At 46.5% G+C, this 144,179-nt stretch overlaps 1 protein-coding gene across 2 annotated transcripts; it reads left to right on the top strand.

The window, feature by feature from the left end:
- Positions 1-682: 682 nt before the first annotated feature.
- On the top strand, positions 683-72,371 carry EIF4E (eukaryotic translation initiation factor 4E). Of its 2 annotated transcripts, none has more exons than XM_088453267.1 (7): positions 683-842; positions 29,064-29,155; positions 29,726-29,821; positions 32,501-32,564; positions 42,650-42,763; positions 57,333-57,472; positions 71,195-72,371. In XM_088453267.1, the coding sequence occupies exons 1-7, from the start codon at positions 825-827 to the stop codon at positions 71,307-71,309; spliced, it is 639 nt and encodes a 212-aa protein (XP_088309393.1). In that variant the 5' UTR covers positions 683-824; the 3' UTR covers positions 71,310-72,371. The 2 variants fall into 2 exon arrangements, with proteins under 2 accessions (XP_088309393.1, XP_088309392.1); XM_088453266.1 differs by lacking the exon at positions 683-842 and adding an exon at positions 859-971.
- The last annotated feature ends 71,808 nt before the right edge of the window (positions 72,372-144,179 follow it).

Here is a 144,179-nt window from a genome sequence, read left to right on the forward strand (position 1 = left end):
TTATGAAATGCTTGTAATTTTACTTCAGTATACCATAGTAACAACTGACAAAAAGGTCCAAAGACACTGATGCAGCAAACTTTGTGAAAACCAATATTTGTGTCATTCTCCAAACTTTTGGCCATGGCTGTACACTCGGAAACGCTGCGGGAGATCAACCCACTCTTTTAGGGGTGTGGGGGACTACCAGAAAAATTGTGTCTCCCGCAACTTTAGGGAGAGTAGGTGAACATGGTTATGGCTGATATCATAGGTGAAGAAAATGCTATTAATTAATAAAAAAAAATTAAGAATAAAAGGTATTTAAAAAAAATTAAATAAAAGTGTCCAGGGACAAAGCTATAAAAACTGTGACAAGCTTGAGACTACAAGACTATTGCGTAGAGTCAACGAAATCAGTCAAAAATTAAATAGCCACATAAGAAGCACTGAGAGTACACTGTGACTGCCGGGTGCACCGTTTCCAGTGATAGATGTTGCCACTACTACTACCACTACGGCTGCTGCATCCAATCCTCATCATCCCCAGCACTGCAGCCCTCCAGAATCCCTGGGAACCCGGCGTCCCTCCCCCCTGACGTCACCATACAGAGTCTGTGCTCGTCCCCCCCCACCCTGCTCCCGTATGACGAGCCCTCCTACACGGTCGTCTCAACTACAACTCCCGGCGGCCTCAGAGGCAACTGTAGGGCGGGGCCGCGCAGGGCCAGCTTAGGCCGGACATCACGTGATACGCCCCAAACCAACCGGGTTTGAATATTTTTTTTTTCCTCCTCTCCTCTTTTCCCCTGCCAGCGGCTGCTGTGCAGGCACATCTATCTAAAATGGCGACCGTGGAACCGGTGAGTGTATCAGTGACCTGGAAAAATGAATACGTACAGCTGATGGCCAAATGTACGGGTGGTGACTGTCAGCGTCTAATGCCCGCTGGGAGCGGTGTGAAGGAGCCCGGGAGTGCTGTAGTGTGGCAGGTGGGAGGAGAGGAGGAGCCCGGTGCAGCGTGTCTCCTTACGGAGTAGCAGGCGGCCAATACTCCTGCCGTGCGAGGCCGCGCCTGCCGCCTTTTACTCATAGCGTCCTCTGTGCCGGCACCCGGGCTCCCGCGTGGCGCTGGGGTGACGCTCTGCCACGAGCCGCTGTCACGCGATGTGTGCGGCTGTCACGCCGGGGCTGTGGGCGCGGGCAGAGGGCCGCGTGGCGCCGGCAGAGGGTCGGCCGCTGTGCGTGCGAGGCGGCATATGGTGTCCCGTATCCTCACCCTCTCCCCCATCTCACTTTGTCACCCGCTTCCTCGTCCTTTCTCCTCACGCTGGCAGCAGCGTTGTGTCCTCCCGGTATCCCTGGCCTTATAGGGGCTGGCACTGCAGCCGGTGGCACAGACGTGTTATATACCAGGGCGGCTGTCACTGTGCGGGGTCGCAGTGTGGCTGGTGTTACAGGTCCCATGCACACCCTGGCTTCCAGCTCTCCCAATCTCCTGCAGCCGGGACTTTGCTGTAACCTTACTCTCTTTGTTTTTTGTTGATGAAAGTTCCAGTATTAGAGAGCGCACCTATTTACAGAGGCAGGAAAGCTTTGTACTTTTCAAGTAGTGGCTGGTTTTTCTATTTTTTAGTTTAGTTGCCCCATAGATGTCATTTGGAAGTATTAAGGGGAATTTAATTATTTTATGTCCGCAGCTCTAATCTATTCAATTGTTTGTGCTGTTGGAGCGTCCATCACTTATTGCGGATGTCGCAATCAAAATGCAAGGGAATAGCCGTATAAAACAGCTTCTCTGTCTAAAGAGACATAGGAATCTGTGGTAAGCACCTGCGTCTCAAACAATTGAATAGCTCCCGTCGCTTAACACAGGAGCTGTGGCCACGATAAAACAATTGAATGCCCCCTTTACTGTCATAGTGTACAGAATCAGTATGGGATCCCGGTTGTCAAAATACTGACATCGGCATCCCGTCAGGGCTAGCATACCGACACTCTTTTGGTATGCTAACCCTCTCCCTACCCTAACCCCCCACCCCTAGTGTCTTAACTGAACCCCCAACCCCCCCCCCCCCCCCTTAGTGCCTAGCCCCGCATCCTAACTCCCCACCTCACTACTTCCCTTCAATATCCCGACGGTCGGGATGTCTGCGCCAGGATTGTAATAGGCTTTGGGCCACCGGGATACTGACTGTATTTTTTGTTACTACACCTATCCTTTTTGTGCCACATGGCGCTAGATGCCTGACTCCACCCATGACTAGTGATTTTCTACTGCATACTTTATCCTTAACTTTGCAACTCTTGCCTCAATTTTGTCTTAATACGCATATGAAGTCAATCTAATTAGGTGTGCCATTGTAAATTCAAGTTTTTCCTGAATCTTGCACACTTTGCGCTAATGAGCCCTCCTAAGAAACATGTAACCTAATTAGACATACCAGTTTGAGTTATTTGTGGCAAAGTTGCGTGAATTTTATATAAAAAGCAAACCTGAAAAGTGGGGAAATCATCCTGGACCCCCAGCAACTGGCAACTGAGATAGCAATAGCATTTAGTGGCCATAACGTAAGTACTGAGGTTCTTAAAAGGTGTAAAATATCTGTTTTTCTGCACTTTTTAATTGATTCAAATTAAAGCTTTTCTAGCATTTTGGGATGCAGGAAAATGCTTGTGCAGTGTTTTACCTGTCCTACAATTTAACCCATTGTTGAGCTTTCTAGAGAATTTTACCTGAAAACAAACTTCTTTATTGGCCAAAATATGCTAGTTAAACCACTCCCAAGTGCATGATTATGCATTGGGAGGGTTCACTGTGTCCTGACATTTTTACCTTAAAATGATTTCCCTTTTTCACCTCAGTGGACTGCGCACAAAAAAACAAAACATTAATTTCCTCTGAAAAATCAATGAAAGTTTTGGAATTGGATTGCAACTGAAATTTCTGATGCAAGTTTGCTGTGAGAAAGGTTCTACAAGCCAAACTTGCACCTAAATGGATTGACCCCATTTTGTACTAAGTTTTGTTGTCTCAAAGGAATTCGTATAAAGTCGCGTATAAATCCTAACAATGTTTTGTTCAGGTCACTTGTAATGAACCTGTCTTGCCTTTTTTACCTAGATTTTGTATTTTTTTTTTCTTTTCAATTGTTTTTTTGTTTCCTATGTTGTTACTTTTTCCCTCAATTTTGAATCTTAATTCACTTATAGGGCTCAATTCAATTACATGCAAGGGGGCGAGTTGCTGGTGCACCAGCAGCCGAACTCTTCACCCTCTTTATTATTATCCTTTATTTCTATGGCCCCACGAGGGGTCTACAGCACATTAGTGTAAAGAAACAGTATGGGCGGAATTCAATTGTTTTCGCGGCCCGCATCTCCCGTCTAAAGTGACAAGAGATTGCGGGCCGCTATGCAATTGTTCCAGATTTTCGTGCTGATCGCGCCCAAAGTGGTCGGGTTTAGCCGCGTAAAGCAGCTAAACCCGACCAAAGTGCTGGGTGCGATCGCGAAAAGTGATGTTTGGGCGCCCAAACATGTCACTTTTTGCACATTTCAGCTCTCATCCCCCAGGGGCTGCAAGCTGAAATATAGCGCTGGCAGCTGATCGTGCCCGACAGGAGCAAGAATTGAATAGCTCCGTCGGGCGCGATGGGGGCAGGAATCAATTGAATTCCGCCCTATGTACAAAACAAGAAATAGTGACTTGCATTCTGAAACATTACAGGACATGGACAAGGTTTATAAACATTGCTCCATCAGCTGTCATACCTAAATAAGCAGTAGGGTGGCAGAACCCAAAGGTTTGATGCCATCGTAGGCAGTGGGGAGGAAATTATGGAATAGGTGAGAAATAAAGCACATGAGGGAAGAGAGCCCTACTTTTGATAGAGACCCAAGCTCACACTGGACTCGCTGATTTTTGTATGCAGCCCATTGGGGGCTGTAAACGCATGTCAGCAATTCTGGAACTACGATAAGTGCAACATAAAGCCACACTTACTATCAGGGGTGAGTTAATTGAATAGACCCAATTTTGTACTTGGTACTTAAGAGTGTTGTTTTGGTGTGGTAAAGATCGCGGTGTTCTAAACTGTTATGCAGCCCGAATTAAGGCTAGGTGGATGTATACACCTGTAGCAGTGTCTTCACTCTGTGGCGAGGTTTCCAAACTCTGCCATTATAGTACAGGTTTTAAGGATATACATGGTTGAGTCCAGATGGTTAAATCAAATTGACTGATGTACTAATTTAGTCACCAGTGCTCAAGCATGGATATAAACGTGGACTGTAATGGCAGAATTTGGGAACCTCTGCTCTGAGGTCCATTGGATTAGATGAGTTACAAATGTTTGTACCAACATTTTGCAAACGTGTATAAAAACATCTACAAATCACTTTACATACTTTTTTCTGTGCACCAAAATAATGTAAAGACTTTCATTTGCTTAAGAAAACACTTGCTATCCTCACTAATAAAAAAGAAAAAAATCAGAAAATTTAAATACTTTACTTATGGTCACTAATAGCCTTCAATTTTGTCCTTTAATCTTAGTTGCCACTTTCTTGGGGTCCAGGATGAGTTCCCCACTTTATCATGTATTTCTGCCAGCCAGATTTTTGTAGGGAAAAAACATGTATCCTGCTACATCTTTGCTGCGTACGCAGCAAATCGCACCACGCATAGCGTGAGGCGTGCATCCGCGAGCGGATATCTGCACTGCGTTCGCACCCACGTCTCCATAGGATTGCGTGGCGCGATTGTAGTGTGCGCCGTAGCGTAAACCGCTGCAGGTTATCGAGTGGCGCGATGCGTGCGCACGTTTCTAATGCGAATGGCAAGGTTGTAAGGCGACACATCTGTATTTGTTTCCCCAAAACAGTAGAAGCTGTTTCTACACAACTCCCGTGAAGGGAGTGAGACAATTTATAATGGACAGCTATGAATACTAAGTGAGTGATGTGCTAAATTAGTAAATATTAAGGATTTGCTAATTGCAAAATATACCTAAATATTTTTATTTAACCTTATTTAACAAAGAATTTTGTTTTCATGTATGAGTCTTTCACCTCTGCACATTTACAGTATTGTGGCCTTTTAAGAGCACCTGCGCACAGGGCCATAGGGAGGGCGGTGCGATTGGTGCCATTGCACAGGGTGGAGAGCCCTGTGGGGGGGCTGTCACAGCCCCTGCATCTGGCTAGTAGGGTGCCTGGAACGTCTGCCTGCAGCCAGTAGGGGTGGTCCAGTGTCGGCCGAAGCATCCTTCAGACGCTCCAGCCAGGCAGCCTGTACAGCTGGTCGTAGCGTCCTAAGAACGCTTCGGCTAGTGATGTGGATTTCTGGTTATGGCCCATGCCACGCAGGGCGCTCTGAAGCCCTGTTACGGGACTGCCTGCACATTTTTTTGTGTTATTTGATTGCTTTTATTTTCAGGGCCTATGGGGCATATTCAATATTGGCCAAGAGATATTAGCTGTAAAACTTAACGCAGCTATCGTAACCAGTTTTTTTTACTAACACATTCTTGTGCTATCCACTTGAAAAAGAATTGTGCGCAATTTTTTTTCTGGCAAACCAGTGGATATTTAAAACAAGAAGTGAGCAGAACAGTCTGTAATCTAAAAGAAACTTGAAAGAAATATTGGATAACAGTATAGATGTCTATTACTGCCTCAAATGAAAATATTTTGCACTTTTGAATTGTTTTAAATAGCAGTGAAAGAATGATTAAAAGCATCTTTTTCTGTTAAAATAAATTCTGTAGTTAAATTTGAAGTGCATAAAAAATGTTAAGTTGATTTTTGAGTAATTTGAAGCGACTTAAAAAAATTAATTAATAAAAAACACTTGTGACCGGTGTTTTTAACCTTGCAGGTGTGAGTTACATCAATACAGCACTGCTATATACCTATTTCATATGTTTTTAATCTCATTTTCTGCACTTTGCAAAATAATACACCAATAATGACATTTAATCATTGGCCCAATTAAGATAATTGAAAGCTTCTAATTGATCATTAAGGAGGTCACAGTGGTCCTGAAACAAGTCCCAACATTATTAACTTAAAATACCAATATTTCCTTACTTTTCTTCTGCTCTGGGGCTGCAAAAAAAAAAGCAGCGGTAAATCGTTCTAAAAATTACAGCAGCTAGAATGCTCACGGCCAATTGAATAGCAAAAACCACGTGGCAGGCCATACTTTCTCGCTCCATGGGAAAATCATATTTACAGCTAGCAATTGAATATGCTCCCACCTATGTGATCATCCGACAACTGGATAACTATGTCTTGTTGCTAAGGAAGGGGCAATCATTTTAAGTATTTAATGTACTTGTGTAGTGTTCCCGCTAGGCTGTTTTAGCAGGGTGCTGCACCCTGCCCGATTTTAAAGGGGCAAAATGTGTCCTGCCCTTATAGTGGTGCCCCGCTTAAACAGTCTGCCCTCTGCCTTTCCCACCCGCAAGCCGCAGTGTCGAAGGTGGGAGTTCTAGGATGTCTAAAAATGGTCCCACATTAAAATGTTGGGTGATTTAAATGACCGGAAAACAGTGACGGTAAAGTCAATAGAAATGACTCTCTCAAAAGATTTAAGTGCACATACTTAGCGAACAGGCATTCTGTTTGTGAATCTGCTATCATCACTGCACATAAGTTTCTTTTTCTAGCCATAATATAATAGCTATTTAGAGGCATTGGTGTAATGAAATTGTGAAGTTAGGCTACACGAACACCTTTTTAAATTATTGTTTTTTTAAATGTATTGATGATGAGTTCTTTTTATTTTCTTACTCCATTGGCTTTTAAATCATTTTGGGAGGCTTCATTAACCAACTTTTTCTTTAAATTCAGAAGTAAAATATTACTTAGCAGGTTAGTAACATTGAAAAAAAAGATACATGTTCACAGATTTGAACCAGTCACAAATTCTAATTTTGTTGATCCGAAGGAAGTCAAAACAGTCCCTGGAGTAAAAATACTTATTTAACCTCAGTGGGTATTAATCTTGATCCAGAAAATGTATCCAATTCCAACAATGTACTCCAATAATTATACATATACAGGCTATAATTAACTCATGTAGTAAGGAATTTGACAGCTCATAAAACTTTACAGTAAAGAATCCCTTCCTGTGCTCATTGGTTAAACCATCTTGCACAATTGATGACTACTTGTCTTCTGTTTAGTCCTTGGTATAAATACCGTTTTGTGTATATGTGTGTGTGTGTATATATATATATATATATATATGTGTATATATATATATATATATATATATATATATTTTTAGCTTTGTCTCAGAATAAATGTCATTGGGTCACGTAAGAGGGTGATTCATTTGTTTTTTTTGGGTGCCTGTTGGCTGGTATGCAATTGTTATGCCAATGGTTGTGACTGCCACGGACGACCATTACTTATCGCGGCTAAACCTGTCTATAAAGTACAGGACGCAACAAGGAATGCTGTTTGGACACCCAAAAGATTGACTGTACGCTGATTTCTGATCGTGCCCAATCGGAGCATCAATTTAATTGCTCCGCCAGGCCGCCCATTAGTTACAGCCATTATAAAAATTATTTCCCCCTATATTGTATGTCTTTCCCCAATGTTAACTCTAGTTTTATAACTTTAAGTAGCTGATTTAGTTAAGGGTGATGTTTCACCAAACATCACCACAGTGTTTAGCTATTTCAGTATCCTCAGCATTGTTACCTTTCCTGCACAGCTCTATGGGGTGCAAGGGAAATGTAGTGATGTAGCTTGCCGCAATGTGCTGTTTCAGCCATCGCATTTAATTACCCCCAATATTTAAACCTTTCAACCCTTTATTTAATGAGTTTGACTTCTGAACCCTCTCTAGGGGTAAATTTACTAAAGCGAGAGTTTTGGGAAGTGAGTTTTAAAAGTGATGTTGCCCATAGTAACCAATCAGATTCCAGCTATTATCTTCTAGAAGGTGCTAGTTAAATGTTAAGTAGAATCTGATTGGTTGCTATGGGAAACATCACTTGTAAAACTCACTTCTAAAAACTCTCACTTTAGTAAATTTACCCCTAGTTCTGTGTTCTTCTTATGGTGAAGTGCCCAAACTGTAACTCACAAGATGTTTGAAATGTAAATGATACATACTGGTAGTACATGCATTTGTCATGTTTTATGCATCCCATGATTTTATGTGCTTTAGAAAATCTGCCTAGAACCATGTGGTTCTACTCTGCTTTCTAATTCATATTCTTATGTCCTTTTCCATCTCTGTTTTTCACCAGTTATATTCCATTTAATGTGTAAATAGTATGAATCCAGGGGTTTCCCTACAGTTCAGGTTTTAGAGCTATCCATGGTTGAGCACAAGTGACTTAATTTAACCACCTGTACTCAACCAGGGTTATTACCATGGTCATGCAAAACCCTACTCATCTACATTTTAGTTTCATCTGTTTTTTTTTGCAGAAACCAATATAGATAAGACCATCAAGAAATGTATTGTAAATATAATATATCATTAAAATAAATACAATATATAACAGAGTATGTTGTAGTTACTGAGTGAGTCCATATATAGATAGTGTTCACTCTAGGTCTTGCACCGGACTCAGAGAACGGGCACAAGACTCTTCCCCTTTTAGTCACACTTACGGACATGCTGGGCTGCCCCAAGCGCTGCTTTCAGTGTGAATGGATGCCGGGCACATGCGCTCGGCTTCCATTCACCGGCAGTGACTGCTACACTGCAGTTTTCCCCACCCGCGGGACACTGCTGGGGACGACGCCCGCAGGCTGTTTCAGCGGGGAGCCGCGCTGGAGGGCAGGGTGCTTTTTGCGTTTTAGAAATTGGGCATGGCACGGCACCCCGCTAAAACAGCCTAGTGGGAATGCCATATAGATCTCATTTGTATCTTAAAATTAAATATGAGAACACACAGTCCCAGACTTGGGTAAATGTTTTAGCAGAGAACCAAAGCATTGTTATCTGGTAAAGCAGTAATTATTAATTATAATAGGAAAGTTAATTTCTACTGCAGGGTTCAGTATGCAGACTGCCAATAAAAAATGACTGGATCAGTGCTGCTGGTATCATCCACAGGTATCTTTGCACCAGGCCAAAGGGAGCAGTAAATGTTATGTCTACTCAGAAAGGTATCTTAAGATAGTCTGCTGCTTCCATGAGTGAGGAGCACAAGTTTAAAATAAGCTCAACTGTACCTACGGTCACATTTTGCTTAATATGGAAATGGATATTTTTACGTATCTTATGTCCACCTTGAGGCCCAATATGCGGTCTCTGAAGTCATTATCTTTTTCATGGGTTGGGGGGTTTGGTGGACAACTTGTATTCTGCTTCACTTTACGTCCAGTTCACTGCATAGAGATCTTTCAATTTACAATTTGTCCTACTTCTTGGGCTAAACAGTGGGGTCTTATGCTGGAATAAGTGCAGCATATATGTTTAATGCTGGGTACACACGGGGCGATCTGCACAACCAACGATATCGCTGAACGATTTCCCTGTAGCGCAGGGCAAACGATATTGGTTGTACACACTGAAATATCTTTTTAAAGATATCTTTCAGTGAAGTCATACTGCCACATCTCTGAATACTCAGGGAGCAATATGAACGCTATATTGTCAGTGTTCTCCCCAGGCTGTTTTCTGCGGGCGCATCGCCCGGCAGAAACAGCCTACCACCCAGGACTTCCCCCTGCCCCAATGCACCGCATTACCGGTTACCCTCAATGTGTCCTTGTTGCCACGGATGCGATGCCGAGCTGTGCCCATGTCCCGTTCCTCACATTGGAGGCTGTGTCCGCCAGCAATGAGGACATGTTAGTGAAGGTTCCAGGTGACGGTACGTGATGCATTGGGTCAGGGGAGAGTGCCGAGCAGGGGATGTTGCATTGGGGCAGGGGGTAGTTGTCCATCACAGTGCAGGGGCGGTGTCAGGCTGGAGGGTGAAGATCCCTCCTCCTGTATAAAAGTTCAGCAGGGAACAGTCACCTGAACTGATTAAAGATAGCCTGCAAGTGGGGCCAGTATCTGTAGAGCTGTATAAAAAATATATTCTGTTTTGCCTGCAAGTTGGGACAGTATCTGGGCCTCTAAGAAGAAGAGAATTCATATATAAATTATTTAAAGTTTAAATTTAAATCATTTTAAGGTCAGGATTTAAAACATTTTATTATTGCGAAGGACCCCTCCCAGCCACTTCTTGACGCCATCCGGTTGGAAAAAATTTCTGGGGAGAACACTACCGTTCAAAGATATCGTCTCATGTGTATGCACCTTTAACATAGAGAAAAATAGATATGAAATGTGCTATGAGGTAAAATGTGTAAGCTGCTCAGTTTAAAAAGGGTATCATCGCAAATAAAATAACGAGCGCTTAATAAAAATAAGTGAGCACAACTGACAAGAAATAAGATAATTATAAAATATATATAAAAACGCATAAACCGGTGTGGTGGCTGTTGATGTCGGATGTTGCAAATGTTGAATGAATGCTGAATCGCTGCTGGTGCCAGCTAGTATGCTCCACTTGTTCCAACATGTTTCGTACCTGCTTTGGTACTTTTTCCTCAACTGCCACCACGGCCAGCCACGCTGGCTCCAAGCCGGGAAACAATCAGACCGGAGGGACACTGAAAGTGGTCCAGACACCTCAGGACATGGTTAGGGTGAGTTCCTTTCTACATGTTCTCACCGTACATCGATAATGTGGCACCTGCTTACTGGTCCACCAAAAGGCTATAAAAATTTTGTGTGTGTTTATACATATTCTTACCTTATTTTGTCTGTTGTGCTCACTTATTGTTATTTAGCACTTATTTTGTTATTTGTGGTATGTTTAACAAGCAGGGCTGTGGGGTCCAAACCTTCGACTCTGGCTCCTCTATTTTACTACTGTCAAACTCCTTCATGAATAGCCAGCGTATATTATTAGTAACAAATCTACTGTAGTAAGCAACATTGGAGCTGATGTAGGTGGGGTACACATTAGGTGATATATTGGACAATAAATACCATTCCGACACTGATCGGAACAAATATATCAATATCGTACGCTCAATTTCGTATTACGTACGTCGTCAGCTGTCGTTCCATCTTATGTTCTGCACATCAGATGTGACATCCAGGCCATTGAATGCATGCAGGATGGAAGGGTATATCAGTGGATTTTGCACTGTGTATGGCTGCTCGATATATCCTTCCATCGGGCATCTGGTCGGCTGGGATACACATCGTTCTAATGTGTACCCGACCTTAGAGTTGAGGCAAATAAGTACAATGTAAAGGCGTAGGCCATCCTGATGCTAAAATGCGGTGTAAAGATGACTGATATGTGCATACGGAATCGGTATGATTTACCGCCGGACCCATGCCCGGCGGTTGGAATCCCGACAGCGGCATCCCGGCAGAGGAGGAAATCCCGATCGTCAAAGGTAAGTATACACTAACCTATTTCTACCCCCTAACCCTCCCTTAGGGGTACCTAAACCTAACCCCCCCTACTCCGCTGCCTAACCCTAAATCCCCACTGGGGGTGCCTAATGCTAACCCCCCCTTCTCCTAGCCTAAACCTAACCTCCCGGGGGGGTGCCTAACCCTAAATTCCCCCCCTCAGAAACCCTTAACCTAACCATCCCCCCACCCGCGCGGCAATCTGCGCTCGGTGTAGCTTCGATCGGGATGCCAGGTGTCGGGCTCCCGGCGTATGTCTAATGGCAGGCGTCTGCATATCGACGCCTGTCTTTAGACCCTTGCCGGGATATGACAGTCGGGAAGCCGGCTGTCTGGATTAAGTCTGCCGGCTTCCCGACTGCATACCGTGCATACAGCATATAATCATGCAATATATTCACTGCAAGCAAAAAAAAAAAATGCATTTGCACACCTTGTTTGGGGATGTAGTTTGGAAGCAGACGGTCTAAATCCCGACCGCCGGCTTCCAGACGTTCAAATCCCGGCGTGGTACTAATGACAGGTGTCTAAATCTAGATGCCTGTCATTAACCGGACACCGGAAGACGAATGCCCGGTATCCCGAACGAAGTGATGCCGGGCGCAGACAGCCGCGGGGGGACTTGGGGCTAGGCACCCCCCTGGGAGGGTTAGGTTAGGGGAAGGGAGGCGTTAGGGCTAGGCACTCCCCGGGGGACTTGGGTTTAGGCGGTGGGGAAGGGGGGATTGGGGTTAGGCACCCCTAGGGAGGGTTAGGGGGTAGAATTAGGTTAGAACATACCTTTGGATGATCAGGATTTTCACCCTTGCTGGGTTGCCGCTGTTGGGATTTGAGCCACCGGACATGCGTCCGGCGGTAATATCTACTATGTCTCTTGCTTGCAGTGCTACATGGTTTGTTCAAAAGGGGCCAGTTTACTTGTTTTTTTGGCCGGCGATTAAAAAGAAAAAAAAGGGGGGGGGTGGCGCCCAACGGAGCTATTCAATTGTTTGGCTGTCCATTATTGTGCTTGTTCAAGGATCGCAAAACAGCGCGATTACTGCTAGTCATACCCAGAAGTGCTTGGTTTAGCTGCGTAAATCTGCTAAATCCACCGAAAGTACTGGTTAGGGTGCCCAAAACATGGACTTTTAACACATTTCTGCTTGTCACCTCGATGGCTGCAAACAATTGTCAGCACTCACACCAATAGGTGCAACAATTGAATTACTCTGTCGGGCACCCATTACTGAGCGGTGCGCAAGGAACAATTGAATCTCCACAAAAAATTGCAATTTGCACCAACTCTAAATTAATACTCGGCCTATTCCCTGTACCACTACCAACAGGCCTGTATATGTATTAGTGTGATCAGTGATATTTATATAATTTTTTATTTTGGACTTGATATATTTCTTCTGATTTGCCCCAAAATTCTGACACTCTCCACAGTCCTATTAACAAGTCATTTGAAGGGGATTTCCACCTTTTTAATTTTTAAGCTTCCTTCTGTCATTTATTTCATATCCTTGGACCTCTTTTGTTCTATACCATGAGATTCTAGTTAGTCTCATATCTCATTCTGTGAAGGGGCTTGTCACCAAAAATGCCCAGTAGAGGTTGTAGCTAAATAGAATTGCTCAGTAGAATGAATGTTGGTTGTGTGAAGACGTATGGGTAATGTTTAGCTCTATTTGCCCAGGCAGGTTTTCCTGTAGATTAGCCTTGTGTCTTCACATTATCAGTCCCCCTGTGGAGCCTATGGACCCTGAAAAAAAAATAAAAAAAAAAATATATATATATATATATATATATATATATATATATATATTATTACAAACACATACATATACACATAAACATACACACACACTAAAATAAGTATTAAACACATTTTTCTCAGTAAATATATTTGTAATGGGGCTAATGTAATGAAATTTTCACCAAATGTCAGCAACAACCTATGCAATCCACACATGCAAATAAATCAAACCAAAGCTGTCCATAAATTAAGTTATTTGTAATAATGTGAAATGACACAAGGAAAAAGTATTAACACAGAAAGGGAGGTGCTAAAAGTCATGGAAAGCCAAGACACCAGCTGAAAGCAATCCTGTCCCTTGTCAGTGCAAATTAATATAAGCTGGTTCAGTCCCAACTGATGCCCTATAAAAAGGGGTCTAATTACCAAGATGCCATACAAGAAACCTCTCGTGATGAGTAAAAGCATAGAGCTCCCAGACCTACGAAACCTTATTGCTGCAAAACATACTGATGGCATTGGTTACAGAAGGATTTGTTCTTCAGGATCCATAGGGTATCCACAGGATACTTTGGGGTATAGGCGGATGACGTCAGACATCGGGCCCCACAGAGTAAAAGTTTTCAGCCTCCCAGGATGCACTGGGGTGCCCCTCCTATACCGCGCCCCTGAGCCAAGGCAAACCAGTTTCGTAGGTGCCCGGCTCGGAGTCAGATCACCATTTAACAGAGGGGGGCTGTAATGGCCCCTGAAGTTCTTCAAGGCAGCTGTGGCTGCACAAGATGAACTGCACAGCATAGACAGTCAGTACTGACGTCTATGCTGTCTCTCCTCCACCCCGCCGGACCAGAACGCCGGTACTGATCCGGGATGCTGGTGGGTGTCTGCTGTGGCCCCGGATTACCCGGACTGTGACCGGATTCAAGGGGGCAGGTAAGCGGCGGGTTCCTGCGGAACGTACCCGCTGATAAGTCTTAAGTCCCCAGGCAGGGGGCTCCCTGGGGACTGGCTGCACGTGGAGCCAGGTACTAATCTGCACTTCCACTAGACCACCAGAGACATCGGGCCGCGGAAGAGCTCCAGTGTCCCAGGGGTTAATTGCATGCCAGGGGAGCGCGTCTTCCCTGTCTCACAGCCGGCGCCTCTCCATAGTGGTCTGGTGGGCTGTGTCAGCGATCCTCCCCCGGGCCCGCCTCCTCTCTGCTCCTCGGTGGCCATTTTCTAAAAGTGTGCAAATACTGCTGGACGCTGAATACTGGTGGCATCGCGGTCTGGGACCCCCTCGCATACCACTCCTGTGATTAAGGTCAGAGTATGCAGCACTGTTTCCTACCAGGCTCTGTGTAGTTGATCATAGTGCTGGAATTTATTTCTGCATTGTATGTGACACTGCTAGTGCTGGTGCCTGTACTTTCACTTCTGTCAGCCATTTTACTATCCCTGTTCTTCCGCTGCTAAAGCCCTTGCGGTGCGGTGTTGCAGGGTGTTCATTGCCTCACTGTAAAAGCATTTATTTGTGAGGGGAGTCACATACACTCCGTTACACTCATCATGTCTGAGAGTGAACGTGATATTCCTCTTCAGCTCAAGTGTAGCACATGTAATGTACCATTAGCAGAGGGTGATGGAAACACTGAGGGGTTATGTAGGGCGTATTATCTTTTATCACTCCCGATTTCTGTCACTGCGTCTGTGCAGGAACCGCCCTGGGCTTGTTTTGCTAAGGCACTTACAACCCTTGTGGGCCAGCTAGCGACACCCCCGGGGTTCCCCCAGATGGGGTTATCACAGCAGTCGGTAGTGTCATCACCCCAGTGTCTCCCGCTTTTCGCCCCCCAGGTCTAAAGTCTATATACCTGGCCGTATACGGGCAGTCCATTCGGCCTTGGTTATTGAGGATGACAATATCCCCCCCCCCCCCCCCCATGGCTAAATCCAAATATGCCGCCTTTAAGGATGTTAAGGGAGATGCCACTGTATTTTCTCTATCTGGTCAGTTAGTGGATCATTTAGAGGAGGCGTGGAAAAATCCGGGTAAGCGGTACCAGCCTCAAAAAAGTTTGGCTTTTGCATACCCCTTTGCGGATAATTATTTTTCCATGTGGGAAACTCCTCCGGAAGTAGATTCTCATGTAACACGCCTAGTCAGGAGTGCTACATTGCCCATGCCCTCCATGTCCTCCTTAAAGGATACTGCGATCGCAAGGTTGAAATATGCCTGAAATTCATTTATTCCCTTGCTGGGGGGGCGTCCAGACCGGCTATGGCCGTGTGCTGGGTGGCCAGAGCCATGGAGCATTGAGCTGATAGCTTGGAGGCATCTCTGGACACTGACTCTTCACCTGAGCAGGTGCAATTAGTGGGTTATCTCAGAGACTCAGCCTCTCATACATTAATGAGGCAGCCTTGGATATAGGTCTCCTCACTTCCAGAATCTCCTCGGCAGCGGTGGCGGCTCACCGTACCCTATGGTTGCGCTCTTGGAAAGCGTACGCAAATTCCAAAAAGGGTTTGGAATGCTTGCCTTTTAATGGACAGGTCCTGTTTGGCCCTGATCTGGACAAAATTGGGGCCACTCTGGCAGCAGCTAAGTCTGCGTGTCTGCCATCGGCTACAGATCCATCGGGGTCGGATTCTTCGTCCTTTCAGCCCTATAGGGCCCAGGGTAAGTCCACAGTACAGTGCTTTCCGAGACAGTCCAGGGCAAAGAAATCTGCCAAACCTAAGAAGCAGGCTTGGAGTACAAGACGTCCTACTCCCAAGTCGGACGATAAGCCTTCCGACTGACTGGACGGGCCTCTCTTTGGGGGACCCCAAAGTGGGAGGCCGGATTCTTCAGTACACCCAGTGCTGGTTTCTCATCACCACAGTCACTTGGGTAAGAGAAGCGGTCTCTCGTTGGTACGCCCTATCCTACCGGCGGAGGCTTCCAAGCTGATTTTTCACCATGGGCCTCAGTCGGATCAAGACAAGGCCCTGGAATTCCGGAAGGTGTTACACTCTCTGCTCCAGGCTGGAGTTATAGTGCCGGTTCCATTGTCCCAGAGGGGGTTGGGGTATTACTCCAATCTTTTTCTGGTACAGAAAAACAATGGGTCTTACTGGCCCATCCTCAACCTCAAATCCCTCAACAAATTCTTGAGGGTTCCTCCGTTCCGGATGGATACCCTGCGTTCCATCATTTTAGCGATGGAGCCTGGGTATTTTATGGTGTCGCTAGATATTCAGGACGCTTACCTGCATATCCCCATTGTTTCAGCACACCGTTTCCTCAGGTTTGCAGTGGTCGACCAACACTTCCAGTTTCAGGCACTGCCCTTCGGTCTGGCTACTCCGCCTCGAGTGTTTACCAAAGTTATGGCAGCCAACTTGCGGATGCAGGTTGTCCGCTTGTTGCCCTAACTGGTCGACCGCCTGTTGGCAGGGTCTCCAGAGATACTTCAGTGCCATCTGCAACTTGACAGTCTCTGTGTTGCAGACTCATGGCTGGCTGGTAAACTGGAAGAAGTCCTCCCTGGTTCCCTCACAGAGGATGCTCCATCTCGGAGCCCTGTTGGACTCTCAACAACAGAGGATCTTTGTGATGGAGGTAAAGATCTCTGCATTACAGGCAAAAGTAAGCCGTTGCCTGCAGAGTCGCCGGGTGTGTATTCACTCGACGATGAGGTTACTGGGATCCATGGTGTCGATGTTCGACATGGTGGAGTACGCCCAGTTTTACTCCAGACCACCGCAGAAGTTGATCCTCTCCAGATGGAATGGGTTGCCCCGTCGGATGAAGACACAGACAATGGTGCTTTCCCCGGAGGTATGTCTGTCTCTGGTAGGGTGGCTGCATACTGCTCAACTGAACAAGGGGTGCCTCTTTTGGATTGCGGACTGGGTCCTTGTGACAACGGATGCCAGTCTCCTATGCTGGGGAGCGGTGACGGGTCCGCACTTCTTCCAGGGATGGTGGAAGTAGAAAATGAGATATGGTAAGAACTTACCCTTGTTATCTCTATTTCTATGAAGTGCATAGAGTTCTACAGGACTCCCGCCCTGTCATACCTGTACTGCAAATGGGCTTTCATCTGGTCACCGGCTTTTCCGTCTCCTTCTGGTGAGAATGATTCTTGTGTGTTCCAGACTTTCTTCTCTCTTCTCCTCCGGCCTATGGCTTGTTACGTACTGGTTTGCCTTGGCTCTGGGGTGGGGTATAGGAGGGGGACCCCAGTGCATCCTGGGAGGCTGAAAACTTTAACTCTGTGGTGCCTGATGTTTGATGTTATCCGCCTATACCCAAGGTATCCTATGGAACCCTATGGACTTTGTAGAAATAGAGATAACAAGGGTAAGTTCTTACCATATCTCATATTTTCTAAACTTCTGAATGTTCCAGTGAGCACTGTTGGGGCCATAATCCAGAAGTGGAAAGAACATAATTTCACCATAAACTGGCCACGACCAGGTGCTCCTCGCAAGATTTCAGACAGAGGAGTGAAAATAATTATCAGAAGAGTTGTCCAAGAGCCAAGGACCACTTGTGGGAGAGCTTCAGAAAGACCTGGAATTAGCAGGTACAATTGTTTCAAAGAAAACAATAAGTAATGCCCTCAACAGCCATGGCCTTGTATGCATGCTCACCATGCAAGACTCCATTGCTGAAGAAAAAGCATGTTGAAGTTTGTTTAAAGTTTGCTGCACAACATTTGGATGAGCCTGTGAAATACTGGGAGACTGTAGTCTGGTCATATGAGACAAAAATGTAACTCCTTGGATGCCATAATACGCACCATGTTTGGAGGAGAAATGGCACTGCACATCACCCCAAAAACACCACACCAACAGTGAAGTTTGGAGGTAGGAACATCATGGTGTGGGGCTGTTTTTCAGCATACGGTACTGGCGTACTTCATGTAATTGAAGGAAGGAAGAATGGAAAAATGTACTAAGACATGCTGAATATGAAACAAGGGTGGACAGTTCAGCAAGACAATAATCCCAAACACACAGCCAAGGACACTCAATTGGTTTCAGAGAGAGAAAATAAAGCTGCTAGAATGGCCCAGCCAATCACCTGACTTAATCCAATTTAAAATCTATGGAAAGAACTAAAGATCAGAGTTCATAGAAGAGGCACATGGAACCTTCAAGATTTGAAGACTGTGTGGAAGAATGGCCCAAAATCACACCTGAGCAATGCATGCGACTAGTTTCTCCATACAGGAGGCATCTTGAAGTTGTCACTACCAACAAAGGCTTTTGTATGAATTATTAACTAAATTTCAGTAAGCGTGTTCAATACTTTTTCCATGTGTCATTTCATATTATTACACACAACTTAATTTATGGACAGGTATGGTTTGATTTCTCTGTATGTGTAAATTGCATGGGTGGTTGCTGACATTTGGTGAAAATTTCATTACATTAGCCCCATTACAAATCTATTTACTGAGAAAAATGTTGATGTGTTCAATATTTATTTTAGCCGCTGTATGTGTGTGTGTGTGTGTGTGTGTGTGTGTGTGTATATGTATATATACATATATGTAAATATGTATATGTGTATATGTATGTATATATATATATATATATATATATATATATATATATGTATATATATATATATATGTATATGTGTATATATATTTATTTATTTTCATTCTCTCTATCCGGGCACCACACAGTTGAAGCTTTGGCTCCCAGGATGCACTGGGTCCACTCTCCCTTTACCCTGAGCCAGAGGCACCTCAGTTTCGTTGGTGCCCGGCAGGAGTTGAGTCACCATTTGCAGGGGGGTGGTTCATCAGCCCCTAAAGCTTTTTTTCTTTAATTTAGTTACTTCTACAGGCGACTAGAGCGCACAGCAGCAGACTGTCTGTGGGGCGCCTGCGCTGCCGCTCCGCCACCCCTTTGGTGCCACGACGCCAGTACTGATCTGGGGATCTCGACGGGTGTTGCGGGGGTCATCGCTAGCTAGGGCCCCGGACATCGTTTGATTCATTTGGGTGCCCTTCTGGACTCGCACCAGTAGAGAATCTTTTTGACTCCAGGAGGTGTTTCAGCTCCTAGTGGACAAATGGGTTCTTCCAGAGGTGGATCTCATGGCCTCCCGACACAAACAAAAGTTAACCAGTGTACGGGTCCAGAACGAGATGCAGAAGCAAGCCTGGTAGATGCTCTGTCAGGTACGTAAATCTGAAGGTCCATTTTACTATTTCCTCCAGTCTCCCTGCTTCCTCGAGTTCAAGCAAGACGGAGGCTTTGTCCTGCTGGTGGCTCCAGCTTGGCCCAGACGTCATTGGTACTCTGATCTTCGGAGTCTCTTCATCGACACTCCGTTCCTGGTGCCTCAACGTCCGGACTTGTTGTCTTAGAATCTTTGCATTTACCCGGACCTGTATCGTCTGTCTTTGATGGCGTGGCTCTTGAGACATCCTTCCTAAGGTCCAAAGGATTTTCTGGCTCTGTCATCAACACGATGCTTAGAGTGCGTAAACCTGCCTCCGCCAGGATCTACCACAGAGTCTGGCATACATGTTTCCAGTGGTTGTCGTACAAAGGCTTACGACCCTCCAGGTGTTTCGAATTTCCAGAATACTGGCATTCCTTGAAGCTGGGTTGGACCTTGGCCTGCGCCTGGCCTCGTTGAAAGTGCATGTCTCTGCACTGTCAGTGTGGTTCCAACGTAGAATTGCTCCTCTTCCGGATATCCGCACTTTCCTCCAGGGTGTCCTCCGGATTCAACCTCCCTTTGTCCAACCAGTGGCTCCTTGGGATTTGGCAGTAGTTCTTTGGGCCATCCAGGGTCCTGTATTTGAACCACTTGATTCAGGGGATCTTAAGTGGTTAACAGCTAAGACTCTTTCTTCTGGCCATTGCATCTGTCAGAAGGATGTCCGATTTGGCAGCACTCTCCTGTCGTCCTCCTTTTCTGATATTTCACCAGGACAAGGGCGGTGCTTCGTACTCGCCCTGAGTTCCTTCCTAAGGTTGTTTCTAGTTTCCATATTAATCAGGAAATTGTAGTACCGGCCTTTCTGTCTCCAGACCTCTCAACAGGAGAGGCCTCTTTGAATGTGGTCTGCGCCCTCAGGATTTATGTGGAACGTATCAGTTCCTTTCGGAAATCGGGCTCCTTGAAGAGATGGACAGCAAATAAGCAAACATTGGTTAGATGGCTTCGTATGACTATCTCAGAAGCTTACACGCAGGCCTGCCTGTTCCATCTTCTATTAAGGATCGTTCTACTCTATCTGTGGGTCCCTCGTGGGCAGCTCGCCGTGACGCCTCCGCTATTCAGCTTTGTAAGGTGGCCACGTGGTCTTCTGTCCAGACTGTTTTATGCATTTGATGCCTTTGCCTCTCAGGATGCTTCCTTTGGGTGCCGGATTCTCCTCTCAGCAGAAGAGCGTCCCCACCCTTAAAAGGACTGCTTTGGGACATCCCCCAAGGTCTCCCTGTGGAGCCTATAGACCCTGAAGAAGAAAATGAGTTATGGTAAGAACTTGCTGTTGTTAACTCTGAAGTCTGTAGGGTCCACAGGGCACCCGCCCCGACGCACTTGGCTTCATATGGGCGATATTTCTGGTCACCGGTTTCCCGTCTCCTTTTCTGTGAGTGTTTCTTGTGTACCAGTCTTCCTTCTCTCTTCTTCATCTCCTCCTCCGGCCTTAAAAACCAGCATAGGCCCGGCACTCCATCTCAAATGGTTACTTTGGGTGCCATCCGCAATACTGAAATAGTAAATGGAGAACACTGGCACTCCACAGAAAGACACAAAGTTAAAGCTGGCTCCAAAGACCACTAAAGTTTACTTCCACGTTTCAGGCTAGGTCAGACTTTTGTCAGGAAGAATACAATATAAAACACATCACTTATCTATATACTTAACACAACAACACCCGTGTAGTGTCCGCCGTCCATCTGAGTCTGTGCCTGACGTCATCACGTCGCACAGCGGGTGCGACATTTGGCACACGGAGCTCACTATGGTAACAAGACAATGAGAAAAAGTTAGTATTACCAGCACCGAATACTAGTAGTCAACAAACACTATATACAGCCATGGCCAAAAGTTTTGAGAATGACAAGTATTGGTTTTCACAAAATGTGCTGCTTCAGTGTTTTTAGACCTTTTTGTCAGATTACTATGGTATACTGATGTAAAATTACAAGCATTTTCATAAGTGTCAAAGGCTTTTATTGGTAATTTCATTAAGTATATGCAAAGAGTCAATATTTGCAGTGTTGACCCTTGTTTTTTAAGACCTCTGCAATTCACCCTGGCATGTTGTCTATCAACTTCTGGGCCACATGCTGGCTGATCGCCACCCATTCTTGCCTAATCAATGCTTGGAGTTTGTCAGAATTTGTGGGTTTTTGTTTGTCCATTCGCCACTTAAGGATTGGCCACAAGTTCTCAATGGGATTGAGGTTTGGGGAGTTTCCTTGCCATTGACCCAACATTTCGATGTTTTGTTCCCTGAGCCACTTAGTTATCACTTTTGCCTTATGGCAAGGTGCTCCATCATGCTGGAAAAGGCATTGTTCGTCACCAAACTGTTTTTGGATGGTTGGGAAAAGTTGCTCTTGGAGGATATTTTGGTACCATTCTTTATTCGTGGCTGTGTTCTTAGGCAAAATTGTGGGTGAGCCCACTCCCTTGGCTTAGAAGCAACCCCACACATGAATGGTCTCAGGATGCTTTACTGTTGGCATGACAGGACTGATGGTAGCGCTCACCTTTCCGTCTCCGGACAAGTGTTTTTCCAGATGCCCCAAACAATCTGAAAGGGGATTCATCTGAGAAAATTACTTTACTTCAGTCTTCAGCAGTCCTATCCTGTACCTTTTGCAGAATCTGTCTGTCCCTGATTTTTTTCCTGGAGAGAAGTGGCTTCTTTACTGCCCTTCTTGACACCAGGCCATCCTCCAAAAGTCTTCGCTTCACTGTGTGTGAAGATATACTCACACCTGCATGCTGCCATTCCTGAGCAAGCTCTGCACTGGTGGTGCCCCGATCCCACAGCTGAATCAACTTTAGAAGACCGTCCTGGCGCTTGCTGGATGTTCTTGGGCACCCTGGAGCATTCTTCACAATTAGTGAACCTCTCTCCTTGAAGTTCTTGATGATCCGATAAATGGTTGATTTAGGTGCAATCTTACTAGCTACAATATCCTTGCCTATGAAGCCCTTTTAATGCATTGATGACTGCACATGTTTCTTTGCAGGTAACCATGGTTAACAGAGGAAGAACAATGATTTCAAGCTCCACCCTCCTTTTAAAGCGTCCAGTCTGTTATTCTCAAGCATGACAATGATCACCAGCCTTGTCCTCGTCAACACTCACCTGTGTTAACGAGAGAATCACTGACATGTCAGCTTGTCCTTTTTGTGGCAGGGCTGAAATGCAGTGGAAATGTTTATGGGATTAAGTTCATTGTCATGGCAAAGAGGGACTTTGCAATTAATTGCAATTCATCTGATCACTCCATGACATTCTGGAGTATATGCAAATTGCCATCAAAAAAACGCTGAAGCAGCAGACTTTGTGAAAACCAATACTTGTGTCATTCTCAACTTTTGGCCATGGCTGTATACTAGCAAGGCTATACTGCAAAAACTGGTAATGGGTGTTAAAGGTACACTATGGCAAATGGAGACTGCTCAAAGTATTTATAGTAATGGAAACAATATATGGAGCTGCAGCAAGCATAATGGCTGTAAAGCAATCACAAAGTGAAAGATAATGCAAATCTGGGATCAAACTGCACACACTTAGCAAAATGTGTCAATTCCAGGGTGTTTACTAAAGTGTAAATTGCATGCTTCTATACCGCATCATCTTCTTTCTCCCAGTCACTTTGATGTGTAATCCTAACTGCTGAGTCATGCTCCTCATTATTACAATACAAGCAATATTAAACATTTTGGATGAGAAGGATTCAGGCTAAATCCCTATTTTCAAGGTCCTGACTCCCCTTTCTTGTCACAGGAAAGGAATTTAATAGAGTAGAAACCCTTTTAAGCCTGGTGCTCTCTGACAGTTATGTGCAAGAGGGTGGCAAAATCGAGGCTTGGCTCTGCTATGCAGTGACTGAAAAGCAATAAGCATTGGCATAGTTTTGCCATTTTTGCACTGCCCATTTCTTGCATATCACGGATTAGAGAATTATTTTTAGTTTACGCTTCCGTGAGCTTTCATATGATTTATTCATATAGTGTGACTTATTATGCAGTGTTGTCAGTCACTTCAGTCCATTCCCTCATTAGGCCGAATTCAATTCAATGCGAAGATGAATAGCCGTGGGAGGTAGCTCCCGCAGCTGTTCAATTCACAGAGCTGTTTGGTCGGGCTAAAGGATTTCTTCTCGCACCCCCCTGGGGATGCGAGGAGAAATCCAAGAAAAGTGCCGGGCACGCAGCTGTTTGCCATCTTAGCGCGGCACTAACAGCCGCGTGCCGTTCACTTTAGTCAGAGAATGCCGGTTCTTGCGCCTAAACACCCAGGTTAAGTCTTGAGAACCAGCATTCTCTGGCCTAACAAATTAGCGACCAGGCAAACGGCAGTGTATTGAATTGCTCCGGGAGCTCCTCCCGTGGCTATTCATTGCATTGATTTGAATTTGGCCCATTGTAGCTTAGTCTAAATACTCTAACACATAACTCACATTTATTGGAGTGTGGGAGAAAATAGAGCATCTGGGGGGAAGCCTAAGCAAACTTGGTGAGAACATACAGATGTGCCCAGCTAGTTTGTTGCTCCATACAGCCATGTTGCGCGCCATGCATCTTGCACCACACAGAAGCCTTGAGTCACACCACACAGAATATTCTTAATGGAACATAGCTTAGCACTGGAAAAAAGTAATATCGTGTAATACAACTTTTTGTCCACCAGGTGTACTTTTCCTAAACTACACAGCACATGCGTCAGAGTTCCAATGCATTTTCTGTATCACCGCCCGATGATTGACTGACAGAAGCTGTGATTGGGCACACTACAGTATAGCATTTTGGTCATGGAATCAGGGCTGTAGAAGAATGTAATAAAGTATTAAATAATAACAGTACATAGTATGTGTGAGTCCTGTACTGTTAAAAAAAATTATATATATATATATATATATTTATATATATATATAAATAAAATATATTCCCATGTAAGTCAAAATGCCGTGGTGCCCGCTACAAGCACATGTATATAGATCCAAAAAGCGGCATTCAACGGACTTCAAATAAGGACATCACATCAACTCCTTTGCTTTGCAACGTTTCGGGCTTTATTGCCCTTCGTCAGGCTGCACAAACATCATTGATATATTATTTATTTCTCTCATTGGCTCAGACGGGAATCACAGGCATGCACAGCTTTCACTAAGACATGGTGACTTGGTAGCGCAAGTATCTTTTATGCGACTTTTTACCTGCAAATGCATCTGAATCATACAGTAAATCGAATTGATAGCACAAGCTGCTTCTGCTGATTAAAATGATATGCAGCATGCCTATATTCTGTGAGCCAGTTCGGGTGTATCTGCACACGGAACGTTACGTTACACTAAAAGCGACTATAACACTTTGAAGTAGTGATTTGCTTGCAGATAACACCCGTACTGGCTCACAGAACATAGGCATGCTGCATATCATTTTAATCAGCAGAAGCTGCTTGTGCTAATAAGATGCATTTTAGGGTAAAAAGATTGCTATACAGTAGACATTGTACACATAACAGGGGGCATGTTTTTCATAAAGAGAAATCATGTCAGGTTCAATACATTTAAAATACACTACTTTGCACTTCCCTTCTCCCTTCCTCTTTGTATGGCCACCCAAGTTCCTTCACCACCTCCCCCCCCCCACCATCACACAATTACTATTCATCTCCATTTAGCTCATTGTATGGCTCACCACCACCCCCACCATCATTCGCTTCTATTCAATGCTGCCGCATGCTGAGCTTGCTATTGACATTGTGCACATTGCTTGCTTTAATTTGCACACTTCACATCACATACACGACAGGTGCAGCTCTCAACATGGCTAGAGTGTGTAGGCTAGTGGGTAAGGTCTGCTCTGCGCCTTGCACCTTGAGGTCCGGGGTTCGAATCATGGAAGGGGAGTTTTTTTTTTTTTTTTCTTTTGAATCTTCAATACTAGATTAAAAATAAATCGCTTGGTGGTATGTGTGAATTCTGTTATGGTATGGCTTGACTCGGTAATGCGAGCGTCTTTCATGCGACTTTGCCTTCAAATGCATCTGAATCATACAGCGAATCTAATAGCACAAGCAGCTTCTGCTGATTAAAATGATATGCAGCATGCCTATATTCTGTCAGCCAGTTCGGGTGTATCTGCATGCGAAACGTTACGTTAAACTAATAGCGACTATAACACTTTTTAACGTAGTGATTTGCTTACAGATACACCTGTACTGGCTCACAGAACACAGGCATGCTGCATATCATTTTAATCAACAGAAGCTGCTTGTGCTAATAAGATGCATTTTAGGGTAAAAAGACACAGACACTCGGCGCTACCAAGTCACACAGCACGTGTGGAGCAACTTGTAGCGCACGGAGGATAGATGTGGACACATCTCTATTACTGTTCTGCAAAGTACCTATCCCCAAAAGTGACCCTACAGTGGATGCATATTACTGTACCGAGTCCCAATAAAGCAGCCGTATATTAGCTAACATTGACCAGAAGATGCACACTAAGCATTACATAATGACAGAGCAACTGAAGTTCAGTTATTTTAAAGAACTCTACTGAACTCAAAGCATTTCTCTCAAAATGTCACCGCAATACAAATTCTATCAATGGAGCACTCGCCACCTACAGGTTAAGCAGTGTATTACATGTCATGGCTTATCTTTCGTTGTTGAATAAATACCATGGTATGCCACAGTACAGCCATCACGTAACGTTCCATGGCACGACACAGGAGGCCTGAATGGCGCGTTATGAGCAACAAACTAGCTGGGCACATCTGTACAATCGCCACACATCATGTAAGGATTTGAACTCCTTGCCCCAGTGATCTGAGAGCAATGCTAACCACTATGCCAGTGTTCTACAAATTGACTAGTGCCAGTAGACGGAAATGCATGCATCAAAATTAGCAGTCAGGAAATAGGAGCTTTCCACTATGGTCCATTCGTTCTTACCACTTATTATATGTTAAGAACGATGGGGCAAATGTATTATATCTGCACTTATTGTGCCTCTATAGCTCTTCTTGCTTACCGAGGCAAAGCAGGAAGCAATAAAGCAGAGCTGTATTAACATCTAGGCTGCTGGCCACCTCTTACATCTCCCTCTACTGTATATATTCAGTATGGAGGATGGCAGAAGACTAGCAGAGTGCAGTCCAATTTTAGTTGGAATATTTGCCTGTATCAGGAATTGTCCTGGGGTTAATGTTAGGGAGGGATTTTCAGTGATTTTTTTCATATAAAAGTGCCCATTGCACAGATGTGAAGACGTCTTTAATATGCCCAAGATGTTAGTAGTAAGAATGATTAGTTAGTATAGTAGATTTTTTATATTTTCTTGGACTAATTCATTTAAGTTCTGTTCATTTTACTGACCTGCTATACAGAATGTTGGTGCAGATGGGAATTGTTCTTTTTTTTATTTTGCATTAGTTATGTCTGATGGGCTTGTCATCAGACATGGCTCATACGTTGGTATTGTTGCTGTCTAGCTGATGGAATTCAAAGACCATTCTAGATGGCTTTAAGTGCTGTAGGTAAAATCATTGTTTAGAAACAGTATGGTCTGCATTTGTAGATGCTGTCAAAAAGATTATTCTTTCTAGGTTTGTAAAGCAGAGCCCTTCTATTAATTTGTATCTGTTTGCAATTAGCTTCCTCAGCATTGTTAAAATTACAAAGTTTACATAAAAACAAATGTCCATACTTGGCTTAATGTAGAAATAGTGAATGGATGAGTGATATGTGCAGTATATTTCTCAACATGTTCTAATCTGACTGGTGAACCTAATTGTTGTAGCTTAGCCCTAAATGAGCATCATGATGCATATGTTGTTTTTGTGTGCAGTTGAGCACATTCTGTTCTTGGTTGGAACACTTATTACCAATTTCCAAATCTGGTCTGGAATCTACTTTGGCACTACAACCTGAGAGCTACGTTGATTGGGTTTTTACTTTGCCGAACGGCCATGCGTAAGCCTCCAATCGGCATGCGCATTCCTGTCAGCTAAATTTTGGTATAAAGCACACTGTCATTGGTCTCTGGAGCAATGGAAACATTCTCTGGACTGATGAATTACACTTAACCATCTTTTGGATAAATCTGGGTTTGATTGATTCCAAAGAGAATGCATTTCTATCTGAATGCTTACTTCCTAGTGTAAAGTGTAATGGAGAAGGAATAATGGGCTGGGGCTGTTTTTGTCATTGTTTGGCATTGGCTGTCATTCCAGTGAGGGAAATGTTAATGCTACAGCATGTGACACACTAAAGAATTGTGCGCTTCCAACTTCGTGGCAGCGTTTTGGGTAAAGTAATTTCCTTTTTCAGCATAACCATTCTCCCTGTGTACAAAGCAGGTTCCATCAAAAAAATGTATGGAAGAGTTTGACTGGCCTGCACAGATCTCTGACCTCAACCCCATCAAACACTGTGGAATAATTTGAAATACCGACTGAGCCAGGCCTTATCTCAACATCAGTGTCTGATTTCACTAAAGCTCTTGTTTTTGAGTGGTTGCAAATTCCTACAGCCATTTTTCAAAAATAGATGGAGGCAAAGGAGTGGACCAACTCCATAGTAATGCATTTTTTGGAATGATTTTAAACAAGCACGTTATGGGTATGATGTTTTGGGCATCCACTTACTATTGGCCATTTATTGTAAGTTTTATTTTGCCTTTCATAAAATGTTTACATTTTAGTGGTTTATCTTATGTCTGTTATTATGGCCCTGAAAAAATGGGCACTCACCACCAAAAATATCTTTCTTTAGGTTTCAGAATTAAAGGATAAAATAACCCAAGGCATAGACAGCACTCCAGGAGAGTCAAGGAGATGGCACTCCAGGAGACTGTGTGTTCCTGCTAGCCAGCGGGCAGGTCTCGGAGGTTCCCCCAAGCTCTTCCCTCACTGGATCTATTCACCAGGCGGTGATTGGTCACCGCAGCTTTTCCCACCCACGGGACACTGCGTCCCTGGGGTGGGAAAGGCGGAGGGCAGGCTGTTGTAGCGGGGCATCGCTAAAAGGGCAGGGTGAATTTTGCCCCTTTAAAATTGGCAGTGCTCGGCGCCCCGCTAAAACAGCCAAGCAGGAACACTAAAATATTTAAAGAGAAAAAGATTATTAAAGGAATAGACAGCACTCCAGGAGATTGCAATAAACATTAGTTTATTTAGTTCCAGAAGGGATGTTTTGGATGTACTGGGATCCTTTCTCAAGCTATACCTGAATGTTTATTGCAATTTCCTTGAGTGTCAACTATTCCTTTTAACATTGTATCGATCTATGGGGGCGATTCAATTGTTAGGCTTGCTAATTAATGGGCGTCCAATGTAGCCATTGTTTTGGGAGCCCATTAATTATCTTGTTGCACCCAATTAGACTGACTTTGGCCGCATAAAACTGCTTAACCTGTCTAAAGTCCTGGTTAGGGCGTCCAATCCATGGATTTATATCACATTTCTGCTTGCCACCTTGGGATGATGTGAGCAGAAATGCCAGCGGCTATCACACCTGAACGGAGCAACAATTTAATTGCTCTGTCTGGCACCCATTAGTCAGAGCTGCTGGCAAAAACAATTGAATCGCCCACCATTATATCTGTCTCCACATAGAGCACTTGGAATTGTCATTATCTATTAGGTACAGGTTTTTAACTTGTATATTTTGTAGGAAACTGTCAATCCCCAAGAAGAAGAGAAAACAGAGACTAGTCAGGAGATTGTAAACCCTGAGCACTACATTAAACATCCACTACAGAACAAGTAAGAAAGTCCATTATCAGACATGCTAATTTTTTTGTCTTGAAACTTTTGTCTGTAGCGATCTATTGTGAAAAAAAAAAAAAAACACACATGGGCACTGAAAAAAAAAAAAAAAAAAAAAAGATTTTTGAAATTGACTCACTGGGGGTAATTCAATTGTTTACTCATGCCCACAACTACCATCTAAATAGTCGTGAGCTGTTCAATTGTTTTCACCACTAATTGCCCATTATTTCTGCTCGCATCCTTCTAAGATGGCAAACAGAAATTTGCTTAAAGTCGGGCTTTCAGCACCCAAACTAATTTCGCTCAGTAGTTTGCAAAGTTTTAGCCACTTAACGCGGCTAGTTCCGTTGCACATGTGGTGTGCTACTGGGTGCCTGCGCCAAAACAATTTACTATCACCTGTCGTGTCCATTACTTACAGGTGCCCAAAAACAACTGAATTCATCCGACTGTCTTTACGATGGCACCACGATTGTTGCTTGTTTTTATAACTTTTTTTTTTTTTGTGTGTAAGGATGTATAAACTGATTATTGTATCCTGTTTTTATTTGATTTATGTTTTAGATGGGCCTTGTGGTTCTTCAAAAATGACAAAAGCAAAACTTGGCAGGCCAACCTTCGTCTAATTTCAAAGTTTGACACTGTCGAAGATTTTTGGGCGTAAGTATTCAAATTATTTTTATTTATTTTTTTTGCCACATCTTACCATATACTACTGGAGGAAATGGCAAAGCTTTAGTTCATATTTGATTGTGGAAAAGAAAAGCGCTTTATGTTTATATAAAAGATGCTGCTGTCAGGAGTAGCATCTTGTATGTAAAATGTTACTTGTAAAATTCTGTTGTACGAGGGTGGTTCAATAAGTAAGGTAACTAGACCTCTCACATGTGTAATGTTCTCAATTTCATTCTAATCTCCCTCCAGGCTACAGCAGGTAGACCACTGCTTACCCTCACGGCCATTGAACCGTGGCTCTTATCAGTCATACTGTCCAACATCAGTTGTAAGATGGCGCGGCTGGCAGAAACATGGTCAAACATTGAGGTGTGTGATGTGATCAGATTTATGCATCTAAAGGGCACATCAGCAGCTGAATTGATCGCCAACTTGTTGAGGTGTACGGTGATAACATCATGTCATGGAAAAAGGAAATTCATGGAGAACGACCTGGATTGCCATGAACAGGCGTCGTTTTGCTGCACAAGAAATCCAGGCCACACTCGACCAACCGCACACTAGTTTTTACGGCGCTACCATTGCGAGGTACTGGACCATCATCCCTGCAGCCGTGACCTGGCACAGAGTGATTTCCATCTCTGTTGACCATTGAAGCACCTGGGTGGAAGGCAATTCACAACAGACAGTGAAGGTTCAGCAAGCCGTCATGCACTGGCTTCAGGCGATTGACACTGATTTCTTTTATGTCGGGATAGATGCCTTGATTGTACTGTTGGAACAAATGGTTTGCCAAGTATGGGAACTATGTGGAAAAATCTGTACCAAGGCCTTACTATTGATTATACATATATATACGAGTTGAATAAGTTTACACAATGAGAGATCTTGTTGCCTTATTTACTGAACCACGTGTGTGTGTGTGTGTGTGTGTGTGTGTGTGTGTATTATGTTATATATATATATATATATATATATATATAATTTTTTATTTTATTTTTTTTATTGTAATTTTTTTTTATTTATTATTTTATAAACAAGGGACATGTCTGATATAAATAATAGTTCTTTTAGACTGCCAGGAAACACTGCTCGGTAAATTTGACCTTAGCGACTGCTCTCTTACTGAATGTGCTAATACAGAGGAAAGAGGAAGGTTTAGATGCTACATGAAGTTAGGCTGGTTGCCTTTTCTTATCAATGTCATATTAAACACTATTTGCTGCAGCTTGCATTCTGTGCTTTGCTAACCTTTATCCCCATTTACCATAAACCAGACCTAAAATGAAGCTTTTCATTTGTCGTCCTGCTCACACTTCCTTTTTGCAGCCATTTCAAAGTGGTGAATGAAAATGTTTGCCCCTTTAGGCTGTAGTGCATCTTAAAGTATTTATTTTTCTTTTACTGTACATTAATGCCCAGTAATGAACTTGTTTGGTTTATCACACTAATAGGTCTGATAATGGCTATATAGCAGGTTCCAAACCACACAGTCAATGCCAAACAAGGTTTTTAATATGTGATGGGTTAATAAGAGGCAGCAAATATAACTTCATGCAGAAGCACTGCTGGTGTGAGCATGCTTCACCTCTGCACTGTATGAGCACATTCAGGGATTGACATTAATTTACCGCATAGATCAATATCCATGTCTGAAACAAAAATAATAAATTTGACTGATCTAGGAACCATGATATATCGGTAGGATCGATCCACAGGTCATGATGCTGGCAGCGATGTTCTTACCTGTTTCCTAGTGTCTCAACAGTGGTTTGAGCTGCTGTTGACCTTATATGCTTCTTTTATATATAGTAATTAAGATCAATTTGATCTTTTATACTTGTGTGTACACATGTACTTTTATATTAATTTCTAACTGGTTAAGTACTGTTCTCGCCATTTGGTGCGGGCAGGGCGCACGGGTGCAGGGGCAGTAGTGCGTGCACCCTGCTGCCCAGCACCAATGGAGGTGCTGGGTTTCCCCCAAGCTCTCCCTTAATGTGAATAGATGTGCGTTTATTTACGCAATAGCAGTGGCCAGTCTGTTTAGCAGGACGCGCTAAAAGGGCAGGGTGCATTTTGCCCTTTAAAAATTGGGCAGGGCGCTGCGCCCTAAAACAGCTTAGTGTGAACAGTAGGTTAGGTATTTATATTTTGTAATCGTATGCTGCTAATATTTCATATTGTATCACATTTCAAGTGTCTAGTCATTTGTACCATGTGAAGACCTAATTAAGAGCGCAGTAACTTCATTTGTTTGATATTACCTCTTTGTTCAGGCAACAGTTGAGTGGGCATCAATTGGGTTACTGCAGCTATTGGTATTTAATTAACATATATTTGATTTATCTACTTATCAGTGCTTGAATTTTGGGATGGTTTTCAGTTTGTGTGTACTGTATTAGAGAAGAACCTCCTGTCTGTGAGCATGGTTGCGGTGGTGTTTTGGTGATTTAAACCATAATGCCCTGGAAAAAGGTGCCAGTACTTACACCATGTTAGAGCTGCAGCCTTTTTTTATATTTCCAAAATATAGATGGTTTTTGAACATGATAATCCCCATGTTCTTGCCAATGCTTTCTATGAGTTTAAATATTTTAATAATTTGTGATAATGCTGGCTTCTCTTTAAAGATTGTTTTTTTTTTTTTTTTTCTCTTTTAAGGCTTTACAATCATATCCAGTTGTCTAGTAACTTAATGTCTGGTTGTGACTACTCACTCTTTAAGGTAAGTTCTGTCTAACATTAGTATTCTAAAGTGGATCTGTTTCCTTCATACACAGGAGGCATCCATTTCGTTGGCTGAACCTCCAGAAAATTGCTTTAGCTTGCTTACTTTATCTCACACAGCAACAGCAATCTACCCAAAATGGTCAAGTTTTTTCATTTAATTTGCTAGAAAGTGGACTGAAAGCTAATGTGTACATTTTTTGGCCCTGCATTAGTCCACCTTTCCAAACCTGCAAAAGTCCAGATTCTACATATGATGTGAATTTAATTCCCAGCAACGACACGTGTAGTTCCAGAATTCCGTAGAGATGCAGGGGAAAACGTGCAATGTGGTACTAGCGTAACTGACGTGCTCAGCGATGCCTTTGCACCATACACTTTCATAATCAAATCTGTACTTGAAAATATATATATTATATTTTTGTGGCAGGTGTGTTTGATGAAACGCATATAATTTGTACAAAAATATATACTTTGGAGGAGCCCAGAATTTTGTTTTGCAAGTGCGGACCGAACACAGCAGGGAAGCAGCAGCTCATTGTGCACCCTCCCAACCAATATAATCTCTTAGAGGGCAATGGGTTGGAGAAAGGGGAGGCTTCCTACTTCTGATGGGGACGGCTCCGACAAGTTGGGTTGAGGTGGAGGGCTGACTGGTATCCTCCTTCTGGCGGGTGTGGCTCCACGCAATATATGGAACGTCCGTGCAACGTGACTTTCGGCGGTGTCAATGGCAGGTGGCAGAGAGATTTAGCTGGGTGAAGCCCCCAAGAAATATAATGTGGGGAGAACACAGCCCAACAAGGGAGACTATTTTGAAAGTAGTCAACCTACTGCATCAAATGAGTGGACCCTTGTGTTTATTGATGCCATGATGAAGATGATCTGGGCATTATAACGCTTCCCCCCCCCCCCCCCCCACCTCCCCAGTCTTTCTTAATACATTATGTAGTATAGTGTGGTATTGTGTGGTGATCAACAGAAAATAACTGCTAATAATAATAATTTTATTTATATAGTGCTTTTCTCCTAAAAGACTCAAAGGGCTTTACATTTGCCTTTACAGTACAAAACACAAAATAAGCTTAAACACGGGACATTAGTGAAATGCTTGGGTGAAGAGGTACGTCTTGAGTCTGTTTTTGAAGATTTCTAGAGTGGAGGCCTCTCGAACTGTGCGGGGAAGTGAGTTCCATAAGGTTGGAGCCACAAAACTGAAAGCTTGACCCCCAGACGAATTCCAGGAGATTCTAGGTACTGTTAATAGCCCTTCCTCAACGGATCGCAGTATTCGTGTGGGACGGTAAGGAATCAGAAGCTGCTTTAGGTACCTTGGGCAATGGTCATGTAGGGCTTTGTAAGTTAGTAATCCAATCTTGAAAACAATTCGCCATCTGACAGGCAGCCAGTGAAGGGAGTAGAGAGCGGGTGTTATGTGGCTGGAACAGGGCTGGTTGGTTAATAACCTGGTAGCTGCGTTTTGTACCATCTGCAAGTGGGAGACTGAGGTAGAGGGTGTTGCAGTAGTCTAGGTGTGATGATATAAATGCATGTATGACTTTAGGCAGATCTTCTGAGGGAATTAAGTGCTTGATTCTGGCTATGTTCCTCAGATGAAAGAATGAGGATTTGATTGTGGCTGATACCCGATGTTTAAGTGTCAAGCCACTATCCAGGACAACACCAAGATTCCGCACATGTTTAGTGTTTTGTAATTCTGAACCCCCAAGTGTAAGTCCTGTTGGTTGGCTATGCTGTAGCCCTGTCCTGGACCTATCATAAGAACCTCTGTTTTATCAGGGTTCAGTCGCAGCCAACTGGCATTCATCCACTCCTGAAGCTCAGTTAAGCAGCCATTTAGGGTTGTTATTGGCTCCTTTGTACCTGGAGCAAAGGACAGGTACAGTTGTGTATCATCTGCATAGCAGTGGTAGACCACGCCATGACGTCTGATTATTTCACCCAATGGTAGCATGTATACTGCAAAAAGCATGGGATTTAGTATAGAACCCTGTGGGACACCGCATGGAAGTGGCACTGGTGATGAAGAGTTTACTCCAGAAGAAATTCTGTGACCTGCCGGTCAGAAATTAGTTGAACCAGCTAAGGACTGTGCCATCCAGTCCACAGAAATTTTTCGGGTGCGAATCCCGTGGTCCACAGTATCAAATGCTGCTGAGAGATCCAGAAGGATTAAGATTGTAGAATCACTTCTGTCTCTTGCCATCAGAAGATCATTAAGCACACAAACCAGAGCTGTTTCAGTGCTATGTCTTCTCCTGAATCATGACTGGAATATATCATAAATATCATGGGTAGACAGGCGGGTTTCCAGTTGCATTGCCACCACTTTCTCAATGACCTTTCCTAGAAAAGGAAGGTTCAATACTGGTCTATAGTTGGTCATGCAGTCGGGGTCTAAATTAGGTTTTTTAAAAAGTGGTCTAACAATTGCTTCCTTTAGTGGTTCTGGAAAAATTCCTGTTTGCAAAGAGCATTGAACTATTTTTGCAATTACAGGGCCAATCATGTCCATACACCCTATGAGAAACTTGGTTAAGGCAGGGTCCAGATCACAGGTGGTGGGTCGCAACATTCTGATAAATTTGGCAATGTCTTTTACATCCATTATGTCAAAGCTGTTCCAGGGATACAGGTGGCTTACCTTTGCAGGCTTGGTAGGTTGGCAATCCTTCAATGGCACTGTGGGGATTCCAGCTTGGATGGAAGATACTTTATCTGCAAAGAATTTTGCAAACTCATTGCATCTTGACTGGGAGAGGGTTTCATCAAGCTGCAGGCATGCTGGTTTGCAAAGCATCTCCACTGTACGGAAATGCTGAGCTGGCCTATTGTTTGCTGCCTTGATCTCATTTGAAAGGAACTCTGTTTTCTTATGGGTGATTGTTGATTGATATTCTCCAATATGTTTAATTAGTGTTAACTTATCCTTTACCAGGTTAGTCTTCCTCCATCGTCTTTAAAGTCTACGCCCCCTTTTCTTGAGTTCACTAACACTATTGTCAAACCAAGGGGCTTGACTGTGTGGTATATGGGGTCGTATACGCACAGGGGCGATAATATCCATTGCAGTTGTCACATCGCTGTTATAGTAATTGACTAGAGAGCAAGGATCTGCACAGGCCCCCATTACTGCAGAAAGATCCAGGTTTGCTGCAACAGCCTTGTTTAACTACTTGCCTGGCATGGTCACCACCTTTGCGACCACACCAGGTTGTGGGTTATCTGATCTGGTTACCAACAAGGCGACCACTTGGATACAGTGTGGGCGGCTGCAGGAAGAGAATCTTTCTGCAGCTGCTGCTCTGAGGGACCTTCCAGGCCCTCTGCTTGCCTGTACCCTCCCCAAGTGTCTGCCGTGCTGCCGATCACTGCTGATCGGTCAGTACAGCAGGACCCCCCCACCCAGAGGCTGCAGAATTTAGCAGCCTCCGGGGTTCCCAACCACGGTTCTCATGGCACACTAACAGTCCAGGTTTTGGGCACAGGTGTCTTAATTAGTACCTCAGTTGTATTGATTTAACCATCTGTGCTCAAGCATGGATATCACTAAAACCTGGACTGCCTTGAGGACCGAGGTTGGGAAACACTGCCCTAGAGTGCACCTGATGGCTGAAGCCACTGTGAAAAGTAAAGTAGAGATGTTCTTTATGTTCTGATGGTGGTGGTCCGATGTCTGAAAAAAACTTTTTTCTACTTCAGGGTCCATAGGGTATCCACAGGATACCTTGGGGTATAGGTGTGACGTCAGTCGCTGGGCACCATAGAGTTAAGCTTTTCAGCCTCCCAGGATGCACTAGGGTCCCCCTCCTATACCCCGCCCCCGAGCCAAGGCACCTCAGTTTAGTTTGGTGCCTGGCCGGCGTCGGGTGCACCTATCGGAGTGGGGGCTAGAAGAGCCCCTGAAGCTTTCTTCAGTGCAGCTGTGGCTGCACATCTGGATGTACAGCATGGACAGTCAGTCCTGACGTCCATGCTGTCTTCCCTACACCCCCGCCGGTACCAGAACGCCGGTACCGATCCGGGGATGCTGGTGAGCATCTGGGGTCACAGCTAGCGGTGACCCCAGATGTTCCGGACCATGGCCGGATCCAAGGGGGACAAAGGTAAGCAGCGGGGTCCCGCGGTGGGTCCCCGCTGGTCACATGGTCCTAAGTCCCCAGGCAGGGGGCTCCCTGGGGACTGGCTGCAGCGTGGAGCCAGGCGACCAACCTGCGCTTTCCACTACCCCCTGGGACAGCGGACCGCAGCAGAGCGGTAGCGCTGCGGCGTCCCAGGGGTTAAATGCATGCCAGGGGAGCGCGCCTTCCCTGTCTCACAGCCGGCGCCTCCCCCGCTGCACACAGCCCTCTCTGCATGCTGCCGACTGGTCCTGTGGCAGCGCTCCTCCCCCAGGCCAGCCTCCTCTCTGCTCCTCGGCGGCTATCTTCTCCAGAACGCATGGTGAACGCTGCTGGAAGCGCTGGACGGAAGCATCGTGGTCTGGGTCCCCCCGCATACCTCTCCTCCGCTGTGGCTCAGGTCTGTGTATGCAGCGCTGTGTCCTACCAGGCCCTGTGTCTGTGTAGTTGAGTGATCAGCGCTGTTAGTGCAGGAATGGTTATTTCTCTGCATTGTATGTGACTGTGCTAGTGCTGCCTGTAACTTTTCTTCTCTAAACTGTCAGCTTTATTACTGTCCCTGTTTTTTCTGCTAAAGCCCTTGCGGTGCGGTGCTGCAGGGTGGTCTCTCGCCTATTTAATACTTAATTGGTGAGAGAGGTCACATACGTGGTGCCATCATGTCTGAAAGTGATTTTCCCCTCCGGCTACAGTGTACCACGTGCAAAGTACCGTTAGCGGAGGGGGAGGGTAGCGCGGGGGGCCTTTGCCGGCAGTGTTTGTCCATGGCGCGGCCTATTACGGTTACAGCACCGGTACAGGAGCCGCCCTGGGCTTGTTTCGCTCAGGCGTTAACAGCTTTAGTGGGCCAGTTAGCTCCGCAGCCCGTGTTTACTCCGATGGGTTTGTCCCAGCAGTCTGTGGTGTCGTCACCCATGCAGGGGTTCCCACGACAATTGGTGGTACCCCACAGTCTCCCTATTTCCCCGCTCCCGGTTTCTCAGGAGCCAGCGTGGGTTAACTCCCTGACGAGTTCTGTACAGCACTTGTCGGATGTGTTGCAAGGGGAGTCTGTGATGCGGCCTCATAAAAGGCCGGTGGCGTCTCTGTCCGCTCCTTATGAGGATGACGAAGGGACGTCTGATGATGGGGAGATTCTGGATCCTTACGATCAGGAACCTCTCCATACTAAGGACGCTGATGCTAAGTCCAAAGTATATATTCCTGGACTTATTCGGGCGGTCCGCACAGCCTTGGTGATTGAGGACGAAGTTCCCCCAGCGGCTAAATCTAAGTATGCCTTTTTCAAAGATGTGAAGGGCGATGCCACAGTCTTTCCTCTTTCGGGTCAGTTGGTGGACCATTTAGAGGAGGCGTGGAAACAACCTGGCAAAAGATACCAGCCGCAGAGACGCCTGGCGGTGGCTTATCCGTTCGCGGATAATTATTTTGCTAAGTGGGAATCCCCTCCACAGGTGGATTCTCACGTGACCCGTCTTGTCCGTAGTGCCACATTGCCGATGCCATCCATGTCCTCCCTTAAGGATGCTACGGACCGCAAGGTAGAAATCTGCCTGAAGTCCGCTTATTCCCTTGCAGGGGGGGCAGCTATGGCCATTTGCTGGGTTGCCAGAGCGATGGAGCGCTGGGCGGATTCATTAGAGGCTTCTTTTGAATCCGACTGTCCGGCCGAAGAGGTGGAGTTGATTGGCAATCTCCGTGATTCGGCCACCTACATCAACGAGGCGGCTCTAGACATTAGTACTCTGGTGTCTAGAATTTCTTCAGCAGCTGTAGCTGCTCGTCGCACCTTGTGGCTGCGATCCTGGAAGGCGTACGCAGATTCCAAGAAAGGTCTGGAAGCGTTGCCGTTTACCGGAGAAGTTCTCTTCGGTCCGGATCTGGATAAGATTGTGGCCACGCTGGCGGCAGCCAAATCTGCTTGTCTCCCGTCGGCCGCTGCTCCTTCTGGTTCTGGACCATCGTCCTTTCGGTCATCTAGGGCCCAGGGCAGGCCCAAACCACAGTCGTTTCCTCGACAGGCTGGCCCTAAGAAATCGGTCAAGTCCCGGAAGCAGGCATGGAGTACCAGACGTCCGGCCCCCAAGCCAGATGACAAGCCTGCGGCCTGACGGTCCGGGCCTCCCTTTGGGGGATCCCAGGGTGGGAGGCCGCCTGCTACAGTTCGCCCAGTGTTGGTCGACCACTACGACAGACACTTGGGTTCTGGAGGTGGTTTCCCACGGATACGCCCTCTCCTTCCGGCACAGACCCCCGGCTCGATTCTTCACCACGGGTCTACCATCAGACCGGAACAAGGCTACGGAGCTGCGGAAGGTATTGCACACTATGCTCCAGGCTGGAGTTATAGTGCCTGTTCCATTCTCCCAGAGGGGCCAGGGTTTCTATTCAAATCTATTTTTGGTACAGAAACCCAATGGGTCATATCGTCCGATTCTCAACCTCAAAGCACTCAACAAGTCTTTGCGGGTCCCGAAGTTTCGGATGGAGACCCTACGGTCCATCGTTCTGGCGCTGGAACCTGGGGACTACATGGTGTCATTGGACATACAGGACGCTAACCTGCATGTCCCTATTCTTTTGCGCCATCAACAGTTCCTCAGGTTTGCAATCCGCAGCGACCACTTCCAGTTTCGGGCGTTACCTTTTGGCCTGGCAACAGCACCACGTGTTTTCACCAAGGTGATGGCGGTCATGGCGGCTTCTCTGCGGCTGCAGGGAGTCCGCATGTTGCCGTATTTGGACGACCTGTTATTGGTGGCAGGATCTCCAGAGCTCCTGTTACGCCACTTGGACCTGACCATTGCACTGCTGCAACGGCACGGCTGGCTAATCAACTGGCAGAAGTCCACTCTAATCCCGTCTCGGAGGATTCTGCATCTTGGAGCCTTATTGGACTCGGGACAGCAAAGGATCTTAGTGACGGAGGACAAGATCTCTGCTTTACAGTCAAGGGTGCGCAGTTGTCTGCACAGCCGCCGGGTGTCCTTACACTCAGCGATGAGGTTACTGGGCTCCATGGTGTCAGTGTTCGACATGGTGGAATACGCCCAGTTTCACTCCAGACCTCTGCAGCACCTGATCCTGTCCAAGTGGAACGGGCTGACTCAGTCTCTGAAGTCCCAGACGATTGTGCTCACCCAGGAGGTTCGCCTGTCCCTTACGTGGTGGTTACAGACGACCCACCTCAACAAGGGACGTCCGTTCTGGGTTCCAAATTGGGTCCTGTTGACAACGGACGCCAGTCTTCGGGGCTGGGGAGCAGTTTCGGGTCCACACTTGTTCCAGGGCAGGTGGACGCCGACAGAAGCGGAGCTTCCAATAAATATCTTGGAACTCCGTGCGGTCTTCAATGCTCTCCAGCAGGCACAGCGGTTTCTCCAGGGTCGCCCGGTGCAGGTCCAGTCGGACAACGCTACCACCGTGGCCTACATAAACAGGCAAGGAGGAACTCGCAGTCGGGCGGCTCTCGTAGAGGTCTCTCGGATCCTGGTTTGGGCGGAGCGCAATCTTCCGGCCATATCAGCGGTCTTCATCCCGGGAGTGCTAAATTGGGAGGCGGACTTTCTAAGTCGCCAGGACGTTCATCCGGGGGAATGGTCCCTGCACCCGGCCGTTTTTCAACTACTGGTGGACAGGTGGGGTCTTCCAGAAATCGACCTCATGGCGTCCCGGCACAACAACAAGTTGCCGGTGTACGGGTCTCGCACAAGAGACGAAGGGGCGTCTCTGGTGGATGCTCTGTCCGTCCGGTGGACGTTCCGGTTCGCATACCTGTTCCCTCCGGTCTCCCTTCTTCCACGGGTAATCCAGAAATTCAAACAGGAAGGAGGGACGCTCCTGTTGATAGCTCCCGCATGGCCCAGACGGCACTGGTTCTCAGACCTTCAGGGTCTGTCCGTGGACAGTCCTCTGCGGTTGCCGCTACGACCGGACCTTCTGTCTCAGGGTCCTTGCCTTCACCCGGACCTGACTCGGCTGTCCTTGACGGCGTGGCTGTTGAGACGGCCATGCTGAGGTCCCGGGGGTTTTCCAGCTCTGTGGTGCGTACCATGTTACGAGCTCGGAAACCGTCTTCCGCGAGGATATACCATCGCGTGTGGCATACGTTCTTCCAGTGGTGTCGACCGAGAGGTTATGCACCGCGGGAGTTTCGTCTGTCTCGGATTCTCGCCTTCCTGCAAGCGGGACTAGATCATGGACTTCGCCTTGCTTCTTTGAAGGTACAGGTTTCAGCCCTATCTGTCTGGTTTCACCGTAGGATTGCTACAATCCCGGATGTGCGCACCTTTATGCAGGGTGTTCTCCGCATTCAGCCGCCCTTTGTTCCACCTGTGGCGCCTTGGGATTTGGCTGCCTGGATCCGTATGGCTATTTCTGAAGCTTATCTTCATGAAGGCCTACCGGTCCCCCCTTCTCTGAAGGCTCATTCCACTAGGTCTGTGAGTCCTTCGTGGGCAGCTCGACGTGGTGCCTCGGCAGTTCAGATCTGCAAGGCTGCTACGTGGTCCTCTGTCCATACCTTCGTGAGGTATTACAGGTTTGACACCTTCGCCTCTCAGGATGCTTCCTTCGGGCGGCGGATTCTCCTTTCTGCACAGGAGCGTCCCCACCCTTAAAGGATACTGCTTTGGGACATCCCCAAGGTATCCTGTGGATACCCTATGGACCCTGAAGTAGAAAATATGAGATATGGTAAGAACTTACCCTTGTTATCTCTATTTCTACGAAGTCCATAGGGTTCCACAGGACTCCCACCCTGTCGCACCTGTGCTGCAGATGGGCTTTGCTCTGGTCACCGGTTTTCCGTCTCCCTCTGGTGAGAATGTGATTCTTGTATGTGTCCAGATCTTTTTTCTCTCTCTTCCTTCTCCTCCTCCGGCCTATGGCTTGATAACTAACTGAGGTGCCTTGGCTCAGGGGCGGGGTATAGGAGGGGGACCCTAGTGCATCCTGGGAGGCTGAAAAGCTTAACTCTATGGTGCCCAGCGACTGACGTCACACCTATACCCCAAGGTATCCTGTGGAACCCTATGGACTTCGTAGAAATAGAGATAACAAGGGTAAGTTCTTACCATATCTCATATTTTTTTTTTTTTTTATGAAATCATTTTGGATAAGTTAAAAAAACATGTTCTTTACCTAATTTACTCATTAAAAAAATAAAATTGTAGTTTTTAGAAAAATTGTCAGTTAAGTGTTTAAGGAAGGGGTTTTCCTCTTTAGTACTGTTTCCCCCGGAGTGTGCAAATGCCAGGATTGGGGTGATAGGGCTTAATTGCCCTTCCCCACCTGTCACCTTTATTAGTATCTCTGTATAGCTGGTTGAGAATGTCTGGTGATAACAGGATATCACCAGACAATAACCACTAAGGGGCCATATCATTTAAAAGCTTGGATCCTGTTTTTCAAATAAGGGTGCTCCTGAGTTTATTGAAAGGATCAAGGAGAATACTCTCCATCCCCGGACTTCATATTCTTACGGGTTATGTAATTTCCTATCTTTATATCAAGGGTAGTCTTCAGTATATGAGTGCCATAATGAGGAATTGTACAGTACTCTTTAATACTCCTTCCCTCCCCATTTTTGTTTTATTTTGAAAATTTCTGCTGTGTACTGCCCGGAGGGAGCGGGGCTTAATGACATTATCACACCCCAGTTATGATATCAAGCACCACCCGAGCGTTTATTAGTTAACTAGTAAAGAGACCTGTTCCTCGCCCACCCTCCCTCCTGCAGCTCTAAACTTACTTCAGTAGATTTATATAGATCTGCCCTCCATGTGAACCCTTGCTGTGCTGAAATCTAGTCTCGCTTGTCCTTAGCAGTGAACGGATAAATAGTAGTTCATGTCAGAATATTAATACCTTCAATTTGTGTAGGTGTCCAGAACACTCTAAATACAAAGTATGTCGATGATAAATGGATTTTATTTGACAGGATGGGATTGAGCCAATGTGGGAAGATGAAAAGAATAAGCGTGGAGGAAGATGGCTAATTACTCTTAACAAACAGCAAAGAAGGAATGACCTTGATCGGTTTTGGTTAGAGACGGTATGTTTTTTTTTTTTTTTTTTTTTTTTAAAGCTTTCCACTAATAACATTCTGTTATAACAAATATTTTTTTTCCTTAAAATCTAGTTTAGGTTTACAATGGGGCATCACCACATAATGTGAAACCATACATATAACATAGGTGATTACCAATTAGCAAGATGCATGGGTGTTGAAATAATAGGCTGTGAACCAAAAATGTATTAGTAATAGGAGAAATTCCCAAAGCCTTTAGGTAACGCAGAGTAATATATGTATGTATATAGATAGTAAGGTTGCCAGCAGGCTCCTCTTACCTTTGTCTGCCTGTTATTACCCCGTCTTGTTTTGTTACTGTTTTGTTTCCAATGCTAAAGTGCAATGGAGTATGCTGGCACTATATAAGTAACTTAGTAATTCATTATTTTTTTCCCACAGGAGTACATAATGTTTTAATTCAAGTATTCTTTGTTTTATACAACCATATCTATTGGTTATGGTTTATCTAATGCTATATCTCCGCTTTGTCCCCAGGTGTAATGTTGGTAATCTTAGGAATCCCTGATGTAGACAAGTACATGACATAACGTAGTTAGATAAGCAAGATTAGATGCTTTACTAAACTTGCCTGGCTCTTCAGCAGGGAGTCTGCTGAGACCCCAATTTCAGCTTTCAAATCTGTGTTAAGACTTTACGATCTTGACATGCAGTTTTGTTTGATTTTATTTTGGGTCGTTGGAGGGAAAAGAAACTGTTTAGCTGAAACATTGTATGAGTGGTTTTCACTCTGTATAACAGTACACATTTAAAAAAAATCATGATGTGTTGAAATATTAGTTTTTAAATGTTTCTCATTTGATTTATCATGTGCATTTTTTTTTTCTGAAACAACCCACACACACATGGCTTTGATGAGACAGAGCTTGTGCTCTAAAATGTTGTTGCATACCAATAATAGAATGTATGTCATACAGTAAGTGTTCATAGGTTGTGTGTCCTGACATTTGATGCTGCTTTGAGTTGACATTCAGCATGTATTGTGAAAATGTGCACACTAATTGGAGGACTAAGAAAGTAAAGCCATATAAGCCTTTTGGTTTCTACTGATACTATCCTCCTAGAGAAAGTGGTAGCAGAGCAGGTCAAATTACAAGATTTATACTGGACCTACTAAATCTACCAACACTATTGAAAGTACAGAGCTTAAACAGGGAATGTTCACTTTTCACCCACAAATGGTCTTAAAATAACAAATCCACATAATATAGTGCGTGTTGCATCTATGGACCATATATTATGTGTTTTGTATAGCAAAAGCCTAAGAGGGGTATTCAATATGAAACGTTAACTTCACTGTCGAAGTTAACGTTTCATATCTGAGTTTTTTTCCTGCGTTAAAGTCTGGTGCGCGCTCCCGCTTATCCCCGTATTCAATATAAAATTAACGAAAACGGGAAACTCCGAAGTTGGATTTGCGTAAAGTTACGAATTTTTCCTTAAAATAATTGTAAGACCCCCCTAAAGTTGTAAAAACATGGGGTAACACTATGGGTACCCCCGTTTTAGCCTTTAATTGAAAGTCGGGGATTTAAATAGCCGTAGCAGGTGTTTTTTTCCCGACATTGAAGAAGTGATGCAGAAGAGCACTTAGGTTATTTTTTTCTTTTTTTTTAAGTGGTCCCATCAAATTTGGGGTACATGAAAATGGGTACTAGCATATTTTGGTGTCCCTAAAGTAATTTTTTTTAAATTCTGCATTTGTGCACCTGCCGCTATAATTCTATTCTAGAAAACATCTGCCGCATACTTGCAGAATAGCTCTGAACCTATTTCCCTATTGTTTAACAATTTTTTCCCTTTTTTTTTTTTTTTGCACCCCAATTTTTAAATTAATTTTTTGGGGTGTCCCTATTTTTTTTTTTTAAACTTTTTTTGACACAGTTCTTTTTTAAATGTCATTCTCAGGGGTGCAGGCTATTTTTTTTAAGCCTGCACCCCCTAAACCCCAATTCTGCACTTTTCTCCTTCATCCACTAGGGGACACTGGAGCTTCATGACAGTGGGGTATAGACTGTGGGTTGAGTTGAGCCTGGCACTTTAAAAATCTACAAGTGTGACTGGCTCCTCCCCCTCTATGCCCCATCAGCCCCAGTTTTTTAGAATGTGCCCGAGTAGAGCCGGTGCACAGGGGCTCCAGCCCTTAAATTAAATTTTGTAAAAGAAAATCAAGCAAGAGGACAGGCAGACTGTTGGCTGTGACAGTCTGCCTGCATCGTGGGAGCCGCCAGAGAGGGAACCACACGGCTACTGCAGCCTGTGTCCGGTCACCCTATGGAGGGGAGGCTGCTTTAGGCAGTTAAGGAGTCATCAGACTCAGCGGGGCCCGCCACAGCTAACACTGGCTTGTGTTCGGGTCCCCGCTCTCCCCTCAATGCCCAGCGCTCTGGCCGCACCAGCCCGGTAAGTAGCACACCTCTCCTGACTAGCAGAAGAGGTGTAAATAATCTGCTGGGTCTGGTAACAGCGCGTGGCTGTCAGTGCCACGCTGGTGTTGTGGAAGAACACCGGCGCTGGCTGTTAGGTAGGCGCGTTCGGAGCGGCAGTCCTACCTCTGCGTGCCGGTGATTGTGTAAAAGGTATCGGCACGTTTATCACTGGCGGCGGTCGTGCCGCTGTCAGCGCGGGAGGGACACATGAGCGGATGTGTATCCCGCGAGCGCATACAATAGCGGCGGCCATTAGGAGGAGGAGCTTATAGGTCCCTCCTCCTCTTCCTCCTTCACTGCCTGGGCTAGTTTGGCGCGCTCTGAACGGGAGTGGCGCCTCAGAGAGCTAGAGGAGCTACTACATTGGGCTCCCTGAAGGCACTGAACGGAGAGAAGAGGAGGGGGAGATCTGACAGCTTCTACAGGGGGTCTGTAATTACAGAAGGTAGTTTTAACTACCTTCTGGTTTCTATTGAGTAGCATTATTAAGATCTGCTCCTCCCTTATATTGCGCTGTCTGCCCCTGTTACTGAGCTGCATTATTATTGAAATTCTGCTCCTCCTATATTGCTTTGCATGCATTTTGAGTAGCATTATTATTGAAATACTGCTCCTCCCTTATTGCTCTGTTTGCTCCCATATTTGAGTAGCATTATTATTGAAATTCTGCTTCTCCCTATACTCCTTCCTTCTTGAGTTGTATGTGGTGTCTGTCTGTGAGTACATGATGACATCCAGGACAGAAAAAGCTGCTTCACAAAAGCTGTTTGCCTGGCCTGAGTGCAGGAAGAAATTTACCCATGCTCGCTCCGAAGGGTCTTCCCTGTGCGAGACGTGTGAAGCAGAGAGTGCTAACACGCAGTCTGTCACTCCCTCCTTCATAAATAGTTTGGCAGGGGTCATGGCGGATCTTTCTTCTGAATTAGCCGCTTCCCGTAGGGAACGGGAGGCTGCCAGAGATCTACCTAGCACATCTCACCCTTCTTTTCTAGCAACAGAACCAGCGTGGGCTCAGAATATAGTCCGCTCGGTGAACAGCCTTGCTCAGGTGATGGGTTCTGCGTATAAAGCTCCTGAAGCTACGGTAAGTCGCTCATCTAAGAAGAGGGCTCTTCCGGCGGTTCTCCAGTCGGATGAGGATTCGGCAGCGGATCACTCGTCTCAGGAGGAAGGGGAGATGCTGGACGAATCAGACGTAGAGACTTACTCACAAGAACCTGAGGCAATGCAAGGTATTGATGCACTCATCCTAGCGGTAAGGGAAGTTCTTAAGATTTTTGGCCAGGAAGCTCCAGAATCGTTAGACTCCTTATTTGCCAGGTCACAGAAGATTGCTGTCACATTCCCTGTTTCTCTCCAGTTGGACGAACAGATGATGGCAGCCTGGCAGAATCCGCACCGTAAATTCCAGATTCCTAAGCGTTTTTTCTCTCTACCCATTTCCTGCGGACAATAGGAAGAGGTGGGAGACCCCACCACCTGTGGATTCTTCGGTTTCTCGGTTGTCAAAGAAGACCACGTTACCTGTTCCAGGAGCTACTACTACATTGAAGGAAACCTCAGAGCGGAGATTAGAAACCACTTTGAAATCCATTTATACGGCCGCGGGTGCACTTCTCCGGCCGGCCTTGGTAGGATCTTGGGTCAACAAGGCTGTGGAAAAATGGGCGGAACAATTGACTGAGGGTCTTAAATCTAACACTCCGCGGGCAGATCTGATTACCTTGGCAGAACATATTCAGGAGTCTGCAGTATACTTAGGAGACGCCTCCAGAGATATCGGCAAGGTTGGCGCTAGGATTTCTGCTTCGGCGGTCTCTTCTCGCCGGGCACTTTGGCTTCGTGCCTGGCAAGCGGATGCTGAGTCAAAAAGAGCAGTGGAAGCTCTTCCTTTCACAGGCGATATTTTATTTGGTCCAGAGCTGGACAAGTGGATCTCGCTGGCCACTGGAGGTGAGAGTACCTTTCTTCCTTCATCAGCATCTCCTCCGCGTCGCTCGTTTAGGGGGACCTTCCTTTCGAGCATCTGCAAGATTTCAGGGACGATTGCGCGGTTCGTCTTCAGCGGGGCGAGGAGGCCGTGCTAGAGGACGTCAAGCAAATAATGCCCGACGTCCAGATCCCAAGCCAGCAGACAAGCCTGTGGCATGACTGGCTCCCATCCCATCTCGTAAATCCTAAGGTGGGGGCTCGTCTCCAGCGTTTCTCGGAGGTTTGGAGACTGACTTCTCCAGACACTTGGGTTCGGAATCTGGTATCTCACGGATACAAGATCGAGTTCGCTTTCACTGCTCCTGTGCGTTATTTTACAACAGGTTTGCCCGTCGATCCCTTGAAGCAACTCATTTTCAAGCGATCGAGAAACTTTTGCTGGCCGAGGTTCTTGTGGCGGTTCCCACTGCACAAAGACAACAAGGGTTTTACTCAAACCTTTTTGTGGTTCCGAAACCGGATGGGTCCCATTCTGAATCTGAAATCCTTGAACCAGTATCTTTCATTTCTACTTCAGGGTCCATAGGGGTCCACAGGGTGACCTTGGGGTATAGCTGGATCCTGGATCCTCGGGCACCACGGAGTTAAAGCTTTTAGCTGCTCCCAGGATGCACTTGGGTCCAACCTCCCCTATACCCCGCCCCCGAGCCACAGGCACCTCAGTTTAAGATGGTGCCCGGCCGGAGTCGGGTCACCCTGCGGGGGGGGGCTGCAGGAGCAGCCCCCTAAAGCTTTTTATTTAACTAGGTTAAATTTATTTTTACATTAGTTCTTTCTTCCAGAGCGGCAGCGCTGGGCTGTCTGTACAGACGCCCACGCTGCCGCTCCTTCTCCCTGCTGGCGCTGCGACGCCAGCACTGAACTGGGGATCGCGGCGGGGGAAGCCAGAGTCTGTAATAGCCGGACTCTGGCTTCCCCCGGGACTGCTGCCGGAAGACGCCGGGGAGATCAGGTAAGCCGCGCACCGCTGATTAGCGGTGGTGCGCGGGTAATGCCTTTAATATGCAGTCCCATGCCCCCGGTCTAGGGGACAGACCGGGGGCGCTAGCGGTGGCGGCGGGCCCCCCCTCCATCGGAGGCATACCCCGTCAGACCACTAGACCACCAGGGTAATTAAGCGGCAAGCGGGATGCCGCAACCTTGGGGGTTAATATGCTAGCCAGGGGAGGAAGCCTTCCCTGTCTAGCGGCTCCTCCCCTCAGCTCAGCGCGCCTTTCAGCTCGTAGTCTGGCGTCGCTGAGCTGCAGCTACTCAGGCCACTCCTCCTCTGAGGTCTCCAGCGGCCATTTTCTTACTGGCGGCGTGGATGCTCTCAGGGAGCACGCGGACCGGTCCCCCTGTGTACCTCTCCCCCGACAAGGACAGTGTACACAGCACTATAGCCCTCCCAGACACTGAATCTGGGAGGTTGATTGTAGTGGAAAGGTGCAGTGAGTATATCTTCCTGCATGGTATGTGACTTTTGCTAGTGCTGCCTGTCTGTCTTTTTTCTACTTACTGTCAGCCTGTACCTATCCCTTTCCTTCTCCTACAAGCCCTACAGGTGTGCGGGGGAAGGGTGTTTCTACTGACCTCACCTATATAGATCACGTATTTGTGAGGTCCGTCACATACAGTTGTGTGCTACACGGTGCCATATTGTGGGCTGTTGTTCAGCACACTGGTGAGTGCGCACGTTTTCTTCCTAAGTCATGTCTGAGGAGGAGATTGAGCACTCCGGGGCTCCGGCATTGTTCTCCTGCAGGCGCTGTTCTGCAGGAGTGGATAGGGAGGATTTGTCACAGGACGGCCTGTGCGGACGGTGCCAGGCGGTCCCTGGTACGTCTAAACCTCCAATGTCGCAGGAGCCACCATGGGCGATGTTTTCCCAGGTGCTGGTGTCCATCGCGGACCGTCTGTCGGTCCCGACTGCCGCCCCTACTAGGGCGTTGCCCCAGCCTGCCATCCCCCATTCCCCGGGAGTCCCACAATTATTGCAGACTCCCCCGGGGTCTCAGCCTGTTGGTCCCTATGCGGGGTTGCCAATGTATATTCAGTCCACCCCTGTGGCACAGCTGGCTGTGGTGCCGTTTCAGGCTCCTGTGACAGCTCCTCCACCCTGGGTGGATGCGCTTTCCCACACTGTCCAAGATTTGGCGGCAGCATCTTCGGCTTTTCAGTCGATGTTGCGCAGTGACGTGCCCTCCAGGGCGTCTAAACGCTCAGTCATGGCACAGGCTGCGCATCTTTCGGATTCTGAGGGGTCCTCGGATGATGGTGAGGTGCAGGATGACTCAGCCTCAGATGCCTCAGTCCAGGAGGTAGACACTAAGTCTTCCATCAATGTGCGGGCTCTGGTTAAGGCGGTGCGGGCTATTCTAATGATTGAGGATGAGGCACCCGCTCCCAAGTCAAGGTATCCTAGTTTTAAAAAAGCTAAGGTTACTTCTACAGCGTTCCCCTTGTCTGATCAGTTGACTGATCACATGGCGGAGGCCTGGCAGACGCCCAGTAAGCGTTTCCTGCCACAGAAACGCTTGGCGTCCAATTATCCATTCCCGGAAGCGCATTGTAAGAAATGGGAAACTCCGCCTGCAGTCGATTCCCATGTAACACGCCTCATCAGGAGTGCTACTTTGCCATTGCCGTCTATATCCTCGCTGAAGGATCCTACGGACAGGAAGGTGGAGACTTGTTTAAAGTCTATTTATTCTCTCTCAGGGGCTGTAGCCCGGCCGTCCATGGCCATCTCCTGGGTGGCCAAGGCCATTGAGGGGTGGGCCAACGCCTTGGAGGACACGTTTACGGATGAATCTCCGGACGTCCAGAGGGCGTTGTTAGGACAGATGAGAGATGCCGCCTCCTACATTGGAGAAGCATCTTTGGATGCTAGCCTGTTGACCTCTAGGGTTTCGGCGGCAGCAGTGTCTGCTCGTAGATCCTTGTGGTTGCGGTCTTGGAGAGCAGACGCGGATTCAAAGAAAGGCTTGGAGGCCTTACCTTTTAATGGGGAATTACTATTTGGTCCGGACCTGGACAAAATAGTAGATACCCTGGCAAAATCCAAGTCAGCCTTCCTCCCTTCAGCTACTACACCTGCTAAGGTCCGGAGCTCGGCGTTTCGTTCCTTTCGGGTTCAGGGCAAGGCAAAGGGTCAGTCCTTCCCGAGGCAGTCCGCACCCAAGACCGCCTCAAAGCCAAAGAAGCAAGCCTGGAGTGCTAGGCGCCCTTCTTCCAAGCCAGAAGATGAGCCTTCTGCGTGATGGGACGGGCCTCCCTCTGGGGGACCCCAGAGTGGGAGGCCGACTTCTTCAATTCGCCCAGTGCTGGCACAATACCACCACGGATGCCTGGGTGCGAAAAGTGGTCTCCCAGGGGTACGCCCTGTCTTTTCGGCACAGGCCGCCTTGCCAGTTTTTTTGCACGAGTCCTTCTCAGGACAAAACCAAGGCCTTGCAGGTTCAGGAAGCCATAGAGGCCTTGCTGACGGCGGGGGTCATTATACCCGTACCACAGTCTCAACGTGGGATGGGGTATTACTCTACGCTGTTTCTGGTGCAGAAACCCAATGGCTCTCATCGCCCCATCCTCAATTTGAAGTCCCTGAACAGGTTTCTCAGGGTTCCCAAATTCAGGATGGAAACTTTGCGTTCCATCATACTGGCGATGGAACCGGGGGATTATATGGTCTCCCTGGATATCCAGGATGCCTACCTCCATGTGCCTATAGCAACATCGCACCAACGATTTCTGAGGTTTGCTATTCTCCACAGCCACTACCAATTCAGGGCTCTACCCTTTGGTCTCTCCACGGCACCAAGGGTATTTACCAAGGTGATGGCGGTCATGGCGGCTCACCTTCGGAGCCAGGGGATACGGTTGCTACCGTATCTAGACGACCTCCTCTTGCTGGCAAGCTCCCCGGAGGTACTGATCCAGCATCTCCACCTGACGGTCGCTTGTCTACATTTGCACGGCTGGTTGATCAACTGGAAAAAATCCTCCCTCATCCCATCACAACGGATGATTCATTTGGGGGCCCTGCTGGACTCTCGTCAGCAACGGATTTTTCTGACTCCAGAGAAGGTCTCCTCCTTACAGCTGCGGATTCACAGTTGTCTGAGCAGTGGCAGAGTGTCGGTGCACTCAGCGATGAGAGTTTTGGGGTCCATGGTGTCGGCATTCGACATGGTGGAGTTTGCCCAGTTCCATTCCAGGCCCCTGCAGGGCCTGATTCTTTCAGAATGGAACGGATTGCCACACAGGATCCGCTCTCAGATGCTGGTGTTGTCCTCGGAGGTGCGTCTGTCCCTAGCCTGGTGGCTGCAGACAGCGCATCTCCTAGAGGGGCGCCCCTTTTGGATCCCGGAATGGGTTCTGCTCACGACAGATGCCAGTCTCCGGGGTTGGGGGGCGGTGACAGGCTCCTTGTCACTTCAGGGTCGTTGGTCGGCGGAGGAAGCGATTCTTCCCATCAACATCCTGGAACTGCGGGCAGTATACAGAGCCCTGCAGTCGTCCGGCACCGCTCTTCACGGAAGGGCCTATCAGGTGCAGTCAGACAACGCCACCACGGTGGCGTACATCAATCACCAGGGAGGGACTCGCAGTCGAGCTGCGATGTCGGAGGTGTCCCGCGTCCTGGCTTGGGCGGAGCGCTATCTTCCAGCTCTCTCGGCAGTTTTCATCCCAGGAGTCCTCAATTGGGAGGCAGACTTCCTCAGCCGTTACGATGTGCATCCCGGGGAATGGTCGCTTCATCCAGAGGTATTCCAACTACTCGTGGACAAGTGGGGGCTGCCAGAGCTGGACCTGATGGCGTCCCGTCACAATCACAAGCTGCCTGTGTACGGGTCAAGGACAAGGGACGCAGGCGCAAGTCTGATAGACGCGCTGTCGGTGAAATGGCTGTTTCAACTGGCTTACTTGTTCCCTCCGATATCTCTGCTGCCTCGGGTCCTGCGCAAGTTCAAACAGGACGGAGGCACACTGATCCTGGTGGCCCCAGCGTGGCCCAGAAGGCCGTGGTACTCCGATCTGCGGAGCCTGTCCATCGACGCTCCGTACCTCCTACCTCAACGGCGGGACCTGTTGTCTCAGGGGCCCTGTCTTCACTCGGATCTGGGTCAACTATCTTTGACGGCGTGGCTCTTGAGACAGCCGTCCTGAGGTCTCGGGGCTTTTCTAGCTCCGTTATTACCACCATGCTGAGGGCGCGCAAGCCTGCTTCCGCGAGGATCTATCACAGAGTGTGGCAAACTTACTTTCAGTGGTGCGAGGCCAGAAACTATGATCCCCAGGTGTTCCGGGTTTCGCGTATTCTGGCTTTCCTTCAGTCGGGTTTGGATTTAGGATTACGTCTTTCTTCACTGAAGGTACACGTGTCTGCTCTGTCGGTGTGGTTCCAGCGCAGGATCGCTGCTATGCCGGACGTACACACCTTTTTCCAGGGTGTTTTGAGAATCCAGCCTCCCTTTGTGCCACCTGTGGCCCCGTGGGATTTGGCGGTGGTTCTTAGGGCCTTACAGGGTCCTCCTTTTGAGCCCTTGGAGTCAGTGGAGCTCAAGTGGCTAACTTTTAAAACTGTTTTCCTCTTGGCAATTGCTTCTGCCAGGAGGGTTTCAGATTTGGGGGCGCTTTCTTGTCGTCCCCCTTTTCTGATTTTTCATCAGGACAGAGCGGTGCTTCGCACTCGTCCTGATTTCCTGCCTAAGGTGGTTTCCAGGTTCCACATTAATCAGGAAATTGTTGTACCAGCCTTTCAGTCACCTGATCTTTCGGCTGGGGAGACTTCCTTAGACGACGTAAGGGCACTCCAGGTTTATGTGGACCGGACTAGTTCTGTGAGGAAGTTGGATTCTTTGTTTATCCTCTTTGGTTTTCACAAGAGGGGTTGGCCTGCCAACAAACAGACTCTAGCCCGTTGGCTTCGTTCTGTTATTATTGAGGCTTATATGCAGGAGGGTTTACCTGTTCCAGCCTCTGTTAAGGCTCATTCCACTCGGTCTGTGCGTCCCTCTTGGGCTGCTAGACGTGGCGCCTCTGCTGTTCAGCTCTGTAAGGCGGCCACCTGGTCTTCCATTCAGACCTTTTTGAGGTTCTATGCGTTTGACACCTTTGCCTCTCAGGATGCATCCTTTGGGCGCCGGGTTCTCCTATCGGCACAGGAGCGTCCCCGCCCTTAGTTGGACTGCTTTGGGACATCCCCAAGGTCACCCTGTGGACCCCTATGGACCCTGAAGTAGAAAACAAGAGATATGGTAAGAACTTACCTTTGTTATCTCTGTTTCTACGAAGTCCATAGGGTCCACAGGGCACCCGCCCTGACGCACCTGGCTTCATATGGGCTCTGTGACTGGTCACCGGTTTTCCGTCTCCCATTTCTGTGAGTATGGTTCTTGTGTGTTCCAGTCTTCCTTCTCTCTGTTTCGTCTCCTCCTCCGGCCTGGGCTGCTTACCAACTGAGGTGCCTGTGGCTCGGGGGCGGGGTATAGGGGAGGTTGGACCCAAGTGCATCCTGGGAGCAGCTAAAAGCTTTAACTCCGTGGTGCCCGAGGATCCAGGATCCAGCTATACCCCAAGGTCACCCTGTGGACCCTATGGACTTCGTAGAAACAGAGATAACAAAGGTAAGTTCTTACCATATCTCTTGTTTTCACAGGTTCAAGATGGAGTCTCTCCATTCTGTCATTGCGGGACTAGAGGCAGGAGAGTTTCTGGTGTCGATAGATATCAAGGACGCCTATCTGCATGTCACAATTTGGGTTCCTCACTAGGCTTTCCTCAGATTTGCCATCAGGGAAGCTTATTACCAGTTTCAGGCCCTGCCATTCGGTCTCTCGTCAGCTCCCAGGGTATTCACCAAAGTGATGGCCGTCATGGTGTCTCACTTGCGCTCTCGGGGGGTGACGATAGTTCCGTACCTAGATGATTTACTCATCAAGGCTCCGACGGCAAAAGTCATTTTACACCAAGTGTCCCTTACACATCAGATTCTCATTCAACACGGATGGATTGTGAACTTCCAGAAGTCTCAGTTGATGCCGTCCCAGAGACTTCAGTTCCTAGGATTGATTCTAGACACTGTTCTGCTTCGTATATTCTTGCCAAGGGACAAGGCCATAGCCATACAGGAGCTGGTTCGTTTGGTGCTCAGACCCAGGAAAGTATCTGTGCATCTTTGCATCCGTCTCCTGGGAAAAATGGTGGCTTCCTTCGAGGCCATCCAATTCGGCAGATTTCACTCCAGAATTTTTCAACTGGATCTTCTGTCTTAATGGTCCGGGTCCCACCTACAGATGCATCGGCTGGTGCGTCTGTCTCCCCGGACCCGCGTATCCTTGCTCTGGTGGCTTCGGACGGAGCATCTGTTAGCGAGTCGGCGCTTCGGAATTTGGAATTGGACCTTGGTCACCACGGACGCCAGCCTCCGCGGATGGGGAGCGGTGGTTCTGGACAATCACTTCCAGGGGCTTTGGTCGCAGCAGGAATCCCTCTTACCAATCAATGTTCTCGAACTGCGGGCAGTCTACAGAGCTTTGATACAGGCTGCTCCTCTGTTACGAGGACTTCCGGTTCGGATACAATCTGTCAACGCCACGGCAGTGGCATACATAAATCGCCATGGAGGAACCCGCAGTCATCTGGCAATGAGAGAAGCCAGTAGCATCCTTCTGTGGGCAGAAAGACACGTAGAGGTCATTTCCGCAGTGTTTATTCCGGGAGTCGACAACTGGGAAGCGGACTACCTCAGTTGTCTGGATCTTCATCCCGGGGAGTGGTCCCTTCATCCCGTGGTCTTTCATCAACTGGTTTGCAGATGGGGGAAACCACAGATAGACCTGATGGCATCTTGGATAAATCATCAACTACCCCTTTACCGCTCCAGGATCATGGATCCGGCAGCGGTGGGAGCGGATGCTTTACTGATCCCTTGGCCGTACAGCCTTGTGTACCTGTTCCCACTGTTTCCGCTCCTCCCTCGGATTCTCAAGCGGATCAAACGAGAGTCGTCCACCATCATCCTAGTGGCTCCGGATTGGCCTCGTCAAGTTTAGTACTCCGATCTATTATTCCTTCTGGCAGACGAACCTTGGCCTCTTCCGCTATGATCGGACCTTCTACAACAGGGTCCATGTGTGTACCCGGATTTACGGCGGCTTCGTTTAACGGTGTGGCTATTGAGACCGCCATCCTAAGAAGCCATGGTGTTCCTAGGTCGGTCATTCCTACCATGCTTAGGGCTAGAAAACCGCTAACATCAGCGCATTATCGCATTTGGAGGGCTTATATCTCCTGGTGTGAAGGTCGTGGATCCTCCACTTCCTCTTTTCATTTACCACGTCTTCTTCTTTTTCTTCAAAAAGGCCTCGATGCGGGCTTACGCTTGGGATCGCTTAAAGTGCAGCGTCACCTAGCTCTGATTCCGGAGGTTCAGACCTTTTTTCAAGGGGTACTTAGAATTCGTACTTACTGTTAAATCCATTTCTCCGATTCCACAGAGGACACTGAGAACAGGCAAGAAGCACTGGGTGGGCGTCCAGTTACTTGTTCTTCAGTTCTGTTGCAGTTTGGTCTGTTTTCGTTGTGTGACTGCAAGAACACAGCAGGCTGCAGGGATAAACAGTGTGTCAGTATGTTGGATTGTTTCTTTTCCTGTTCTCCTTCTCTGTTCTTCAGTCTGTTCTCAGTCTCCTCTCGGGCTCAGTTCTTTAAAACTGGGGCTGATGGGGCATAGAGGGGAGGAGCCAGTCACACTTGTAGATTTTTAAAGTGCCAGGCTCAACTCAACCCACCGTCTATACCCCACTGTCATGAAGCTCCAGTGTCCCCTGTGGAATCGGAGAAATGGATTTAACGGTAAGTACCAAAATCCTGTTTTTTTTTTCGACACCTATTCAATGGTGAAAAGTTATCACCGTTTTTTATCAAAGACTTGTCAAAACTGCGATAAGTCTTTTACACCTTATTCAATTTCAAAGTAAAACCTGCGATAATGACGTCATAATTGCGATATTAACGCAAAAACGATGTTATCGCACCCATATTGAATACCCCTGTCTATGTTAACCTAAATGGTCATGTTCAGAGTTTGTTGTAGTTTATCTTTAAAAAAAAGGATACTCATGGCAAAATCGGCTATAGAAAATTGTGGTGTCCTCTCATGACATTTTCTCTGCAGTATTGTTTTGTTCTTGAAGTGCTGATTGGTCAACTTCTCAGATGCTGAGAGCGTGTGATTGGTTAGCTGCAGCCACCGTTCAACTGTGTGCTGGAACATCACAGTATTCCCCTTTTAAACTCTTCTTTGATTTCAAGTGGTGCAGCCCACACCCCTTGTATTTGGTCTATTTACCTCTATATTACAATGATATAAAAGCTATTTAATCCTGTATGACCCAAAGAGAGCAACAGTTGAAAGCCTGAAACCTGCCAGAGTGAAAATTAAAAAAAATCAAGCCAAGATGTCTCAAGCATGTGCAAATGGGCCTAGTCAGTCAGATACAAAATGCCTCCAGTCATTAAGCGACCAGGAGGCCTATGTAATAAGCCTTGGAGAGAGAAAGTGGATGGAGATAAAGTACAAACCAATCTACTCCTAATGTTACATTACAGGCTGTGTTTGAAAAATTACAGGAGCTGATTGGTTACAACTTTGTCCACTTTATCTTTCTCCAAGGCTTAGTACAAAGACCCTGAGAGAGAATTTTCTTCTGAAGTCTAAAAGCCATAGCAGATCATTATGCAGAACCATGTTCGCTCACTACATCTGTAACCCTTTTAAAGCTTTCATAAGTAATTGCTGCTTTTTAACACAATTTAGGCAGAGTGGAGACAGTTACTTGTACTATTATTGTATTTTCATGTTTTTCCAAAACTGTAAAGGGGTAAACTATAAGAAAAATATGCCAGAAACTTCACTAGTCTTCTAAATTATATTATCTCTGTTTCATTTATATTTGGAACATTTCGGTTGTATGCCTTAGTTCCTTTCTGGGATTGGTTTTGGAGTGCTACAGAGGTGTTGCCTAAAGTTGGCTTGCTAGATTCAGAAGAATAAGGGGTGTTAGTGTGTGCCTTCACTTTGAAGGAGGTATCCTCCATTTACAATTATCTTTTTTTACATTTTTTAGCTCATGTGCCTTATTGGAGAGTCTTTTGATGACTACAGTGAAGATGTATGTGGAGCTGTTGTAAATGTTAGATCAAAAGGAGATAAAATAGCAATCTGGACTACTGAATGTGAAAACAGGGACGCTGTTACACATATAGGGTAAGATGCTTTGTTTTCAAGGGTAAATAACAAATTTTTTTTTTACTTTGTTGTGCAGTGTGTGGGTGTTGATTTCCAAAAGATTTTGTTTTCATTTTATAGCAACTATTCAGCTTCCATCTAGCGCTCTTGCATTTAACCACTGGTGTTTCTCTAGAATTATGCAGATTTTGTTTCACAAAATAAAAGGTCTTGAATTGCCTAAATTACTTTTTTCAATATGTAGAAATGCAGTTATTATTTGTCAAACAGATTGTCCTACAATGCTATCATTAGGAATTAATAAAGGCAGACTCCTCATAATAGGAAGAGGGGGGCTTGGACTGCACAACCTAATTTTAAACATAGTAGGAAGTGCTACCATGCTGAGACTTGTAGTGCCATGCAGGAGAAAAAAATATGCAGGTGCACAATAAGCGCTAAATACTGATTGTCAAAATATTTATTTGTTTTATACATTGATTTTCATTCAAACAACTTAAACTAGAATTCATACAGTGTACTAAAATGGGAAGAACCTGGCTTCAGTTGAGAACATTACTTGTTTTTCCTGCACCTGTCACAGGATATTTGGGCTTTTCATGCAACGTTTTCCATACTTGCAGGAAAAAGTTCAGGAGCATTATTACCATGTACTTGATACACTATGCTGCATGCCAGTTGTGATCAGGCTTTGTACACTGTTGAAAGCAAGTACACAGTACAAGGATTTCTTTGCTTTCAACATATTTCTTTCCATTGTGTACATGACCTTAGAATTCTCAGTCCAAAAAAATAAAATTTTTAAAACAACTCCAATTACGAAGTGTTAAACATGGTTAACCGCTTTTATTTTTGTTTGAACCCCACTAAATAAACTTAAATGTTTTTTGCATAGCATAAAAACCAAAATTATCATTTATAAACCTAATTTTCAAAAGCATATTAAGTATGGCAGTAGAATTTTTTATTATGTAAGGCAACAACCATATAAATTAAGCAATTACAATATAAATTACGTTTAAACAGCATGTCAGCCATCCACAATTGCATATTATTTTCATGTCCACAAATGGGAAAGAAATATGGGAGCAAATTCTGTCACTGTGGCTCTGTTGTGTCCTCATGTTTTGCACTGTTTTAATATGTACCAGTTTCTTATCTTATAACTTAACATTATTGATCAAAACACCAGAATTCACCATAAACACAAAACAGCCTAGTGCAGTGGTTCCCAGAATTTGTCTTTAAGGTACCCTACCAGTCCGGGTTTTAAGTAATTCCATGCTTAAGCAAAGGTGATTTAATTAGTATCTGTCATTTGGATGTAACCATCTGTGCTCAACTATTGATATCGACAGAAAGAAAACCTCAAAACATGACCTGTTGCGAAAACTTGAGAATGGAGGAAGACGATACCTACTCTAAACAAAGGCGTTTGTGTCAAAACTCTAAAAGACAAAAAATGTACACTGCACTTTCGTCACGGCTATCCAATGTATCAATATGTGTAAAAGATATATCCATGCACTGACAATTTGATATGTTTAAATACTTTGACTTTAAAATGAACACACACATATAAATTTCACATAGGAAATGGTCAAAGAAATGTACATCACAAGGACCCACAGTTGAAACATCTACTGAGCAATAGAAACATGAAAACAATATTGCTATTTAAAATGTAGCTGGGTGTATTCAGTTCTAGCATGAAATTCCAAGTGTGCTTGTTAATTAACACACTCTAAGCATCCGTATTAAAAATAAATTAAAATGTAGTAGTCTTTTTGTCAGTACCTGTATGTTAGGTAAATCCTAGTATCTGTGAGTGCATCCCAGCACAGATAACATATGCTTCGTTCAGCCGCACTTTGCAAATCGCGGGACCTCAGAACGAGCTTCCGGGTGTTCTTGTGAGTGTGTAAGTTCACCGTCACAGATGCTGGTCGTAGCGGTTGAGAGAATGATCTCCCTCTCTCTTAGTTGTGGATGTGTCTGTCTCTGTTAATATGGAGCTCCGCTTTCTGAATTCAGCGGTAAAGTCACTCTGGGGTTTCTCCGGCCAAACAGGTCTCGAGCTACAGCACAAGGATATAACAGCTGATGACATCAACGCGTTTCGTCTCTGAATCACAGAGACCTTCTTCAGGGTCCATAGGCTCCACAGGGAGACCTTGGGTGTAGGTGATGGCTTGGACATCCGGGCACCACGCTGTTAAACTTTTGCTCCCAGGATGCACCGGGCCACTCCCTATACCCCGAGCCAGAGGCACCTCAGTTTTGTTTGGTGCCCGGCCGGAGTCTGGTCACTGTAGACGCAGCGGGGCTGTTTCACAGCTCCAGAATTTTCTTCAAAACTTTGGAGTGGGCAGCGCCGGACTGTCCATAGGACGTGCGCGCTGCCGCTCCGTCACCCCGCTGGCGCCGCAACGCCAGTATAGATCTGGGGATCGTGGCGGGACCCCGGGGTCTGTGCTAGCCGGACCTCGCGGGACTCCCAGGACTGCAGCTGGACGTATGGGGATCAAGTAAGGCGGATCACTGCTTGTGGTGATCCGCGTGATAGCAGTCCTTTCCTCCGGATCTCGGGACAGGCCGGGAATGATGGCAGCAGCGCCAGGTCATATACCCTGCGCTTCCAGTAGACCACCAGGGACTCGAAGCTGGACGGGAACCGGCATCCCGGGGGTTAATTGCCGGCCAGGGGAGACATCCTTCCCTGTTTAGCGACTCCTCAGCTCAGCGTGCCTTTCCGCTAAGGTCTGGCTCTGCTGAAGTGGTTCTCCCATAGGCACGCCCCCACTGAGGTCTCCGGTGGCCATTTTCTCTCATTGGCAAGTTGCTGCTCTCTCAGGAGGTTACGGAGTCCGGTCCCCCTACATACCTCACCTCCTGGTCAGCGTATGTAGCACTATAGCCTACCAGACACGGAGTCTGCGTAGTTGAATTGTAGTGTCATTGTGCAGGTGTTTTCTCTGCATTATATGTGACTTGGGCTAGCGCTGTTTGTGTCTCTAACTCATACCCTCAGACATATTGCTATACCTTTGCTTTCTATCTACTGCCCTAACAGTACATGATGTTGTCAGGGTGATTTCTGATACCTCACATTTATTGCAATTCTTTGTGTGGTCTGTCACATACACTGCCATTTTTGAGCCAGTCTCCCTGCAGCTTCTTAAAGCATCAGCCCGGAATAGTATTTTGGCTCCCGCCTAGTATCTGACATACTCAGGGGTTGCATTATACTCAGTGCCATATTGCCATATCTGCCAAAGATGTCTGAGAATGATTATAATGTACACTTGGATGCGTCCATCCTGCTGTCATGCAAGTCGTGCGGCAGGTTTAGGTGAGGAGATGGTACAAGATGGATTATGTGTGAAATGCTATAATCCTCCAGGTCCTTCTAATGTGTTGTTCCCTATGCAGGAACCCCCTTGGTCTTCCTTTGCTCATGTATTGACAACTATTGTGGACTGTTTGGTAGTACCAACTGTTTTCCCCCTATAGGGTTCCCACAGCAGTCTGTTATTCCCTCACAGGGGTTGCATCAACAGGTTACGACCGTGCAGATAAATCCTGTGCCTCCACCATGGGTGGATACTCTCTCTAGCTCAGTGCAGAGCCTGGCAGGCACCTCCACTGCTTTCCAGGCCATGTTGCAGGGAGAAAATCCCCGTAGGCCTGTGAAGCGGCATTTGCAGTCCTCTCAGTCTACACTACATAATACTGAGATGTCGTCTTATGACTGAGAGATTGTGCCTGACGCTGACTCTCCTCTGCAGGAGGTAGAGACTCTGTCTAATATCAATATTTTCCCGTTCTGATATGAGCTGTGCGTTCTGCCTTAGTCATTGAGGAGGACGAACCACCAGCACCGTGGTCCAAACATGCTCTGTTCAAAGAAATAAGGGTTACTTCTGCAGAATTTACTTTATCTGATCGGCTCGTGGATCATATGGCGGCGGCTTGGCAATCACCTGGGAAGCGGTACCAGCCTCAGAAATGCCTACTGTTACCCTTTTCCTGAGGAACACTGTGCTAAATGGGAGACACATCCTGAGGTGGTTTGTCATGTTACGCGCTTAATTAAGAGTGCTACATTGCCTATGCCATCCATATTTTCCCTTAAAGATACTATGGATAGGAAGGTGGAACTTTGTCTGAAATCGATTTTATTCTCTTTCAGGGGCAACCGCCCGGCCGTCCATGGCTGTCTCCTGGGTGGCCAAGCACATGGAATTTTGGGCATAATTGCTTGAGGACTCTTTTCCTACAGATGTATCCAGAGATCAGTTGACATTAGTGGGTAACCTCTGTGATGCACCTGCATATATTAACGAAGCTGCTTTGGATGTCAGTCTGTTGACTTCCAGGATTTCGGCTGCTGCTGTGTCAGCTCGCCGTTCCTTGTGGCTGCGCTTCTGGAGGGCGGACGCTAATTCGAAGAAGGGCTTATAATGCTTGCCTTATAACTGTGAAATCTTGTTTGGTTCGGACTTAGACAAGATTGTGGACACATTGGCAGCTGCTAAGTCAGTATTTCTCCTTCATCCACCAGGGGACACTGGAGCCTCAGTACAATGGGGTATAGGAGTGTGTTAACCGGGAGCTGGCACCTTTAAATAAAAAACTACTGGTAGCTAGCTCCTCCCCCCTCTATACCCCCCCAGGTCAGTCTAAAAAATGTGCCCAAGGAGCTGGACGTAAGCTTCCTTAGGGCTCTGAAAAATTATTTCTATCAGCAAGAGGACAGACAGGCAGCCTACTGCCGATGCCTGTCTGCGCCGAGGGAGCTGCTGGGGAGACCTCACCCAGCAGCTGCTGCATGCGGTTTGCGCTGAGGTCTCCTGCTACAGAGACCTCAGTCTCTGGGGTGCCCAAAGATGCACTGCATGCAGTGCATGTTGCAGGACCCCGTAGCACATGCCCGCCGCCGGCAGCACAGGCAGGGCTAAGGTTAGTGTTCCCTGGCTCTCTGGTTAGCAGAGGAGCCATGACAAGTGTTTAGGTGGGCATCCACAGTGCGCTCAGCTAGCGCTGAGAGCGCCATAGCGGGGGGGCAGAGCCTAAGTTTTCCTTCTGCTCCTGCCTCCCAGCAGCCTCAGCGCTTCCAGAAGGACGCTGGTGGCCATTTTACACGCACTACAGGGTGGGGAGAGAGCTGTGTCAGGAGTCAGGCTAGTACTCTGTGTATCAGCACTTGCATTTTTATTCTTGTTATCAGCACTATTCAGTTAGCACTGCAAAGATCATAGTTTATCTCCCTCTGTGCCCCTTTCAGCAGGGTCTCTGTGTAGTGTGATTATATAATCTGTTATTGCAGTTCTTTCTGTCCTTTTCTCTGTGGGTGTGGTGTCTGTACGGTAGACATGTCTACCAAGGGGTCTAAAGCTGCCCAAAAGTCTTTTTCTTGCAAGACTTGTGGTGAAAAATTCACACAGGGACAGTCTAATACTTCCTTACTGTGTGATAAATGTGTGTCTCTGTCTCAAAATACTGATCTTGTAGTTTAGCCTATGTGGTCTGATCAGTTATATCAAATCTACCATGAGAGCTGGAAGCAGCTCGCAAGGACAGGGAGAGGCTGAGACAAACAGCAGCTGAACCAGATTGGGCTCGCTCTCTGGCCAGATCTGTTGAGGGACTTACAAAAGCAATGTCCCAGGCTACACCTGCTTATTCTCCTGCTCAGGTCCTTAGTAAGAGATTGATTCATAACCCCTTACGCTGGGATGAATCAGAGGATGAGGAGTTGCAGGACCCTGAAGAGGGCGAGGTTCAGGAAGAGGAAACTTACATTCCTGAGGACCCCGAACCTGCATCTCAGGGCTTGGATGCTTTAATTACAACAGTACGCCAGGTGTTACATGTAGAGGATTTAGAGGATACTGAAAAACCATCTATTTCGGTAAAAGATTTAAACAGTCTGTTACTTTTCCAGCATCTGAAGAGCTGGATGAGATTCTTTCGTCCGCATGGAAATACCCAGACAAAAAATTTCAAATTTCTAAGAAATATCTGTCTTATTACCCTTTCCCACCTGACAGTAGGAGATTATGTGAAACTCCTCCAGCAGTGGACCCATCAGTAGCCCATCTTTCCAAGAAAACAGTGCTTTCAGTGCCTGGCGCGGTTTCCCTAAAGGAAACCTCGGATAGGAAGATGGAACACACATTAAAATCCTTGTGTACAGTTGCAGGGATTTTGATGCGTCCAGCACTAGTTAGTTGTTGGGTAAGTAAGGCCATTGAAGCCTGGGCGCTGCAGCTGGCAGAGGGGATTAAGACAGGTACGCAAACTGACAACTTAATTCAGTTAGCCGAACAGATTGCAGAGTCGGCTGCATTCCTCGGAGAAGCGTCTAAGGACATTTGTAATCTATCCGCCAGATCTTCAGCATTAGTTATATCTGCTAGAAGGACTCTGTGGCTGCGTCAATGGCAGGCAGATGCAGAGTCCAAGAGAGCGGTAGAGGCCCTTCCTTACTGGGGAGGTCCTTTTCGGATCGGAGTTAGATAAGTGGATCTCACAAGCTACAGGAGGGAAATCCACTTACCTACCATCTGCAGCTCCTCCTCCTACTAGAAGATCATTGGCAGGTCCCTCCTTTCGATCCTTTCGTGCCTCTGGAAGATTTAGAGGGCGTTCCAGAGTAGGTCTGGCTTTCTCCAGAGGCCGAGGTAGAGCTTCGGCATCAGCCGCCTCCAACACTCAGCAGGACAAGGCAGCTGCCAAGCCTGCCGTATGACGTCCTTCCTTCTCATTTGGGGGATCCCAGGGTTGGGGCGCGCCTTTTACGTTTCAAGGAGATTTGGATCCAGTCTTGACAGGACACCTGGGTCATGGATATCATTCACGGCCTGAAATTGGACTTCAGGGTCCGACCTCCCTCTCGTTTTTTCAAAACCGGTTTACCTCTGGAAGCAGAAAAACGAGGAGAAATTTAGGAGGCAATACAAAAGCTGTTATTGTCTCAGGTAATAGGGAATGTTCCGACCCACCAGAGGGGTCAAGGGTTTTATTCCAACCTGTTTGTGGTGCCCAAACCGGGCGGCTCCATGAGACCCATACTCAATCTCAAGGATTTAAACCCTCATCTTCGAGTTTTCAAATTCAAGATGGAATCTCTCCAATCCGTTATAGCGGGTCTCGACAGGAACGAGTTTCTGGTGTCCTTAGACATAAAGGATGCTTATCTCCACATCCCCATCTGGCCCCCCCATCAGACCTTCCTAAATTTCCTCCTAGAGTTGAGTGGTATTTTATGCTCTCCAGCTGGCGCATCCGCTGCTGGAGGGTCAGGCAATCAGAGTCCAGTCGGACAGCGCCACTGCAGTGGCGTATATAAACAGGCAGGGCGGCACAAAAAGCAGAGCCGCCATGAGACGTCAAGGTTAAACCACAAACTACCAGTTTACTACTCCAGAACAAGGGATCCACGGGCAGCTGCAGTGGACGCACTGACGGCTCCGTGGAAGTTTCATTACATCTACCTATTCCCTCCGTTTCCGCTCATTCCGTACTTGCTTCAAAGAATCAAGCGAGAACGGATCAAGGTGCTCTTGACAGTACCAGAGTGGCCCAGACGAGCGTGGTACTCCCAGATACAGAATCTGTTAATAGACGAGCCGTGGCCACTGCCTCTTCAGGACTACCTCCTTCTTCAGGGCCCGCTTGTTTATCGCGACTTAAGGCGGCTTCGTTTGACGGCCTGGCTACTGAAAGGGCCGTCCTCAGGAAAAAGGGTGTTCCGTCTAGTGTGATTCCCACAATGATTTGTGCTAGGAAAGAAGTCACTTCTCAACATTACTACCGCATATGGAAGACATATGTTGCTTGATGTGAGAGACGTAATTCTCCTCCGTCAGTCTTTAAGGTATCACGTCTCCTTCTTTTTCTTCAGACTGGTCTCACAGCAGGCCTTCGTCTTGGTTCATTAAAGGTACAGGTATCCGCATTGTCCATTTTCTTTAAGAGAAAATTGGCTTTGCTTCCGGATATACAGACTTTTCTCCAAGGAGTTATGAGGCTTCAACCCCCTTTTGTGCCTCCCACAGCACCATGGGATTTAGATTTGGTGTTGGCCTTCCTCCAGTCTGATACTTTTGAGCCTTTACAGAGAATGGAGATAAAGTACTTAACCTGGAAGGTGGTTCTGCTGTTGGCACTCGCTTCAGCAAGGCGTGTGTCAGAACTCAGTGCTTTATCCTGCCGCCCTCCTTACCTTATTTTCCATGAAGATAGGGCGGAGCTACGTACTCAAAGGGCTTTTCTCCCCAAAGTGGTGACAGCCTTTCATATAAACCAGCCTATCATGGTTCCGTTTAAGGATGACTTCCAATTCAAAATCCTTGGATGTAGTCAGAGCACTCCGGATTTACGTTGACAGGACAGCCTCCCTCCGTAAATCTGATGCTTTGTTTATTCGGTTTGATGTGGCCCGTCCAGGTTTGCCGGCCTCCAAACAGACCATTTCTAGATGGATTCGCTTCACTATCAGGCAAGCATATGTGGTGGCTTCCAAACAACCACTGGGTCCTATTACAGCGCATTCTACGCGCTCGGTAGGTCCTTCATGGGCGGCTGCTCGCGGGGTTTCCTTAAACCAGCTTTGTAGAGCAGCCACTTGGTCAGGCACACGCATACCTTCCTACAATTCTATTGTGTTGATACTTTTGCGGCCTCCGCTTCGGAGTTTGGCCGTGCGGTGCTGCAGGGCTCTCAGCGCTCTCCCACCCAGGATGTAAGCTCTGGGACGTCCCCATTGTACTGAGGCTCCAGTGTCCCCTGGTGGGTGAAGGAGAAATTAGGATTTTGGTACTTACCGATAAATCCCTTTCTCCGATTCCACAGGGGACACTGGACACCCACCCTACGCTGTTCTACCTGCATTGTTACTGTTTTACAGGTTCAGACGCTGGTTTCCGTTTTAATGTCTGACTGAACTGTTCTTATTTTCATGTATATGTTTGGTTTCTTATGTATATGTGATTAATGTAGCTTTTCTGTCTCCTCCTCCTTACTTTCCAGCTCCCCTCGGGCACAGTTGTTTTTAGACTGACCTGGGGGGGTGGGGGTATAGAGGGGGAGGAGCTAGCTACCAGTAGTTTTTTATTTACAGGTGCCAGCTCCCAGTTAACACACTCCTATACCCCATTTTACCAAAATCCTAATTTCTGCCCCCTGCATCTACTTCTACGAGACCACAGACCTCGTCCTTTTGGCGCCAAGGGAAACAAAGGTTAAACCTTTCCTCGGCAGTCAGTCCCCAAAAAGACTGCCATGCCCAAGAAACAGGCCTGGAGTACAAGACGTCCAACTTCTAAGTTAGAAGATAAATCCTCAGCCTGATGGGATGGGCCTCCCTCTAGGGGATCCTGGAGTTGGAGGCCGACTTCTTCAGTTCGCCCAGTGCTGGTGTCAGACCACTAGAGATATTTGAGAAGTGGTCTCCCACGGGTATGCACCATAAAATCCACGGGGATTTTATGGTGTTGCTGGATATTCAGAACACATACCAACATGTACCCATTGCGCATTCTCAACAGGGTACTCAGGTTTGCTATACAACAGGAGCACATCCAGTTTCAGGCTCTGCCTTTTGGCCTAGCTACTGCACCTCGGGCGTTTACCAAAGTTATGGCTATCATGGCGGCCCACCTGCGGGGACAAGGTGTCTGACTGCTACCTTACCTGGACGACCTTCTATTGTTGGTAGGGTCTCCAGAAGTGCTCCACCACCACCTGCAGCTAACAATTTATGTTCTCCAGACACATGGGTGGTTAATCAATTGGAAGAAGTCATCCCTGACTCCATCCCAGAGGACGCTCCATGTGGGAGCCCTGTTGGATTCCCAACAGCAGAGGATCTTTCTGAATGCAGACAAGATATCCAGTTTACAGACTTGAGTACGCAGATGTCTCCAGTGTCGCTGAGTGTCAATCCACAGGAATGCAAGTTCTGGGTTCCATGGTCTCGACATTCGACATTATGGAATATGCCCAGTTTCATTCAAGGCCTCTGCAGAAACTGATTCTATCCAGGTGGAACGGATTACCCCATCGGATAAAAGCACAGACGATGGTGCTCTCTCCGAAGGTGCGTCTGTCTATTGCCTGGTGGTTGCTGTCAAACCATCTAACCAAGGGACTCCCCTTTTGGATCCCGGACAGGGTCATCCTGGCAACGGATGCCAGTCACCAGGGTTGGGGTGCAGTGACCGGCACACACACTTTTTAGGGTCGTTGGACAGTGGTGGAAGCGGCCCTGTCATTCAACATATTGGAACTTCGGGCTGTCTTCCGGGCTCTCAAGCTGGCCAGACACGTACTTTCTGGAAAGCCCGTGCAAGTTCAGTCAGACAACGCCACAACTGTGACATACATCAACCATCAAGGAAGAACTCGAAGTCAGGCGGCAATGACAGAGGTGTCACGCATTCTGACATGAGCGGAAGGTCATCTCCCAGCCATATCTGCGGTGTTCATACCGGGAGTTCTCAATTGTAAAGCGGACTTCCTCAGCCGTCACGATGTGCATCCAGGGGAATGGTCTCTTCACCAAGAGGTGTTTCAACTCCTAGTGTACAAGTGGGGCCTTTCCGAACTTGGACCTCATGGCCTCTCGACATAATCACAAACTGCCAGTGTAAGAGATGCTGAGGCAATCTTGGTAGACGCCTTGTCAGTAAAGTGAACCTTCCAGTTTGCATACCGGTTTCCTTCTGTCGCCCATCTTCCTTGAGTCATTCGGAAGTTCAAACAAGGAGGAGGCACAGTCCTGTTGGTGGCTCCAGCGCGGCCCTGGCGTCACTGGTACTCAGATCTTCGGAGTCTCTCCATTGACACTCCGTTGCTGTTGCCTCAACATCTTGGCCTGTTGTCTCAAGGTCCTTGCCTTTACCCTGACCTGGGTCGTCTGTCTATGACGGCGTGGCTCTTGAGACAACCCTCCTAAGGTCCAAAGGATTCTCCAGCTCTGTAGTAAACACTATGCTCAGAGCGCGTACGCTGGCTTCTGCTCGGATCTATCAGAGAGTGTGTCAGACCTATTTTCAGTGGTGTCGTCCCAGAGGTTACGATCCTCTGGTGTTTCGGATGCCTAGTATTTTGGCTTTCCTCCAAGCGGGATTGGATCTCTGTCTCCGCCTAGCCTCACTGAAGGTGCATGTCTCTGTCCTTTCAGTTTGGTTCCAATGCAGGATTACTCCTCTTCCAGATATTCGCACTTTCCTAGGTGCACTCCAGATTCAGCCTCCCTTTGTCCCTCCAGGACTGCTTTGGGACATCCCCAAGGTCTCCATGTGGAGCCTATGGATCCTGAAGAAGAAAATGAGTTATGGTAAGAACTTACCTTTTAACTCTTTCTTTGAAGTCCACAGGGCACCTACCCTGACGCACCTGGCTTCAGATGGGCTTCATTCTGGTCACTGGTTTTCCATCTCCTATGTGAGATTGTGATTCTTGTGTGTTCCAGACTTCCTTCTCTCTTTTACATCCTCCGGCTTATTATGAACTAAAGTGCCTCGGAGGCGGGGTGTGGGGAGAGTGGCCCGGTGCATCCTGGGAGCAAAAGGTTAACTGCGTGGTGACCGGATGTCCTAGCATCACCTACACCCAAGGTCTCCCTATGGACTTTGAAGAAAGTTAACAAAGGTAAGTTCTTATCATAACGCATTTTTTTCAAGACTTGGAAAAAGTGTAATTCAGAGACTAACGTCATTGTGCTGTAGCTCGAGACCTGTTTGCCCAGAGAAACCCCAGAGTGACTTTACCGCTGAATTCAAAAAGCGGAGCTCCAAATTAACGGAGCCAGATACACCATCTACTTGCAGCGGCATAGCTCTCGCTGAAACATCCACAACTAAGAGAGGGGGAGATCATTATCTCAACCGCTATGACCAGCATCTGTGCCGGTGAACTTACACACTCACAAGAACACCCGGAAGCTCATTCTGAAGTCCCGCGATTTACAAAGTGCGGCTGAACGAAGCATATGTTATCTGTGCTGGGACGCACTCACATTTACTAGGATTTACCTAAAATACAGGTACTGACAAAGACTACTACGTTATTTATTTTTAATACGGATCCTTAGAGTGTGCTAATTTAACGAGCACACTTGCAATTTCATGCTAGAATTGAATACACCCAGCTACATATATTTTAAATAGCAACATTGTATTCATATTTCTATTGCTCAGAAAATGTTTCAACTCTTGAGTCCTTGTGATGTAAATTTCTTTGACCATTTCCTATGTGCAATTTATAGGTTTGTGTTCATTTTAAAGTTAAAGTATTTATACATATCAAATTGGCAGTGTATGGATATATCTTTTACAAATATTGATACATTGGTTAGCCATGACGAAAGCGCATTGTACATTTTTTGTCTTTTTGAGTTAATCATACTGAAGTTTGCACTAAACTTCCAACACTTGCTGCTAATTGTCATTGGTGGTTCTTAATCATAGTATATGAGCATCGGGAGTTTGGTAGATCTCTACCACTTGTTTGTGTCAAAACCCCTCACTTAGCTTAGTATGCATGGCCTTTTTATTCAACACAGGACTGATGCCACAGTGAATGGCCTTGGTAAAAACACAAGAAGAACTATGGGGTCAATTCAATTAGATGCGAGTTTGCAGAAGCAAACTCTCATAACAAAACTCATACATTGCGGCAGTTCGTGCATCTCCGAAATGCGAGATTCAATTACTAATAGTGATTTACTGGACTCGTGGCAGGGTCACTTTACTCTTTGCAAAAAGGTACAGGGCAGCAGAACAGCATGAAAAAGTGGGAAAATCATCCTGGTACCTAAAAACCGGCAACTAAGATAGCAGGACCATATAAAGGGCTGTTAGTGGAGTTTTTAAAAAAGTGTAAAATAATGTATTTTTTTAATTTTTATTTTTATGATGGAGCAATAAAAGGTAATGAGTTTTTTTTCAGCTACTTTAAGTCTTCACATAAGTTTGGGGTACATAAAAATGTGTTTGAATAAAAATTGCATTAAATCGCATGTGTTTTTTTTTTTTATACAAGCTTTACAAAGTTGCAAAATAGTCTATTAGCTCCAGTCTGCAAGTTTTAAAATCCCTCTCCCATCAATACAACACCACTACATACTTGTCCGACAGCATTTAACTTTTTACAGAAATTCCCTATTAAAACACTCCAAGTGCATGATTATCCATTAGGAGGTGTGTACCAGATGTTCTGCTGTGTCCTGACATTTTTGCCGTAGCGTAAATATTTTTCCTACCTTTGATCTGCTCAGAGGGGTGTGCACAAAAAAGTGAATTTGCTGAGAAAATTCAGTGCAAGTTTGTACTTGAATTACAAATGCAATTCACCATGAAAACTGCTTGCAATAGCCAACTCACTCCTAATTGAATTGACCCCTATGAATGCAACGCAATATTTTGCTCCATTCTGATCTTTTCACAGTAAATTGCTAATGGAACATAACCCTTCCTGGATCTTAAGAGTAACCTGTGTAAATATAAATTTGAACATTATCTAATGGGAGAATTGTATTTTATATTACATCTATAGTTTATAAGGGATTGTGTTTTGTTGTCAGATGAGCTATCTAGAAAGAGTGTATGGTTTGCAGTACATCTAGTGTCATATTTTAATGTCATCATGGAATCTGGCATTACTTGTTTCTACTTTTTGTATAAAATGTCTCATCTCAATTAAATGAAATATATATATTTTTTTTAATAGGAGGGTATACAAGGAAAGGTTAGGACTTGCTCCGAAAGTAGTGCTTGGATATCAGTCCCATGCAGACACGGCTACGAAGAGCGGCTCCACTACGAAGAATAGGTTTGTTGTTTAAGAAGACGCCTTCTGAGTATTCTTTCATAGGAGACTGCGTCAAGCAATCGCGACTTGGGAGCTGTACCAAAGCCTCTACAAAAGCAGAGTGGACTGCATTTAAATTTGATTTCCACCTCAATATTGCTAAGATTTGTGAAAAGTCATTCGCCTTTTTGTCTTGTGCTATGTTCAAATTCACTCACATTTTACTTTTTTTTTTTTTTCCTCCCGGTTTCGGTAAAATAAGTTATCCAATCAAAACATTTCAGTGCTCAAATTTCCTTCCTCCCAGTATCCTCAATGGTTGCCCAGGTTATCTCTGTAATAGATTTTTTTTTTTATTTTATTTTGAGTTCTTTACTATTACAGAAATATTTATCTGCAGGAATCTGAATCATTACATTTGCATTGTATGCAGTTACAGTAGTTTGCTGATTTGCAAGGCGGAGGATTAAAATGCATTCAAACTTCTCTAGCGATTCATTCATGGTTTTGTTTTTTTGCTTTTTTTTTCTCATTTTAACAGCATTGTTCTGGCTGTATTTTGTGCTGATGTTGGCTGCTAGGTTTAATTTATTTGTTTCCCTCCTTGATAACATTAGTGATAATCTGATTACGTTTTTTTTTTTTTAGCTCATGTAACATTGGTGATGAATCCGCAGGAAAAAAAAACTAATGGGTTGAATAAAAGTGTTATTTTGTGTGTTTAGAAACATTCTTTAATTTTTATTTTTTTTTGTATGCCATTACAAAGCTTTGCTGCAAGTTTATGCATTTCAGTAGAATCAGTGACCTGTTTCTGTGATTTCTTAAACATAATTGTGGATTTTTTTTTTTTTTTTAATGTGCATCATAATGACATTCCTTAATAGAAATAGTACGTTTGTTTTTATTTTTATTTTTTTTGTATCCTATGGCGTATTTTAACACATTGTATTAGCGTATACTTTGCTTTGGTTATAAAAAAAAAAAAAAAAAAGTAAAAAAAAATGGCTCAAGTAGCAAAGCAGTCACCATTCATATTAAGACAGTGTACAAAACTGTAAATAAAACATGTACAGTGAATTGTCTTTTTAGACAACTAGAATTGTCATTTTTTTTTTTATCTTTCCATGAGCGGAAATGTTTCTACTACCTTCAATTTGGAACACAAACATTTTGTTATAGGATCGATGAATCGCCAAGTTTTAACATGTTTCAATGATATCCAAGTGTCTCTTGCGGAATGCAAATAACTTTTCTTACTCATTTGTCATTTTTGTCATTGTTTTAATGAAACCTCATCATATATCCAAATTACCTATTTTATTATTTCCCATTTGCTATAGCCAGAGCTAAATTAGTTTTAAACTAGACTTATTTTAATATGTCATATCAATTCTTGTTGCTTTTATCTCTAATAGATAGAAGTAGGAATAACTAAAGCAGTGTTGTGTATTGTGAAATGGACCATGTCAGAGCTGCTTGATTTATAGAGTTGAAACAGGAGACAGAACTTGAAAAACTGCAGTAACAAGTGTAAGCAAAATATTGTCACGTGATGTTTACTTTTGCCTACACATTGTGTAAGGGATCATTTTGTGCTGTTGGAATTCAACCCAAATGTAGACTGCTCACAACTTTTCTACACATATAAGACTTGCTGACCTTTTTCTACAGATATTAATCTCTACTGAAATCAATCGAGTTTACTCTTGTTTGGTATCTTGCTAAACGGGTTACTTGCATCTTAAGACCTCATACACAGTAACCTTAAATTACATGCCTTTTATTATCAGTTTTAGTGCTAATAAATGTGACACATGTAAACAGGTATGTATTAGCCATTTGTTTATATTGCCATCTCACACAATTTATTTACTTCAAGTGAATTTAATTGAATTGCAGGTTTCCAACCACTACTAATTTACCAGGAGGTTTTGGTCGCATTGTTCACAAAGTTGGGTAATTGTTAGCCGGCAAGGACAAGTGATGCGCGTGCACGCTACGTCCTTGCCGTCCCCGACTGTCTACTGAACATGCCCGAAACCTGATAACGCTCGTCACGTTCGTAATGTTCAGGGATAGGAGGTCGGGCTCCTTCACTGAATGACGTTCAGTTCGGGCACCGCACCTCAGCGACCTGAAGGTCTGAACGCTAGATGTTCAGACTTTCAGGTCGCCTAATGGATAAGCACCTTTAAACTAGTATTTTGTTGAGTCTGACATGCAATTTTGCTTGCATTTTAGTACAAATCAAACCCAGTTTGGCCTTAATGTGAAAGTATATTATGTGTATTCTTATTTTGATGATGAGGTATTACTAGCTATGGATTTAAAACCAGTTCTGAGTGTTATAGATGCTTGTTGACCATATTCTAAAGTATAATACAACAGAAAATGGGAGCCACAGAAAGCCTTTAATGGCAGCATTGGACACTATGTAGATTTTAAAAGTACCTTTTTATTGCAAGTGACTTATTTTATTTTTTCTTGTAAATGAAAACCATAAAGTACATCTGGAAACTATTCACAGCCCTTCACTTTTTCCACGTTTTGTTATGTTACGCGTATTCTAAAATGGAATAAATTAATTTTTGTCCTCAAAATTCTACACACAATACCTACAACCTGTAAAAAGTTGCAGATTTTTGCAAATTTAATTAAAAAAAAAATTAAGAAATCACATGAACATAAGTATTCACAGCCTTTGCCATGAAGCTCAAAATTGAGCTCAGGTGCATTCTGTTTCCACTGATCATCCTTGAGATGTTCCTACAGCTTAATTGAAATCTACCTGTGGTAAATTCAGTTGTTTGGACATTATTTTGAAAGACATACACCTGTCTATATAAGGTCGCACACTTGACAGTGCATATCAGAGCACAAACCAAGCATGAAGTCCAAGGAATTGTTGATTGTCTCGAGGCACAAATCTGGGGAAGGTACAGAAAAATATCTGCTGCTTTGAAGGTCCTAATGAGCACAGTGGCCTCCATCATCCGTAAATGGAAGAAGTTCGGAACCACCAGGACTCTTACTACAGTTGGCCGGCCGTCTAAACTGAGCGATCATGGGAGGAGTGCCCTAGTCAGGGAGGTGACCAAGAACCCGATGGTCACTCTGTCAGAGCTACAGCATTCCTCTGTGGAGAGAGGAGAACCTTCCAGAAGGACAACCATCTCTGCAGCAATCCACCAATCAGGCCTGTATGGTAGAGTGGCCAGACGGAAGCCACTCCTTAGTTAAAAAAAAAAAGCAAAAAGCACATGGCAGCCCACCTGGAGTTTGCCAAAATGCACCAGAAGGATTCTCAGACCATGAGAAACAAAAGATTGAACTCTTTGGTGTCAATTCCAGGCGCTATGTTTGGAGGAAACCAGACACCGCTCATCACCAGGCCAATACCATCCCTACAGTGAAGCATGGTGGTGGCAGCATCATGCTGTGGGCATGTTTTTCAGTGGCAGAAACTGGGAGACTAGTCAGGCTAGAGGGAAAGATGAATGCAGCAATGTACAGAGACATCATGGATGAAAACCTGCTCCAGAGCGCTCTTTACCTCAAACTGGGGCGATTATTCATCTTTCAGCAGGACAACGACCCTAAGCACACAGCCAAGATATCAAAGTGGCTTCAGGACAACTCTGTGAATGTTAGAGTGGCCCAGCCAGAGCCCAGACTTGAGATATATATAAGCAATGGCTATATAATAGGTGTGCAAAACTGCAGCCCCTTGTGTGGCACAAAAAGTCTCACTAAACCCTTAACAATCAACACAACAAAAGATTATTATGCCACCAGGTGGCACTGGAAATACACAGCCAGTATATCTATGGCAATAAAAGAAAGATGGGAAATACACAATCCTTTTTAGAGAAGTAGATCCTTTCTGACAATCGTTCCCTTTAGTTAGGATTGATAAATTTCTAATGGTCTCCATGTAGTACATATGAAAAAAAAACCCAGAGAAAAAAGAATTCCTTAATGATAGTATATACAGTTCTTTTGATCATCTGTCAGTCTAATGATGTGAAGATGTAGTATTCCAAATCAAACACTTTGATGTTTGCGTACCAAAACTCACATGCTAGTGTGTAAAGGTGTTCACATCTAAGTATCTTTATCCTCTCACTCTATATAATCCCAGGAAATCCACTTGACGAATGGGGGGATTCAAATGAGAAATAAGATGATGCGTACCCTACTCTCATTCAGTGTACGCTTCAAAAGCTCATAAAGGTTTCTTTGTTTCAATTTTCCACCGACTCGTCGCCATATACAATTCATCTTGTCCGTGGTCCTGCATCAGACTTGAATCCGATTGAACATCTCGGGAGAGACCTGAAAATTGGCTGTGCACCGACGCTTCCCATCCAACTTGATGGAACTTGAGAGGTGCTGCAAAGAGGAATGGGCGAAGCTGCCCAAAGATGGGTGTGCCAAAGGTGAATCAACAAAGTATTGAGCAAAGGCTGTGAACACTTATGTACGTGTGATTTATGTTGGCTATACATGGGGCGATTTGAAAACGTATGACACCTCGGTATGTTTTCAAATTCAGCCCGATGCATCGCATGCTGCTGTGAATGGGAAACGATGCATCTTACAAGATGCTTCATTTACCTATTTAACATCATGACAGATCGCAGATCTTATGCTTTTTTCCATAAGATCTACGATGCCGATGTACGACGGCGGGAACGTGCAACACCGTTGTACAGCATGCCAAAACACACGATATGTATGATTGATCGTTGTGATCGATCGAAATCGTGCATATCGTGTGTAAAATCTAACCGTGTATGGGGGCCTTTTTGTTTTGTTTCTAAATTACATTTTCAAAAATCTCAAACTTTTTATACGTAATGGGGTTTTGTGTGTAGAATTTTGAGGACGCAAATGAATTTATTCCATTTTGGAATAAGGCTGTAACATAAGAAAATGTGGAAAAAGTGAAGCGCTGTGAATACTTTCCGGATGCACTGTATACTCTTCAATATAATCCATTCTATTGTATGAGAACAGTGAAACACTAATATTGCAAGTGTTAGGCAGTGGCTCTGTGTAAACTGGTTCCATTTTATATTTTTACACCACTGGTTTGCATTGAAGCAGACCCTGCCATATCTGGTTTAAAGTGTCCTTTTGCTTTAAAATCGATAGATGCAAAAGAGGTTTTTGTATAAAATATTGATCTGGTTAAAAATGTAAATACATGTTGAAGTAATGTTTATTACTGTGCACTTATCGGTAAAAGTGAAATATCCAGTCTGTGCTACTTGGACATTTCGAAATCCACTTTAATGGAGTGGCGTAAGTATATTCCTTGTGTGCTCCCGGATCACTACTGTTTGAGTGTCGTCTTCAACCATTTGAGATTATATATGTATTGATATGTATATCAATGCAATCAGGTGCGGAGGGGGTGAATTTTCATTGGAACGGCATATAAATGCTGACGGCACAGCAATCTTCAACCACCCCTCCCCCCCTTGCAGCCCGATCTCACCCCAGACTCTCACCATAAGTGTAGCATCTCGCACCTAATTGGACTGACCCCCAGGTGTAAATGCGTCAACTAAATTTATTTTGCAAGAGACAGCAATGTTATGAATACAGAATGATCATTTTTCAAATTACTCATACTTAAAGTTCACATTTGTCTACCTACTATAAAAATATGACAAAGGTATTCTAGCAGGCAGAGAAACAAAACAGAATTTTATCTACTATACCTATGGCTATACAGAAATGAAGCCTGAAGCTAGCAGTCCAGTCAGATGATTTAGAAGTGCTTATGTTAATCAGTGATTTATTGACCCTGCACTCCTTGTGGCAGCGGCCTTTATGTATACGAACGGGTCTTTTGAATTCAATTTGTTCCAGTTCAACTGAGTACCAGTATTTGAAGCCTTACCCACTGTATAACAATTGCTCACTTGTAGTGGCAGGTCAGTTTGTTTATTCATTAAAACAACGTTTGCTTCTGTATGTATATTATATATAATTTATATTTGTATACATAAATCTAGAATTTTGGTATGTAAACCAGTGTTTTATTCTTTTTACAGACTGAATAATTTTGACAAGGGCAATAATTTTGCTACCTGTTAATAATAAAGGCAAGACAATATAAACAAAAAAATGTTTGCAGAGCACCTTTAGTGGTGGCATTTTATTTGAATCAGTTTATTTAGAATATTATTCAAACTTTCAATCTGTACACTGCAATATTTTGGTTAATATGTAAGTAATAAATAGCAGCAATGTATACTCCTTAAGGATTTTTTTTTTTAACCTCAATCTTTAATTTGGTATCTGTGCTATATCTGTAATCTAGTATGCTTACACTGAGAGATCATATTAAGGCAGTTTTCAATCAACAAAAGTAGAAACATTGTTTGATTTAGTATATTAGATAAAAAAAACACTTGCATTAATTATGAATGTAGGAGAGTGATTTCTAGGCTATATCAATGTTTCTGCCCTGTCTAAAGCAGTGGTTCACGTTTTCCTGGTCACCTAGCCTGGGGGAACAGGTGTATGACCAACACTCACATTTTAAAGATCTACAGGTGAACTGGAACACAGGACTGAGTTTGAGAACCACTAATTTAAAGCATTTAACTGCCCCTAAAATACATCTATTTGATAATGTAATGGGAGCTTGATCTTACATATGGCTGTTTGACAGTTGATTTCTGCTAGTATCTGTATGAATTGCTATCTCCTGAAGTATGATTAGCAAGATCAACTTGGTCTCCATCTGCCTTCTGCAACTCACCTTGTAGGGTCAGTTTGGACAGTATCCAAGATTTTTTATTTTTTTTTGTCTACACCAGCTAATATATATTTATTTCCGCTCTAACCACTTACCTGGTGTGGTCGTATGTAATGCAACCAGAGCCAGGAGTGCTTCATCTGGCAAGGTTCCATTACATGTGACCACGCCAGCCTGCTCCATCACCTGGCTTAAGTATAGGAGATCTGCACAAGTGCTGAACGAATCTTCTCAGTCTCCTCTGATCCCACGAAAGTGATGCAGCGGTCTTTGACCACTGACAGAATACAGTACGTACAGCACTCTGGGACGCATGTGCCGATAGTAAAATTGTGAGGGGAACATAGTTCTTCTCCGAGCACCCTTATGCTGATCTCTGTGTGCGCAGAGACCACCAGCAGCAGAGGGGACTGAGGAGTGTTCCCCCCCCTTGCCTAATGCTCTGCTAAGGTGAGGGGGGAGGTGTCTTTTGACCCTGGGTGGAAGGAGGGGAGAGTGTTGTACAGGCTATTATAATGTATGTTTGTTTTGGGAGGGGGGGGGGGGTCGTTTATCTTAAAAGAAATGACAGATATATATATATATGTATGTAGCTGTACCTGGCACTCCTTGAAATGTTGTAAACGCTCCGGTGCCCTCCTGGGGTAAAGAACCCATCCACATGATACCAATATAGGCGGCACTCTGGAGACTGAGGTATAGTATTTGATAAAGGTCCTTTAATATGCCGACATTTCGGGAGTCACCCCGTCATCAGAGACCCTGATGAGTGGGTGACTGCCGAAACGTCGGCATATTAAATTACTTTTATCAAATACTATACCTCAGTCTCCAGAGTGCTGCCTATATTGGTATTGTATTGTATGTGTGTATGTGTGTGTGTGTATAAACACACAGCAAAATTTTTCACCCATTGTCCCTGTGGATGAGGGTTGGGGCTTTGCCGCAGATCCATATAACTAGGAGGCTAGGGGTTATGGCAGGGGATATTTTGACACTGATGTGGGGTGGGATGGTAAATTACAATGGGGACCTATGGACAGAGGGGTTGGGGGGGATGCAAAACATCCTCTAGATTTTTTTTAAAATATACTTTAAAAAGTACTTTTTAAACTTGGTTATATTAAAAAAAAAAAAAAAAAAAATCTGCAGTTTTCAAGAAAGAAAAATTGCCAGTTAAGGGGGGTGATGTAATGTAAGACTGTGCACCTCTACTGCATCATGTATGATATAGAGCATAGATAGATGTGGAGCGCCGGTTTAAAAAAACCAAACAGCTTGGGAATAAATTATTGTTTTTATTACTAACAATACATTAAACAATTAAAAATATAAATAAAATGATGTAAATATATAGTCCAGTGCTGAGATCTGATCAAGCTCTATATAGAGCCTCCAAAGTCCTTACTTGGATAAAGAGCTCAGAATAAATATCCAATTCCTAACATAAGGATAGGAGATGGTTAAATATTACTCTGTCTGTTCTTCAATGAACGGTTAGCCAGCATATAGACCCCAATTTATAATTTCAACCTTCAGTATGCAATGGAATGGAATGGAATGAATATAATCCACTTGTAGTATCAAAGGTTCAAGCATATAAAACACTGTAGATTGAGCTTGAAGTTATAGGACTCATTTTGGCATGCCTATGATGTGGTGTGAGCCAAAAGATCACTTGAGTGACTGCTATTTTTGTGCTGTAAATGGGAAGGGTATGAATCGATTTAAGAAACACAAATGGTAATTCCCAAGTATGAATTCTGTAAAACAACCGATAATTACCTGTACCATCATTTTCAGTTCTTTGTGCAAAGTTGAATGTGATGACGTGGAAATGTTAATTTCATCCAGTGCAAGTGACAACACAGATGAAAGTGAGTTTGAAGAAAGTTCCTCTACCCCAATAAACATTCTCAAAAGGAACTAAACTATTTAATTTGTGACTTGAATTTATAAAAAATATTAGCTGAGCTTTTAGCATCCAGACTTCAAGAAAAGCACTGTCTGGAGATGGATGTTACTATAACAACGTATCGAAATAGAGAGCAAGCCATACTGCCATTCTTTAGCCAAGAGAACAATCTTGTGTACTGCAATAATATTCCGGAACTTCTCCAGATGATGGGCTTCCCAGAATATCAAGCCGAAGTCTGGCGGCTTTTTGGATAGTTCTAAAAGGAGCTTAAAATGCATATTACTGTACAATGGGAATACATTTAAGTCAATTCCTCTCGCTCAGTCAACAAAACTTTAGAGTATGAAAACATCAAGTTAGTCTTAGAAAAAATTGCTTAATCTCAGCATCAGTGGTCTGTTTGTGTTGATTTAAAAAATTGTAAACTTTCTTCTTGGGCAGCGAAGTGGATATACTAAGTATCCTTGTCACATATGTTTATGGGATAGTTGTGCAAACAAAAGCACTGGCAGCAAACCGTATGGCCTCCAAGAGAAGTTATAACTAGGAGAAGCCAGCATCATTCATGAGACCTTAATTGACAGAAAAAAAAACATCATACTGCCGCCTCTCCATATCAAACTGGGTTTAATGAAACAATTTGTAAAAGCACTGGACAAATCAGGCAAATGTTTCACGTATAATTGTCGAACATTTCCATCTCTTAGTATTGAAATAGCAGGAATTTTTGACGGCCCACAGATACGGAAACTGGTAAAGGATCCAAATTTTACCACCTCTATGACTGAAACAATCTGAAGCATGGCTGAGTTGTGTCTGTCATTCAAAATTTTTTAGGCCATCACAAGGCAGACAACTATCATGAAATAGTCCACAACATGCTAAAATGTTTTGAGAAAGTAGATGCAAACAGGAGTATTAAAGTAAATTTTTTGTACAGCCATTTAGATCACTTCCCGTCCAATCTAGGCGAAGAACACGATGAACGGTTCCACCAGGATATTCAGGTAATGGAAGAAAGATATCAAGGTAGGTGGGATAGTCACATGATGGCTGATTACTGTTGGAGTCTGCAGAGAGACTACCTGCAACAAGAATACAAAAGAAAATCCTACAAAAAATCAGTTTTCATAGCTTCCTAACACTTATGTATGTAATTATCTTGTCTTTTTATAACATTTTACGAATCAAATTTAATCAGGTACAAAAAAAAAATCTCTAACAATTTTTAACATTGTTTAATTTAATTTTCTTAAATATTAGACACATGCATATCTCAAAACTAGAGCCAATTGAAAAATAAGCATGGCATATTCATTATCAGCAGCACAAAATTAATCGAAATCAACTTAAATCCCTGGCAACAGACTGACTGACTGTTCGTGTTATCAGTTAGCACCAGCCAGGGTTGAAACCAACATCGTTCATGAGCCCACAGGGGTACAGGGGGAAAACTCCTATGTGCCCCAGTCATTCCTCTAGGGGTGGAGCAGAGTCTTGGATGAACTTGGGTGCTGGATTTGTTTCTATGGAAACTACACCAAGATTAGCCCTCCTGCCAATCAGTCGGCGGTGCTGACACACCTGTCCTCTTTTATAAAAGGGACCCTGTTCTTTGGGAGTGTATTTATCAAGCACCCCCCCCCTTATAAAATTATGTAGAAACTGCAGTTTCTTCCTAATTTTGTGGATTGTTGCTATGTGCCAACAACCTAATGCAGAAGATAGATACAAAGTACAGTATGCAATATATGAACAACAAGATACAATAGAATCAGTACAGATGTGGCCACATAAATCTTCTGTGAGCTACAAGTCACGTTAAACATAACGCATGAGCGCAGTCTATCGCCAAGCATCTAATCGTGCAACTTTTTAACTTCAAATGCGTGTTATTCACAAAGCGATGTGAATAGGACTCGTAACAGCTTCTGAATAAAGTTATATGCGGCATGCCTATATTCTGTGTGCGGGTGTATCTGCATGTGAATTGCTACTTTACAGTGCGTAAAGTAGCATTTTGCATACAGACACAGTAAATTTACATTAAATATCCCTGATCGCCCCTGTCCTGGCATCTACAGATGCCGAGACACCCTTGTTTGAACCACTGTGCCCTTTCAGTAGTTATTGTCTGGAGAGGCTAGACAATAACACCACAGCAGAGGTTCCTAAACGCGGTCCTCAAGGCTCCCCAACAGTTCAAGTTTTAGAGATATCCATGGTTAAATCAAATTAACCGAGGTACTAATTAAGCCACTTTTGCTCAACCATGGATAGCTCTAAAACCTGGACTGTTGGGGAGCCTTAAGAACCGCGTTTGGGAACAGCTGCACTACTGTATATACTAGAGCAGGGGTTCTCAAACTCAGTCCTTAGGACCCCCACACAGTTCACGTTTTCCAGGTCACCCAGCAGGTGCACAGGTGTATTCATTACTCACTGGCACATTTTAAAAAAATCCAAAGGTGGAGGCAATTATTTCATTTGTGATTCTGTGAGACCTGGAAAACATGCACTGTTTGTGGTCCTGAGGACTGAGTTTGAAAACCTGTGTACTAGAGTAAACATTAAGGGTGCTATTATGTAGCATAGGCCCAGCAAGGCAGAGAAGCCTTGATGTGGATCAGCGAGTTGATTTACACTGGAAGCTTGTAATAACAATAAGCTAGGACACACTGGAGACTTATAATCACAGTGAATATGCTAGAGGCTTGAAATCACAGCTGGAGTGCAATGGATACTTGAACAACACTCAGTAAACTGGAAAACGCAACAAACTTGCAGAACTTGAATAAACAGGAATCTCAAATACAATTCTGGATCTCAACTTTAAGACTTCAAGAGAGCGTAGTAGTACTGGCAAATTCTTACCAGCACTAAGCAATTTAAATAACTGATGTAATTGAGTCCACAGTAGTTGACACAAGGTTGGAGACCCCCCATACTTCTTATTAATGAAGAACTGGCTCCTGCTGTAGAGGTGAAAGGGCGAATTAACCCTTTCTAAAGGTTCTCTTTAATTTATTCTGACCTAGATTGGGTTTTAGGAAGAGAGGAGAAGGTAAACCCTTCCTCTGGGGTATGTTTTCCAGGGTATTAAATCATTGGACAGTCCCAATCATGCTGAGGAGGTAACACTTCTGCAGCTGGTTTATTAAAAACATCCTGGAACTTTGCCTATGCGAGAGCAATGGATGGTTAATTCATTGGAGACAGTGCAGATGCATGACAGAAAAAAAGGACCTGCACACGAGGATTCCCATGCTAAGATTTAAGGGGACACCCAGTGAATTCATGGATAATACAACTGTACCAACAGCAGTCCAGTATGATTTGACTGGATGCCTTTGAAATAATTATGAGAGATAGAAACTTAGAGTGCAGCACTCCTACAGAAACCGGCAGGGTTTGTTGGAAGATGGTGCCCCCAGGTATTCGACTTCCATCCACCACTGTGAAATAAAGAAGAGTAGAAATAGAGGTCAGAGGCAGCACTAACATATTTGCCAAGGATCCTACAGTTAAATTGCCTGCTGCTCCAGAGTTGATTAAAGCAAGCAAATACACAGGCCCTGTACATTATTTTAAAGTCACTGGTATTACACAATCTTGCTTGTTGGGAGTACAGGGAGAGTAGTTAGACACTCCTATGTTAATTTCTTCACCACCATCTAGGCTGAAAATGTGGAGCCAGCCAGACCTTGGGACGTTCCACTCTTCTCTCTTTGAAATGCAGATCTACCTGGTTACATAAGGAGATTAGTTTGTCCAAATGAGAAGGAAGTTCATGATCAGCCAGTTCTTCTTTGACCCTGTCAGATAAGCCTTGCTAGAAAGCTCCCATATAGGCCCATGCTAGAGCCTACCAGAGAGGAGAGATATACTGTAGGCAGTTCTCGGCCTGTCTGCAGAGAACTTCCCAGATCGTAACTGGATTCCGCATAATTAGGCAACAAAGACAGGTTTCAGGATATCCATCATATTTTGCTGGTTTTGGCAGACGGAGACTGAAAAGATTAGGTACTCTGTTCAGGAGTTGAAGATGATGCTTGATTTGCTAGTGTGACCTGAATAGCATCCATGTGGTTAGACAGGTTCTGAAGGAACTGCATGAACTGGCCCTGGTTGGCCTCTTGTTTTTCCAGTCTGCTAGCCAATTACTGGACTGGATCCACTTCTGGGGTTGGTTTTCCTGCCAAATCCATGGCCAGTAGTAACTATCATGGCACAATGAGGAATGGAATTTGGGTCTAGCTAGTACTAACAACTGGAATCTGGTTAGGATGGAAGGATGAATAGTACACTGTACTGGCTATAGAGAATATCTCGTAGGAGAAGAGGCAGGTGTCTGCAGGGTAGACTGCTGTAGCAGTGGAGAAGTACTGCAAAAACTTGTGAGAAGCAAGAGCTGCATAGATGTAAGGGCTGTAGAGCGCCTGGCTGTAGATACTGGCAATGGGGTGTGACCATGCCTCCTTACAAAAACAATATCTGGCATGTGAAGTGAAGCTGTGTGCTCCACTGGGGGATACAGTGGTACACCTCTGGCAGGGGCAGATCCAGGGGGGGAGCAATCGATGCATTCACTCTCCCACCTTCCAAATGCAGGCAGCGGAGACAGGAATTGGGAATCCTAATTGGGTGATGACTGGAAGAGGGCGGCGTCCAAGCCGGCACCCACTGGGCATAGAGGTAAGTAAGAAAGAGGCATAGTGCATAATTAGGCACCTCCAGAACCGATAAAGGGGCCCTGGAGTCCGGCGTGTGACAGCTGCAAAGCAAGGTGTACTTAGTTTGTTCTTTATAATTATCTCTAACTCTTTATGATATCTAATAAGTTTTATATTGCATATTACATGAGATCAGCTTTAACAAGCTTGTGTAAGATAAAATTAAGTTACAATTCCGTATATGCAGAAGCTGTTTCTTTCAATGGGGGAACAAACCAAGTAATATATTGTCGACGGGCCTCCAAACACACACAGCCTATTGTGAATAGCCCCTGATATTCCTGCTGTGTTTCACTCTAATTACGCAAAACTATATAATCTTGCTAGAGAATCCCGTAGTCAGTTTTAGGGAAGAGACATGCGTCAAAGCATCATACCTCAGATATTCGCTTCCCCACTCTTTCAGCTGAGGATACGGTCTTTATGGACCATTCCTTTACTTCTACAGAATTTCAGGAAGTTATTACATTCATGCCCTCTGGCACTTGCCCAACTCTGAAATTTGGCACTATCTACAGCTCAAACACTGTGTAAAGATGAGGTCCGTAAGGCAGTGGGGCAGGAGGTAATACCATTTGAAAAAAATATCACAGCAGCTTATTACCTGACACATTTACTGTCAAATATATATAAACTATAAATAGATAGCCAATTCTCCAACCTGCTAAACTTTACTACAAACTAGGAAAAAGACTTGGGACTGTTATTAATGATAATCAGTGACTCACCATTTTCAATGCAATTCAAAGCAGCTCACTTAGTCTATCAGCTATTGAACCCCAATAGGTTGTACAGATGCCCAAACTTAGTTTTGAAAATGTTTCCAGGGACATAAGCAGATTGTTGGAGATGTAATGGCACTGTATGGACCCCCTACATATCTGGTGACTTTGCTCCAAGCTCTTTGGGATGGGATGAGGTCCATTGCACGTTTTTGGTACTGGCATTCCAGATGGCACTGAGTTCTGACTCCCAGACTTGACCTCACCTGTCACAGTATAAAGGTGCCCATCCACTAGACGATTGAAATGAACGATAATATTGTTCAATAAAAATGTCTAAAACGACCAGCAATGCGCGCTCCCGCTAGTCGTTTAGACATCTATCATCGGGCAAACATGCTGGACAACCTGACGATAACGTCAGGTTCAGCATATTTGCAGATGATTAATGTGCCTACACTGAACGACTGCTCGTTCAGTATAGCCACATCACAGACTGACAAACAACTGTATGATTATAATGTCGTAATCGTGCAGTTGTATTGCGGCCTGCTAATGGATGGGCACTTTCAGTAATCACTTTTGAAATACTTCAATAGAGCCACAAAAGCTGATATTCCAGTGCGTTGCTGATCCCCCTCTCCCAACATTTAAAGAATGGTCCTACAGATCAATGGATGATCTAATTCTTTCCTCTGAAAACAAATTTAAGAATTATTGCACAATAGGTTATGAATGACTGGAGTTTACTGAATATGACACACAAAAATATTTGCAGGGAAGATGATCCTGCAAATCAGTCATGTATATGGTGCCTTCTGTTGTGACCTACATACCAGGATCCTTCCCCCATCGTTCCCATCCCTTTGCTTTTCCCTTCCACACTTCCCTTAATGTTTCTCTCTCTAACAGTATGCATATACAAGTGGAAACATGGTGCAGAAGCCAAAGAAGAATAATAACAGTTCAAGCTCTCTTTCTAGGTACAGTACAAAGGATAATTAATCCCGAGATGATGCAAGTTAGTCTCTTGAAGATGTACAAAAGAAAGTTTTTAAAATATAGTCACTTTTCTGAAGTTTCTCGTTTGAAATCCCAGTTCTGTATGATTCTGTTGAAATATCTGATTCTTAATGTTGAAATATCCGACAACCTGGTTCATCCAATCATATGAATTTTAGTTGAACACTACAGTCCCTCAGTGTCAGCGTACTAGCTGAATTGACATATGAAATACAAGGTATGGGGACACAATATAGTGTAAAACCAAAACATATATTAATGTAATAAAAAACACAATAAAAATGGCCACGTACCATCAGAGTCCTTTTATGAAAGGTACATTTTAACACATGTAGGGGTATTGATGCTCCCCCTATTGAGCAGTAACTTCCTAGGAACTAATTCAGGATAGCAGCACTTCAGGACCATACACCAACGCATTTCAACCATTCACTGGTCTTTTTCAAGGTGTGTATGGAGGTAAAGCTGACCAGGTACTGTATTTATACCAAATGTCAGCTCCCTCCCCTATCTCCTATCAGTGGGTGTGTTCTGTCAATTGATTCTCATAACTCATTCCTTTAGATGTGATGTTAATCTAGGTATATATATAACGAGGAAATTTAGATAATTCCTTACCTTATCTCATGTACCATGTATATTCCCTGTCATTCGTTCAGATTGCATGGGTCTGATTCACCGCGGTGCGTTCCACCTCTTGGAACGCATCACTTGACCCGCATTTCCTTCTCTTCACCAAACCTCGTGGTGATGTTGTCATTACTGATCGCCGTGTTTCACCCTTTAGAATGCATCACAATGTGTGTATTATTCCTAGTGACAGTGCGTGTCACCTCCAGTGGCGAGCCGTAACTCTGTTCACAGAACCACCACAACTTGTGCGACATATGGTCACAGTCTCATCTCTGTCTTTGTAAGGCCTGCCTATGATCATTAGGGGGAGTTGTGTATCCAGCTGTTTTTTTACATAAAATGATGTTTGGCCCCGGTAGTTTACACTATCTTCAGAGGCTTACGAGCAAGAGAGAGATCTTTCGATCTCTCTTCCGCAGATGCTGGCCGTTGGGGGAATCTGACACTATGCCTATGCCCAGTGTCAGCTTCCACATGGGATGTCTTTCATAAATGTGAAAGACTTCTACAATATGCTGGGGCTATAACTTGCAGAGACAGTGGTTATCGCAACTGCTGTCCCTGTGAGTTCCCCTTTGTACATAGCAGGGCTATGTTCATTAAAAAAAATTAATTTCTTCTTCATCCACTAGGGGACACTGGAGTATATACAATGGGGTATAGATGGGTGATGAGTGGAGCCTGGAACTTTAAATTTCTTCAGAAGTGTAGTTGTCTCCTCCCCCTCTATACCCCACCTGAACCTCAGTTTAGATTAAGTGCCGAGGGGTTCCAGACTATAGACAGACAGTAATTAGTTAGACAATATCTAGATAGACACCAGATGTTAGACAGTTAATAGTTAGACAAGGATAAAAGTTCAACACAGATAAAAGGCAGACACACTAAAGTTAGACGTAAAAAGTTCGACAGGGTCAAAAGTTCGACATGAAAAAGATCGACACAAAAATGGTCGACACATTTTTATTTATTTTTTTCTTTAGGATATGGGTTAGGCACTTACTGGAGGGTTAGGGACTTACCCCCATGGTTAGGGTTAGGCACTTACCCATACGGTTAGGCACCAGGAGGGAGGGTTAGGGCTATAAAACAATAAATGTTGACCATTTTTGTGTCGAACTTTTGCGCTATATAAATAAAATTATTATTATTATTAGCCACAGCTATGCAGAGTTTCTCTCTGCGGTGTATGTGCCAACATTGTGGCTACATTAACAGACCCAGGATTGAATCCCCCCATTAAATTATATTTTAAGCAGGGAGGAGGCTGCTATAGCTCAGGAGGCTAAGGGGTCTATTTACTAAGCTGTGTTAGGAAATAAAGTGAAAGGTGATAAGGTACCAGCCAATCAGTTCCTAACTGCAATGTCACAGGCTGTGTTTGAAAAATGGCACTTAGGAGCTGATTGGCTGGTACCTTATTACCGTTCACTTTATCTCTTAACACAGCTTAGTAAATAGACCCCTTAGTCTCAGCACAGAGATAACACGCTCTCCAGTTCTCTTCAGACATTAAGGCTGAAGTAACCCAGTGGCTATATACAGTAGGCAGTCATTTTCCCATTGGGGCTTATAATGGTCTCTTTGTGACAAATTGCATCCTCCATGCCTGTGCTGCAGGTAGAGATGCAGACTCTTGTCTAGTGTGTAATTCTCTCTGCAGTACAGGTGTCATTTATATCTGCGTGCAGCCTAGTTTCCTATAACACAGTTTGTGCAGGGGTTAGCGTGGGGTGTGATATGTATTACCGCCGGGCGCATGCCGGGGGGTCAATACCTGACAGCGGCTGCCCGTTCCATGATCTTCTCTGGTTTAGAAAAATTAATAAGACTAATGTTCTTTTATACGCAAATTTCTGCTGTTACTGCTAGGTTTGTTTAGGTATTCAGATTATAACTACCATAACTACGGCCGAGTCCACAGAAGTACAAGATTGTATCAATAGCCATATGGGTGTGCTTCAGGGGCATACTTACTCAGTGTACAGCACAAGAGGTTGTACTGGTTAGAAATACTGCCTCACATAGAGGGGCTGGCTGGCAACTTTCAGGCTGGGGGGTAAACCCAAGTGAGTGGCCCCAGGTTTTCTCCCAAAAAGAAAGAGTGACAGAAAATTATAGTGGAGCAGCCATAACTTATTTATGAAAAACACCTGACAAGGGCTAATAAGTAACAAGGTACTCACCGTACCAGCAGCCTTCTCTGTCCCTAGTTTGTCTCTGCAGCCTCATGCATTCTGATTGGTGGAAATCCCCACTACGGTGACCAATCAGCAGCCTAACAGCACGGCTGGATTAAGTTTTGGAGGGCCTGGGCACTTAAGGCAGGGGGGCCACATAGCACTTTCATTTCACGCTTAGGGCATGCACATCGCTTCTCTATAGGCTTAGCTGCCCTCCCTACCTTTCCTCCAGCCTACAGGTGTGATAGCTCCCAAAAAACAGGACTGTCGCACCTCAGTCATGATGGTTGGGGAGTGTGCACACATGCACTGCATATGAACTGTTTTACACATAGCCACACATATATACATTTACATACATACTGTAGTACACAGCCATATATAGTTACAGTTAGATTTTTTTACCCTTGAAAAAGTCCCCCAGGGGGGTGAAAAGTGTTGGGGGCACCCATAGACTTTGACTTTTGATTTAATTCACTAAGCTGCCTAAATAAAACCAGTTTATCTATTCTCAAGCCTCAGCCTCAACATCCATTCAGGTATACCCCTTCCCCCTCCCACTCACATGCACGCACCCACCGGAGGAATTGCAAGGAAGTGTCGGACCAGCAGCATCACTACTTTGGTAAGTAAGTCCATCTTACCTACAAGTCACCCTGCAATATAGTGTCCTTGTCACTCTGAGTTTGCACTCATATTTCTCTTTCATCCACTAGGGGACACTGGAGGTGCTTACGCTGGGGTATAGAGGCGTGGATAGCTGGAGCCGGCACTTTAAATAATTTAGAAGTGTGAAGCTCCTCCCCCTCTATGCCCCACCAGCCCTCAGTTTAGAAAATGTGCCCTTGGAGCTGGTCACAACCTGCTGTGCTCCAGCAAGTCAAAGAGTTTATTTCTTTTATTTAACATATATTTATTTATTTTTGTTTTATTATTTTCTACATCTTTAAAGAAAATTTTTTCTGAGTACCCTTCCCCACCTCTCTAAAGGTGGGTTCCGGGTTACTGGCACCCTGTTAACTCCATGGGTTACAGGAAGGAGTGTGCAGTGCTTCACTAAAAGCATCTGACAGCTCCTTACTGCCGCACACACGGAAGAAGAAGATCCTGTGAGTGCTGTTCACGAGGAGCCGTCCGGAGGGGAGCGCAGTGAGTAGAAATCATCTGCGCATCCCCAGTCCCCTGTCCTGCGGCCAGCGCTGGCTTGTTAGAGCGCGATAGCGCTGTTTACTATATACAACTCTCTCCCCTCTCCCCGCTGATGAGCGCGGCTAGCGGCTCCTACTCAGCGGGGCTTGCACAGAGGGGAGAGGATCCTGCAGGCGGGGGCAGCCATTTTCTAGCCCTTAGGGCATAGAGAAAGGGGGCGGAGCCTAACAGCGCGGGCTCACTGTCCTAATAGAGCGGCTCCCTGTCTAGAGAACGCGGCAGGGGCTGTGTGCACAGCGTGGCTGCCATGTTTAACTCATAAAAGAACTGCATCTCTCCACTACAGACTGTATGCAGTGATTACAGAAGGCTGATTCTCCAGGCTACATCCCTGGCAAAGAGGTGTGAGTAACTGGGGTGTCTGGCAGGGAATCTAATTGTGGGAAAGAGTGGGGAGTGCATCTTCCTCTGTGTCCCATACCAGCCTTCTGTTCTATTTCTATTTCTCTTTTCATTGCTGTACTCTGTGTCTGGGTGACTGTTGTGTATCCATGTCAAACAGAACAAAAGCAGCTCAAAAGATGTTTGACTGTTCTAAGTGTAACAACAAACTATCCAAGCTGCATGCTGCTGGGTCCACTTTATGTGATGCTTGTATAGCAATAGATCCGCCTATGACTATTATGGCCGCACCTGCTCCCCCATGGGCCGCTGACATGGTAGGTGTTATGACGGATTTAACGTCTGAGTTAGCTGAGGCACGTAGGTCTCAACCTCCCTGGGTGGAAGGGCTAACTAAGTCTCTAGACACCCTTGTACAGGTGATGGGTACAGTGGTGCCTGCACCCTCCACCTCCTACCAAAGACCGACACAAAAGCGTACTCTGGCGACTGTTCTCCAATCAGAAGAGTCGGACGAAGAATTCCTCGCTACGGAGGAAACAGAAGAAGGGGAATTGGAAGAAGCGTTACAGGACGCTTCTCCTCAAGAATTAGAGTCCACCTCTCCAGGGGTGGAATCTCTAATTTTGGCGGTCAGAAAAGTTCTGAATCTACCTGAGGATGTACTACCTGCATCCCAGGAGTGTGAATTATTTCATGAACGACCAAAGAGCTCTACGGTTTTTCCGTTCTCACAGCAGCTTCAACAGCAGCTCTCAGTGGCCTGGAAGCAACCGGATAAACGGTTCCAAATTCCACGCCGGTTTACGTCTAGTTATCCCTTTCCATCAGCCATGATGGAAAAGTGGGAAACACCCCCTCCAGTCGATGCGTCAGTCTCACGTCTCTCTAAGAAAACAGCACTCCCAGTACCGGGAGCTACAGTACTAAAAGATCCTTCGGATCGTAAGTTGGAGACAACGCTAAAATCAATTTATACTGCAGCGGGGGCTCAACTTAGACCCACCCTTGTTACCGCTTGGGTTAACAAGACAGTGGTCGGCTGGGCTGACCAGTTGATTACCGGTTTGGACTCTGGTACATCAAGAGCAGAGTTACGTCTACTAGCAGAACATATCCGTGAGTCTGCAGTTTTCCCGGGAGAAGCTTCGAAAGATATTAGTCAGATTAGTTCTCGCATATCTGCTTCTGCTATTTCAGCCCGCAGAGCCCTGTGGTTGCGCGCTTGGCAAGCAGATGCAGAATCCAAGCGTGCGGTGGAGGGTTTACCTTTCACAGGCGATATGCTGTTTGGCCCGGAACTGGACAAATGGATATCCCAGGCCACGGGGGGTAAGTCTTCCTTCCTTCCGTCGGTTGCTCCAGCTCCCAGGAGATCTTATAATGGACCTTCCTTTCAGTCCTTTCGTGCGCCACATTCCTTTCGTGGTAGAGCCAGAGGTGCTCCCACGCAACATAGAGGTGGCAGAGGTAGAGGTCGTCCACACCCTGTTGCACGTAGACCAGAGCCTAAACCAGCGGAAAAGCAGGTGGCATGACGGTCTTCCGTCCCACCTGGGACCTCCTGCAGTAGGAGCCCGCCTGAAAGATTTTCAAAACCAGACCTCTACAGAACCGTGGATCCGCAGACTAATTTCCCTGGGGTACCGAATAGACTTCGAAGTCCCCCCTCCACCTCGGTTCTTCACCACAAGTCTGCCAACGCCTGCAAGCAAGGCCAAGGTTTTACAGGAGGCTATCCAGTCTCCAGTAGTATCATCTGTACTAGTTCCGGTCCCGGAACATCAGAGAGGTTTGGGGTTTTACTCGAACCTGTTTGTAGTACCAAAACCAGATGGCTCGGTCAGGCCTATCTTAAACCTCAGGTCTTTGAACCTGTATCTGAAGATTTATCGCTTCAAAATGGAGTCTCTGCAGTCAGTCATAGCGAGCTTGGAACCAGGGGAGTTCCTATTATCCATGGATATCAAGGATGCCTATCTCCATGTCCCCATTTGGGAACCTCACCAGGCTTTTCTGCGTTTCGCCATATTGAAGGATCATTATCAGTTTCGGGCATTGCCGTTCGGGTTATCCTCGGCTCCCCGCGTCTTTACCAAACTCATGTCAGTAATGATCGCTCTCCTTCGGTCAGCAGGAGTGAACATAATCCCTTATTTGGACGACCTGTTAATCAAGGCTCCATCGGTATCTCTTCTATCAAATCAGGCCTTACTGACATATCAGACCCTAATCCAACACGGTTGGATAATCAACTTCAAAAAATCACATCTCACTCCGTCCCAGAAACTTCTTTTTCTGGGCATGATCTTGGATACGACCTCACAACGGGTTTTTCTTCCATTAGACAAGGCCCGGGATATCTGGTTGTTAGTTCAGCTGGTCCTCAGAACAAGGAAGGTGTCCCTGCTTCTTTGTCTGCGCCTCTTGCAGCTTTCGAGGCGCTACAGTTCGGTCGATTCCACTCCAGGGAGTTTCAGCTGGAACTGCTATCACTGGGGTCAGGGTCTCATCTGCTTCTTCATCGACAGATCCGTCTGAGCCCCGGTACCAGAGTGGCCCTTCTTTGGTGGACGCAATCCACCAATCTGTTAGCGGGCAGAAGATTCGGAGTGTGGGACTGGATCATTATAACAACAGATGCCAGCCTTCGAGGTTGGGGAGCTGTAGTCCTCGATCATCACTTTCAGGGTCGATGGTCCCATCGAGAACAGAAGTGGCCAATAAATGTGTTGGAACTCAGAGCGATTTACAATGCTCTGATAGAGGCAACAGACTTGCTAAAGGCTCGTCCGGTAAGAGTTCAGTCCGACAACGCGACGGCCGTCGCTTACATCAACCGCCAAGGAGGGACTCGGAGTCGCATGGCTATGCGGGAAGTAACTCAGATCCTTCGGTGGGCCGAAAGACAGTCAGTAATCCTGTCGGCAGTATTCATACCGGGTGTGGACAACTGGGAAGCGGATTACCTGAGTCGACAGGATATGCATCCCGGGGAATGGATGCTTCATCCAGAGGTGTTCAACGCGCTGATACGTCGATGGGGATGTCCTCAGGTGGACCTCATGGCGTCGCGATTGAATCGTCAGCTCCCAGTATACGTTTCAAGAACTCGGGATCCGCAGGCAGCAGAGGTAGACGCCCTGACAAGTCCGTGGATCTACGACTTCGTTTACATTTTCCCTCCGATTCCGCTTCTTCCTCGTCTTCTAAAAAGGATAAAACAAAAAACAGCCTCTGTAATTCTTGTAGCTCCGAACTGGCCTCGGAGAAGTTGGTTCTCGGACCTTCGGTCCCTATTGTCAGACGATCCGTGGCCCCTTCCTCTACGCCCGGATCTTCTACAGCAGGGCCCATTCGTACACCCCAATTTAGCGCAACTGCGTTTAACGGGGTGGCTCTTGAAACCGATATCCTAAGACGCAGGGGCATCCCGGACGCGGTTATTCCCACCATGCTGCGCGCCAGGAAACCAGTTTCGGCTGCGCATTATCATCGCATCTGGCGTGCTTATATCTCATGGTGTTCTAGTCGGGGTCTTCCGTCTAGAATTTTTCGGTTGTCCCGGTTTCTACTTTTCCTTCAGACTGGTCTGGATTCTGGTCTTCGGCTAGGAACTCTAAAGGTGCAGGTTTCTGCCCTTTCCATTTTCTTTCAACGAAAATTGGCCCTCATTCCTGAGGTGCAGACGTTTCTTCAAGGAGTCTTGCGGGTGCAGCCTCCTTTTGTACCTCCGATAGCTCCCTGGGACCTAGACTTAGTGCTTCGGTTTCTTCAGTCGCCCATGTTTGAACCTTTGGAGGAGGTTGATCTTAAGTACTTGTCTTGGAAGACTGTCCTCCTCCTGGCTCTCGCTTCGGCTCGTCGAGTTTCGGAATTGGGTGCTCTGTCCTGTCGGCCACCGTACCTTGTGTTTCATGCTGATAGGGCGGAACTCCGGACGGTAGCCTCCTTTCTTCCCAAGGTTGTGTCGGCTTTTCATATCAATCAGCCTATTGTCGTACCGTCGTTGCGGGAGGACTCTGGTGGATCTTCTACCTTGGATGTGGTTAGGGCTCTCCGCATCTATGTTGCCAGGACGGCGTCTCTCCGTAAATCTGAGTCGCTTTTTGTCCTCTATGATGCTGTTCGGAGGGGTTGGCCGGCATCTAAGCAGACTTTGGCACGTTGGATCCAGCTGACTATTCATCAGGCTTATAATAGTGCTGACCGTCGTCCTCCTTCCTCCATTTCGGCTCATTCCACACGTTCTGTGGGTGCGTCATGGGCGGCCGGTAGAGGAGCCTCCACGTCACAGTTGTGCCGTGCGGCTACTTGGTCTTCAGTTCACACGTTTGTCAAGTTTTACAAGTTTGATACGTTTGCTACTTCGGCATCCCGTTTTGGCCGCCTTGTCCTGCAGGCGCCGCAGAGCGCTCCCGCCCGTGGGGAAAACTTTGGGACGTCCCCAGTGTAAGCACCTCCAGTGTCCCCTAGTGGATGAAAGAGAAAATGGGATTTTGGTACCTACCGGTAAATCCTTTTCTCTGATTCCACAGGGGACACTGGACGCCCACCTCAGCGCTCTTCGCCTGCCTGTTCGGTTTGTTCCGTATGTTGTATGTTTTGATTATTGTGTGTTCTTCTCTCCCTTTCTCTCCGTTTGTTCTCCATCTCCTCTCGGTCTTCATTTTCTAAACTGAGGGCTGGTGGGGCATAGAGGGGGAGGAGCTTCACACTTCTAAATTATTTAAAGTGCCGGCTCCAGCTATCCACGCCTCTATACCCCAGCGTAAGCACCTCCAGTGTCCCCTGTGCCGCAAGCCCTAGAGTGCTTTCAGCTCTACCAGAGCCGAAAGCACTCCCACTGACATCACTTGTGATGTCAGTGGGGCCGGCCCCAGACAGTAGGCGTTCCCGTGGGAATGCCTCCGTCTGGGGAGCCACGCCCTGGCCCGCCCACCAAAGGGGGCGTGCTGTCACTCAACATCGGCAGTACGCCCCCTTTGGTACGAGACCCGGAGCGACGGTTTGCCCGTCGCTATCCGGGTCTCGCGCATGCGCACGATGGAGCCAGCTCCGTCGTGCACATGCGCACTGGGCCACCATCGACCCGCTTGTGAGCGCATCTGAATCAGGCCCTCTGTGCGTTAGAAACTGTGGCCCCTTTATGGGACCATACATGTCTCCATTAACAGTTCTGCTAGTGTTTTTACACAGGGCTCAACTTTGACAGAAGTTGTTCCAGGCTCCAGGAACAAGCTGCAGATGGGATAAAGGAAAAAAAAAAAAACATCAAATGAAATAAAATAAGATAAATAAACTTAAAACCAAATGAAACATAAAAGTAAATAAGATAGAAATAAATAAAACTCCAGCACCAAAATACTATTTTTTAAAAATGTGGGCAGTAAACTTTCCCTATCACTCACCCTACCTGGTTCGGGTTCATGAGACTGATGCTGCAGTCCTACCCATGCCGGCTGAGTTCTTGGATGCGTACCCCTGGTCTAGAACAACACAAAACAGGAGGAGAACATTATAGCTGAGATTGCTGCTACACGAGGACACCATAAAACATCTCCGCCACAGCCGCACTACACGCAGCATTTAAGAACACAGCCGGCAGTGTCTGCCTTTTTTCATCTATTTAGATGTAATGGGAGGAGTTTTGTTTTTACTCTGGCTCTCCTCCTCTGATCGCTTGGATGTGTATCTAGTACACGGGGAGGGGGGGGGGCATTCAGTTCCTTACTTGGGAATTGCTGAATGTGTCCTGTCTTCATGCAGGTTAGTGCCCTCGGGATAGTGTCTTCAAATATGACAGAGAATTAAGGATCTCTGGGTTCCGGCCACTATCTGGCCTGCTTTGAGTTCTCTGTAAGTCACCCCTGGGGGCATGATTTTTTATGCTACCTGACATTGTTATGACTCTGAAAACAGATGCCATCAATTCCTGGTTGACATGTTATTCTTTTATTGGGCACATGTGAGCCTAGTTGTCAGGGTCATCTTTCTTTTTAGTAGGGCACGTGATCCTAGTGGGTGTGTTACTAATTGGGGTATTCCAAGTCTTTCCCCACATGTTCGGCAGCTTGGACTCTCTGGCCTATTTGGAAAATCTCCATGGCAGTTTTCCTAGGGACTGCTCTGGCCTCGCCACGAGTGGGGCTTGATTTTCCGGTTCTTTTTGCAAGCGACCTTTGATCGATTCCATGAGAGCTGGATTATCTTCACCAGGGCTTGTTCATATTGCTTGGACTACTGCTCCTTTTGTTACCGCCGGGGCTGTTGTAACCTGTTGATGGCAATCTCCATCTCATTGCAAGTCTCCTATAGCTGCTTTTGTCATGACTGTCCCAATCTTGTAGTTTCTTACTGATCTACATAGTTCTGCAGATGGCTTTGCTTTCGCTCCATAGGTCAGAGCTTGCGGCCCTGTCCTATCACTCTCCTTACCTGTTCTAGTGACCGGGCTGTGCTTAACTCGGAGCCGGTCTCCTGGTATCTGGTTGCCCTTCCATGTTGTTCATCCCTGTGGTTTTTCTGGGTCGGCTGTAACTGCATCTTCTGGATGTGGTTAGAATTTTCTTATGGTTTGTTCTTCTATTGCTTCCATATTTGACAGAATCTTGTTGGTACTCTCTGATATTTTGTTTTAAGAAGGTACTCAGAGGCAGTCAGGCAAGGTGTAACTGCTGTTGGACTTACCAGGTGGCGATTAGGTGCCATTCCCCTGTGAGCTGAAACGCGTTGATCAATTGTAGTGTGCTATTCTTACATCACCTTGAGGTATGCCCTTGTTGATTTTGTACTTTTACGTCTGTTTGAAAAAAAACGGACTAAGTCACTGATAATTTTCCTGTTGGACTGCCTCTTGGATGAAATCTTAATTTTTTAACTTGTTGTATTTTGATGTGTACTCCCATCAGTGTTGGGATTGATTTTTTTAAAGAACAATGTTTTTGTAACAATAAATCTATGTTTTAGTGTCATCTTTTGAATCTGGAGTGAGATCAATTGCGGACACGCACAAGTTCTTTTATGGTGTTTGGGAGAAAGATACAGTTAAAGATACCGTGATGTGCAGTAACTGCTATACTCATATCGTAAGTTTGGTACGCAAATTTACATCTTTGTAGAGTTTAAAAGATACCTTGATGCGATTGCAACTATTCACCTTCCTGTGAGTGAATGGTAAGCAGTACCTTGATACTTTCTGAAAAAACAAGCGGTGAGGGACGGTCTTTCATTATAAAGATACCTTTATGAGATTATCACAGTGTACACAATTTCTGTTAGCCTTGGAGTCACCTCTTTTGTGTATATGTCCCTGAAGGATATTTTCAAGATAGTGATCCAACATCTTTGTGTTTATGTTGTTTTTGCACATCTTTCTAACTGACTACGCTGAACAACGACTGAAAGTCTGACCCAGAAACACGAAGGATATTTATGAGGACTTACACTTACTCTAAGGAATGTAATCTAAGTATTTATATGCTTTGTAGCGCCTGTGTGTGTATCTCCTGTACCAACTTTTTTCCTGACTGTATTGATGTTAAGGGTTGTGGTGACATCCCTTTAGGATTAGGAGATCCCTTCTGGCTGCTTTCATGCACATACATTTTTTGTAGGTGCCATTCATGTTTGTTCTGTTCTACTGTTTGTTTTCTAGCTACTTTTCTTTACGGTTGGTGGCACAGTTCTGCAGTTTTCTCATTGCCTTCCCACCTGGGAGATCAGCTTTGACTTGTCCCCATGGTATATACTACAGTGTCCCATAGTGGATGAAGGAGAAAATAGGATTTTGGTACTTACCGATAAATCCCTTTCTCCGAATCCACAGGGGACACTGGACGCCCTCCCAGTGCTGTTCCTTGTTGCAGTGTTCCTCTTGTGAGTTTTTTTTAGCTGCATCTAGTTTGTCTGCAGTGTGTCGTTTTCATGTCCACTTGGTTTGTTATTTTGTTTTTTGACTTTTCTAGTTGGTTCCTCCTTGTTTCTCCTCTTCTGTTGCCCTACTATCCGTCTCCACTTGGACCTGGTTAATATTAACAGAGGTTCGGGTGGGGTATAGAGGGGGATGAGCCAACTACACTTCTGAAGAAATTTAAAGTGCCAGGCTCCACTCATCACCCGTCTATACTCCATTGTATATACTCCAGTGTCCCCTATGCATTCAGAGAAAGGGATTTATCAGTAAGTACCAAAATCCTATTATCAGCTGCGATATGAAACCTTACTAATCGCGGTAGTTCTGTGATTAATACATAGGCACCTAAGTTTCTCTCACCTGAATCTATTTACGCTACATCTCTCTTCTTTTTCTATCCATTGTCTTTTGCCAACTGGTTTGCAACTTTATTTTATGTAATTGTGTCTGACAATGTCTTTTTTGAATCTTGTACTGCCATCTCCTTGTCTGTGTGGTATTGTTGTTCTCTTTTTTTCTGTATTGCTTTGTATTTTATATTTTTTTGGAACATTTAATAAAGAACACTTTATTAAAGGCACCCCTAGAGGGGAGGGTTAGGCACCCCTAGGGAAAAGTTAGCGTTAGGCACTAGGGGGGAGGTTAGGGTTAGGCACCACTAAGGGAGGGTTAGGGGGGGGGACAGGGGAGGGCTAGGGTACTTCCCCAGTCATGATCTTCATCTGTAGGCCATCCACTGTCGGGATTTAAACAGCCACCGGTATTTCAATCCCTTTCCCTCTCTAATGAATAATGCACCTGAAAAAGCCTTTAGGTCTATAGGCCTGATTCAGAGTTGGGAATAGAGTAAGAAAGAGCAAGTAATCGTGCATCTTGGTCAAAACTATTCTGCACGCACTGCAGGTGCAGTTGGGAGGGATGTGTCCAAACTGAAATCTAAATTGCAGTGTAAAAATAAAGCTGTCCAGCAGTTGTCGGTGTGACCGGATGACCTCACTTCTCTACCCGATCACAGATTAGTCTTGAACCCCACTGGATCTTGTGGTATCAGGGATTCTCTCTTGCCGCCAGTAACCGCCTGTTACTGTCTCCGCCCACTACACAGTGGGCGTGTAATGTTTCTGCCACCAAACATCTACCAGCGGCATTTGGAACCGCTTACTTACACCCAGGCTCCTACCGCCGGCACCTGGAACCACTTTGTTGAAGCCGGATGGTTGGCTGAGACCTAAATTGTAAAAATAATATCTGCACAACGCCATTTTGCGTCGTCCGCACGACGCCATCTTGCAGCGCCTACACGATACCTCCGTGTACGGCGCTATATTATGATTATTAGCGTCGTACATCTGCCACTGCCCTCCATTAAAAGTCATCACAATACAATACGTACATTTATTAATACACATAATATGAACAACCCCGCAAAGCACATACCATGGTGTACTCTACAAACTCTTAGACGCACAACGCATACTAGCGTCTTTACTTAATATCCCCACATTTACACATTGCACACTTACCCTGAAAGGTTCCCTAGCATTAAGGTTAATATTAGAGGTTTCACTCGTTATCAATTATGTCGTGAAATGAATGTATTTGATATCTAAGGTTTAGTACATGATAAGCAGACCATGTTTGGTGCCATTCTAAACCACTGTTTATTTGCAGATCTCCGGTTCCATCGGCAAGGAGATTGCAACATGCGTCTGCAAGTTATGAATTATAGAGAATTAGGTGATAGAATGTACTTTGTATGTAGTGTCTATTGATTAGTTATTCGGTGGGAAAACACACACAAAGAGTCATTGGAGGGCTGAACCACTACTGTACAAATTGACCTATGAACTGTATCGTAACTGAAGCAAGAGGAAGAACCAATGGGACTATGTCAACTCGTTTCTATTGTATTGCCCACTCCCTGTACGGTATATATTCAAGCGCTCTATGTCCAGTGGGTAGTCAACATATTCTTTCTTTTGACGGAGGCTTCACCTTTGATGCTGGAAAATCTGGATCCAGAGCGATTGCGTATGTATCGACTGTACCTTGTGAATGTATAATCTTTTGCGCTAATTGTATTTAGATCAAGGCGTGTAATTGAATTATTTTATGTGAATAATAACTTTTTGTGCTTTGGAACCACACTCAAAGTCTGGAAAGCAATTATTTCTTATGTGACTAACAACGCTAAATAGCGACATTTGGGTATAAAGATTATTAGGTATTCATAGTTGGGGGCTTGTAGTGAGGTCACACTACCGGAATTTACATGGTAACACACGGTTATCGATCTCTCAGCAAAGGGTAGAAGGCGCCATATGCAGGAAAGAACGCACTGTGTTAGAAAACCTGCTACCAGTCAACGTTGAGAGCCCGATATCCGTTATTGTGTTAGTTCAAGGAGCACTGATTAGAATCCAGAGACAAGGAAGGAAAAATAGGAGATATGGTAAGAACTTACCTTTGTTATCTCTATTTCTACGAAGTCCATAGGGTTCCACAGGATACCTTGGGGTATAGGTGATGACGTCAGGCATCGGGCACCATAGAGTTAAGTTTTCAGCCTCCCAGGATGCACTAGGGTCCCCCTCCTATACCCTGCCCCCGAGCCAAGGCATCTCAGTTACGTACCAAGCCATAGACCGGAGGAGGAGAAGGAAGAGAGAGAAAAAAGATCTGGACACACACAAGAATCACATTCTCACCAGAGGGAGACGGAAAAACCGGTGATCAAAGCCCATCTGCAGCACAGGTGCGACAGGGCGGGAGTCCTGTGGAACCCTATGGACTTCGTAGAAATAGAGATAATAAAGGTAAGTTCTTACCGTATCTGCTATTTTCTACATCAGGGTCCATAGGGTATCCACAGGATACCTTGGGAATGTCCCAAAGCAGTATCCTTTAAGGGTGGGGACGCTCCTGTGCTGAAAGGAGAATCCGCCGCCCGAAGGAAGCATCCTGAGAGGCAAAGGTGTCAAACACGTAATACCTCACAAAGGTATGGACCGAGGACCATGTGGCAGCCTTGCAGATCTGGACTGCAGAGGCACCACGTCGAGCAGCCCACGAAGGACCCACAGACCTAGTGGAATGAGCCCTCACAGAGGAAGGAACCGGAAATCCCTCATGAAGATAAGCTTCTGAAATGGCCATACGAATCCAGCCTGCCAAAGTCTGCTTTGAAGCAGGCCAACCCTTTTTACGGAAGCCATAGAGGACAAACAAGGCGCCCGACTTCCTAAACGAAGAAGTGCAGTCAACATAAATCCTTAAGGCCCGCACAACATCCAAAGTGGCCTCACCCACTGAAAGATCAGGTGAGTTAAAAGCCGGCACAACGATTTCCTCGTTGATGTGAAAACTGGAAACAACTTTAGGAAGGAAACCAGGACGAGTGCGCAGCACCGCCCTGTTCCTATGAAAAATCAGAAAAGGGGGTCTACAGGAGAGAGCCCCTAAGTCAGAAACACGTCTGGTCGAAGCAATGGCCAGAAGGAAAATAGTTTTAGCTGTCAGCCATTTGAGGTCCACTGAGCCCAGTGGTTCAAACGGCGGTCCCTGGAGAGCCCTCAGGACCACAGCTAAATCCCAAGGTGCCACCGGTGAAACAAAAGGTGGCTGAATTCTGAGAACACCTTGCATAAAGGTGCGCACATCAGGGATTGCAGCAATCCTACGATGGAACCAGACGGACAGGGCAGACACCTGCACCTTCAGAGACGCAAGGCGAAGCCCATGGTCCAGTCCCGCCTGTAGGAAGGCTAATACTCTAGACAGACGGAATTCCCGAGCAGCATAACCTCTCGGCTGACACCACTGGAAGAACGTATGCCACACACGATGGTATATCCTTGCAGAGGCTGGTTTCCGAGCCCATAGCATTGTTTGCACTACAGAGTTGGAAAACCCCCTGGACCTTAGCATGGCCGTCTCAACAGCCACTCCGTCAAAGACAGCCGAGTCAGGTCCGAGTGATGACAAGGACCCTGTGACAGGAGTTCCGGACGTAACGGCAAGCGCAGAGGAATGTCGACGGACAGTCCCTGGAGGTCTGAGAACCTGTGCCTCCGGGGCCACGCGGGAGCTATCAACAGGAGCGTCCCTCCATCTTGTTTGATTTCCGGATTACCCGTGGAAGAAGGGGAAACGGAGGAAACAGATAAGCGAACCGGAACGTCCACCGGATGGACAGAGCATCCACCAGAGACGCCTTTTCGTCTCTTGTGTGAGACCCGTACACCGGCAACTTGTTGTTGTGCCGTGACGCTATGAGGTCGATCTCTGGAAGACCCCACCTGTCCACCAGAAGTTGAAAGACGTCCTGGTGCAGAGACCATTCCCCCCGGATGAACGTCCTGGCGACTGAGAAAGTCCGCCTCCCAGTTTAGGACTCCCGGGATGAAGACTGCTGATATGCCGGGAGATTGCGCTCCGCCCAAACCAGGATTCGAGAGCCGCCCGACTTCGGGTTCCTCCTTGCCGATTTATGTAGGCCACAGTGGTAGCGTTGTCCGACTGGACCTGCACTGGGTGACCTTGGAGAACCCGATGTGCCTGCTGGAGAGCATTGAATACCGCGCGGAGCTCCAAGATGTTTATTGGAAGCTCTGTTTCCGCCCGAGTCCACCTGTCCTGGAACAAGTGTGGACCCGTGACTGCTCCCCAGCCTCGCAGACTGGCGTCCGTTGTCAACAGGACCCAATTCGCCACCCAGAACGGACGACCCCTGTTGAGATGGGTCGTCTGCAACCACCAGGCTAGGGACAGGCGAACCTCCGGAATGAGCACAATCGTCTGGGATTTTAGACTCTGAGGCAGTCCATTCCATTTGGACAGGATCAATTGCTGCAGAGGTCTGGAGTGAAACTGGGCATATTCCACCATGTCGAATACCGACACCATGGAGCCCAGTAACCTCATCGCCGAGTGCAGAGACACACGGCGATTCTGCAGACAACTGCGCACCCTCAACTGCAAGGCAGAGATCTTTTCCACCGTCACAAAGATCCTTTGCTGTCCGGAGTCCAATAAGGCTCCTTGGTGCAGAATCCTCTGAGATGGGATCAGGGTGGACTTCTGCCAGTTTATCAACCAGCCAGGCCGTTGCAGTACTGCAATGGTCAGGTCCAACTGGCGTAGAAGGAGCTCTGGAGATCCTGCCACCAACAGAAGGTCGTCCAAGTACGGTAACATGCGGACTCCCTGCAGCCGCAGGGAAGCCGCCATGACCGCCATCACCTTGGTGAATACACGTGGTGCTGTCGCCAGCCCAAAAGGTAACGCCCGGAACTGAAAGTGGTCGTTGTGGATTGCAAACCTGAGGAACTGTTGATGGCGTAAAAGAATAGGGACATGCAGGTAAGCGTCCTGTATGTCCAACGACACCATGTAATCCCCAGGTTCCAGCGCCAGAATGATGGACCGTAGGGTCTCCATCCGAAACCTCGGCACCCATAAAGACTTGTTGAGTGCTTTGAGGTTGAGGATCGGACGATACGACCCATTGGGTTTCTGCACCAAAACAGATTGGAATAGAAACCCTGGCCCCTCTGGGAGAATGGAACAGGCACTATAACTCCAGCCTGGAGCATAGTGTGCAAAACCTTCCGCAGTTCCACGGCTTTGTTCCGGTCTGATGGAAGACCCGTGGTGAAGAATCGAGATGGGGGCCTGTGCCGAAAGGAGAGGGCGTACCCATGAGAAACCACCTCGAGAACCCAAGTGTCTGTCGTTGTGACCGACCAACACTGGGCGAACTGCAGCAGGTGGCCTCCCACTTTGGGATCCCCCAAAGGGAGGCCCGAACCGTCAGGCTGCAGGCTTGTCATCGGGCTTAGGGACCGGACGTCTGGTACTCCAGGCCTGCTTCCGGGGCTTGGCCGATTTTTTGGGGCCAGCCTGTCTGGGAAAAGACTGCGTCTTAGGCCTACCCTGGGCCCTGTAAGGCCGAAAGGACGACATACCTGAACCGGAAGGAACCGCAGCAGACGGAAGACATGCCGATTTGGCTGCCGCTAGAGTGGCTACGATTTTGTCCAGATCCGGACCAAAGAGGACTTCTCCATTGAAAGGCAAAGCTTCCAAGCCCTTCTTGGAATCAGCGTCCGCCTTCCAAGATCGCAACCATAAGGTGCGACGAGCAGCGACAGCCGCCGAAGAAATCTGAGACGTCAGGGTACTGATATATGTGGCCGAGTACCGGAGAATGCCTATCAACTCGGTCTGTTCAGCCGAACAGTCGGAATCGAAAGACGCCTCCAAATTATCAGCCCAGCGCTCCATAGCTCTGGCTACCCAACAAATGGCCATAGCCGGCCTAGCTGCCCCCCCGCAAAGGGAATAAACGGACTTTAGGCAAATCTCTACCTTACGTCCGCAGCGTCCTTCAAGGAAGACATGGGCAATGTGGCACTGCGGACTAGGCGTGTCACATGAGAATCCACCTGTGGCGGGGATTCCCACTTAGTAAAATAATTATCCGTAAACGGATAAGCCACCGCCAAGCGCCTCTGAGGCTGATACCGGTTGCCCGGATGTTTCCACGCCTCCTCTAAATGGTCCACTAACTGACCCGAAAGAGGAAACACTGTGGCGTCACCCTTAATATCCTTAAAAAAGGCATATTTAGATTTTGACACCGGAGGATTTTCATCCTCAATCACTAAAGCTGTGCGGACTGCCCGAATAAGTCCAGGAATATAAACCTTGGACCTAGCATCCGACTCTTTAGTACGGAGAGGTTCCTGGTCCGAAAGATCCAGAATCTCCCCATCATCAGACGTCACGTCGTCATCCTCATAAGGAGCGGACAGAGACGCCACCGATCGCTTATGCGGCCTCAACACAGACTCCCCTTGTAACACGTTCCGACAAGTGCTGTACAGAACTTGTCAGACAATTAACCCACGCAGGCTCCTGAGAGACTTGGGGAGGGGAAATAGGGAGACTGTGGTACCATCAATTGTCTCGGGAAACCCTGCATGGGTGACGACACCACCGACTGCTGGGACAAACCCATCTGTGAGAACGCAGGCTGCGGAGCTAACTGGCCCACGAGGGTTGTAAGCGCTTTGGCAAAACAAACCCAGGGCGGCTCCTGTACCAGGGCCGTGACAGTAATTGGCCGCGCCAATAAATAACGCTGCCGACATAGCCCCTCCGTGCTACCTTCCCCCTCCGCTATAGGTACCTTGCACGTAGTGCCCAAAAGCTGGAGAGGAAAGTCACTCTCAGACATGATGGTAAGTATGTGACCCCTCTCACTGATACTCGTAGTATAGTGTGAGACCACCCTGCAATCACCGCACCGCAAGGGCTTTAGCAGAAAAAGATCAGGGACAGTGAAAAGGCTGGCAGTAGAAAATGGAAGTACAGGCAGCAGCGCTAGCAGAAGTCACATACAATGCAAAGAAAATCAATTCCTGCACTAACAGCACTGATAATCAACTACGCAGACACAGAGCCTGGTAGGACACAGCGCTGCATACACAGACCTGACCCAAACGGAGGAGAGGTATGCCGGGGGACCCAGACCGCGATGCCACCGCTTCCACGCTTCCAGCAGCGTTCACCATGCGCTTGTAAAGATGGCCGCCGAGGAGCATAAAGGAGGCCGGCCTGGGGGAGGAGCGCTGCCACAGGGCCAGTCAGCACAGTGCAGAGAGGGCTGTGTGCAGCGGGGGAGGCGCCGGCTGTGCAACAGGGAAGGCGCGCTCCCCTGGCATGCAATTAACCCCTGGGACGCCGCAGCGCTACCGCTCAGCCGCGGTCCGCTGTCCCAGGGGGGTAGTGGAAGCGCTGCTTAGGTACCTGGCTCCACGCTGCAGCCAGTCCCCAGGGAGCCCCCTGCCTGGGGACTCCAGACCATGTTTCAGCAGGGTCCCACCGCTGGACCCCGCTGCTTACCTGCTGCCCCCTTGGATCCGGCCATGGTCCCAAACATCTGGGGTCACCGCTAGCTGTGACCCCAGATGCTTACCAGCATCCCCGGATCGGTACCGGCGTTCTGGTACCGGCGGGGGTGTAGGGAAGACAGCATGGACGTCAGCAATGACTGTCCATGCTGTACTTCCAGATGTGCAGCCACAGCTGCATTGCAGAAACTTCAGGGGCTATTCTTAGCCCCCCTCTAACAGGTGCATCCAACTCCGGCCAGGCACCAAACGAAACTGAGATGCCTTGGCTCGGAGGCGGGGTATAGGAGGGGGACCCTAGTGCATCCTGGGAGGCTGAAAACGTAACTCTATGGTGCCCGATGCCTGACGTCATCACCTATACCCCAAGGTATCCTGTGGATACCCTATGGACCCTGATGTAGAAAGTTTGTTTTCTTTCATTGATAAAGTTTTGTGTTAGAGGGTAAGTCGCACAATAGCGTACGCATATTTCCTGTATTGCTGCCACGTATTCAAACTATCATTGTATTCATAGCGTGATTGCTTGTTAAACCTCTGAATTACACTACTATATTTAGGGAAAAGGTTTAATTTTTTTTTTCTGCGCAGAAAAGGTGTATGTAATTGAAACGTATGATTGTAAAGTGGAGGATACTGTCTGTTAAGCCTAGGTTGAAACTCAGTATGTGCCTGACAGGGCCGTACAAGCTACTGGGCCAGTGTACAAAGCAATTGTGGTTATCGAGAAACTAAGGGGTTTCTTGGTCCGACAATCATTAATCGCAAAGTCTGATCAGTTAGGTTCTTTGGGCAATGCGATCGGACCGCATGGTTATATAAACTGTGGTTGTGAAGTGGGTTGTTGTGGGAGTGAAACTGCTGGCAAGGTTAGGAGATATTGGAACTCCTAGATGCTACCAGCTGGGAGTAAATTCAAAGTAGGAAGCGAGTGGTGAAGCTTGAGATAAATTCACCACAAGTAAAATAATCAGCTAGGCGGTTATTTTACTCCTCGTTTATGCACACTGACCATTTTGCTTACCTGGAAGGTGGTGCATAAAGGGAAGAAGCGAGCGGTCGAAGCTTGGGTTGAATTCGCCACAAGTAGAATAATTTACATAGGTGGTTATTCTGCTCCTCGTTATGCAAGCTGACTGAAACACTTAACGGGCTGGCTGTGCATAACGGGAGGGAGTGCGTGAACGTAGCTCATTGAAATCGTTCTTCAATCAAAATTCTCTATAAATTGCTAAGCGATTTCTTAAGATGGGTGCGAAGAAATCTCTGGAAATAGTCGATGATGTGCTGCTGGTGAAGGTGTAAGAGGGGCAAGGGGTGGGCTGGTGTGTGCGCCTGCTGCCGTGCAGGTGTGGCGGAGCACTTACCTCTCGCACCCCGTGGCTCTCACCTTCAGGCTGCCTTGGTTACTCCGACCGACGGTCCTGGGTCTCTCCGGTTCGGCACAGCCAGGGACAGTCTAACCTGTAAGATAGGTCGGACACGCTGAGCCTATGGGCTGGACCTTGGTGCCACAGGACTGACTGACAGACGGTGCTTATGGATGGTCTTAAAGACACTCTAGAGACCAGGGTTCAGACCTCACTTCCTGGATGGAGGGGAGTTACGGTAGACACAGTAAGGGAATCCGCAACTGAACATGATAAAAACATCCTTAAGAAGAGAAAAATGCAGAGCGAGAAAGTAATGGCTGTTAGTATTCAAGCTCTGGAAGGAATGCAAATATCACCGCAGCACTCTTATCACACACAGCCACAATACACTCGTCCCACACAACCTCCAAACCCATATCCCCATATACAACCACAAACTTTCCACACTCCCTAACCCACACAACAACAACCTTTCAATACACGTCAATCACGAAGGTGTTATATTTGTAACAAGGAGGGACACATAAGTAGGTTTTGTAAAGCTAGAAAGTGGGAACCGCCAAACCAGGGTACACCGAGATATCCACAGAAGGGTCACCCACAACAGTCAGGACAGCTCCAGCAATCACCTGCTCACAACATGGCAGTAAATGCTTTACTGGAGGTTGAAAGTCAGCTCTAGGGTTCAGGTCATACCTGTAGTCTACAACCAGTCAGGTTAACTGTTATACTGGAGAAGAACCTGTAATGACGGTTGATGTATCTGGTACTAAACTAGACTTAGCAGGACCCATTCTGCACACTCGCAGAATGGGTCCTGCGCCTGCGCAGATTCCCAAACATTGGGAATCTGCGTTCAGCTGCTGAATCAGACCCTGAGAGTATACATTGGTGCCAAATCAAGGCTTCTTGCATTGCAGTTCATGAATTAGGTTGTGCACAGTGCAGAATTGCAAACTACCACAAAGGAAGAATGGGTTTACTCTGTATTTAGGGTTTAGCCCCAGGGGCCTTTCCACTCAGGAAGTAATTCATCCTCTTCATATGACCCAGTTGGGCACTCATTCATAGGGGTATATTTACTAAAGTGCGGGTTTTTAGAAGTGGAGATGTTGCCCATAGCAACCAATCTACTTAACATTTATCTAGCACCTTCTAGAAGATAATAACAAGAGATATGGTAAGAACTTACCTTTGTTATCTCTGTTTCTACGAAGTCCATAGGGTCCACAGGGTTGACCTTGGGGTATAGCTGGATCTGGATCCACGGGCACCACGCAGTTAAAGCTTTGCTGCTCCCAGGATGCACTTGGGTCCGTCCTCCTCTATACCCCGCCCCCGACCACAGGCACGTCAGTTGGTAAGCAGCTAAGGCCGGAGGAGGAGACTAAACAGAGAGAAGGAAGACTGGAACACACAAGAAACCATACTCACAGAAATGGGAGACGGAAAACCGGTGACCAGCCACACAGCCCATTTGAAGCCAGGTGCGTCAGGGCGGGCGCCCTGTGGACCCTATGGACTTCATAGAAACAGAGATAACAAAGGTAAGTTCTTACCATATCTCTTGTTTTCTACTTCAGGGTCCATAGGGGGTCCACAGGGTTGACCTTGGGGATGTCCCAAAACAGTTCAACTAAGGGCGGGGACGCTCCTGTGCTGAAAGGAGTACCCGGCGCCCAAAGGATGCATCCTGAGAGGCGAAGGTGTCAAACGCATAGAACCTCAAAAACATTTGAATTGAAGACCAAGTGGCCGCCTTACACAGCTGAACAGCGGAGGCGCCACGTCTAGCAGCCCAAGAGGGACTCACAGAACGAGTGGAATGAGCCTTAACAGAGGCTGACACAGGTAAACCCTCCTGTGCATAAGCCTCACAAATAACGGAACGAAGCCAACGGGCTCACGTTTGCTTGTTGGCAGGCCAACCCCTCTTGTGAAAACCGAAGAGGACAAACAAAGAATCCGACTTTCTAACCGAAGCAGTCTGGTCCACATAGATTCTAAGTGCCCGGACTACATCTAAGGAAGCCTCACCAGCTGAAAGATCAGGTGACTGAAAAGCTGGCACAACAAGTTCCTGATTGATGTGGAACTTTGAGTCCACTTTGGGCAAAAACTCAGGACGAGTGCGGAGCACCGCTCTGTCCTGGTGAAAAATCAGAAAAGGAGGGCGACAGGAAAGCGCCCCCAATTCTGACACCCTTCTTGCAGAAGCATTTGCCAGGAGAAAAACGGTCTTAAACGTCAGCCACTTGAGCTCCACCGACTCAAGCGGCTCAAAAGGAGTACCCTGCAAGACCCGTAGTACCACCGCCAAGTCCCAAGGAGCCACCGGAGGCACGAAGGGAGGCTGGATCCTGAGAATACCTTGGAAAAAGATGTGAACATCTGGCAGTGTAGCAATCCGTCGCTGAAACCACACGGACAAAGCAGACACATGAACCTTCAGAGAGGCCAGGCGTAAGCCGAGGTCCAAACCCAATTGAAGAAACTCCACGATTCTGGAAACCCGGAACACCTGCGGATCATAGTTTCTGGATTCACACCACTGAAAATAAGTGCGCCACACCCTGTGGTAAATCCGCGCGGAAGCAGGCTTGCGTGCCCTAAGCATGGTACCAATGACCAAACTGGAGAAACCCCTAGACCTCAAGACGGCTGTCTCAAGAGCCACGCCATCAAAGATAGCCGACCCAGATCCGGGTAAAGGCAGGGCCCTTGAGACAACAGGTCCCGACGCTGAGGAAGAAGGTACAGAGCGTCGATGGAGAGGCACCTCAGATCGGAGTACCAAGGACGTCTGGGCCACGCCGGAGCTACCAGCACGAGCGTTCCGCCGTCCTGCTTGAATTTCCGCAGAACCCGAGGAAGCAGGGATATCGGAGGAAACAGATACGCCAGGTGAAACGTCCATTTCACCGACAGTGCGTCTACCAGACAGGCGCCTGCGTCTCTTGTCCTTGACCCGTAAACGGGCAACTTGTGATTGTGACGGGAGACCATCAAGTCCAGCTCCGGCAGCCCCCATCTGTCCACGAGTAGCTGAAACACCTCTGGGTGAAGCGACCATTTCCCGGGATGCACGTCGTGACGGCTGAGGAAGTCCGCCTCCCAATTGAGGACTCCGGGAATGAAGACTGCCGAGATCGCTGGAATGTGACACTCCGCCCAAGCAAGAATGCGAGACACCTCCGACATTGCTGCCCGACTGCGAGTTCCCCCTTGGTGGTTGATGTACGCCACGGTGGTGGCGTTGTCGGACTGCACTTGAACCGCCCTTCCGTGAAGAGCGGGGCCGGACGACTGCAGGGCCCTGTATACTGCCCGCAGTTCCAGGATGTTGATGGGGAGAAGTGCTTCTTCCGCGGACCAACGACCCTGAAGCGATAATGAGCCGGTCACTGCCCCCCAACCCCGGAGACTGGCATCCGTCGTGAGCAGGACCCAGTCCGGGATCCAAAAGGGGCGCCCCTCGACCAGATACGCTGTCTGAAGCCACCAAGCCAAAGACTGCCGAACCTCCGGGGACAACACCAGCATCTGAGAGCGGATCCGGTGAGGTAACCCGTTCCATTCCGATAGAATCAGCCCCTGCAGGGGCCGGGAATGGAACTGGGCAAATTCCACCATGTCGAATGACACCATGGACCCCAGAACTCTCATAGCCGAATGGACCGACAGGCGGCAACTGCTCAGGGAACTGTGTATCCGCAGCTGCAGGGAGGAGACCTTCTCCGGAGTCAGGAAAATCTGTTGCTGACGAGAATCCAGCAGGGCTCCCAAATGAACCATCCGCTGTGATGGAATCAGGGAGGACTTTTTCCAATTTATCAGCCACCCGTGCGCTTGCAGGCAAGCGATCTTCAGGTGGAGATGTTGAAGCAGTACCTCCGGGGAGCTCGCCAGCAACAGGAGATCGTCCAGATACAGCAGCAGCCGTACATTCTGGTTCCGAAGATGTGCGGCCATGACTGCCATAATCTTCGTGAACACCCTCGGTGCCGTGGAGAGACCAAAGGGTAGCGCCCGGAACTGAAAATGATGTTGAAGGATAGCGAACCTCAGATACCGCTGGTGCGAAGGTGCTATCGGAACATGGAGGTAGGCATCCTGGATATCCAGGGACACCATGTAATACCCCGGTTCCATCGCCAGAATGATGGAACGTAACGTTTCCATCCTGAACTTGGGAACTCTGAGGAATTTGTTCAGAGACTTCAAGTTGAGGATAGGGCGATGAGAACCATTGGGCTTCTGCACCAGAAACAGAGAAGAATAGTACCCCGTCCCTCGTTGTAATTGAGGAACGGGAACAATGACCCCTGCTTTCAGCAAGGACTCTATAGCTTCCTGAATCTGTAAAGTCTTGGTCGTATCCTGAGAAGGACTCGTGCAGAAAAACTGGTGGGGCAGTCTGTGCCGAAAAGACAGGGCGTACCCCTGGGAGACCACTTCTCGAACCCAGGCATCCGTGGTGGTATTGTTCCAGCACTGGGCAAATAGAAGAAGCCGGCCTCCCACTCTGGGGTCCCCCAGAGGGAGGCCCGTCCCATCAGGCAGAAGGTTTATCCTCCTGCTTGGAAGAAGGGCGCCTGGCACTCCAGGCCTGCTTCTTGGGCTTAGAAGCGGCCTTGGCCGCCGATTGCCTCGGGAAGGACTGACCTTTGGCCTTGCCCTGAACCCGAAAGGCAGAGCTCCGTACTTTGGTAGGTGCAGAAGCCGAAGGGAGGAAAGCTGATTTAGACTTAGCTAGAGTATCCACAATTTTGTCCAAGTCTGGACCAAAAAGCAACTCCCCATTAAAAGGTAAGGGCTCCAGTCCCTTTTTGGAGTCTGCGTCAGCTCTCCAAGACCTCAGCCACAAGGACCGACGCGCCGACACAGCTGCAGCCGACACCCGAGAGGTCAGCAGGCTTGCATTTAACAATGCTTCCCCAATGTAGGAAGCCGTATCCCTCATTTGTCCTATCAACGCTCTCTGGATCTCCGGAGCATCTTCCGGAAAGGTATCCTCCAAGGTGTTGGCCCAGCTCTCGATGGCCTTAGCCACCCAAGAGATGGCCATGGACGGACGGGCAACCGCCCCCGAGAGAGAGTAGATAGACTTTAAACAAGTCTCCACTTTCCTGTCCGTGGGATCTTCCAGGGACGAGATCGACGGCAAAGGCAGCGTAGCGCTTTTAATTAAGCGGGTAACGTGGGAATCCACGGCAGGCGGAGTTTCCCACTTCCTGCAATGAGCCTCAGGAAAAGGATAGTTTGAAGCCAACCGTTTCTGCGGTTGGAACCTCTTGCTGGGCAACTGCCAGGCCCCTGCCATATGATCCGTTAACTGATCAGACAGGGGAAAAACCGTCAAAGCTACCTTGGCCTTCTTAAAATTAGGGTATTTCGACCTGGGAGCCGGCGCATCCTCCTCTATATGAAGGATGGCCCGCACTGCCCTAACCAATGCCGGTACATTAATGGAGGACTTAGCCTCCACCTCCTGGGCCCCAGCATCCGAGTCAGAGTCTTCATGGATCTCCCCGTCATCCGAAGACACGTCCGTGTCCGTAAACTGTGCCGCCAATGAAGCCGAAATGGTTCGCTTGGACGTCCTTGGTGGCAAATCACTGTGCAACATAGTTTGAAAGGCTGATGATGAAGCCGCCAGGCTCTGAACAGAGCTGGAGAGGACATCCACCCAGGGAGGGGGTACCGTTTGAGGATACCCCTGAAACGGTACCATCGACTGCTGTGGTACCGTGGGAGATTGCACGTACACAGGCAAACCCGCATAAGGACCCACAGTCTGGGACCCGGGAGGAGACTGCACCAGATGCGTCACGCCCGGGGAACGGGGGATGGTAGGCTGGGGCAACTCCCTAGAAGGGCCCGCAGTCGGGACCGCCAGCCGGTCCGCAATCGACGCCAGCACTTGTGTAAACATCGCCCACGGAGGATCCTGCGCCACTGGGGGTTTAGAGGGACCAGGTACCAGCTGGCACCGTCCGCACAGACCGTCCTGAGACAAATCCGCCCCGTCAACCCCTGCCGAACAGCGTCGGCAGGAAAACAACACAGGAGCCACGGAGCGCTCCTTCTCCTCATCAGACATGACACAAAACTTTTGCAATAAAAAAAGTATCACCGAAAAGAGGTAAAGGCGTATAACACCTGCGCACTCCCAAGTATGCAACACAAACAGCCCACAATCTGGTACTGAGTAGCACACCGCTGTATGTGACGGACCTCACAAATACGTAGATCTATATAAGTGAGGTATACAGAAAGAACACCCCTCCCCCACGCACCTGCGGGCCGTAGAAGGAAAGGGATAGGTAAAAAGCTGACAGTAAGTAGAAAAAGCACAGACAGCAGCACTAGCAATAGTCACATACCATGCAGGAAGTTATACTCACTGCACCTTCAGCTACAATCAACCTCCCAGATTCAGTGTCTGGGAGGGCTATAGCGCTGCGAACACTGTCCTTTGCAGGGGGAGAGGTACGCAGGGGGACTGGTCCACTGTATCCGCCTGGGAGCTCTGCGATGCTGCCTGGAAGATGGCCGCCGGAGAGCACTGAGTAGGAGTGGCCAGGAGATAACAGCCCAGCGACGCCAGCACACATGAGAGAAGGCGCGCTGGGCTGAGGGGAGGAGCCACTAAAGCAGGGAAGGCTGCCTCCCCTGCTAGTACTAAACCACCGGGGAAGCCGGTTCCCCGCCGGTACTTACACCCCGGGGGCCAGCGGTCACGCGGGGTATTCCTGAAGAGGGGGAGCCCGCCGCCGCTACTAGCGCCGCCGGTCTGTCCCCAGAGACCGGCGGCTGAAAGACTGCATTTTTCTTCCCCAGCGTGCAGCGCGAAGCGCTACACGCGGCTTACCTGGCCCCGTAGAATACGGCAGCAGTCAGTGGGAGCTCCCGGAGCCACGCTAGTACTGACTCCGGGGTTCCGCTGCGATCCCCAGATCAGTACTGGCGTTGCAGCGCCAGCGGGGCTGTTGGAGCGGCAGCATGGACGTCCAGATGGACAGTCTTATGCTGCCGCTCTGAAGATAGTAAAAAATAAAATCTTCTTTTTTTTTTTTTTTGCAAAAAAACCCGACTCCGGCCGGGCACCAACTAAAACTGAGGTGCCTGTGGTCGGGGGCGGGGTATAGAGGAGGACGGACCCAAGTGCATCCTGGGAGCAGCAAAGCTTTAACAGCGTTGTGCCCGTGGATCCAGATCCAGCTATACCCCAAGGTCAACCCTGTGGACCCCCTATGGACCCTGAAGTAGAAAGCTAGAATTCGATTGGTTGCTATGGCCAACATCTGCACTTCTAAAAACTCACACTTTAGTAAATATACCCCATAGTCTCACATGAACATACTGCTGTCAACCTGATTGTTTTCCTCCACAGCTTGTTGGATCACTGGGCCTGATTCAGACCCGCTCGCGAGCGCAGGACGCTCGCAAGCGGGTCGATGGTGCCCTACTGCGCATGACGGAGGGAGCTCCGTCGTGCGCATGCGCGAGACCCGGATAGCGACGGGGTAGCCGTCGCTCTGGGTCTCGCACCAAAGGGGGCGTGCTGTCGATGTTGATTGACAGCACGCCCCCTTTGGTGGGCGTGCCGGGGCGTGGCTGCCAGACGGAGGCGTTTCCATGGGAACGCCTACCGTCTGAAGCCGGCCCCACTGACATCAGTAGTGATGTCAGTGGGAGTGATTTTGGCTCTGATAGAGCCAAAATCACTCCAGGGCTTGTGGCAGCGAGACCCTACCGCAGGGTCTCCGTCGCAAGCCGATGGTCGCGATGGTCTTGACCATCGCGACCATCATCATGGACGCTCGCTATAGCTGTGGGTGGTCACCCACAGCTATGCGAGCATCCAAGAGGCCACTCCATTTTCATGTAGGAGGGCCCTGATTCAGAGCGAGCGTTCTGGTCAGAGCGTCCGGCTCTGAATCAGACCCACTTTCTCCTCATGATGTACCTTCCACTGTCTGTATAACATGTAAATAAAACAGTCTTTTGAATCTGACAAATGACTTCAGATTCGTACCTGGAATTTGTACCTCACCACAGATCTGTACTTTGCCAAAAGAGGTATTATATACTACTGACAAAAAGGGTACACAAACATTTGCATGTGACACATAGGGCGGAATTCAATTGATTACGCGGTCCGGATCTCCCGTCTAAAGTGACAGGAGATCGCGGGCCGCTATTCAATTGCCGCCATTCTTCACGCTGATCGCGCCCATAGAGGTCAGGTTTAGCCGCGTAAAGCAGCTAAACCCGACCAAAGTGCTAGGCGCGATCGCGAAAAGTATTGTTTGGGCGCCCAAACATGTCACTTTTCGCACATTTCAGCTCTCATCCCCCAGGGGGTGCGAGCTGAAATGTAGCCCAGGCTGCTGATCGCGCCCGACAGGAGCAAGAATAGAATAGCTCCGTCAGGCGCGATAGCGGCTAGAAATAATTGAATTCCGCCCATAGAATGATTTCTTGTATTTCATCAATAGGAGAACTTCAAATAAATAGGAATGCTTTTTTTTTTGCCAATATACCAGGTCTATAAGAGACTGACGTAAGAAATGTGAATATAGGCCCTGATTCAGAGCCGGACGCAAGTGGCTGCTCATTCGCTCCGAGCGATGTTTGCCCAACTGCGCATGCGTACGGATCGTTATACGCATGCGCGAACCACTCAGTGCGGCCGAAATTCATGTGCTCGCAAAATAGCGAATGCCTGATAATTTGAGTGACAGAATGAGGCGTATGTGGGTGGTAACAGGGGAAGGTGCTTGAAAACGGGGGGTGGGGATCCTATCGCAGGCGTGCTTAAAGGTCAAAACGGGCATTTTATGGGTGTGCATATTTAAAACAGCAGCGTCATTGCCCACGTCACTGGGTTCTTTTATAGCCAGAACTGCTCGCAAAATTGTGGTAGCAAAAACCGACCACAAAAATAGCGAGCAGTTCATACCCTGGTCGATGTACTCGATTAATCTAATAAATAGAGGACATGACGTAGGATGCGAGCGGCCAGGGGGCGTATTTTTCCAAAAAACGAACGCAAGTTTTGTTCGCTCGTTCAGACCTAGAGGCGTGAACAGACCGCAAACAGCGAACGGTTCATTTGAATAGCCACCCCTTGTTTTAGAACGAACGACCGCAAATAGCGAGTGGCTCTGAATGAGGGCCATAATGTGCTACATAAAACATATATTAATATAAAATACAATTTATGTATGACAACACAAATTAATTAGGTTTAACTCATATGATGCCCTTACTTTGAGAGGGGCTCAATAAGTGTAGCTGGTGAGGTTTTTCAAAGTGCACAGTGCCAAATAGGAATGCCTTATTACATTCTGGAGAAACGTTTGCCTTAATGGTATTAGTCATATTAACTTTGGTTAACTTATAGTAATGACTTTTAAATTGTTTACAAGAAAATGTGAGGGAAAATGATTTAATATATATAAGTCATACTACTTACTTAAGGTGCACATCCACTAGCAGATATTAATGGACAACTGAACGATAACAACATCATTATTGTTCAGTCATTCATTAATCGTGCACAATAATGTCGGAAACGACCAGCGATGCGCGCTCCGGCTGGTCGTTTCCGACATCAATCATCGGCTGAACATGCCGGTCAATCTGCCGATAACGACAGAGTGACCATGTTCAGGGATGACAGAGGGTGCCTACACTGAACGACTAATTGTTCATTGTAGGCACTGCAGGGGATGGGGAACGATGGTACGATTACAATGTCGTAATCGTACTGTCGTTCCGCTATCTATTAGTGGATGTGCGGCATTAGGCTTCTGAGCACCAATAACAACAAAGTTCCAAAATGCATTGCACTTTTCATGTTCACAATTGGTCAAGAGCCTAATTGAGCCTTCACAGAGAAAAGATGCAAAACTCACAACACTGAGGTATTGTAGGTCAGACATTTTAGTTAGTGATTTAGGATATAGGGGTCTATTTATCAAGTCGTGTTTTACATGAAATTATGCAGAAACTGCAGTTTCTGCCTAATATTATGTATCAATCCTATGTAGTAATGGCTCAATGCAGGAGATTTCACAGAAATCTCCGGCAAAGTGCTAATTGGCACTTAAGATCGCAGTCCCCAGTATTATCAATGGAGACTACATTCTGACCCCTATGTACTAAACTCCAATAAGCAAAGCTTTTTGGAGTTTAGCACCAGTAGTTTACACCATCTTCAGGCTCCCAGTTCAGGAGAGAGATTTTTCGATCTTTCCCCCGGCGGGGCCCAGGAGGTGACGCTGTGCAAACGCTGTCCCTGCAAATTCCCCGTAGTACATAGCTGGGATATTTTTATTCAAAATTAAAATATCCCCAGCGAGTTAGATACATAATAATCAGTACCACAATTATTAGTACATTTACCCCATAATGTCCCAGACAGCCGTAGGAGTTTACTGTGTCGTATCTAGAAGCAAATTAAATAAACATAATCTAAGGAAACATAAATCAGTTATAAATGTCAACAAACTTTATATACAGATAGATGTGTTATGTATTATTATAATCTGTGCTACTCTTCTTGCTTACACAATCAGAAAGGAAACGATTACCCCACTGTTTTATATTGTTTTTGTAACCATAAAATAATGAGACACATAGCTAAAATGGTATATAGAATACTGGATATAAAGTATGAGTGTAACACTACTTGATAGAATTCATAGAACAGCTGTCTGGAAATTACTGCACAGTTTCCTCTCTTTGCTCATTGCAGTTTTAACATAGCTGTGCCGTAGTACTAGACTATAGGTTAAACCAGTGGTTCACAAACTACACGCAGTGGCTCCCTGGGGTGCCTCGGGACACTTGCAGGGGTGCCTCAGGTTGCTGGTCCAGCAACAAATCAAATTATTTATGGTCAATGTAATGTAAATATGTGGACAAACAGAAGTACAAACCTGTCCACAATGTCGAAGTCAGATAATTGGTTACGATTGCTTGCAAATTACTATCTGATGACTTAGTCGTCTATGGCCTGATGGGGGGTAGATCGTCCGCTGTCCTGCTTCGGCGCGATCTGATGCGCACGGGTATATATATATTTAAAAACGCAACTTTTAGCCAGTGTATAGGAGACATGTTCTGTGTATGTCTGTGGCAGATAATTGAAAAACACACACATACTGTGAGGTGCAGACGAGTGTTTTAAATGCAAAATTAGAAACCATTGTCATAAGTTCTTGATAAAAGTCCAATCGACTGAAACGTTGAACGCAGACCTTGTGGAGTCGTGAGTCTTATTTTTTTCAAGTCCTGAGAGTGCCGCTGTTGTTTTGTTTATATGCTTGGTTCTTTAACCATTTTAAGGGCACCCAGGCCAGTATTACATTTAGTGTGGAGTGCCGGCGTTATCTATATATATATATATATATATATATATATATATAAATCTATGTCACATATTCAGACACACATTAACGAATAAAATACATACAGCACATATTTGCACGATACACAACACATACACGCAGCGCACATTTGTGCTGCATTCAGACGTACAACACACACTGATGAATTCCTGTAAATATCTCACATTAAGCATACATATAAAAGGTTCCCTAGCATTGAGCGTAATATTAAGAGATTTTGTTAGCTAATCATTATGGTGTAAAATGTACATATATGATATGTAAGATATAGAACTTAGTAGACATGTCATGTTTGGTATCATACTGACACCCTGTTTAATTCCAGATATCTGAATCTATTGGCGAAGGAGTCGCATTTTGCGTTCGGTGGTTATGGATTATAGAGAATTATTGGTTAGAATATGTACTTTGTATGTAGTGTTATCTCGTCTGGAGGGATGGACCATATCCCTGTTGTCACCATATGAACTGTCCTATGACCTGCATCGTACCAGAATGACAACAAGAACCAATGGAATTATGCCAGCTCGTTCCTATTGTGTTGTCCACTATATATTCAAGCACTCTCAGTCCTGTAGGTGTATGGGCCCTATAAGGTACATAACAGAAAGAAAGCTGTTTTCCTTAATTACATCTTTTAGTTCCTCAGACTGTACATATCATGGTTGCTCTCACTTAGGGGACTATTTATATAAATGCACTGCAACCAGAAAATCAATTTTCCTTATCACTGTATGTTGCAACAATAAGAAACATTGTTGGTGGTATTTACTATGGGGCACCACATCCCAACAATGAGAAAAACATTATACCCAACGCGTCCAGTCCATCCAGTCACACATATGCACTGCAAACTAATTGCAATTGGCATTGGGCTCATCTACAGACCCCCAAATCATCCTTCTCCAGCAGGGGTGCTCCATAGAGGTAAGCTGGGAAACAGACAAGCAGACATGTTCCGAAAACTTTTGGTATTCAGAGCCTGTTAATTTGCACTACTGAAATATCTCCATACATTGTGTGCTGTGATTTTTGTGTCTTCAACAAGGCAGAAACTGCTGTTTCTGTATTTTTCATGGGACCGATGACATAACTACCATTGGTGCAGGGAGTGCGGCTGCTATGGGGCCCAGACCGACCCGGCGCTCCCCCTGCACCTATTGTGCCAGGCCCCGCACCCCCCCACACCCTCCTCACTCCCCCCTCTCATCAACTTACCTGTAGCCTGCTCCGTCAGTCAGTGAGGAGAGAGAGATGGAGCCAACCGGGAGAGTGTGCCTGCCCTACGCAACGCGTCCACGGAGCAGGTAAGTCGAGGGGAGTGAGGATGGTGCGGGGGAGCGGACCGAGAGGGGGGTGCAGACCTTGGGGGGGCCTGTTAAAATTTTGCTATGGGGACCCCCTAGTTCTAGTTATGGCCCTGCATGGGACCAATGAGCTTGATGAATAGTCCCTCAGAAACGTGAGCTTGTAGTATATTTTAACGGGTTGTCCAACAATTATTAAAATCTGAACAACCCCTGCCACCATCACCATTCTTCAATATATAACAAGCATCAGTTGCTTTTTGCTAACAGCTATTACATGGGGTTCTATTAACTAAAGAAAGAAAAGACCTATGTCTGGAAAAAGTAAGTGTTTTCGTCTGCAATAGTACTTCTACCTATTTAGCAATGGCAATGTACTATTGTTATTGGATGCGACCACCAAGAAGAACACCAATTACCAGTGGGCACATGGACGGCATTGCATAGTATCACTTGTAGTGAACACTATTGGCACTACAAGTGGTACTATGCCGAAAGTGTGCACTACAAGTTTTGGCCCTCTAAAAAATGAAAGAAATAGTAGTGCATAAATAGTGTATAAATAATTAATTGGGCTTTCTTAGAATTAATAATTAAGATCAGTACCTCTAGCTGTGGGGACCCGATCATTTGTCACTACTGCCCAGGACAGGACTGGGCCCAATACTGACTGGGCTATGGCACAAAGAAAGGCATAAAGCTGGCATTTCCTATATGAGGCACACAGTGTAGGTAAAAATGCTGAAAGAAGTGATGGGCCCCTATCATGCTGAAAAGCCAACAATTCAAAGGAGAAATGACTGAAGACAGGCTATGTACATGTTTTGTATGTGTAGTAGATCGTTTTGGGATCAGCAAGTAATTTGGGGATTATGCAAAATAAGATGTTGGTGCTGACTTTAGCTATGCTGCTGGCACTATTTGACAGCTTTTGGGTACCTCACTGACCCTCATTGTATGTAGCAGGTACAATAAGCATGCTGTCCTATCTACATAATAACTGTGTAATGCTGTTCTGTATCATCAATGCATGAGCCCCAATGGCTCCCACACTGTGGGGGAAAAGGGGAAGCCTTAGAAGAGGAGAACCTGCTGCGGGGGTAAGTATGTGAGTGTGGGGTCAGGACAGAGCCGTGACGTGGGGTTGATGACAGCAGAGATGGTATGGGGCCAGAGAGTCGGACAAATCTGAGGTGACCCGTCATATGCAGGGTCCGTTAAACTGATTAGATAATAATCATACTGCTTCTCTGCTCATTGATCCACTGCTCCTGGAGATGTGACCACAGTGTGATATAACTAATTTATACTAATTGTGATAGGAACACTGGTAAAGTGGTCAGTGGTAGATACATCTGTCCTAGGTTTTTGACCTATGTGTTCTAAAAAACCCCAAGAGAAAAGTCTGCAGTGAAGCAGATTTGAGTGTCGGCTTTTTGAAAAGCCGGTTTGGGTCTTGGGGGTGTGGATGTGAGAGGGAGGGCTCCATCCACAGGCCAGTCCAGGTTTTGGCCTTTTGGCCTGTTAGCAGGCTCATTAGGGTCTGCACCTGGAACTGGCTGATATAGGCTACGTGTGATTGTAAGCTAGTGTCTCATACCTGGGAGAGCTAGCAGACTGGCTGGCTCAGAGACACTTGGTGAAAACTACCTGTAAGTCTTGTGCATACGCTTGTGTTGATGGTGGAGGCAGTAGGCCCCACTATTTCTTTAGAGAGGGAACCTCTTGTCTAGTTAGCGCCCAGATGGGCTAGCGTTTACTTTTATGTTTTATTTTCCTTTTATGTTGCACAATAAAGACTGGTACCGACCAGCTAATACGAGACCCCAGACTGGTGTACTATTTTTCCAGCTGCTGTGTGTGTGGAGGGAGTCCATCTACCCCAGGAGAGGGACCCCTAATCCGGTCGTGTTACATAATATAATAAGAATGTTGTGTCTGTTTTATACAAGTTGGCGCAAAAACTACTGAACCGATATCATAAAAATTGACGTGGAAACTCCTAGAAATAATCTGCACTTGAATTCGATCCGTTAAGTTAAAGCTGAACAATAACAAATTATTAACATCAATGCAAGAGATAGGTGTGGCACCTTGTGCATGGCCTGTAAAGTAGGTGCTTTGGGCCTGCATCCACTTAAATAGGATAGGCTACATACCAGTCAATGAACAGGGTGCACAGTGTCATTGGTATGAGTTGTAGGTGAAGGCGCTGCTGGTCATGTGGGCCACTCCTGCGACAGGGCCCCTATGCAAAGCAATAAAACTAGATGACCTCAAATAAAAAAAATGTTGGCAGAAGTGATTTCATCGTGGATGCAACGGCTAGCATCCAATAAGAGCGCAGGTAACTGTTTTTCTTTGGTATTCTGTTTTTTATTAGGTACTAACAGAAAGTGGTACTTTGCCGAAAGTGTGCACTACAAGTTTTGGCCCTCTAAAAAATGAAAGAAATAGTAGTGCATAAATAGTGTATAAATAATTAATTGGGCTTTCTTAGAATTAATAATTAAGATCAGTACCTCTAGCTGTGGGGACCCGATCATTTGTCACTACTGCCCAGGACAGGACTGGGCCCAATACTGACTGGGCTATGGCACAAAGAAAGGCATAAAGCTGGCATTTCCTATATGAGGCACACAGTGTAGGTAAAAATGCTGAAAGAAGTGATGGGCCCCTATCATGCTGAAAAGCCAACAATTCAAAGGAGAAATGACTGAAGACAGGCTATGTACATGTTTTGTATGTGTAGTAGATCGTTTTGGGATCAGCAAGTAATTTGGGGATTATGCAAAATAAGATGTTGGTGCTGACTTTAGCTATGCTGCTGGCACTATTTGACAGCTTTTGGGTACCTCACTGACCCTCATTGTATGTAGCAGGTACAATAAGCATGCTGTCCTATCTACATAATAACTGTGTAATGCTGTTCTGTATCATCAATGCATGAGCCCCAATGGCTCCCACACTGTGGGGGAAAAGGGGAAGCCTTAGAAGAGGAGAACCTGCTGCGGGGGTAAGTATGTGAGTGTGGGGTCAGGACAGAGCCGTGACGTGGGGTTGATGACAGCAGAGATGGTATGGGGCCAGAGAGTCGGACAAATCTGAGGTGACCCGTCATATGCAGGGTCCGTTAAACTGATTAGATAATAATCATACTGCTTCTCTGCTCATTGATCCACTGCTCCTGGAGATGTGACCACAGTGTGATATAACTAATTTATACTAATTGTGATAGGAACACTGGTAAAGTGGTCAGTGGTAAGGTAACAATATTACATAGTTAAAGAGCACAGGGTATTAGTGCCTGCTACCATAGAGGAAAAATAGATCATACTAAGGAAATCCCCACTATTGCTGTATAATACGATGGCCAATCTGTGGTCACACTGCCTGTAAGATATTGGACACTGTTGGCCCAGGCAAATTACAATTGGGTCATATGTAAGTGACCACCCTCTGTTGATTCCAAGTGGCAAATTTTTGGCCTAAGGCATTTAACCCTTGCAAGACTACAGCTACTTATACAAAATGATAAAATATGGTGCCTGTGACCACTTTACCACCCTATTTCATGTCAAAATACATTGAAATTTGTATAAGGGATACACTTTTTGTTTATACATTATGTTAACTTAGTGATCCAGCTTGATTTAATTGTTTTAATATAACATGTTCTGAATAAGAAGCTGGAACACCAATAAAAAGTGAATAAGAAGCTGGAACATGAACGAGTAAGAAGTGAATAAAAATCTGGAACACGAATAAGAAGGGAATAAGAAGCTGGGGCACGAATAAGAAGTGAATAAAAAGCTGGAACACGAATAAGAGGTGAATAAGAAGCTGGAACACGAATAAGAGGTGAATAAGAAGCTGGAGCACAAATAAGAAGTGAATAAGAAGCTGGAGCACAAATAAGAAGTGAATAAGAGGCTGTAGCACAAATAAGAAGTGAATAAGAAGCTGGGGCACGAATAAGAAGTGAATAAAAAGCTGGAACACGAATAAGAGGTGAATAAGAAGCTGGAACACGAATAAGAGGTGAATAAGAAGCTGGAGCACAAATAAGAAGTGAATAAGAAGCTGGAGCACAAATAAGAAGTGAATAAGAGGCTGTAGCACAAATAAGAAGTGAATAAGAAGCTGGAGCACAAATAAGAAGTGAATAAGAAGCTGGAGTACAAATAAGAAGTGAATAAGAAGCTGGAGTACAAATAAGTGAACAAAAAACTGGAATACGAATAATGGAGCGTACACACGGTCAGATTTGTCAGACTTGTCAGATTTGTCAGATGAACGATTGAACGATTAAACGATCTGAACGATTTTAACAAAGTTTTGAACGATTTGAACGATTGAACGATTTTTGACTGCATTAAAATGAATGGAATCGTCCAAGTCTGACTGCAAACCCATCAGATGTCAGAAATCGTTATCTGACCATCGGGAACGCGCATCGTTGATCGTCCATCGTTCAGGCATGTCAGATATGAACGATTTTCCTTCAGATATGAACGACTGAACGATTTTTAAATCGTTATCGTTCATATCTGAAGGAAAAATCTGATCGTGTGTATGCACCATAAGTGAATAAAAAGCTGGAACACGAATAAGAAGTTAATAAGAAGCTGCAACACAAATAAGAAGCGAATAAGAAGCTGGAGCACAAATAAGAAGTGAATAAGAAGCTGGAACACGAATAAGAAGTGAATAAGAAGCTGGAGCACGAATAAGAAGCGAATAAGAAGCTGGAACACGAAAAGGAAGTGAATAAGAAGCTGGAACAAGAGGGGGGCGTGGCTTGGCTGCCGATCGAGTCGGGCGCGTGGTGCTGGAGCTCCTGCTAATCTAATTAAGTGGAGACCCCTTCTCACCTTACTTACCTTGCCTTTGTGGGGCTTCTGCTTCTAGACGTCCCCGATGTGGCCGGATCGTTTCCCGGTTCCCGCTGGTGGTGTTCGGCATTGGGGCCTGCCTGCCGCGCTGAAGCCGCGGCCTTGATTTCTCCCTGCCGCCGGAACGGCCCGCTGATGGAATACTCACCCGCGGGTGTCCTCTTCCTCCAAGTCCCGCTCTTTACTGCCTGACTCAGTCACCCGGCGCTGTGTGTGCTCCTGGTGGGGACCGGCTGACTCCTGCTGCTGGGGGCTGAGGGAGCACGGTGCTCTGATTGCCTGGGGCTGTCACATCCGGAGGGTGGGGATCCGGCTCACCAGACACTGACTGCTGGGCTGTGCTGCTCCCCCTCTGTCTCCTGGGGCTGTGGCTGTCGCCCTGCTCGACTCCTCACTCAGCCTGCTACACAGGCTTTAACATCTTGCCTCCCCCCACACCCGTGGTCTATGTTTCACTGCTGGAGTGATTTATTTAGTTCCGACAGGCACCATCACCATCACCTGTCAGCTTACTATATTGGTGACACTGCTGGCCAGGTCACTAATTTTGGAATACTCTCCTGTGTGATTGCAGTCCGCATACTGAACCATGCGGGATCCTAATTTTTCTGGACTTAATTAAGCTATTATAAAAATATGCTATTTTATATAATGTGAATTACAAGCCATCTAGTGGTCGTAGTATATATTGCAAGACCAAAGAGATTTGAAGATCCTCGTTTGTGATTTTGGTCTTTTGACTCTTTATTTTGAAGAATGGATAAATACGTGGCTTCAATGCCCGATCCTAAAAATCAGCGGGGTAAAAGTGGAGCCAAACGTGTGGATACCAACTTGCAGCGTACTGAAAACATTCCTACGGCTCCTGACTCTAATGGCACCCCTTCAGCTACGGACTCTCTGGTACCCCCTGTTCCTTTATCGTATGCTGAAGTGGTCAGAGCCATTCAGGAAACTGTTGGACCGTTATTACAAACACAAGCTGACAAATTTATGGGTGCAGTAGCGGACATAAAATCTCAATTGTCCTCTATGTCTCATCAAATCTATAAAAATGAAAATCGCATCGGGGCTAATTTTCATGACATTGCGGAGTTAAAACAGCAAGTGTCCTCACTTACTACCACACAGCAACAGCTACTCTCAAAGGTCGACGACCTTGAAAATAGGTCGAGACGTAATAACCAACGCCTGATAGGTCTGAGCGAATCTGTCAGGGGCCCGGATATTGCTAAATTTCTACTATCTGACCTTCCTTAGCTCCTTGGCATTCCAGAAGAATTACAGCTTATGGAGATTGAACGAGCACACCGTTTAGGCCCTTTTCGTGACTCTCATAACACCAGGCCACATGCAGTCATCTTCAAGTGTCTAAATTTTCTCCATAAGGAACTCATTTGGTGTACAGCCAAAAAAAGAGCCCTCTTTCCAGGGATGGCAAGCGTATCTCTATTTTCCAGGACTACTCTGCAGAGGTCTCTAGAGCTCGCAGAGAGATGTCTCCGGTTTGTTCTCAACTTATTCAAGCTGGTAAACGATTTGCTCTTCTATATCCGGCTCGGCTACGAGTATTTACTTCACAAGGTCCTAATGACTTCACCAATGTAGCTGATGCACAGGCTTATCTTCAGGAAGAGGATGGCGTCGCACCGTCCTCCGTTATGGATCAAAATACTTGAGTATATTGTTATGTAATGTATATGCCTTGCTATTATTGCCTAATATTTAATTGTTGGTCGGCGTTCGATTCCTCATTTATTTGGATGATATTTATTTATTTTTTTTGTGTATGGTCCACAATTGAGGGTTTTTGGCTCACTGTACCTAGAATGCCTTCACAGATACGTATGTTCACCTATAGGTATATGCTTAATTATATACTAATTATCAGCATTATGTCTTTTACATTACGCGAATCTAACATGTTGGTTTTGAATGTATTATTGATTGCAACTTTTATCTTCTTTTGAAGTGTTCTCTCTCTTTCTTAATTTTGCTGTTCCCATTTAATATTGGTCTATTAGTTCTCAATATTTGTCATGTTCAATAACTATGTCCACTAGATGTTGACGATGTTTCTCTTTTTCAATTACATGCTTTCTATTTCTGTGTTTTTTATTTTATTTTTTCCTTTTTTGTCTGTGTTTATTTTTCTTAGTGTTTGTGTTGAGGGCCCTGGTGCAGTGTATGGTCTATTTCTGCTCACTATTAGATGTGAAATATGTATAATTTTTCAGATTTATTTCCTGTCTAATTTGAATTATGTCGGAACTTAAATTGTGTTCCTGGAATGTGGGGGGAATTAATTCTCCTGTGAAACGGAAGAAAATACTTTTGTATCTTAAAAAAATGCAAATAGATATAGCATTACTGCAGGAGACGCACCTGACAGATAGCGAGGTTGTTAAATTGTCTTCACTGGGTTTTACATTGGTGGCGCATGCCTCTTACAACTCCAAGACCAGAGGGGTAGCGATACTGGTCAGGAAAGATTTATCTCCCCAGGTTCAATCTAATATAGTCGACCCTGAAGGCCGATATATTATTAGCAATTTATCTATTTTGTCTGAGACTCTGGTGCTTTGTTACATTTATGCTCCCACAGTTTATTCTAAAGTTTTCTTCCGGGGATTGTTGGCAAAGCTATACCAATTCACTGATTCGCAGTTATTGGTGGGCGGGGATTTTAATTTAACGGTACTACCTGCTATGGATAAATCTCATAACCCTAAACGGATTCCCACTCCTCCGAAATTAGGTTTACAATTTTTTATTTCTCAATTGGGTTTAGTGGATAGTTGGAGAATGCATCATCCTACTGATAGGGATTTCACGTGCATGTCAGCAGCACATGGTACCTTGTCCCGTATCGACTACATTCTGCCGACCAAACTTTTATTTTCTAAATTATTAGATACAGGGATTGCACCTATATATTTATCTGATCATGCACTTATATGGTGCACTACTGCAACATCAGTAGATGTGGGATCTTGTCGCAGTGGCGCTTCCCATCATACCTTTCTTCCTCAATAAAATTCCGGAATATGATAGAAGCGAAGTGGCAGGAATATATTCATGATAACCGGGAACATGTTTCTGACCCTTTATTGTTTTGGCAGACGGCAAAGTCTGTTTTGCGTGGAGAAATGATTTCTTATGTTTCCAAATTTAGGAAAGATATTTCAGCTTTATATCTGCAATCCCAGGAAAGATTAACTGCCGCTTATGTAAATTTTACATCTTCCCCATCCCCTAGTAATAAAGACGCTTATATACAGGCAAAGATTCAGTTTGAAGAGGTGTTGGCACAACAGTCGACTCGACATATCTTCTCTACTAATTTCCAATTTTATAAGCATGGGAACAAATCAGGTCGACTTTTTTCTAATTTAGTCAGGTCCACATGATCTTCCATTGTAATCTCTGCATTGAAAAAGCTGTATGGCACTCTAATTTATAAAGGGAAAGATATAAATAAAGCTTTTAGAGACTTCTATCCCTCTCTTTACTCACAAGGTCCTATTGATGAACTCCAAAAAGCTACTTTTTGGACAGATATTTCCACTCCTTGTATTTCTGAAGAACAGTCCTTGCTTGCCCCTATTACTAAGGAACAAATTCTTAAGACTATTGTGGGATTGAAGCCTCTTAAGGCCCCGGGGCCGGATGGTCTTTCCGGGGAATTCTACAAATTGTTAGCTAATAGAGTAAGTGACACATTGTGTTTGGTCTTCAATCCCATCTTGAAAGAGCGCAGATTACCCTTATATTTTTAACTCTGCAGTTGTCAGAGTTCTGCCCAAACCCAATCGAGATCCGGAGTCATATCGCCCAATATCACTGCTGGATGTCGACTACAAATTGTTAATTAAAATCTTGTCGGATCGTTTGAAATACATTTTACCTACTATTGTTTCCAATGACCAGACAGGATTTATCATGGGTCGCCATTCGGTAGTTAATATTCGGAAAGTGCTGGCAGCCGTACAGGCTCTTGGTTTCTCAGGTGGTCCTAGGTCTCAGGCTATAATTTCTATGGATGCCGAAAAGGCTTTTCACCATGTCACTTGGGACCACCTGTTTGAAATTTTTGGATTCCCTGATGAATTTGTGTCAATATTACAAACTTTGTACCATGAACTAGTGTTCACTCTAGCTCCGGCGGCAGGCAGGGCGCCGGAGCTAGAGAAGGCACCCGAAAAGGGGGCGTGGTCATGAAAGGGGGCGTGTCTATAAGACGCGTCCCCTTTTCGTCATGCTTGGGGGCGTGCCCGGCACTTACGGACACGCCGGGCAGCCCCCAAGCGCTGCAGAAAGGGAGAATTCTCAGGCGGTGACCGGGTCACAGCACATTTTTCCACACGTGGGACACTGCGTCCCGCGGGTGTAGACGGCACCCGCAGGCTGTGAGGGCAGGGCGCTTTTTGCCCTCCAGAAGGAGGGCAGGGCGCCGCGCTCCGCTAAAACAGCCTAGCGGGAACACTAGTGAACCACTCACGCAGGTTTCAACAAATGGTTACTTGTCTACCCCTTTTGAAGTTCAGAAAGGCACTCGACAAGGTTGTCCTCTCTCACCCCTGTTATTTGTACTGGCCCTGGAGCCTCTTGCGATAGCCCTTCGCCAGCATGGGGGATTTAGGGGGATTTCTATTGGGAACCTAATGCTGAAGATGTGTCTCTTTGCACATGACATGCTCTTATTTGTGTCAGATCTCACAAACTCTGTTCCTGCTATTTTGGAATTACTGTCACGATTTGGTTCTTTTGCTGGGTATAAGATTAACCTACATAAATCGGAGGTCCTTTATATGCATGATTCAGGGTCCCAGCCTTTGTCTCTTTCTGCTATATGCTTGGATCATTTCCGACTGGCTCAGCAAGCTATTAAGTATCTTGGAATCTATACTAATATCTCTAAGTTGTATACAGTTAATTTCACCCCAGTGATAGCTGACATAACTAAACTATTAGACATTTGGCGACACCTTCCATTATCTCTTCTGGGCAGAGTTGCATTGTTGAAATCTGTCATATTTCCTAAACTGGCCTATCCTATACAAATACTGCCAATATGATTAACCCGTTTCGATATTACTCAAATGACTCGCCTATTTTTTAAGTTTTTATGGAGGGGTTGGAAACCACGTATAACTAGAGCTAAGATGTATTTGGGAAATCTGATGGTGGATTAGCTGTTCCGCATGTCTCTGCATTCACTAATGCAGTATTTTTTCGATATATACGCGATTGGTTGACGGGTTGTGAAACATATACCCATAAATCCCTGGAGGAAGAAATAGCTTCTCCCTATTCTTTGTCTGCTCTACTTCATACTCCCAAATCACATCTCCCACCATTGATGCGAAATAATATTCTATTTTTTGACACTTACCTAGTTTGGTTACAAATAAACCGAAAGCTTCACAGGCGCCACACTGTATCTCAATATAATACGTTCTGGGGTAATCCTATGTTTATTCCTGGCCTGGAATACGCTGAATACCTGGTCTGGAGGGTGAGGGGTATCGCTGCCATTCACGATGTGTTTGATCCAGGGGGTCAAATGTATTCTCTTCAAGATTTGAAGTCTACATTTTTTCTTACTAATAGAGACTTTTTAATGTTTCTGCAACTTCGTCATTTTATACAATCTTTACCCCCTCCTATGTTGAGGGAGGAAGATGATGATATTTTACGGCCCTTATTTAATTTATCCAATACTGGGTATTACCAGACACGGTCTTTATACCCCTACTTGCTTCCCGCGACAGCTGAGGCTCTATGGGAGAGTTGCACCCAAAATTGGTCCACAGAAATACCACAAGTAGACTCCCCCAATGTTTTATTAAAGTATACTGAGAAGACTTTAAGAGTTCTCCATTCAGCTATTTGGCAGGAAGTGCATATTAGGACCATTCATAGGGCATATATGTCCCAGAGTCAGAGGAGGAGTCAGGCAGCTGCCCGAAGTGTAAATTTTCACGAGCTACTTTCTTCCATAATATGTGGGAAAATTAGAAAATTTTGGGATAAGATTATGGTATTTCTAAACAATATATGCGCCTCACATCTTAGGAAGGACCCCTTGGCTATGTTATGCGCTAATTTTATAAAAAAAAGAAAGCTATCCTCCGTAACTGGACAGTTTCCACAGCACCATCTCTTCAAGCAGTTAAAAACATATTGCTACAAATACTTTATTTTGATAGAAGAGCAACTATACCTGATGTTGAGAAGGAGGTATTTCGCTTTTACGCTAAATGGGGTATATATATCGACTCCCTGGATTCTGATGTTAGATCTCATATAATGAGATTGTTTGAGACTACGAATTGGTCTCTACTCCGTAATTTGGAGTGATGTTGTATATTTAGATCTAAAAATCTTATATTTAAGGGTCAGGGGATAAGATTCTTTGCCTCCTGTAGAGGAACAACGTTATTTCCTCCAGTGTAGGAGTATCCGATCAATGGAAAGGGAACAAGCTGCACCAGGGTTCGGGGGTGGGGGAGTGGGGTGTATGTGTTTATTTTATACATATATAATTTGTTTTTGTTTTCTGTTATTATGGTTCTATTTGAATTATATATTTTATCTCTGTGCTTATGTTTAACAATATTTTTTGACTTGCTATATCCTACAGACAAAATGTATGTGTTTGATGTTGCACTTGAATTGTATTTGCTTACACAGATTGCAGTTCTGTATCTATGTGTATATGGATTTATGTAATATATCTGTATGTTTGTATAGATATACATATACATGCATGTTTGCACTTGTGAGTATATAAAATAAAAATAAAAAATTGTTTTGATAAAAAAAAAGAAGCTGGAACACGAATAAGAAATGAATAAGAGGCTGGAACACGAAAATATGAGATATGGTAAGAACTTACCTTTGTTATCGCTATTTCTACGAAGTCCATAGGGTTCCACAGGACACCTTGGGTTATAGGTGTGACGTCAGTCATCGGGCACCATAGAGTTAAGCTTTCAGCCTCCCAGGATGCACTAGGGTCCCCCTCCTATACCCCGCCCCCGAGCAAAGGCATCTCAGTTTTGTACCAAGCCATAGGCCGGAGGAGGAGAAGGAAGAGAGAGAAAAAAGATCTGGATACACACAAGAATCACATTCTCACCAGAGGGAGAAGGAAAAACCGGTGACCAGAGCAAAACCCATCTGCAGCACAGGTGCGACAGGGCGGGAGTCCTGTGGAACCCTATGGACTTCGTAGATATAGAGATAACAAAGGTAAAGTTCTTACCATATCTCATATTTTCTACTTCAGGGTCCGTAGGGTATCCACAGGATACCTTGGGGATGTCCCAAAGCAGTATCCTTTAAGGGTGGGGACGCTCCTGTGCTGAAAGGAGAATCCGCCGGCCGAAGGAAGCATCCTGAGAGGCGAAGGTGTCAAACCTGTAATACCTCACGAAGGTATGGACAGAGGACCACATAGCAGCCTTGCAGATCTGGACTGCCGAGGCACCACGTCGAGCTGCCCACGAAGGACCCACAGACTAGTGGAAAGAGCCTTCACAGAAGGAGGAACCGGCAGGCCTTCATGAAGATAAGCTTCAGAATTAGCCATACGGATCCAGGCTGCCAAAGTTTGCTTTGAAGCAGGCCAACCCTTTTTACGGAAGCCATAGAGGACAAACAAGGCGTCCGACTTCCTAAACGAAGAAGTGCGGTCAACATAAGTCCTCAAGGCCCGCACAACATCCAAAGTGGCCTCACCCACTGAAAGGCCAGGTGAGTTAAAAGCCGGAACAACTATTTCCTCGTTAACATGAAACTGGGAAACAACTTTTGGAAGAAATTCAGGACGAGTGCGTAACACTGCCCTGTTCCCATGAAAAATCAAGAAAGGGGGTCTACAAGAAAGAGCCGCTAAATCAGAAACATGTCTGGCTGAAGCTATGGCCAGAAGGAAAACATTCTTAGCTGTTAGCCATTTAAGATCCACTGAGCCCAGTGGTTCAAACGGCGTTCATTGGAGAGCCCTCAGGACCACAGTCAAGTCCCAAGGCGCAACAGGTGGAACAAAAGGCGGCTGAATTCGCAGAGCGCCCTGCATAAAGGTGCGCACATCAGGGATTGTAGCAATCCTACGGTGAAACCAGACAGACAGGGCCGAAACCTGTACCTTCAAAGAAGCAAGGCGAAGCCCATGGTCTAGTCCCGCTTGTAGGAAGGCGAGTATCCGAGACAGACGAAACTCCCGCGGTGCATAACCTCTCGGTCGACACCACTGGAAGAACGTATGCCACACGCGATGGTATATCCTCGCGGAAGACGGTTTCCGAGCTCTTAACATGGTACGCACTACAGAGCTGGAAAACCCCCTGGACCTTAACATGGCTGTCTCAACAGCCACGCCGTCAAAGACAGCCGAGTCAGGTCCGGGTGAAGACAAGGACCCTGCGACAGAAGGTCCGGTCGTAGCGGCAACCGCAGAGGACTGTCCATGGACAGACCCTGAAGGTCTGAGAACCAGTGCCGTCTGGGCCACGCGGGAGCTATCAACAGGAGCGTCCCTCCTTCCTGTTTGAATTTCCGGATTACCCGTGGAAGAAGGGAAAACGGAGGAAACAGATAAGCGAACCGGAACGTCCACAGGACGGACAGAGCATCCACCAGAGACGCCTTTTCGTCTCTTGTGCGAGACCCGTACACCGGCAACTTGTTGTTGTGCCGGGACGCCATGAGGTCGATCTCTGGAAGACCCCACTTGTCCACCAGAAGATGAAAAACGTCCGGGTGCCGGCACAATTCTCCCGGATGAACGTCCTGGCGACTGAGAAAGTCCGCCTCCCAATTTAGCACTCCCGGGATGAAGACAGCTGATATAGCCGGAAGATTGCGCTCCGCCCATACCAGGATCCGAGACACCTCTACGAGAGCCGCCCGACTTCGGGTTCCTCCTTGCTGGTTTATGTAGGCAACGGTGGTAGCGTTATCCGACTGGACCTGCACTGGGCGACCCTGGAGAACCCGATGTGCCTGCTGGAGAGCATTGAAAACCGCTCGGAGTTCCAAGATGTTTATTGGAAGCTCTGCTTCTGTCGGAGTCCACCTGCCCTGGAACAAGTGTGGACCCGAAACTGCTCCCCAGCCCCGAAGACTGGTGTCCATAGTCAACAGGACCCAATTCGGTACCCAGAACGGACGTCCCTTGTTGAGATGGGTCGTCTGCAACCACCAGGCAAGGGACAGGCGAACCTCCGGGGTGAGCACTATCGTCTGGGACTTTAGAGACTGAGGCAGCCCGTTCCACTTGGACAGGATCAGGTGCTGCAGAGGTCTGGAGTGAAACTGGGCATATTCCACCATGTCGAACACCGACACCATGGAGCCCAGTAACCTCATCGCCGAGTGTAGAGATACCCGGCGGCTGTGCAGACAACTGTGCACCCTCGACTGTAAGGCAGAGATCTTTTCCCCCGTCACAAAGATCCTTTGTTGTCCCGAGTCCAATAAGGCTCCGAGGTGCAGAATCCGCTGAGACGGGATTAGAGTGGACTTCTGCCAGTTTATTAACCAGCCGTGCCGTTGCAGTAGCGCAATGGTCAGGTCCAAGTGGCGCAGAAGGAGCTCCGGAGATCCTGCCACTAATAGAAGGTCGTCCAAGTACGGCAACATGCGGACCCCCTGCAGCCGCAGGGAAGCCGCCATGACCGCCATCACCTTGGTGAAAACCCGTGGTGCTGTCGCCAGGCCAAAAGGTAACGGCCGGAACTGAAAGGGGTTGGTGCGGATTGCAAACCTGAGGAACCGCTGATGGCGCAAAAGAATAGGGACATGCAGGTAAGCGTCCTGTATGTCCAATGACACCATGTAGTCCCCAGGTTCCAGCGCCAGAATGATGGACCGTAGGGTCTCCATCCGAAACTTCGGCACCCGCAAAGACTTGTTGAGAGCCCTGAGGTTGAGAATCGGACGATACGACCCATTGGGTTTCTGCACCAAAAAGAGATTGGAATAGAAACCCTGGCCCCTCTGGGAGAATGGAAAAGGCACTATAACTCCAGCCTGGAGCATAGTGTGCAAGACCTTCCGCAGCTCCGTGGCCTTGTTCCGGTCTGATGGTAGACCCGTGGTGAAAAATCGAGCCGGGGGTCTGTGCCGGAAGGAGAGGGCATACCCGTGGGAGACCACCTCGAGAACCCAAGTGTCTGTCGTTGTGACCGACCAACACCGGGCAAACTGCAGCAGGCGGCCTTCCACTTTGGGATCCCCCAAAGGGAGGCCCGGACCGTCAGGCCGCAGGCTTGTCATCTGGCTTAGGGGCCGGACGTCTGGTACTCCAGGTCTTCTTCCGGGGCTTGGCCGCTTTCTTGGGGCCAGCCTGTCGGGGAAAAGACTGTGGTTTGGGCCTGCCCTGGGCCCTATAAGACCGAAAGGACGATGGTCCTGAACCAGAAGGGACAGCGGCCGACAGGAGACATGCCGATTTGGCTGCCGCCAGTGTGGCTACAATCTTGTCCAAATCTGGACCGAAGAGAACTTCTCCGTTAAAAGGCAACGCCTCCAAACCCTTTTTGGAATCAGCGTCCGCCTTCCAGGATCGCAACCACAAGGTGCGACGAGCAGCCACCGCTGCTGAAGAAATTCGAGACGCCAGGGTACTAATGTCTAAGGCCGCCTCGTTGATATAAGTGGCCGAATCACGGAGATTACCAATCAACTCCGCCTGCTCAGCCGGACAGTCGGAATCGAAGGACGCCTCCAACGTATCCGCCCAGCGCTCCATAGCTCTGGCAACCCAGCAAATGGCCATAGCCGGCCGCGCTGCCCCCCCCCCGCAAGGGAATAAGCGGACTTCAGGCAGATCTCCACCTTTGCGGTCCGTAGCATCCTTAAGGGAGGATATGGATGGCATTGGTAATGTGGCACTACGGACAAGACGTGTCACATGAGAATCCACCTGTGGAGGGGATGCCCACTTAGCAAAATAATTATCCGCGAACGGATAAGCCACCGCCAGACGCCTCTGCGGCTGGTATCGCTTGCCAGGCTGTTTCCACGCCTCCTCTAAATGGTCCACCAACTGACCCGAAAGAGGAAAGACTGTGGCGTCATCCTTCACATCCTTAAAAAAGGCATACTTGGATTTAGCCGCTGGGGGAACTTCGTCCTCAATCACCAAGGCTGTGCGGACTGCCCGAATAAGTCCAGGAATATACACCTTGGACCTAGCGTCCGCTTCCTCAGTACGGAGAGGTTCCTGATCGTAAGGATCCAGAATCTCCCCATCATCAGACGTCCCTTCGTCATCCTCATAAGGAGCTGACAGAGACGCCACCGGCCGTTTATGTGGCCGCATCACAGACTCTCCTTGCAACACATCCGACAAGTGCTGTACAGAACTCGTCAGGGAGTTAACCCACGCCGGCTCCTGAGAAACCGGGAGAGGGGAAATAGGGAGACTGCGGGGTACCACCAATTGTCTTGGGAAACCCTGCATGGGTGACGACACCACTGATTGCTGGGACAAACCCATCTGCGTAAATGCGGGCTGCGGAGCTAACTGGCCCACTAAGGTTGTAAGCGCCTGAGCGAAACAAGCCCAGGGCGGCTCCTGTACCGGTATTGTAACCGTAATAGGCCGCGCCAACGACAAACACTGCCGGCAGAGGCCCTCCGCGCTACCCTCCCCCTCCGCTAAAGGTACTTTGCACGTAGTACACTGCAGCCGGAGAGGAAAGTCACTTTCAGACATGATGGTAGAAAGTATGTGACCCCTCTCACCAATTTTTTAAAAAGGCGAGAGACCACCCTGCAGCACCGCACCGCAAGTGCTTTAGCAGAAAGAACAGGGACAGTAATAAGGCTGACAGTCAGAAATGGAAAGTACAGGCAGCAGCGCTAGCACAGTCACATACAATGCAAAGAAACTCAATTCCTGCACTAACCAGCGCTGATAAATCAACTACACAGACAGAGTCTGGTAGGACACAGTGCTGCATACACAGACCTGACCACAGCGGAGGAGAGGTATGCGGGGGGACCCAGACCACGATGCCTCCGTCCAGACTTCCAGCAGCGTTCACCATGCGTTCTTGAAGATGGCCGCCGAGGAGCAGAGAGGAGGCTGGCCTGGGGGAGGAGCGCTGCCACAGGGCCAGTCGGCGTGTTGCAGAGAGGGCTGTGTGCAGCGGGGGAGGCGCCGGCTGTGAGACAGGGAAGGCGCGCTCCATGGCATGCATTTAACCCCTGGGACGCCGCAGCGCTACCGCTCTGCCGCGGTCCTGCTGTCCCAGGGGGGTAGTGGAAGCGCAGGTTAGTACCTGGCTCCACGCTGCAGCCAGTCCCCAGGGAGCCCCCTGCCTGGGGACTTCTGGACCATGTATCAGCGGGGACCCACCGCGGGACCCCGCTGCTAACCTTGCTGCCCCCCTTGAGTTCGGCCATGGTTCTAAACATCTGGGGTCACCGCTAGCTGTGACCCCAGATGCTTACCAGCATCTCCGGATCGGTACCGGCGTTCTGGTACCGGCGGGGGTGTAGGGAAGACAGCATGGACGTCAAAACTGACTGTCCATGCTGTACTTCCAGATGTGCAGCCACAGCTGCAAAACGAAAACTTCAGGGGCTCTTCATGGCCCCCCTCTAACAGGTGCCTCCGACTCCGGCCGGGCACCGAACTAAACTGAGATGCCTTGGCTCGGGGGCGGGGTATAGGAGGGGGACCCTAGTGCATCCTGGGAGGCTGAAAGCTTAACTCTATGGTGCCCGATGACTGACGTCACACCTATACCCCAAGGTATCCTGTGGATACCCTATGGACCCTGAAGTAGAAAAAGAAGTGAATAAGTAGCTGGAACACTAATAAGAAGTAAATAAGAAGCTGGAACACGAAAAAGAAGTGAATAAGAGGCTGGAACACTAATATGAAGTGAATAAGAAGCTGGAGCACAAATATGAAGTGAATAAGAGGCTGGAGCACAAATAAGAAGTGAATAAGAGGCTGGAGCACAAAAAAAGAAGTGAATAAGAGGCTGGAGCACAAGTAAGAAGTGAATAATAGGCTGGAGTACAAATAAGAAGTGAATAAGAAGCCGGAGCACAAATAAGAAGTGAATAAGAAGCCGGAGCACAAATAAGAAGTGAATAAGAAGTTGGAACATGAATAAGAAGTGAATAAGAAGCCGGAGCACAAATAAGAAGTGAATAAGAAGCTGGAAAACAGATAAGAAGTGAATAAGAAGCTGGAAAACAGATAAGAAGTGAATAAGAAGCTGGGGCACTAATAAGAAGTGAATAAGAAGCTGGAGCACAAATAAGAAGTGAATAAGAAGTTGGAACATGAATAAGAAGTGAATAAGACGCTGGAGCACAAATAAGAAGTGAATAAGAAGTGAATAAGAAGCTGGCTGCATAAGAAGCTAACTTCAGCCTTGTATGAACAGCTAGGTCCATATACTTTCAATGACAGCAGAAAGGAGCATATACACCAACAGTGCTATTTTTAAATAGGAACAAGCAGGAACCTCTTGATAAATCTGTTATCCACATACAGTAAGACTCCATTTTGTAACAAGATGGATGATCTGAGCCTGTAAAATATTCATAGCTTTAAATGTGAATTATTACAAATACTGATTTCTGCTGAGCTATAAGCTGGGGAACCTTGACTTCAGCAGATGTGTTCTAATTCTAAGATAAGCATGAATAGAATGTGTATTCTATACTCCCATGTATGTTTGCTCACCTCCCTTATCCCCCCCAACAGTTCTCTCCCTCACATATATGATAATAATGTCTAACAAAGACTGCTGTAGTGAGATATAATGTGTGAATATTCTGATATGTTGCAATTACAAGAATGCTATGCTTTATATTATTGTATGATCCAAAAATATAGCCAGACGCATCTTGAACACCAAACTGACTGTGTGTGTGGATTCTGGGCCTGATTCAGACACGCTCGCGAGCGCTCGCAAGCGGGTCGATGGTGCCCAAGTGCGCATGCGCACGATGGTCTTGACCATCGCGAACATCATTTTGGGCGCTCGCTATATGTGTGGGTGGTCACCCACAGCTATGCGAGCGGCCAGGAGGCCGCTCCAAAAAGGAGCAGGGACGGCCCTGATTCAGAGCGAGCGCTCTGTCAGAGCGTCCGGCTCTGAATCAGGGCCTCTGTCTCCTGAGGCCTCTGTAATGCAAGGGTCTGACATACACTAATGAACTTGGGCTGGTGATTCATCACAATAGATTGGTTCCGATCTATCACTCTCATTAACTATGACGTAATGTCCAGAACTAAAATGTATTTTCCATAAGATAAGTTTTATTTTAAATGCCCTTTTTAGTGCCTTATTTTCTATATACTATATATGTATATGTAATTGTTTTGCTATAGCTCCACCCTAGTAGCTCCACCCACAGTTCCTAAAAATATTTTTCTAGAAAAATAGCCCTGTATACAAATATAAAACTGGTCAAAAGGCAGATATGTAACCCTCAAAACTGGAATTGGAGCAGAAGATTATTTTTACTCCTTTTCCCCTGCCTGATGAATTAGGGGAGAAAGTTTAGCTTATAATAATATGAGATATGGTAAGAACTTACCCTTGTTATCTCTATTTCTACGAAGTCCATAGGGTTCCACAGGATACCTTGGGGTATAGGTGTGACGTCAGTCGCAGGGCACCAAAGAGTTAAGCTTTCAGCCTCCCAGGATGCACTAGGTCCCCCTCCTATACCCCGCCCCCGGGCCAAAGCACCTCAGTTAGTTACCAAGCCATAGGCCGGAGGAGAAGGAAGAGAGAGAACAAAGATCTGGACACATACAAGAATCACATTCTCACCAGAGGGAGACGGAAAACCGGTGACCAGAGCAAAGCCCATCTGCAGCACAGGTGCGACAGGGCGGGAGTCCTGTGGAACCCTATGGACTTCGTAGAAATAGAGATAACAAGGGTAAGTTCTTACCATATCTCATATTTTCTACTTCAGGGTCCATAGGGTATCCACAGGATACCTTGGGGATGTCCCAAAGCAGTATCCTTTAAGGGTGGGGACGCTCCTGTGCAGAAAGGAGAATCCGCCGCCCGAAGGAAGCATCCTGAGAGGCGAAGGTGTCAAACCTGTAGTACCTCACGAAGGTATGGACAGAAGACCACGTAGCAGCCTTGCAGATCTGAACTGCCGAGGCACCACGTCGAGCTGCCCACGAAGGACCCACAGACCTAGTGGAATGAGCCTTCAGAGAAGGAGGGACCGGTAGGCCTTCATGAAGATAAGCTTCAGAAATAGCCATACGGATCCAGGCTGCCAAAGTTTGCTTTGAAGCAGGCCAACCCTTTTTACGGAAGCCATAGAGGACAAACAAAGCGTCCGACTTCATAAACGAAGAAGTGCGGTCAACATAAGTCCTTAAGGCCCGCACAACATCCAAAGAGGCCTCACCCACGGAAAGACCCGGTGAGTTAAAGGCCGGAACAACTATTTCCTCGTTAACATGAAACTGGGAAACAACTTTGGGAAGAAACTCGGGCCGAGTGCGGAGTACTGCCCTGTTCCCATAAAAAACCAAGAAAGGGGGTCTACAAGAAAGAGCCCCTAACTCAGAAACACGTCTGGCCGAAGCAATGGCCAGAAGGAAAACAGTCTTAGCTGTTAGCCATTTAAGATCCACTGAGCCCAGTGGTTCAAACGGCGGTCCCTGGAGAGCCCTCAGGACCACAGCCAAATCCCAAGGCGCCACAGGTGGAACAAAGGGCGGCTGAAAGCGGAGAACACCCTGCATAAAGGTGCGCACATCCGGGATTGTAGCAATCCTACGGTGAAACCAGACAGATAGGGCCGAAACCTGTACCTTCAAAGAAGCAAGGCGAAGTCCATGATCTAGTCCCGCTTGCAGGAAGGCGAGAATCCGAGACAGACGAACCTCCCGCGGTGCATAACCTCTCGGTCGACACCACTGGAAGAACGTATGCCACACGCGATGGTATATCCTCGCGGAAGACGGTTTCCGAGCTCGTAACATGGTACGCACCACAGAGCTGGAAAACCCCCGGGACCTCAGCATGGCCGTCTAAACAGCCACGCCGTCAAAGACAGCCGAGTCAGGTCCGGGTGAAGGCAAGGACCCTGAGACAGAAGGTCCGGTCGTAGCGGCAACCGCAGAGGACTGTCCACGGACAGACCCTGAAGGTCTGAGAACCAGTGCCGTCTGGGCCACGCGGGAGCTATCAACAGGAGCGTCCCTCCTTCCTGTTTGAATTTCCGGATTACCCGTGGAAGAAGGGAGACCGGAGGGAACAGGTATGCGAACCGGAACGTCCACCGGACGGACAGAGCATCCACCAGAGACGCCCCTTCGTCTCTTGTGCGAGACCCGTACACCGGCAACTTGTTGTTGTGCCGGGACGCCATGAGGTAGATTTCTGGAAGACCCCACCTGTCCACCAGTAGTTGAAAAACGTCCGGGTGCAGGGACCATTCCCCCGGATGAACGTCCTGGCGACTTAGAAAGTCCGCCTCCCAATTGAGCACTCCCGGGATGAAGACCGCTGATATGGCCGGAAGATTGCGCTCCGCCCAAACCAGGATCCGAGAGACCTCTACGAGAGCCGCCCGACTGCGAGTTCCTCCTTGCCTGTTTATGTAGGCCACGGTGGTAGCGTTGTCCGACTGGACCTGCACCGGGCGACCCTGGAGAAACCGCTGTGCCTGCTGGAGAGCATTGAAGACCGCACGGAGTTCCAAGATATTTATTGGAAGCTCCGCTTCTGTCGGCGTCCACCTGCCCTGGAACAAGTGTGGACCCGAAACTGCTCCCCAGCCCCGAAGACTGGCGTCCGTTTTCAACAGGACCCAATTTGAAACCCAGAACGGACGTCCCTTGTTGAGGTGGGTCATCTGTAACCACCACGTAAAGGACAGGCGAACCTCCTGGGTGAGCACAATCGTCTGGGACTTCAGAGACTGAGTCAGCCCGTTCCACTTGGACAGGATCAGGTGCTGCAGAGGTCTGGAGTGAAACTGGGCGTATTCCACCATGTCGAACACCGACACCATGGAGCCCAGTAACCTCATCGCCGAGTGTAAGGACACCCGGCGGCTGTGCAGGCAACTGCGCACCCTTGACTGTAAAGCAGAGATCTTGTCCTCCGTCACGAAGATCCTTTGCTGTCCCGAGTCCAATAAGGCTCCAAGATGCAGAATCCTCCGAGACGGGATTAGAGTGGACTTCTGCCAGTTGATTAGCCAGCCGTGCCGTTGCAGCAGTGCAATGGTCAGGTCCAAGTGGCGTAACAGGAGCTCTGGAGATCCTGCCACCAATAACAGGTCGTCCAAATACGGTAACATGCGGACTCCCTGCAGCCGCAGAGAAGCCGCCATGACTGCCATCACCTTGGTGAAAACACGTGGTGCTGTTGCCAGGCCAAAAGGTAACGCCCGAAACTGGAAGTGGTCGCTGCGGATTGCAAACCTGAGGAACTGTTGATGGCACAAAAGAATAGGGACATGCAGGTAAGCGTCCTGTATGTCCAATGACACCAAGTAGTCCCCAGGTTCCAGCGCCAGAATGATGGACCGTAGGGTCTCCATCCGAAACTTCGGGACCCGCAAAGACTTGTTGAGTGCTTTGAGGTTGAGAATCGGACGATATGACCCATTGGGTTTCTGTACCAAAAATAGATTTGAATAGAAACCCTGGCCCCTCTGGGAGAATGGAACAGGCACTATAACTCCAGCCTGGAGCATAGTGTGCAATACCTTCCGCAGCTCCGTAGCCTTGTTCCGGTCTGATGGGAGACCCGTGGTGAAGAAGCGAGCCGGGGGTCTGTGCCGGAAGGAGAGGGAGTATCCGTGGGAAACCACCTCCAGAACCCAAGTGTCTGTCGTAGTGGTCGACCAACACTGGGCGAACTGTAGCAGGCGGCCTCCCACCCTGGGATCCCCCAAAGGGAGGCCCGGACCGTCAGGCCGCAGGCTTGTCATCTGGCTTGGGGGCCGGACGTCTGGTACTCCATGCCTGCTTCCGGGGCTTGACCGATTTCTTAGGGCCAGCCTGTCGAGGAAACGACTGTGGTTTGGGCCTGCCCTGGGCCCTAGATGACCGAAAGGACGATGGTCCCGAACCAGAAGGAGCAGCGGCCGACGGGAGACAAGCAGATTTGGCTGCCGCCAGCGTGGCCACAATCTTATCCAGATCCGGACCGAAGAGAACTTCTCCGGTAAACGGCAACGCTTCCAGACCTTTCTTGGAATCTGCGTCCGCCTTCCAGGATCGCAGCCACAAGGTGCAACGAGCAGCTACCGCTGCTGAAGAAATTCTAGACACCAGAGTACTAATGTCTAGAGCCGCCTCGTTGATGTAGGTGGCCGAATCACGGAGATTGCCAATCAACTCCGCCTGTTCAGCCGGACAGTCGGATTCAAAAGAAGCCTCTAATGAATCCGCCCAGCGCTCCATCGCTCTGGCAACCCAGCAAATGGCCATAGCCGGCCGTGCTGCCCCCCCTGCAAGGGAATAAGCGGACTTCAGGCAGATTTCTACCTTGCGGTCCG

The sequence above is a fragment of the Taudactylus pleione genome, unplaced genomic scaffold (assembly GCF_031769625.1).
Source record: "Taudactylus pleione unplaced genomic scaffold, aTauple2 ptg000574l, whole genome shotgun sequence".
NCBI classification, from domain to species: Eukaryota; Metazoa; Chordata; class Amphibia; order Anura; family Myobatrachidae; genus Taudactylus; species Taudactylus pleione.

Bases quoted from the DNA above. Each gene is read 5' to 3' on its own strand.
- EIF4E (XM_088453266.1), top strand. From the start codon at position 885: ATGGCCAAATGTACGGGTGGTGACTGTCAGCGTCTAATGCCCGCTGGG. The intron at 29,822-32,500 runs GTAAGTATTCAA...TTCTCTTTTAAG, and splicing joins ACTGTCGAAGATTTTTGGGC to GCTTTACAATCATATCCAGT. The intron at 57,473-71,194 runs GTAAGATGCTTT...TTTTTTTAATAG, and splicing joins GACGCTGTTACACATATAGG to GAGGGTATACAAGGAAAGGT.